Source organism: Engystomops pustulosus, chromosome 7 (assembly GCF_040894005.1).
Source record: "Engystomops pustulosus chromosome 7, aEngPut4.maternal, whole genome shotgun sequence".
In the NCBI taxonomy this organism is placed as follows: domain Eukaryota; kingdom Metazoa; phylum Chordata; class Amphibia; order Anura; family Leptodactylidae; genus Engystomops; species Engystomops pustulosus.
The window spans coordinates 76,053,097-76,197,275 of record NC_092417.1 but is presented as its reverse complement, the minus strand read 5'-3'; the positions used below and the strand labels follow the sequence as shown (position 1 = coordinate 76,197,275).

General features: G+C 43.5%; 5 protein-coding genes and 1 long non-coding RNA gene across 12 annotated transcripts; 4 read left to right on the top strand and 2 right to left on the bottom strand.

The window, feature by feature from the left end:
- The first annotated feature begins 13,773 nt into the window (after positions 1 to 13,773).
- BATF (basic leucine zipper ATF-like transcription factor) lies at positions 13,774 to 17,434 on the top strand. Its single transcript, XM_072114227.1, has 4 exons — positions 13,774 to 13,950; positions 14,226 to 14,411; positions 14,503 to 14,607; positions 15,076 to 17,434. The coding sequence occupies exons 1-4, from the start codon at positions 13,939 to 13,941 to the stop codon at positions 15,253 to 15,255; spliced, it is 483 nt and encodes a 160-aa protein (XP_071970328.1). The 5' UTR covers positions 13,774 to 13,938; the 3' UTR covers positions 15,256 to 17,434.
- Positions 17,435 to 41,278: 23,844 nt separating this feature from the next.
- FLVCR2 (FLVCR choline and putative heme transporter 2) lies at positions 41,279 to 52,654 on the top strand. Of its 3 annotated transcripts, XM_072116818.1 has the most exons (12): positions 41,279 to 41,659; positions 41,714 to 42,558; positions 43,127 to 43,268; positions 45,595 to 45,729; positions 45,829 to 45,896; positions 45,964 to 46,067; positions 46,317 to 46,427; positions 46,553 to 46,658; positions 49,926 to 50,037; positions 51,712 to 51,767; positions 52,151 to 52,210; positions 52,475 to 52,654. In XM_072116818.1, the coding sequence occupies exons 2-11, from the start codon at positions 41,986 to 41,988 to the stop codon at positions 52,208 to 52,210; spliced, it is 1,467 nt and encodes a 488-aa protein (XP_071972919.1). In that variant the 5' UTR covers positions 41,279 to 41,659; positions 41,714 to 41,985; the 3' UTR covers positions 52,475 to 52,654. The 3 variants fall into 3 exon arrangements, with proteins under 3 accessions (XP_071972919.1, XP_071972918.1, XP_071972921.1); XM_072116817.1 differs by having other exon boundaries at positions 41,279 to 42,558; XM_072116820.1 differs by lacking the exon at positions 52,151 to 52,210 and having other exon boundaries at positions 41,279 to 42,558.
- On the bottom strand, positions 52,605 to 69,756 carry ERG28 (ergosterol biosynthesis 28 homolog). 3 transcript variants are annotated; one of them, XM_072116825.1, is made up of 5 exons: positions 69,610 to 69,756; positions 67,512 to 67,691; positions 66,284 to 66,374; positions 66,090 to 66,208; positions 52,605 to 52,860 (listed from the first exon to the last, which is right to left on the bottom strand). In XM_072116825.1, the coding sequence occupies exons 2-5, from the start codon at positions 67,642 to 67,644 to the stop codon at positions 52,772 to 52,774; spliced, it is 432 nt and encodes a 143-aa protein (XP_071972926.1). In that variant the 5' UTR covers positions 67,645 to 67,691; positions 69,610 to 69,756; the 3' UTR covers positions 52,605 to 52,771. The 3 variants fall into 3 exon arrangements, with proteins under 3 accessions (XP_071972926.1, XP_071972925.1, XP_071972924.1); XM_072116824.1 differs by having other exon boundaries at positions 69,552 to 69,752; XM_072116823.1 differs by having other exon boundaries at positions 69,532 to 69,621.
- On the top strand, positions 69,657 to 101,828 carry TTLL5 (tubulin tyrosine ligase like 5). 2 transcript variants are annotated; one of them, XM_072116815.1, is made up of 30 exons: positions 69,658 to 69,910; positions 77,492 to 77,598; positions 77,690 to 77,772; positions 77,849 to 77,955; positions 78,201 to 78,331; positions 78,481 to 78,563; positions 78,647 to 78,716; positions 78,832 to 78,916; positions 79,063 to 79,164; positions 79,242 to 79,333; positions 80,248 to 80,355; positions 80,434 to 80,515; positions 80,597 to 80,658; positions 80,732 to 80,793; positions 80,881 to 80,976; positions 81,264 to 81,355; positions 81,434 to 81,496; positions 81,568 to 81,677; positions 85,008 to 85,185; positions 85,266 to 85,374; positions 94,788 to 94,934; positions 97,865 to 97,938; positions 98,031 to 98,137; positions 98,275 to 98,322; positions 98,405 to 98,674; positions 98,761 to 98,927; positions 100,731 to 100,816; positions 101,189 to 101,264; positions 101,357 to 101,451; positions 101,523 to 101,828. In XM_072116815.1, exons 1-30 carry the CDS (start codon positions 69,840 to 69,842, stop codon positions 101,737 to 101,739), a joined length of 3,180 nt encoding a protein of 1,059 aa, XP_071972916.1. In that variant the 5' UTR covers positions 69,658 to 69,839; the 3' UTR covers positions 101,740 to 101,828. The 2 variants fall into 2 exon arrangements, with proteins under 2 accessions (XP_071972917.1, XP_071972916.1); XM_072116816.1 differs by lacking the exons at positions 98,275 to 98,322; positions 98,405 to 98,674 and having other exon boundaries at positions 69,657 to 69,910.
- Positions 97,854 to 111,220, bottom strand: LOC140070373 (uncharacterized). The gene is made up of 2 exons (XR_011848915.1): positions 110,545 to 111,220; positions 97,854 to 98,933 (listed from the first exon to the last, which is right to left on the bottom strand). It is a non-coding gene; the product is annotated as an uncharacterized lncRNA (long non-coding RNA).
- Positions 111,189 to 116,933, top strand: IFT43 (intraflagellar transport 43). 2 transcript variants are annotated; one of them, XM_072116822.1, is made up of 9 exons: positions 111,189 to 111,346; positions 111,642 to 111,728; positions 113,980 to 114,038; positions 114,153 to 114,185; positions 114,321 to 114,364; positions 114,545 to 114,617; positions 114,696 to 114,771; positions 115,000 to 115,062; positions 116,064 to 116,933. In XM_072116822.1, the coding sequence occupies exons 1-9, from the start codon at positions 111,305 to 111,307 to the stop codon at positions 116,169 to 116,171; spliced, it is 585 nt and encodes a 194-aa protein (XP_071972923.1). In that variant the 5' UTR covers positions 111,189 to 111,304; the 3' UTR covers positions 116,172 to 116,933. The 2 variants fall into 2 exon arrangements, with proteins under 2 accessions (XP_071972923.1, XP_071972922.1); XM_072116821.1 differs by having other exon boundaries at positions 114,318 to 114,364.
- Positions 116,934 to 144,179: the final 27,246 nt, after the last annotated feature.

The following is a 144,179-nucleotide window of genomic DNA, read 5'->3' as shown; positions in this document are numbered from 1 at the left end:
CATTTGGGCGCCATTTGCCATTCCGGAGGTCACCGCCGTCAATAACCGTTTTTATATTTTGATAGATCGGGCATTTTGGGACGCGGCGATACCTAATGTGTCTGTGATTTTTACTATTTATTATATTTTATATCAGTTCTAGGGAAAGGGGGGTGATTTGAACTTTTAATATTTTATTTTTTTTACATTTTTTGAAAAAATTTTTTTCTTTTTTTCCCCACTATTTCTTAGACCCTCTAGGGTACATTAACCCTAGATGGTCTGATCGCTCCTACCATATACTGCAATACTACTGTATCGCAGTATATGGCATTTCTGCTCACTATACATTACAATGAGCCACAGGCTCATTGTAATGCATGTGCAGAAGCCATGTATCCTCGGGTCAAACGAAGACCCGAGGCTACCATGGCAACCGATCGCCGCCTCCCGATGACGTTCAGGGGAGTGGCGATCGGATTTAAAGTGCCGCCGGCGACTTTGCCGGCGGCAAAGAAAAGGTTAACACCCGCGATCGGTGCAAGCACCGACCGCGGGTGATAGCGATGGGTCTTTGCTGCGATATGCAGCAAAGCCCATTTCTGTATGAAGAAGGCTCAGCCCGTGAGCCTTCTTCATACAACCTTCACAGCTCCATGGCGGATATATCCGTCACGGAGCGTGAAGGGGTTAAAGCGTTCTAAAGTTATAACCAATTATTGTGACATTGAAAAAATTCAAGTCTAGTCATTAAGCTGAAAACAAGTGTCGGTGATAAGTGGTTAAAAGCGCATGCGTTTTTAAATGTTTCCCATGCATTTGGCTGCTTTGAATCTGTTTATCTTCATTTCTAGAATTGAAAGCAGCTGTGAAACAGATTAACCCTTTCACGACCTAAGACGAAAATGCATGTCATGGGTCGGGTGCATGGAGAGGGCTCACAGGCTGAGCAGCCACACAGCTCTGTACGTGTAAAAATAAAAATGTTATAGATATTTGATTGTGGGGAGTGAAAAATGGAAATGAAAAAACCAAGGGCCAGGCCCTTAACCCCTTAAGGACGCAGGGTTTTTTTGCTAATTTCTCGCTCTCCACCTTCAAAAATCCATAACTTTTTCATTTTTACGTGTACAGACCTGTGTGAGGGCTTATTTTGTGCGTAACAAGTTTTACTTTCCCGTAATGTTATTTATTTCAACATGCCGTGTACTGCGAAGCTGAAAAAAAATTCCAAATGTGGAAAAATTTAAAAAAACGTGCGTCACGTTCTTGTGCGCTCAGTTTTTACGACTTTCACTCTTCGCTCCAAATAACACGCCTACTTTATTCTTTGGTTCGGTGCGATCGCGTTGATACCAAATTTGTATAGGTTTTAATACATTTTACATTTTTTTGCCATTTTCTGAAGCTAATTAATTTTTCATACTTTGGCGCACAGAGCTGTGTGAGGTGTCATTTTTTGCGAAATGAGCCGACGTTTGCATTGCTACCATTTTGAGGTCTGTGCGACATTTTGATAATTTTTTTTATTCCATTTTTTATGTGATGTAAAAAGGTGTAAGTGTCGCATTTCGGACATTTGGGCGCCATTTCCCGTCTCGGAGGTAACCGCCGGCCATAACCATTTTTATATTTTGATAGATCGGGCATTTTGGGACGCGGCGATACCTAATGTGTTTGTGATTTTTACTGTTTATTATGTTTTATATCAGTTCTAGGGAAAGGGGGGTGATTTGAATTTTTTTATATTTTATTCATTTTTTTACTTTTTTTTTCACTAATTCTTAGACCATCTAGGGTACATTAACCCTAGATCGTCAGATCGTTCCTATCATATACTGCAATACTTCTGTATTGCAATATATGGCATTTTTGCAGCTTATTCATTACAATGAGCCACTGGCTCATTGTAACGAATCTGCAGAAGCCATTAAGCCTCAGGTCAAATGAAGACCCGAGGCTACCATGGGAACCGATCGCCGCCCCCCCCCCTCCCCCGATGTCGTTCGGGGGCACGGCGATCGTAATAAAGATGGCGGCCCCCGCACCGACCGCGATTATTAGCGGTGGGGGTTTGCTGCAATATGCAACAACCCCCACCTCTGTATGAGCCAGTGAGCCCTCTTCATACATTCCCTGTACCTCTGCGCTGTAGAGCTACGGCGCAGAGCGTTAAGGGGTTAAAGGATTAAAACCAGCCAAACCCATGGTAAAAATTCAAAAATATTGCTTTAAAGTATGGGTATTGTAAATGCAATGTTGACTACAATGTAATTGGGCTAATGTCCTCTTCAGCTGTTTGAAAATGCATGTGTTAAACGGGTGCGGTCACACGTTGCAGTTAAAACTGCACCGCAATTAGTTTTGGGTTGGTTTTAGGTGGTATTATGTATTTTAACAAGTGAAATTGGCTGAAACAGCTTTCTCCTTCAAAATCAAAATTAACCCATTCAGTTCATTCAGTCTTTCATCTGTGAAATTGACAAAACTGCACCTAAAACTAACTCAAAACTAATTGCTATGCAGTTTTAACTGCAATGTGTGACTGCACCCTCAGCCCTTTCCATCTTCAAAATGTCAGGATGTGACCCAATTACAGTTAGGTGCAGAGGATTTAATTAGTGATTGGTTTGTTCGCGAACAAGCCAACACAAAGAGCCGGCTCATTCGTGTGAACTGTGTGAGCTAATGGCTCACTAAACCACTCCCCTAAAAAGCTCACCATGCCACTCCCCTAAAAAGCTCACCATGTCGCCTTTAACCCGATAAAATCAGCTTAAGGGTGAAGACACACATGGCGTTTTTGGGCCGTTTTTAGTTTTCAGATCGTTAAAAACGCATGCGTTAAAAAAAGCATGCGTTTTTGACAGGTTTGAGCAATTATCTTAATTCAAACTGGTCAAAAACGCATGCGTTTTTTAACGATCTGAAAACGCACTAACTAAAAACAGCCCAAAAACGCCATGAATGTCTTCACCCTAAGGGTGCAGTCACACGTCGCGTTTAACAACGTATTGGAATAGCTGAAGAGTGATTTGCCTAATTAAACACCTCTTAACACTTGTGTTTACAAAACGCATGCGTTAACCGCGATGTTAACGCGTGCGTTAACAATGCGTTAACGGTTGCGGTTTGTAAACACAGGTGTTAGCAGCTGTTTAATTAGGCAAATCACTCTCCAGCTATTGCAATGCGTTTTTAAACGCGACGTGTGACCGCACCCTAAAAGTGGAGTGGTGTCCGGTGACTGACTGGCCTCGGACTCCTAATATATATATATATATATATATATACACACACACACACACTCACTCACCGGCCACTTTATTAGGTACACCTGTCCAACTGCTCGTTGACACCATTTCTAATCAGCCAATCACATGGCGGCAACTCAGTGCATTTAGGCATGTAGACATGGTCAAGACAATCTCCTGCAGTTCAAACCGAGCATCAGTATGGGGAAGAAAGGTGATTTGAGTGCCTTTGAACGTGGCATGGTTGTTGGTGCCAGAAGGGCTGGTCTGAGTATTTCAGAAACTGCTGATCTACTGGGATTTTCATGCACAACCATCTCTAGGGTTTACAGAGAATGGTCAGAAAAAGAAAATACATCCAGTGAGCGGAAGTTCTGTGGGCGGAAATGCCTTGTTGATGCCAGAGGTCAGAGGAGAATGGGCAGACTGGTTCGAGCTGATAGAAAGGCAACAGTGACTCAAATCACCACCCGTTACAACCAAGGTAGGCAGAAGAGCATCTCTGAACGCACAGTACGTCCAACTTTGAGGCAGATGGGCTACAGCAGCAGAAGACCACACCGGGTGCCACTCCTTTCAGCTAAGAACAGGAAACTGAGGCTACAATTTGCACAAGCTCATCGAAATTGGACAGTAGAAGATTGGAAAAACGTTGCCTGGTCTGATGAGTCTCTATTTCTGCTGCGACATTCAGATGGTAGGGTCAGAATTTGGCGTCAACTACATGAAAGCATTGATCCATCCTGCCTTGGTTCAGGCTGGTGGTGGTGGTGTCATGGTGTGGGGAATATTTTCTTGGCACTCTTTGGGCCCCTTGGTACCAATTGAGCAACGCCACAGCCTACCTGAGTATTGTTGCTGACCATGTCCATCCCTTTATGACCACAATGTACCCAACATCTGATGGCTACTTTCAGCAGGATAATGCGCCATGTCATAAAGCTGGAATCATCTCAGACTGGTTTCTTGAACATGACAATGAGTTCACTGTACTCAAATGGCCTCCACAGTCACCAGATCTCAATCCAATAGAGCATCTTTGGGATTTGGTGGAACGGGAGATTCGCATCATGGATGTGCAGCCGACAAATCTGCGGCAACTGTGTGATGCCATCATGTCAATATGGACCAAAATCTCTGAGGAATGCTTCCAGCACCTTGTGGAATCTATGCCACGAAGAATTGAGGCAGTTCTGAAGGCAAAAGGGGGTCCAACCCGTTACTAGCATGGTGTACCTAATAAAGTGGCCGGTGAGTGTATATTAATAGGGATCCGTTCAGGGGACAGGTCTTCTTAGTGAGCGGAGCCATAATTCTCATCCTTTAACTTTTATCTAAAATGTCCCCCAATGTGTGACAGATGGCATACCTTATAGTAGTAAAGTATGCAACTTTAGTTCATTTTACCCCTCCCATCTACAGATGCAGAAAGTGGCAGACACTGGATGTGGAAAGGAACAATTTGAAGGACATAACACTTTAATGGTGGCACCTAGAGACAGGAGAATCTTGCAATGTGTTTCTATGTGGCACAAAACAACAACAGAACTGTCCAAAAAAACAAATGTAAAAAAAAGTTTATTCTTAGCTGTGCACCTCCATAATGAAAAATAGCAGCCAAATATCCGAAATTCCACACAAAACATTAGGTCATATAGTCCCCAAAACGCTACCAATAAAAACGTCAGCTTGTACTGTAAAAAATGTAATGACTACGTATGAAAAAGTTATTGGCATCCCGAGGTCACTGTAATACCTGTATATGTGTCATAAACAATTTTCCTCCCATAAAAATTCTGCACAGGACTTTTCTCACCCTAAGGGTCGTTAGCTGCAGCCAAGAACAAACTGCTCACGGCCCTCAGGGTGAGAAAAGTCCTGTGCGGAATTTTTGTCCTGTATCCGTAGTAGTGTTCCAGTCACATGACCTTAACCAGCGCCTGGGAGGATCCCTTCCTGACCCCATGACACTGTGCACTATGGCTTCTTCACATTATAAGTGGAAGTTTTTGGACAATGTTGAATTCTTATGACAAATGTTTTATGTACAGAACCTGTATGGACCCAGATTCTGAAGCAAAATAGACACCGTAAATGGACAAGATACACTTCATTGGGTATTAAATGGCCGAATCCTTATGGGTATTAAAGGAAACCTACCATTTCAAATGGTAGGGGTAAGCTGTAAATACCGAGCACCAGCTCAGGGTGAGCTGGTGCCGGTGCTTAGTTCCGTTAGTGTTATTAACCGCTGTATCGCGGTTTTAACACTTTTTAAAGTTTATAGCCGAAGCTGCTTCGGCGCTGCGTGCGCACGATCGTGCACACGCCTACATAGGAAATCCCGGTACGGTCCCGCGCAGTGCCGAAGCAGCTTCAGCTATAAACTTTAAAAAGTGTTAAAACTGCGATACAGCGGTTAATAACACTAACAAAAGTAAGCACCGGCACCAGCTCACCCTGAGCTGGTGCTCGGTATTTACAGCTTACCCCTACCATTTGAAATAGTAGGTTTCCTTTAAATCCAAATCTCATAGCAAACCCCTGACTCGGGAAGAGTCACCCTTTAGCAGTAAGGAGGGGAAAACCTCCATGAAAACTGAAGGCTGAAGGATTGCCTTTCCTCTGGATTTTGTGGGTCAATGACAATAAATATCTGTCACCCAATTTATGGTAGAATAATTTGTATGATCTGATTGGTGAATGTCCCTTTTCTCCCTCCAAGCTCCAGTTCAGAGGCAGACAACCCCTTGAAGATAATGTCTGTACATGTCATCCATTATGAAGGCACCAAAAGGACTTGGAAAGATGAACCCTTTAATAGCTGGTAATATGTCTAATGCAAAGGAATGAAAGTGTCCTTGGTAGTGAATTTACTACACACACACACCCTCCCCGTCCCCCAATTTAAAAAAAAAAAAGCCACGTTAATTTGTACTGTTGCTCAGTCATTTTCTTCAAAAACCACTTCCAAAAACACACATTATGCTAAATTAACTAGAGCCTGCACCAGATACTGGTCAAAGCTATAGTTGAAATTTGCGCTAGATTTAGTCTTGAGCATGCAAGGCTGGAACCTTATAGTATTTTTGGGTTTTGTGCGCCAGTCAGAAGACAAATAATATTTGGATGGATATAACATTTACAAATTTCTATCTAGGCAATTTGTATCTAAATTTCTAGGTAGATTACAAATATTTTCCCTCCTGTCCAACACCTTCATATTGTCAGCACCATTTAGTTCTAGAAAGAAGAGGCATCACTGTGTGATGCTGCCACCTACTGGACACAGTAACCATCTCTCCTTCAAAAAAAGAATTCCAAATGTGCTGAAATAGGCAAAAAAAACACACATTTGCATCACTTTCTTGTGGCCTCAGTTTTTGCGACTTTCACAGCGCGCTCAAAATGATACATCTACTTTATGCTTTTGTTTAGTATGAGCAGGGGGTTACCAAATTTTATGTGTACGAAACATAAAATTAGTTTTGCTATATTCCGATGCTAATAACTTTTTCATACTTTGGTGTACGGAGCTGCGTGAATTGTAATTTTTTTGCAAAATGAGCTGACGTTTTCATTGCTCTCAATTTGAGCACTGTGTGACCTTTTGATCACTTTGTATTACATTTTTTAAGTGATGTAAAAGGAGCGTTTCGGACATTTGGACGCCATTTTCCGTTACGGGGTTCACTGTCGGGAATAACCGTTTTTATATTTTGATAGACTGGGCATTTTGAGAGATGGCGATACCTAACATGTTTTTCTAACTTTTAGTGTTTTTTATTTTTTCAACTTTTTTTTTTACTTTCTGGCCTGATTGTTCCTACCATATACTGCAATGCTACTGTACTGCAGTATATGGCATTTTTACACAGTATTCATTACAATGAGCCACCGGATTATTGTAACGAAACTGCAAATGCCATTCAGCCCGGGTCTGACAAAGAGGTGATGTCCTAGGGAGCGTCAATCGACCGTGAGCCCTCTTCATACAGCCTCAGCACCACACGGCGCAGAGCGTGTAAAGGTTAAAGGACATTTACCACCAAATTGCTGATGGTCCTCTTATGCATGCTCGTTACCTCTAAGGCAGTGATGGTGAACCTTTTAGAGACCAAGTGCCCAAACTTCAACCAAAACCTACTTGTTTACCATCAAGCGCCAACTTAACAATTTAAACAGCTCTCTTTTGTTCCACAGCATTCAATCGTATCAGCCCCCCGAGGACACCAATACAGTTGAAAGCAGGAAGGCAAATTCAGACATCATTGTAGCTTCTCTCCAGGGACTCTCTTTACAGGAAGAATCGTGGGGCCAGTAGTAGGACCTCCAAAAATATTCTGGGCCTGTTCATACTTTCTTACTCCTCTTGCAGTTCCAATCAGTCAAAGATACGTCACCTTAAAAGAGTGCCGAGAGCTGCTTTACAATTGTCTAGGTCTGCAGGAAGATTTAAGTTCTGTCTGGTGAACTTTGTCTTGGATGGACAGCCTGGGTGCCCATAGAAAGGTCCCTGAGTGCCACCTCTGGCACCCGTGCCATAGGTTCGCCATCACTGCTCTACTCCCAGTGATGATCCAATGTCATGCTCTGTTAATGATATAACTGCCATCAGTGCACATTGCTCCACTGAGATGGCATCTTATCACAACACTGGCCATACTGCAACCAACCGACTACAGCCAAACATAGCGATGATCACATGATGGTGGACTTGTGATATTCTGTCCCATGTCTCCTTCAAAGGGACAATATCAACGGACTGATTAAAGGGCCTGTAGCATTTTTATTCTTCATTCATGTTTGTCCACAACATTTTTCTGCTAAGGGGAGCAAAATTTTAAATAACAACTAATTACAAATATATTTTATATATTTTAATGACCAATTTGAATATGATTTCTGCTTATTCCTGGAATACCCCTTTAAGGGCTAGGCAGTCCCCCAGGTTACAAAGTTTCTATAGGTTTGTTCTTAAAGGGAACCTGTTATCAGGAATGCCATTTTTACCTGAAGATAAAGGTATTTTTGAAAAGAACATTCAATAGACTTTCGAAACCTGTCCAGGTTAAAATTACCTCCTTGGTGACAGGTTCTCTTTAAGTTCAATTTGTATGCAATTTGGAACAGGTATGTTTTGTAATTGTATATCCAGATCAAATTTTTGAATTGTGACAATTGGATTTTTTAAATTTTGGGATGTCATTGCACTATGGTGCTAAAGTCCAGTAATTTACCAGCATCCAGAAAACGTCGATAGAGGTCATAGTGGGCAGTGATGTCCGTCTGTAACTAGGGGTCGTCGGTACATGCCTGCACATGAAAAGGATCCTTACCTTTTTTTCACTTGCTATGTTCCATGTTTTTGTGGATTTGTAGGTGCTGAAGATCATCTTTGTTTTTATGTGTTGTACCTCACTATTGGATCAGTGCTCTCTTCTGGCAATAGGATCACATTGTGATCGAGGACTTGGTGAGCTGTGGTCAGTTTTCTTTTACTTCTAAACGCTGAAAATAAATCTGTCCAACTGTTCTGTGGAAGCAATTGCCCTTTTGCACTGTAGTTATGGTATTAATGTCTGTAGACCTCTCTGTGTTTTATATCTCAGGACATATCTGTAGAACCTGTGTATTTGGTACAGGTCTTATTCTTTATGTTTCTGTTATTGGGCCCTTCTTTTTCGTCCGTTCGGCAGCACACATATGGGATTTATCCCCTAGGTACAACTCAGAAGAGAACAGGTTAACAAGCAGTAGTAGACAATTAAACAATAAGTGTCTTGGCTGACTCCCCCTATATAAGGCCGAAGCACACACACAACCCTTGTATTTCTTTTTCTCTTAGGTATTAGAGAAGAGTTCAGGTCCTGTGTGTCTACACAGAAAGAAAAAAAAACCCAACTATCTAGATAATAAGTTTTCTAGGTCCTCTGTGTCTTTACACAGAACACTTGGATGGACCGGCCCGGGCTGTATACGCTTGCATGCGGTCCCTCGTCCCGGAGGAGCCTGTACAGCTATCCTGTCTTTACAGGGGCAATAGCTGAGGCTGTGGTGTGTATCTAAAACCATGTATCGGGCACATGAGATCGCTCCTGCATCTCCCACCTGCTGGGCCTTGTGGTTCATCACCCTGCGTGCCTCACCAGCAGACGCCTGGATTCCCTCCTGCATAGGCCGCAGCTCAGGCTGTATACCATACCACTGCTGGTCTCTGGCCTGGAGGAGCCTGTACAGCTATCCTGTCCTTACAGGGGTAATAGCTGAGGCTATGGTGTACTTCGGCCAGCATGTACCCGGCACATGAGATCGCTCCTGCATCTCCTACCTGCTGGGCCTTGTGGTTCATCACCCTGCGTGCCTCACCAGCAGATACCTGGATCACCTCCTGCATAGGCCGCAGCCCAGGCTGTATACCATACCACTGCTGGTCTCTGGCCTGGAGGAGCCTGCACAGCTATCCTGTCCTTACAGGGGTAATAGCTGAGTGGTGTACATCGGCCACCATGTACCCGGCACATGAGATTGCTCCTGCATCTCCCACCTGCTGGGCCTTGTGGTTCATCACCCTGCGTGCCTCACCATCAGACGCCTGGATGGCCTTCTGCATAGGCCGCAGCCCAGGTAAGAGCCTGTACAGCTATCCTGCCCTTACAGGGTAATAATACAGACTGTGTTGAGTATCTACCACACATCACTGACACATGAGATCACTGCTAGTATCTCCTACCTGCTGGGCCTTGTGGTTCATTAACCCTGCGTGCCTCACCATCGGACGCTTAGGTCGCCTCCTGCATAGGCCGCAGCCCAGCGCTGCTCCTGGTATTAACCATTTGTTTATCTGGATGGAGGCAGCACATTGTATCAGTGAGTATATCCAGGCTGTATACCGGCCGCTGGTCTCTCATCCTCCTGTGTTATATGTTATACGGTTTTTTAACCTGTTTTCTCCTGCTGGAGATCTCGGCATGTTGTACAGTATTTACACGGTTACCACATGTTGTACAGAGCTTTCTGCATGTCCTGCTATCACTTGCAGTACAGGGAGCATTACATGTCAGCTCCTGGGATATAGATTGTGAGCTCCTGGTTGGCCTGCGTCCTGTCCTGGACATTCTGGTGTTTCTTGTGCAAGTATGTCAGCCATTGCTATGTATTGGTGCATTTTCAATTTGCATTCACCTGTTGCAGTCATATCATGCAACCTCACAGCAGGTCTCAGCTGCCAGATAACCTCTGCAAGACCAGGTAAGAGGAATGCTAAATGCATTGGTATAATGTCTACCTGCTGAATTCTCAGGTCTCCTATGTATCACTGCTAAATGCATTGGCATAATATCTACCTGCTCAATGCTCAGGTCTAATGTCTCCTATGCTACCTTGCTAAATGCATAGAACTTTATTGCATTTTTAGTCACTCCTGCGCCCTGACTCCAGGGTTTATATGCAGAGTCTGTGAGCTCTGCTTGACTTAGAATTATCCTACCGGTATTTCATGTGTATAATCTGTGATCTTTACACTGGATTTACTAACCATTTTCTTTGGACTAGACCTCCGGTATGTAATGAGCATGCACTCGGCCTCCGGTAAGTAATGAGCATGGCTGTGTGTTATACACTGTACCCACATCCTCTGTCTGGTGAGATGTGCAGGTATCTATGATCTGTATACATAGTGACATACAGTAATAATGATACAGAGCAGACTGATACCAGAATCTCTAAGTTCTGCTTCTATGTATGTTCTCCATAGTCTGCTCTACATGAATGGCATTGGAGAGTGATCCTCTCATATCCAGGCTCCAGGACTCCTCATACAGTGATGTTGGCTGCATATGGCTTGTCTGTACACATCTTTACCTCATACTAAAGTGTCCTTTGTGTTTTCACTAGACGTCCTCTCCTGAGTGGCTGTCACAGACCCTTATGAGAGGTGGAAAGAGGAGGAAAACTAGGCAGAGGTTATGCCCTCACCCATTGCCTATTGAGAATGAGTCTTGTATCTATTCTCCTGTGTTACCCCAGGATACAGATCCAGAGATCCACACAGATCCCAGGCCCAAGCCTTCTTATCATGGATCATCTCCTTTTCTTCTAGATCTCCAGACATCATTCTCTATTGCAGATTCTTGTTTATAGGAATATTAAATCTCAGAGATTAAATCTGATGCCCCAGACCAGATCTTCCTTCTGAGGAAGGAGAATGTAACCACCAGTGGAATCCACTAAAGATCCTGAAGGGAAACAACAGGGAAAGGATGATTCTACTTTCCAGTCACTGATGATGACGTCTTCCCTACACACCCAGTCCTGTCTATATATTTTCAGTGTGTATGGACCACACCTGATAACGGCATTAGAGGTCCAGTGACCAAGGGATGAAATCCTACTCTGTGCCACCTCTGGCCATGTGACCTGTCACAATAGCTATCTGATGCTTCTATTACCAGCATTAAGGATTCCTCTGAAGTCCTGGTTGCTTTGGTCGTGGCAAGAAGAGCTGTATGGACAAAGCTCTGGAATAAGGACGCTCCACCAAAAGGATTATTTGAATTTTCAAGATCTGAAGACTCAAAAATCCAGGAAGAGCAGGAAGAGTTTGTCGTTCCATCACATCGACTTGGTACACAGGGTCGGTTCAGACACCGGCAACACCTTCCATGAGTAGGTAAAAAGCCACTTAACTCAAAACCGTGGGAGTTAGTGCATCTGGCCTGGTGGAATATCAACAATAAGAAGGAGGTCCTCCTCTTCAGATTGGCCAAAATCTTTATCAGACGCCTGGTGTCCTATACAATACATCAAGTATAGACTCTGTAACCTTCCCACCTGACAGATCCTGACCAGTTGTTCTGCTAGTTGTATATCTCTGCCTCAGAGGTATCACTGCGCGGCTCAACTGTCCTATCAGATCTTCATATTCCCCTCCTGCCTCCACATCGGGAGAACATCGGGATAGCGCTTCAGACTCCTGCCCACTGCATTGCCAGTCATGTCCTTAAAGGTTCCATACCTGTAGGACTGGTTATTTCCATGGAACTTCTGAATCTTCAACTTCACATTTGAAGAAGAGTAATGAAAGTCTAGAAATGTATTTTTGCAAATATTTCCCCTGACTTCAGCTGACAAAAGTTAGTGAGGGACAAGAGCACTGGCCAAATGACTGGCACCATAGATGTAGTGCAATTAGCAAAGCCCATATCTGAAGTGAAGGAACCAGTCGCAATAATTTATGGCAAGAAAATGCCGGATTCTTCATCCTCGCACATTAGCCAGAGGGATACGTCTTTCTGAGGCTGGGGTTCCATGTAGGAGATGATGAGGATCATAAGTCATGGAACACTCAAGAGAAGATATTGTCCTCTATTCATCGGGAGCTGTGAGCCAATCAGACCAGCGTTACAATACTTCTATGTTATTATTCTAACACGTCTATCACAATGTACTGCTGCCTACATAAGTCATTTACTGTCAAGAGGTTCCTGAAGTCTCCAACTTGTATGCAAAACCCTGCCCTAAGCAGAGGCAAATCTTCAGTTGTTGACACTTGATATCCTTAGTCATATTTCTGATATCCAGAATACTCGCTATCAGTGGCGTTACTATCGCTGTACCAACCGTAGCAGTGATGCTAATGGCCAGCCCAGGACCCACGACCGAATCATAAATTATGCACGTCGTGTACCTAGGCGGGCCTGGCCCTATTGACCATAGCTGCTGCAGCCGCAATGCTCAGAGGGCTGCCCGTCCCTAAGCTTGCCGCACCTGGCTCCACCTGTGTGTCCAGGCAGCGGCCGTCCTATCTTCTTCCTGCATGAAGACATGTGACGTCTCATGACACATCCTGGCCGGCGCTGAGTGGAGGTCCAGGGCGCCTACTCACAAAGGATGTATCTTCTGGCTGCACTAAAAGCCTAAAGCCAGGAGAATCCTCAAAAGCAGCCGATCATGTTCATGTTTGATGGCCCACGACATCGTCCAGGAGGACCGCAGAGCTCCAAGCAATGTCCTTCAAGGATTCCTACCTTAACATTCTGCCAAAAAGCATCATGTTACTTTCCTGCTCAGCCTTCATCCAACCATTTCTACAGTCTTCAGAACAATTCTTTTAAACAATACATTTTCAAATAATTTTTATAAGGGGGCAAATAGTCCACATGGATCATTGACTCCATGAGATGCTGTTGAGTCTCTTTGGTCATGAAGCTCCAGACCAGCTGAGAGCCGACTCTACATCAGCTTCTTTAGCTGAGCTCTTTCACGTCTATCAGTTATACAGAGCAGCCACGTGGTCCTCTCCATCCTCATCTATAAATCTCTGCAGGATGGACTTCTCTGCCTTCTAAGGTTTCAGCCTTACACAAGGCGGTGCTTCAGCAGGCGACTAAGATCCCTCCCCATAAGTACTGCTTGCTACATCCCATATGTGTGCTGCCGAACGGACGAAAAAGGAGGAAATTTGCTTACTGAAATTTCCATTTCTTTTAGTCCGTGAGGCAGCACAACTTTCCCGCCCTTAAATGATGAAACGTTATTGCTATATACTATACAAGGGTTGTGTGTGTGCTCCGGCCTTATATAGGGGGGAGTCAGCCAAGACACTAATTGTTTAATTGTCTACTACTGCTTGTTAACCTGTTCTCTTCTGAGTTGTACCTAGGGGATAAATCCCATATGTGTGCTGCCTCACGGACTAAAAGAAATGGAAATTTCGGTAAGCAAATTTCCTCCATTTTATATTTCCCATGTCTCTTTACATATTGCACTTTGAATTACCCATATGTTTCTGGCTGTGGATGGAAAGTGCTGTTTTTGGCAGGGTGGAAGTCATGCTGCTTCATCTCACTTCCTGCCCTGGGTCTCACATCTCCTCCCCTCCACCTTGCTAGGGCTCTGGGGTTTTCCTGGGTGATTTTTGCTGTCGTCCATCGGTGTATTTTTTTCATTTGACCTTTTAGAAATGTTTCCTATATGTAATTTACTGTTCAGGTCTTCAGATACCAAAACCACACGAGGAATGTGACAGTGGTAGGGAGGAGACTAACATGTGAAAAATACAAAAAAAAAAAGAATATTTGCAACAGAAGAGACAGGTGGCCAGTGCAGCAGGACATGCAACCAGACTCTGACAGCAATGAGGCCGGATACATCAGCTCCCCCTCCAGCAGTAAACAGGTACAGACCTGACAGTCTATCATGTCACACAGCATCCTTTGTATGAAGTTAGCACTCTCATGTCACAGGATGTCACATTTTGTTTTTGCAGGATTCCTCTGATGATATGAAGAAAGTTCAGAGAAGGGAAAAGAATCGAATTGCAGCACAAAAAAGTCGCCAGCGGCAAACACAAAAGGCAGACACTTTACATGTGGTAAGTGCACAATGTAATATCACTCAGCTGCATATAGTCAGGGCACAGGTGCAAAAGTAGCATAAGGGCTGAGGGTGAGGTCACACATCCCGCTTTTGGACCGTTTTAAAGCATGTGTTTTCAGTCCGTTGCAAAACGCATGTGTTTTTGACATTTTACCATGTGTTTGGCTGCTCTGAGCCTGTTTATCTTAACAGATAAACAAGTTCAAAGAAGCCAAAGGCATGGTAAACAGTAAAAAAACGGATGCATTTTAAAAACACATGCGTTTTTAAACGGACTGAAAACGCATGCTTTAAAACGGTCCTAAAACAGAACTTGTGGCATCACCCTTAGTGACGGTCAATATATGTGGAGTAAAAAGACTGATGAAGGCGAAGCATGGTGGCTGTTATTAAATGAATGCAGACTACAGTCCTCTGTAGTATTAAATCCTTTGGCTTAGAGCATGATCTTTTCACATTCCAGGAAAGTGAAAACCTGGAGCGTCTGAACTCAGCACTTCGAAGGGAAATACGCTGCCTGCGTGAAGAGCTTAAGATTCTGACAAACCTCCTGAGCAGTCACCAGTCTGTGTGTCAACTGGGGCCACAGAAACTTACACCATTCCCAGCGCTTGTCACTGCCAACCCCCGCTACCAGCACTGACTACAGGTGATCAGCACATGAAGTGGGAAATAAAGAACTTGTTCTGCACATTTGTCCCCAGTTTCTACACCATCTGCACATAGAAAGTATGAGTCTGTCTAGCAAGCATACAGGGACACAACTACAGCGGTAACAGACATAGCAGTTTCTATGGGACCTGAAATGTCAGGGGACCCCGGCATCCAATCGGACACACTGAAGAATGGAGTATGTGCACCATTATTTGCATATTATACTGCACATTGTACAGCATAATATGTATATAACAGTGCACATCTTCCACAGTCGGCAGCTCAGATAAGAAATGTTGGGGGAGGCAGCAGAACAACAGGACTGGAATCTGTCATCTCTTCTTCCTGCCATCTACTACCCCCATGTGGTCAGAAGCTTTTGGGACAGATCTGTGGCCTCTTACATGCCCCTGGTATAAAAAAAGACTGGTTGATACTGTATAGATATTTGTGTAAGTGTATAAATGTATGTGCATATGCTCTGTAAGTGTGCATATATATGTGATATGTATATGTTTCATGTGTCTATGGTGTGTATATATATGCGGTATTTATGTATACGGGATGTGTATAACCACATATACACATACATATGGGGCAATGTTTATTTGTGTGTATCTATGATGTCTATATGCTGTACGTGTATAAGGCGAATGGGGTGTATATACTGTATTTGTGTGTATACATGCTGTATGTCTTTATGTGATACTATACATTTGATGTGTATATGCTCTATATGTTTGTGTATATGTGGCGCATATACTGTTTGTGTGTGTTCTTGCTGTATGTCTGTATAAGGCATTGTATGTATGTGTGTATATGTTATTTTTATATACTGTATGTGCATATTAGATGTGTGTATATAACGATGTGTGTCTACTGCATGTACAAGTAATACATCTGTGCATAAATGTGTACGCATGAGTCTATAAATGTTTTTATGTGTAAAATTGTGTAAATGTCTGAGAGAAGAACTGTATGTATATGTATGCAAGCATAGAAATGTGTGAGTATATATGGGTGTGATTACCGTATATATATTTTAAGGGGAAAGGAAGCACCATTCAGAAGGCTGCTATGGGGCCCTGTCTCTCCTAGTTATGCCCCTGCGAACATATACTATTTTGACATTATTTGGACTCCTATGGTTTATACAAGCAACTTCATTTTTTATTGGATTTACTCTGATGGAACAGATTTCTTTACAGCATCAACTCTCATCTGATTTCAAAGCCAAAAACAAGAAGGGTGCTATATGCTGAATTTTAATTTTACTGAAAACATAAATAGGAGAATATTTGGGATGCATGTTGGTGTCAGATGTTTTTTTTCACTAAACAAAAACCATATCGTGAAATATCACTTTTTTGTAACCAGTTATTATTTTCTGATAGCATAATTTTTTTTTCTATTTTCAATGAGATTTCTTGGCATACTAAGTGGAGGCATAAATAATATTTTCTATTTTCATTAATGGATGTAATGACAGTATTTCCTATAGAGATGCTATCTTCTACTGCAACACTTTCCATCTTGCCTGTAAAACCCCTACAGAATAAGGAAATTATCAGAAGTTTAGTGGCTACAATAAAAATGCAGGATTGTATTACTTTTTTTTAAATTATAGATGACACAGAAAAATAAAATCATCAACATTCCTAAAAATGTTTGTTTTGTCAACCAGAGATGTAAACACCTGTGACTGAAATATAATGTTAGTCTTTCTAACACAGCAGTCACCTGTAACATTGTACCGCCCCCTGCTGGCTGTATTTTGTACTGTACTGAGATGTGTCAATCAAATGTTAGTTTCCTTGTACCAACAATTCAGCTATTAGCATGGCAGACTGCGTAGAGAAATTATGGAGGTACTTAAACGTGTGTAATCTTTATTTCTACAGTGCCATTATATTCCTTAGTGTTTATGGGGGATACATAGATAAAAAAAAAAGTAAGACATTACAGAGTAAAAACAGTCATATGAAACAATAGGAGTGACAGCCCTTTTCACAAGGATGAAAGGGAGACACAAGGGTATATGAGCTTGTATAATGGTCCAGCCATTCTTTATAAGGGAACAGAATGAAAATCATTTAATAAATAAAAATGCTGCTGCTTGAAACAGTCATCAGCTGTCAATCGTCATATACGGAGTCCAAGGTCAGTGGGACTGCTGAGAAGCCGGTAGCTTGGTATCTGGTGTTTTTCTGTATAACAGACAGGAGGAGGACACAGGATGGATTAGTAAAAATAGTTGAAGTTTCATACATATAGGGAAAGTAATAGGCTTTGTAAACAGATGCGTTTTTAAGAGCATGTTTGGATGTTGGGCTTTAGGCTACATACACACAAACAAACTCTTACGCCTTATGGCGGCGCAATGGATAGGAGGAGTTGTGAGAGCTGCTCAACTTTCCCCTATCCATAGGAACAACGGCACACGGGCGTACACATGCGGTAAGATAGAGCCCGCCGCCGGGTCGCCATAGCCATCTATGGGGGCGTATATCCGACCACATGATGGTCATATCGATGAGGTCTTAGTCTGATAGTCCGGGGAAGGGCATTCAAGAGAATTCATACAGGTCGGGAAAAGTCTCAGAGACGTGAGTGGAAGGTTCAAATTAAAAAGCACGGGTTGGGTGATAGACTGAAATAAGAGAGGAGAGGTATGGAGGTGAAGCACTGTGAGCATGGCCAAATCTGTCATGAGACAAAGTGAAAATATTGGGACACATTTACTAAGAATATAGGAAACTGCTCCAAAAGTGCTCTGCCTGTGTATAATGTTCTATACAACAAATTCATTAAGATCGTGTGCCAGAAATCATCAATCTGTCATTTTCCTGCACTGGCCCGACAGAGTTCACCAATTTTTTTGTGGCGCACCTTTAACATTGGGGGCGTGCAAAAGACTTTGCTTGTTAAAAGTGAATGCCCCGTAATTTGTGATACATGGTGGCTAGTGCAGTTGCACCACAAAAGGGTTGTATATAGTTGCCTGGACAATTCCTGTGCAAGCCATTTTCACCTAAAGGAACCTGCAAAGTCCGTCAAAAAACTGGCGCAAAGCCCTTAGTAAATGTGCCCCAACGCCTCAAGCAGCAAACGCTAGTGCTCGGGGGGGGGGGGATGTTGCAGAACAACTGTTTATAAAATGGGTAATTCAAGCCTGCATCCCAGCACAAAGCTGCAGCCACTGACTGACAGAAGAGCCTGGGGGAGAAGAAGAGCCACAGAGTTGTGGAAGCACAGCAAGGTGATTATCTGTTTTATTATTTTTGAAATAGATTTTTGAATCCAACACAATGAGCAGCACTTTGAACACATATTATAAGTGTTAATAAACTTGTAAACAACTTAATAAATAATAAAGTTACGTTAAAACCAAGCACACCATTGTTGTTCTTTAATTTTTTTTAAATATATGATAACATTTTAAAACATGCCGTGTACTGCAAAGCTGAAAAAAATTCCAAATGTGGAAAAATTTAAAAAAAAAAAAGTCACGTTCTTGTGGGCTCAGTTTTTACGACTTTCACTCTTCGCTCCAAATAACACGCCTACTTTATTCTTTGGTTTGGTGCGATCGCGGTGATACCAAATTTATATAGGTTTTATTGTGCTTTAATACATTTTCAAAATTTTTTTGCCATGTTCTGAAGCTAATAACTTTTTCATACTTTGGCGCACAGAGCTGTATGAGGTGTCATTTTTTGCGACATGAGCCGACGTTTGCATTGCTACCATTCTGAGGTCTGTGCGACATTTTTTATTCCATTTTTTATGTGATGTAAAAAGGTGTAAAAGTCGCATTTCGCACATTTGGGCGCCATTTCCCGTCTTGGAGGTCACCGCCAGGCCGTAACCGTATTTATATTTTGATAGATCGGGCATTTTGGGACGTGGCGATGCCTAATGTGTCTGTGATTTTTACTGTTTATTATGTTTTAGATCAGTTCTAGCGAAAGGGGGGTGATTTGAATTTTTTATAGTTTAAAAAATAAAAAAAAAATTGATAAACTTTTTTTTTTTTTTTTTCACTAATTCTTAGACCATCTAGGGTACATTAACCCTAGATGGTCAGATCGTTCCTACCATATACTGCAATACTTCTGTATTGCAATATGTGGCATTTTTGCAGCTCATTCATTACAATGAGCCACTGGCTCATTGTAACGAATCTGCAGAAGCCATTAAGCCTCAGGTCAAATGAAGACCCGAGGCTACCATGGCAACCGATCCACGCCCCCCGATGACGTTCGGGGGCACGGCGATCGTAATAAAGATGGCGGCCCCCGCACCGACCGCGGTTATTAGCGGTGGGGGTTTGCTGCAATATGCAACAACCCCCACCTGTGTATGAAGAGGACTCAGCCCGTGAGCCCTCTTCATACATTCCCTGTACCTCTGTGCTGTAGAGCTACGGTGCAGAGCGTTAAGGGGTTAAAGGATTAAAACCAGCCAAACCCATGGTAAACATTCAAAAACATTGCTTTCTAATGAAATTCTCAATAAGTTTGATGTGTTACATTACCCTCTTCCCAAAATGGCCGCCATGGTCAACACCCATCTTGAAATGTTTCCCTCCTCCCATATACTAATTTTCCACAAACAGGAAGTTGATATCACCAACCATTCCCATTTTATTTAGGTGTAATATAGACCCCCACACCAGTTTATATTTATACAGCCCCCATAAAGCCATCTACATGTGGGCGACGGATATTAACCCATTCAGGATGTAGGCAGTTTATAGCTTAATGCTCAGCCCTATTTTCTTATTCTGACATGCGTCGCTTTATATGGTTTTGAACACTATTACTAATCAAAGCGATTATCAGACTGTTTATTTGGTCACACGTTGTACTTCATTTTAGTGGTAAATTTAAGCTGAAAAGTTTTTTGCCTTTATTTTAATTTTTTTTTTTTATATTTGCCATTTTCAAATTTCAAAATCATTTAGTTTTCAGGCAGATAGATTTACCACCTAAATTAGTTGCTGAATAACATTTTCCATATGTCTACTTTACATTTATTTATGAATTTATGAAATTCCGTATTGGAAAACATCGGTTTTGAAGAAGATTTCATAATTGACTTTTTTGGGGATAATTACTATTTTTATTGAAACATTAAATACATAACATTAGAAACCTGCAAATCTGCACCAAATCTCAAACTATCAGAAACAGCTTTTAGGAAGATTGTTAACCCCTTGAGATCTTCATAGTAATTACATAAAAATGGAGATGAAATTTAGAATGGTCCGATTTTGTCGCTAATACGAAAAAGTTTACGCATTTCCAAAAGGTAAAAAGAGAAAACCCAAGTTAAAATTTGTTATGCAACTGCTCTCGATACAGACACCCCCCCACATGTGACCGTTACTTTTTTAATGGGTGCACAGCGAGGCAGAGAAGGGAAGGAGGGCCCTGCAGCTGCCGGTATTTTATGTAGATATGTTTTTTTTCATCACTTATTATTGCATTTTTGTGGGATTAAATAGATAAAAATCATAACTTTTGTTGTTTTTTTTATGGTGTTCATCGAGCAGCTTCAATAATGATCTTTTTTAATTCTATGTGTCGTTACGGATGTGATGATGATATATGCAAAGTTTGTGTTATGATTTTTTAAAGAGACATAAACATGTCTCTATATTTTTATAGGGCTTATGGGCATTTTTATTAATGTATTTTGATTTAAAAACTTTTTTTTAAAACTTTTTTATTAGCTCCACCATGGGACATGAACAAGCAATCATCTGATTGCTTGTTCATGATAATATCCTGCAATACTAATGTAAATGCATAGGCTGACACTGAGACGTCACAGGTGAGATCTTAAAGGCACTGCCTGTGGACAGCCCTGGTGTGCTGTTCAGACCTCAGGGCTGCCACTACAGCTATTGGATTCCCCCCCCCCCCCCAAGATGGTACTCAGGGAAGGGGGGGCATTGTGGGGGAGAGAACCTCCACTTGGCAGTTTAAGCTCCCTCCTACCACTGCTGTTACACTGGGGTGTGAGCTGTTAGTTACAGCTGACACCCTAAGACTTATTTACGAGGGGTCAGCAGATTGCATTTCCAGACTTCCTGACGTTTTCGAGATTTCGGCTTTCATGCGACATAAATCAGTGGGTGGGCGTTGGATGATCCGACTGATTTGGACTGAGTGCGGGATTTAACATTCAATTTGTGTCGCAAGACAATACACTTACATACACCAGGAAGAAGAAGGTGAACTCTGGCAAACCTGAGCGGGGAAGCAACAAATGCAAGATATTGGGCGAATAATCTTCTTGAATCGCGGCAGATGTGCATTCTGGTCAAACAATGCACTTTCGGGGATCACCCAGGATGGGTAAGTAAATGTGCCCCCCGTGTATATTGATGCCGTCCCAGCTCTGATCTCGAGATGAGCCAGCATCAGCTCTAGATCGGACACAGACAGTGGTTAATTCATCTGGGTGGGATGTAGAATTGGCCATGTGGATGAGAGTGATTAATTTGAACTGTATTTGGAAGGTGACAGGCAACCAGTGCAGTGACTGGAGACATCTGTGTAGTGTTCCACTGAAAGACAAGTCTGCTGCATTAAGGCCCCTTCCACACTAGCGTTGCGTTTCACGTCAGGGTGCAATGCGTGAAAAACTGACGTTTTTGGCTGCGTTTTTGTTCCATTTTTCCTTGGAGTAATTAGCGTTTTTGCGTTTTTCACGCGCGTGTTGTTAGCGTTTTTTTGCGTTTTCGGCGCGTTTTTCACGCGCGAGTCAATGGGAGACTCGAGCATTTTTCAAAGGGACCATGGTTTGGGATTAAAATGTGTTATTTAATTGAAAAAGAATGTCTTCTGATAAGTTGCAAACATCTGCGATCTATTCTGCACTGTTCCCCGTGTATATTATCTCCCGACAAGTTAGCAGATGTGAAGAACAGTGAAGAATAGAATAAAAACATTGAACACAGTGACCACAGGATCATTTAAGAGAAAAACACAGTGCAGAACACAGTGCTGAATAGATTACAGATGTTCGGCACATCTGCTTACTTGTCGGGAGATGCGCACGGAACGGTGCGCCCAAAATAGCATGTGAAGAACAATATATATGTGTGTGAAGAACACATTGCAGATGTTTAAATACATCTGCAATGTGTTCTTCACACATATATATTGTTCTTCACATGCTATTTTGGGCGCATCGTTCCGTGCGCATCTCCCGACAAGTAAGCAGATGTGCCGAACATCTGTAATCTATTCTGCACTGTGTTCTGCACTGTGTTTTTCTCTTAAATGATCCTGTGGTCACTGTGTTCAATGTTTTTATTCTATTCTTCACTGTTCTTCATTGTGTTTTTTTAATTAAATGCTCGATCGCGAGCAGGGGAAATACTGTTATTCTGGTCACCTAGCAACCCTTACGTTTAAAACGCATTGCACTCGCATTGCACTTGCAATGTTTGCGAGTGCAATGCGTTCTTGATGCATCTCCATAGACTTGAATGGGGCGGGAAAAACGCGCGTGACACGCAAAAGTAGAGCATGCTGCGATTTTGACACGCGTGAAAACGAACGCAAGCACGCGCGTGAAAACCAACGCTAATGAAGAAAGACCCATTGAATACAATGGGACAGAGTGCAATGCAAGTTCTGCGCGTCAAATGCACGTGCAGAACTCGCGCGTGAAAAACGCCAGTGTGGAAGGGGCCTAAGAGTAGATTGTAGAGGAGATAATTTTCATTGCTAGTGTTAGTAGTACTAGACAACATTTTGTGTTTGCTTTCTTTTGTTTTCATTTACAATAGATGTTCAGGATCACAAAGCAGGATTCAGAATCTAAAACAAAAATGATCTTATCATCAGCTTTTATACCACTAAACTTGAAGCCCTCACATAGGGTATGAAATGTCCTTTCTAGAATGAACTCTTTTATGTTAAATCTTGTCAGGCACCTCCATAATCATATGCAAATAAGCTAAATTACTTTTTGATTGAGAATCACTGTTAGAAGCTGAAGAGGAAGTCACTGTCACTTTAGACACCCCTATCAGTGGCACTATAATACCAAGAATCATGGTTCTTGTAACACAATAAAGATTAGAAATTTATTTCAAATCACATCAGGATTGCGGTTCTATGTTCCTCAAATCGAGATTGTTAATATTTTCCTATATTTTACTCCTATATATACTTCTTTGTAATGTAATAGTTTAACAATTATAATTGTGTGCTTTACTCAGACATTGCTTTAGTCACATAAATAAATACTTGCTCATTAATGCCAGTTAACTGCATATGTAGAGTTTCCACTTAGAGGAGCTAGAAATATTCTCTGCAGATGGGGAAAACTGTCCAAGGCCATATGGAGTGCTACTTCTTATCAGTAAGGAATGTTGTATGAAATGAATAAATATTTTTGTGAATGACAGTTTTTTAGCTCTCAAAGTTATGCAGCTGGAAGCGATACACAGTTTTGTAAGTTAATGTTATCTGAGTTGTAAAGAAAACTTTCGAAGTATATAAACTGAGCTGTTGTTCTCATAGGTCAGACGACCCTGACTGTGGCTTATCTCCTCACATGGGGATTAATGAGGATTAACTATTACTTTGGAACTTTCAGAGCGTATCAGAATTTCTTTTAGGGTGCGTTCAACTTTTCAGTTTTTCAGATGAAGTTTTTGAAGCCATTGGCCGGTGTGGATCATAATGGGTGAGAACCTATCAATGAGGCCGCGGTCACACATTGCCTTTTCGTTGCTTTATTACATTACTAAGCACAGTGTTAATGTGATGTAAACACAAATGTTAACAGTAATGTAATTAGTGTAAATGTGACCTGAAAACCCACCTGTTCAGGTTCGCCTATAATGCACAATAAATGCACTGCTCCACCCCCTCCCCAATATAGATTGTGAGCCCTCAAAGGCAGAGTCCTTCTCCTACTTGTCTCCTGATCACTGTAGTTTGGTATTTTGTACTTGCACCTGTTTTTGTCTTAATGTAATGTATGTGAATCCCTTACTGATTCTACAACACCATGGAATTAATGGAGCTCTATAAATAAATAATAATTAGGCAGATCACCTCTCCTCATCTGTTGTAATGCGTTTGAAAACGCAACCAAAATGCAACTTGTGACCATGCCCTGAGGGCGCGTCCACACGTTCCACTAGCATTGCATTCATAACGCGATGCTAGCGCACAGGGCTTGGGCTTTCCCGGGAAACTCATATGCGATAGGCCTGAGCCCCACCCTCTGTGTGCTAGCGACATGTTATGAACGTGACGCTAGCGGAACATGTGAACACGCCCTCAGGCCGGTGGCACATGTGGCGTTTTTAAGCAGTCCGTTAAAAAACGCATATGTTTTTGAAAACACATCGTTTGTTTTTGTTTTTTTTAAATGCATCAATTTTTTTTGTTTTTGTCCTGTTCCCCCCAATTATAATTTAAACAGATGCGTTTAAAAAAAAAAAAAAAAAGGATGCGTTTTCAAAAACGCACACGGTTTTTAACAGACTGCTTAAAACGGCCCGAAAACGTTAGCGTTTTGATACTGTTTTGTTAGGGAATCAAAGCGCACTGGGGCGGCCCACAGCAGATCGCATATGCATTTTTATACAAACACATGCGATCAGCAATCACCCACCGGTGTCTCGCATTTACACAATACGAGGAACCATGCACTGATTGCCGATTGGGTGCGTTTGCATACAAACGCATATGGTATCATCTGCAGGCCACACCAGTGCGTTTTAATTCAAAATACTAATGTGGGGCAGCACCCTTAGATGCAGGCAGTTAAACACACAGGCCCAAATTTACTGTAAATGCGCCAGTTTTCTGTTGGACTTTGCACATTCTTTGAAAAACGCATGCGTTTTTGACAGGTTCTACCAATTATCTTAATTAAAAATGGTCAAAAACCCATGCGCTTTTCGATGCGTGCGTTTTTGGATGGACTGCTTAAAAACGGACCACAAAAGAATTCAAAACGCCATGTGTGGCATCACCATAAGAAAAGGAGATTTGCCTAATAAGATTGCTGTCAACATTGCGTTTACATAAAATGCATGTGTTAACACAACATAAACACACATCTTTTAACATCCCTTATGCGTTAACGGGATGTTGCAATGAATAACACTGCGTTAACGCCTGCATTTTATAAATGCAATGTGGACAAGAATGTAATTAGGCAACAGAGTTGCCTCAGTTACCCGATTCTGATTTTATTTAATGTGACCGAGCCAGCATCAATTGATATCTTGATAGAAATATTTTATTGTAACAACAAAGCAATGAAAATTTTGCACATATTGTTATATTTTTCATTATATTGTAATTAGAATGCACATGATGCCACAAGACGTACGGCTTGCCTATTGGTCAAACCAGGGGCGGCACCAGCACTGGGCATACCTGGGCAAGGGCTGGGAGCTGTTGGGGGGGGCCCACATAAGGAATCTACCGGGGTGAGGGGGCTGTATCTAATGAATCCATAAGGGGCTTTATTTACAATCACAAGGTAGTGAAAATGAAGCAAAAAGTTTGCGGCACTCACCAAAGAAATCTTCTTTATTAAATTTCAGCCATAGGACAGTGAGATAAAAAAGTAACAGTGACGGACTGTTTCAACACTCCAGCGCTTCGTCAAGCCGCACATAAGACGCCACAGGAACAGGTAAGTTATATACCGATCCACCTGTGTACGTAATTAGTGTGTATCATGTGACTGGGGACGTGTGAGATCACATCATTCAGTCAGCTGAGAGAGAATATAACTCATATCCCGGAGGCCGGACCAGGTAACTCACTACCTTATACCTAGTAAGATAAAAAACAATACATCACACATAAAACCAATGCAACCATAGAAACCATGACACATATCTTTCTTCTTAGTATTGTTAATGAGCAGCGTTATGGAATATGCATATCATCTTGGAAAGGAATTAACCTAAACAATTAACCCCTTACCGACATGTGACGTATTTGTATTTGCTAGCATATTGCAGCAAAGGCTTACAGGTGTTTTCCTGCGGGGAGCGGCGATCCGTCGCCGTGGTAGCGTCGGCTCTCATGAAGACCCGAAGCTACTTCGGCTTAACCCATGCATTACAATGTGCTATAAATCCCCATATACAGCCATACTGTAGCATGGCAGTATATGATAGGATCGTACAGACACCCTAGGGTTAAAGTACCCTAGGGAGTCTGAAAAATAGTAAAAATAAAAATAAAAAAAAGTAAAAAATAAAAATTATAATAAAAAAACCTAAAAATTCAAATCACCCCCCTTTTCCTAGAACTGATATTAATATAAATAAACAGTAAAAATTATAAACACATTATGTATCGCCGCGTCCGAAAATGACCGATCTATCAAAATATGATAACGGTTTTTCACTGCGTTTAACCCCGTAACGGAAAATCGCGCCCAAATTCGAAAATGCCACTTTTTTACCATTTAAAAAAAAAAAATTCTATAAAAAGTGATCAAAAGGTCGTACAGTCCGAAAAATTATAACATTGTAAACGTCATCAAAATCTACAAAAAATGACACCACCTACAGCTCCGTACACCAAAGTATGAAAAAGTTATGAGCCCCAGAAGATGGCAAAATCCCCCCAAAACTTTTTGTACAGGAGGTTTGAATTTTTTTAAATGTATGAAAACATTATAAAACCTATATAGATTTGTGTAATCCGTAAAATCCAAGCCCACAAGAATACGGCACAAATGCGTTTTTTTACCAATTTCACTGCATTTGGATTTTTTTTCCCGCTTCCCAGTACACGGCATGGAATATTAAATATTAGCATTTTGAAGTGTAATTTGTTACGCAGAAAATAAGCCGTCACACAGCTCTGTACATGGAAAAATAAAAAAAATACAGATTTTTGAATGTGGGGAGTGAAAAATGAAAACGCAAAAACGAAAAAGGGCTGCGGCGGGAAGGGGTTCAAGAAATATGTCTAGAGACTATCCAGTGATATTTATAAAAACACTGCCATATCATTCTTATCATTAAGTCCCAATGGTCCTTCTGCTTCTGTCCTTAACCCCTTACCAACATGTGACATACTTTTACGTCACATGCTGGCTGTGGGTGTATGGAAAGGGCTCATGGGCTGAGCCCACTCCAAACAATGTGAGCGTTTGCTGCATATTGCAGCAAACACCCACCAGTAACACCCACAGTCGGTGCGCGGGTGTTAATCCTGTAAACTCCTCCGGCAAAGCTGACAGAGGCATTTAAATCCTGCCGGCGCATGGGCACCACCATCTTGGATTCTATCGCCACCCACTGTGAGGTCATTGGGGGGCGGCGATCGGTTGCCATGGCAGCCTGGAGTTTTCTGAAGACTTGGGACTATCTGGTTTTAACCTACAAGGTGCAATTGTCACTTTGTAATGAATGATGTGGTATGGCAGTAAATGGTAGGATCAATCAGACAACCTTGGGTTAAGGTTGAAATATAGTAAAAATAAAAAAAAAGTTAAAAAAAAAATGGTATTAAAATATCCAAAAAATTCTAATCAACCCCTTTCCCTAGAACTCATATAAGTCATTAGCATATTCAAGCTGTCCAGCTTATTCATGAGTGGGAGGTACAGCCACACCCCCAGTGCTTGACTGACAGCCTGTATAATGGTGTAATAACTCCTCCATGTGCTTCCTGGTTTGGATCCTGGCGGCCATGCCCCCTGCAGCCTGTGTGTGCGCATGTGTATGTATTTGTGAATGATATAGCAGAACATGTCAGGTACTTGTGTAGCTCATGTCTGTGTCTCTGTGTATTAGGAGGATGCAGCATGTCAGCAGATGCAGCACACACACTAGTAATGCTTTATTATACATTACACACAGACATGAGGGGAGAGAAGGGGTAAAATCACTGCCTCTGACCATGTGACCAGCCTCATTTACATAATAGAGAATAGATGATTTTATAATGATTAATGTATGAAATAACTAGATAAAGGCTGGGATGGGATCCTTATGAGCTGCTCCAACAGCTAGTGGTAACAGGACTAGTGGCAGAAACCTGATGACAGGTGTCCTTTAAATCAAAGGGGCTACAGTAAGGGGAGCATTATAAGCATAAGAGGGAACCTTTCAATGGTCCCTGGTGGAAAAAAAAGTTAGTGACTACTGTACAAAAGTATAATATAGTTCCATAGTTCCATTTGCCTTGGTAAGTACTGTAGCAGAAACAAGATGCATATAAGTTCATTGTTGTCACTGATACCCACCCTCTTAATGCTGAGGAGAGGTTATAATAGAGCTGGGGGAGCGGGTATAAGCCACAACACTTAACTTATATGCGGTTTGTTTCTGCCACATGGGTCTACAGGAACAATCAATGCAACTAGTATCTGTGGTGAAGAAATGTTGTGGGTCCCAGACACAACTACAGTATGTAAGAATGTAATGCATGTACAGAGTGAGGTTGCGGTCACACGTCGCGTTTACCGCATGCGTTTAAAAGCACACTGCAACAGCTGTTTACAAAACGCAAATGTTAATGCTTGTGTGAACGCATACATAACATTGTGTTAAAAAACACATGCATTAACCGCGGCGTTAACACATGTGTTAACAATGCGTTTACGGTAGCATTTTGTAAACACACATGTTAACTGCTGTATAATTAGGCAAACCACTCTTCAACTATCTTCAGCTAGCGACGTGTGACCGAATCCTAAGGACAGAGAACCGAGATCTAGTGAGGTCAGGTGAGGGCTATAATTGGTGCGCTGGTATATTTTCAGACTCAGCTTTTGTCCTATTTTATTATTTTTCTACAGTCCTTCCTTCAACATATTACAGCTGTTCCTCCATGCTCAAATAGATAAGGAAAAGCTGATTAAGGTTTAACCCTTTCCTGCCATGGACATATCTCAAACAGGGTGGCACCTCAATAGCCAAGGATCTATGAGATCTTGGAGCCATAATTTTGAATCCCTGGCACCAAGAATCTCACTTTTCATTTGAATCTAGGATTGTGTTTTTAGGTGCCAGGGATCCAGAGATATTTAAGTTTAAAGTGTCAAATTGTGGGTGCGATTATCGTTTCAAATGCACATTAACGTTAATATCTCTGGTTCCCTAACACCTAGAAACACAAACAAACTGCTTCAGGGAAAAACTGAGATTCTAAGTGCCAGGGATCCAAACTTATAGCCTTCTAAGACTGCGGTCACACATACCTCTAGGCGTCCGTTCATAACACGACGCTAGCGCACAGGGGGAGGTCCTCGGCCCGAACGCACATGCTTTCCAGCGAAACGCATGCGATCGGCTTATCAATCACATTCGTTTCCCTGGAAATGCATGTGTGTTCAGGCCAAGGACCGCCTTCTGTGCGCTAGTGTCGCGTTATGAACGGACGCACAGCGGTATGTGTGACTGCGGCCTAAAGTATGCCCTCCCTCCAGCTTTTTAGCTGAGAGAAGCTTGGAGTAGACAAATGCACAGTGAAGCTTCTCATAGATAAAGTAAATATTGACAATATCTGTAGCAAAATGTAATGTCCGGCGGTGCCGGAGGAGGTAAGTACATGTTTATTATGTTTAACTAGCCCTCCCCAGCCCGGCCATAAGAAATTTTTTAAACCCGGATAACCCCTTTAATTTTCTAGCACCATTTGATTACTATAAATTACTATAAATCTTTATAAGTGTTTTTTCTGGTTGTTTAGGTCTCTTGTACCCCTGATGAGCCTGTAATAATATACCCCTGAAGTTAAACCTACTACAGGTGGTCCCCTACTTAAAGGGAACCTGTCTCCAGGAGACCCATTTTTAGCTCTCCCCCAGTCCCCACAGCAGGGCCGGCGCTATGGGTAGGCAAAGGTGGCAATTGCCCAGGGCCCCCTGAAAGAGGAGAATCTCTTCTTTCAAATGAATCTTGAATTTTGTTTCTAGGTGCTATGGATCCAGAGATATTCAGGTTTAAAGTGAGAATATCAGGTGCCGTGTTTATATATAAAAATCACTCCCAACGGTAGTTTAACAGTTAATAGCTCCATTTTCCTAAAACTTAGAAACACAAATTTATATTCAAATAAAAGAGGAGACTCTCTTCTTTCATAGGAAAAAAGAAGTAAGGTTCTATGTGTCACAGAGCCAGAGATACAGCCCCCCCGTCTCATCCAGATTCTTAGCCATCAGGCTGCAGGGAGCATTTGCTGCACACAGGAGCTGCTGCACCTCACAGGTAATGGAAATATTCACTTTATATGTTACTACATTTTGAGAATGGATAATATCAACTAATATTCATGTTTTTAACCCTTCTCTATGCAGAACTATCTAAGAACACACTTTGGGTCACATGTATCAATCGTTTTTTTCTGTTGTTTTTGGGCCTTTTCATTCAGGCACACCGTATTTGCGCCATTTTTGCGACTAAATGCCAAACTAGCTGCGCAGCAAAAATAACCAGCTTTCCCTCATTTATCCTAGCAATCCAGATGTTTTGCTGCGCCTTATGATATTCATCACTTGCGACTTTTCATTTAGGCGCAAAAACGGGCGCAAAAACACTCCAGCCCGAAGGTGGCGTAAACTGAGTAGAAAGCACTGAGCCCCTTTGCAGAAGAGCTCATTTCTAGCAGCAGAGCTCAGCCAGACACTGGAACATATAATACAGACATGAGATACTCTGCAGACAGGAGCTGCAGACTCTATTTACAGTTCATCACCTTCTATTTACAAAACATTCTGCAGAATCCTGAGCTCACAGCAAGAGAGCTGAGAACATTGCAGAATGTTGCAGATACTACAGACAAGTGTCCCCCATGTAATTCTGCACAGTATCACCAGTGTGTCTGAGGGGGATACTGTGCAGAATTACAGGGGTGCAGCAGGAGATCAGCACTGGGGGATCCCCTCCAGGAGAAGCCCCTGCTGAGGAGGTCACTGGGTGCAGGGCAGGGCCGGATTAAGGTTGGTGGGGGCCCCTGGGCGCAAAATCTGGTGGAGGCCCCCACTAAGTGTAGCGTACACACACGTCCTCCTGCTTCCTTTCCACTATCCCAGCAGTAACACAGCTACATACAGCCGCCTCACCCCAGTAACACAGCTACATACAGCCGCCTCACCCCAGTAACACTGCTACATACAGCCGCCTCGTGCCCAGTAACACCGCTACATACAGCCGTCTCACCACCAGTAACACCGCTACATACAGCCGCCTCATCCCCAGTAACACAGCTACATACAGCCGCTTCGCCCCCAGTAACACAGCTACATACAGCCGCCAACCCTCCAGTAACACAGCTACATACAGCCGCCTCGCCCCCAGTAACACAGCTACATACAGCTGCCTCATCCCCAGTAACACAGCTACATACAGCCGCTTCGCCCCCAGTAACACAGCTACATACAGCCGCCAACCCTCCAGTAACACAGCTACATACAGCCGCCTCGTCCCCAGTAACACAGCTACATACAGCCGCCTCACCCCCCAGTAACACAGCTACATACAGCCGCCAACCCTCCAGTAACATAGCTACATACAGCCGCTTCGCCCCCAGTAACACAGCTACATACAGCCGCCAACCCTCCAGTAACACAGCTACATACAGCCGCCTCGTCCCCAGTAACACAGCTACATACAGCCGCCTCACCCCCCAGTAACACAGCTACATACAGCCGCCTCGCCCCCCAGTAACACAGCTACATACACATGCCTCTCCAGTAACACAGCTACATACAGCCGCCTCATCCCCCAGTAACACAGCTACATACAGCCGCCTCATCCCCAGTAACACAGCTACATACAGCTGCCTCATCCCCAGTAACACAGCTACATACAGCCGCCTGGCCCCCAGTAACACAGCTACATACAGCCCCCCCCCCCATTAACACAGCTACATACAGCTGCCTCTCCAGTAACACAGCTACATACAGCCGCCTCATCCCCCAGTAACACAGCTACATACACATGCCTCATCCCCAGTAACACAGCTACATACAGCTGCCTCATCCCCAGTAACACAGCTACATACAGCCGCCTGGCCCCCAGTAACACAGCTACATACAGCCCCCCCCCCCCCATTAACACAGCTACATACAGCTGCCTCTCCAGTAACACAGCTACATACAGCCGCCTCATCCCCCAGTAACACAGCTACATACACATGCCTCATCCCCAGTAACACAGCTACATACAGCCGCCTCACCCCAGTAACACTGCTACATACAGCCGCCTCGTGCCCAGTAACACCGCTACATACAGCCGTCTCACCACCAGTAACACCGCTACATACAGCCGCCTCATCCCCAGTAACACAGCTACATACAGCCGCTTCGCCCCCAGTAACACAGCTACATACAGCCGCCAACCCTCCAGTAACACAGCTACATACAGCCGCCTCGCCCCCAGTAACACAGCTACATACAGCTGCCTCATCCCCAGTAACACAGCTACATACAGCCGCTTCGCCCCCAGTAACACAGCTACATACAGCCGCCAACCCTCCAGTAACACAGCTACATACAGCCGCCTCGTCCCCAGTAACACAGCTACATACAGCCGCCTCACCCCCCAGTAACACAGCTACATACAGCCGCCTCGCCCCCCAGTAACACAGCTACATACACATGCCTCTCCAGTAACACAGCTACATACAGCCGCCTCATCCCCCAGTAACACAGCTACATACAGCCGCCTCATCCCCAGTAACACAGCTACATACAGCTGCCTCATCCCCAGTAACACAGCTACATACAGCCGCCTCACCCCCCAGTAACACAGCTACATACAGCCGCCTCGCCCCCCAGTAACACAGCTACATACACATGCCTCTCCAGTAACACAGCTACATACAGCCGCCTCATCCCCCAGTAACACAGCTACATACACATGCCTCGCCCCCAGTAACACAGCTACATACACATGCCTCTCCAGTAACACAGCTACATACAGCCGCCTCATCCCCCAGTAGCACAGCTACATACAGCCGCCTCACCCCCCAGTAACACAGCTACATACACATGCCTCGCCCCCAGTAACACAGCTACATACAGCCGTCTCATCCCCAGTAACACAGCTACATACAGCCGTCTCATCCCCAGTAACACAGCTACATACAGCCGTCTCATCCCCAGTAACACAGCTACATACAGCTGCCTCACCCCCAGTAACACTGCTACATACAGCCGCCTCGTGCCCAGTAACACAGCTACATACAGCCGTCTCATCCCCAGTAACACAGCTACATACAGCCGTCTCATCCCCAGTAACACAGCTACATACAGCCGCCTCACCCCAGTAACACAGCTACATACAGCCGCCTCACCCCCAGTAACACAGCTACATACAGCCGCCTCACCCCCAGTAACACAGCTACATACAGCCGCCTCACCCCCAGTAACACAGCTACATACACATGCCTCTCCAGTAACACAGCTACATACATCCGCCTCACCACCAGTAACACAGCTACATACAGCCGTCTCATCCCCAGTAACACAGCGACATACAGCCGCCTCACCCCCAGTAACACAGCTACATACAGCAACCTCACCCCCAGTAACACAGCTACATACAGCAACCTCACCCCCAGTAACATAGCTACATACAGCTGCCTCACCCCCATTAACACAGCTACATACATCCGTCTCATCCCCAGTAACGCAGCTACATACAGCCGCTTCACCCCCAGTAACACAGCTACATACAGCCGCCAACCCTCCAGTAACACAGCTACATACAGCCACCTCAGCCCTAGTAACACAGCTACATACAGCCGCCTCATCCCCAGTAACACAGCTACATACAGCCGCCTCACCCCCAGTAACACAGCTACATACAGCCGCCTCGCCCCAGTAACATAGCTACATACAGCAACCTCACCCCCAGTAACACAGCTACATACAGCCGCCTCATCCCCAGTAATACAGCTACATACAGCCGCCTCGCCCCCAGTAACACAGCTACATACAGCCGCCTCGCCCCCAGTAACACAGCTACATACAGCCGCCTCGTCCCCAGTAACACAGCTACATACAGCCCCCTCACCCCAGTAACACAGCTACATACAGCCGCTTCACCCCCAGTAACACAGCTACATACAGCCGCCTCATCCCCAGTAACACAGCTACATACAGCCACCTCAGCCCTAGTAACACAGCTACATACAGCCGCCTCATCCCCAGTAACACAGCTACATACAGCCGCCTCACCCCCAGTAACACAGCTACATACAGCCGCCTCGCCCCAGTAACATAGCTACATACAGCAACCTCACCCCCAGTAACACAGCTACATACAGCTGCCTCACCCCCAGTAACACAGCTACATACATCCGTCTCATCCCCAGTAACACAGCTACATACAGCCGCCTCACCCCCAGTAACACAGCTACATACAGCCGCCTCACCCCCAGTAACACAGCTACATACAGCCGCCTCATCCCCAGTAACACAGCTACATACAGCTGCCTCATCCCCTGTAACACAGCTACATACAGCCGCCTCATCCCCAGTAATACAGCTACATACAGCCGCCTCACCCCCAGTAACACAGCTACATACAGCCGCCTCATCCCCAGTAACACAGCTACATACAGCCACCTCATCCCCAGTAACACCGCTACATACAGCTGCCTCATCCCCAGTAACACAGCTACATACAGCCGCCTCACCCCAGTAACACAGCTACATACAGCCGCCTCATCCCCAGTAACACAGCTACATACAGCCGTCTCATCCCCAGTAACACAGCTACACACAGCCGCCTCGCCCCCAGTAGCACAGCTACATACAGCCGCCTCGCCCCCAGTAACACAGCTACATACAGCCGCCTCACCCCCCAGTAACACAGCTACATACAGTCGCCTCATCCCCAGTAACACAGCTACATACAGCCGCCTCGCCTCCAGTAACACAGCTACATACATTCGCCTCCCCCAGTAACACAGCTACATACATTCGCCTCACCCCAGTAACACAGCTACATACATTCGCCTCACCCCAGTAGCACAGCTACATACAGCCGCCTCATCCCCAGTAACACAGCTACATACAGCCGCCTCATCCCCAGTAACACAGCTACATACAGCTGCCTCGCCCCCAGTAACACAGCTACATACAGCCGCCTCATCCCCAGTAACACAGCTACATACAGCCGCCTCTCCCCCAGTAACACAGCTACATACAGCCACCTCATCCCCAGTAACACAGCTATATACAGCCGCCTCGCCCCCAGTAACACAGCTACATACAGCCGCCTCATCCCCAGTAACACCGCTACATACAGCCGCCTCATCCCGAGTAACACAGCTACATACATTCGCCTCCCCCAGTAACACAGCTACATACATTCGCCTCACCCCAGTAACACAGCTACATACAGCCGCCTCACCCCAGTAACACAGCTACATACATTCGCCTCACCCCAGTAGCACAGCTACATACAGCTGCCTCATCCCCAGTAACACCGCTACATACAGCGGCCACAGCACGAAACAGTGAGTACTCGTGGTGCTCACAGTACCGAGCCTAGGCGCTATGGACGCCTTTGAGGGAAGTATATCCGGTAGCAAATTTGTGGCCAGATATACGTCCCCATACGTTCTTGTGAATGTACCCTTATACAGACATGTTTTTACAATTACCCACATTTATATACATATACACACACACATAAAGTTCTACACTCGTATACTTGCACCCATATATACACACAAGTATACACTTATACACACACATTTATGCACTCATATACATTTATAAACTAATACCCAGAGTATATACACATATAGAAAATACACACACATTCAGTATGTACAGCAATTACACACACATATGGGAAATACACACACACATTCAGTATATAGAGCATATACATACATTCCATATACACGGTATATACAAAAACCACATCATTCACATATATATAAATGTACACACATATATGCGTGTATAAACACAGTAGATGCATATATGCACAGTATATACATATATACAGTAGATGCATAAATATACAGTATATACATATATACACGGTAGATGCATATATACACAGTATATACACATATACACAGTAGATACATATATGCACAGCATATACATATATACACATATACACAGTAGATGAATGTATATACACATATACACTGTATATACACTGTATATACACATATACACTGTATATACACAGTATATACACTGTATATACACTGTATATACACTGTATATACACATATACACTGTATATACACGTATACACTGTATATACACTGTATATACACATATACACTGTATATACACATATACACTGTATATACACGTATATACACATATACACTGTATATACACTTATACACTGTATATACACTGTATATACACATATAAACACAGAAAATATATATAAAGTATATACTTACCTGTTAGGATGACCGGGTGCCTGTTCGGGCGGGTGGGGGGTCTTGCCGCTCCTTGTTCGCCGGTGGGGGGGGAGTCGGTCGGTTGCTTATTCGGCCAGGAAGGAGGGGGGTCGGCGGTTGCATGTTCGTCCGGGGGGGGGGGGCGTTGTGTGAGCGGGGAGCGAGCGGAGCGGGGGGCGGGGGAGCCGGAGGCGGTGTTGAGCGGGGAGCGAGCGGAGCGGGGGGCGGGGGAGGCGCTGTTGAGCGGGGAGCGAGCGGAGCGGGGGGCGGGGGAGCCGGAGGCGGTGTTGAGCGGGGAGCGAGCGGAGCGGGGGGCGGGGGAGGCGCTGTTGAGCGGGGAGCGAGCGGAGCGGGGGGCGGGGAGGCGGTGTTAAGCTGGGAGTGAACGGAGGCTTGTGAGCGGAGCGAGGAGCCACTGAGCGGAGCGGGGAGCCATTAAGCGGAGCGGGAAACAGTGTTGAGCCGGGAGTGAGGGGGCGGGGCCGGGGGGGTGTTGCTTGTTTAGGTGGGCCTGGAAGCGGTCACCTGTGCCGAAGGGGGGGCGGAGTGGCGGCGGGCGGCTCTCCATGCAGCAGGATGAGTGGGCGGGCAGTTTATGCAGGGGCTGGATCGCCGGGGAGGTGCTCGCCTATGCCCGGAGGCGGCGGGCGGCGTTCGGCTCATGAGGGGGGGCACGGGAAGTGCGATCTGGTGGGGGCCCCTAGGGGGGGCAAGATGGTGGGGGCCCCGGGGCTCGAGCCCCGGGAGCCCCGCCTATAATCCGGCCCTGGTGCAGGGTGTCACACACCTGGGTGCTGCTGTGAGTGTTATCTTCATTCTGGGCTGTGGGAGAAGCAGAGAGGAGCTTGTAGCAGCATCACATGTAAGTGCCCGAATCTAACATTACGCCTAAACTGTGTTAAAGTAAAGTGATTAATAAGAGGCAGGAAATTACCTTATCACAGATGGTTGTAGCTTGTGATAATTCTGGAAAACAGTGCGCCAGAATTTAGGCGCAACTACTACACTTAGGCGCACAAAAGTGATAAATGTGGCCCTTTCTCTCTTATTCTCTTTTATTTTGTGATAGTTTTTTTTTGTTGGGAAAATTGACTGATACGATGAACATTCGATCCTCTTCGCCTAATGTGACTACACCGCGACCAGAACATGTCCATAAAGTTATATGTAACACCAAAAACACACACATGTTCTGGAGTAAAGTTTTTATTTCACACCATCCTCCATTATTTACGGAGGGTTCTGTTATTGTGCGGATAATACATCACGCACATCTAAAAGTGACTTTTATTATCTCAGAGAGGTTTATGGATATATAGTTATTTATTTGGCTTACCATTGTGTAAGGAACAGACAATGATAGATCTGTGTGAATTTTCTGCAGTTCCCTTTGCTGCATATTTTGGTGAATATATTGGTGTGGGGTATGTATACTCTCCTCACATCTTACTGTTTTAGGAAAGTATATTTTCTTTATATAAGTATTCTGGATTTGTACATATTTTACAGGAAATTTTGAATGTTAATTGCCAAATGCATCGTCTGGTTGTCTGATTTCAAAATTCTATAGGTTTTATGGCGCCTTTAACTTTTTTTCAGTTTTATTTATATATTTTGCAGGTTGTGACTGTCTAAAAATTTGTAGCTGAAAAACAGATATCTAGTTATTATTTATTTGAACATATCAATAGGGCACATTTGTGAACTCTACAAATGTCCATGTATTACATTTAGGAGATGTGAAGGTAAACATTTTCTGTTTGGATCAAATTTTTTGCCATCAAAGTCAAATTTTAAGTATTTTTTTATAAAATGTTTCAATTTGAATCAAAATTGCATGAAGGCACCATTTCAATAAACTCTTTGATGCAATTTTGAAAATGGGGCAAGTGTCTGCTTTCAGAAAATATCGGTCCCTCTCCCCAATGGGCCTCACAGTCTAATCAACCTACCAGTAATTTTTTGGAGTGTGGGAGGAAACCGGAGGACCCAGAGGAAACCCACGCAGACACAGAGAGAACATACAAAATCTTTGCAGATGTTGACCAGCGCTGCAAGGCTGTAGTGCTAATCACGGAGCCACCATGCTGCCCATAAATCTCCCTATCATCTATCTATCTATCTCCTATAAAATTCTCCCATATTACAGTTTGTTTTACCATTTTAAAGGGAGCCTCTTGCTGACTGTGACTGGTCATAAAATAGTTTTATTTTGGGGCCCCACTTTTAGTCTTGCCCAGGGCCCCACTTTGTCTAGAACCGGCCCTGCCCCACAGAGCATAGTACATACACTGCCAAAGTGTTTTTGTATAAAAAATTGGTTTTACAGAAAAAAAGATATGTTATATTGTACCTTTCATTAGCTTCTGATGTGTGACTAGGCAGTTGCCAAAAGGGAGGGTCTGGAAAGGAGCAGTCCCCCCCCCCCACCCTTGGGAAACATGTGACCTTTTCAAATATATGAATAACTCCCCACACTCGGGATTGGCTGTAGAGGAGCAGGGGGCGTCGCTAAGCCCAGTGATGGGTGTTTTCATATATTTGAAAAGGTCACATGGAGAAGAGTATAGGACCCTCCTATACTCACCTATGAGAGTGGTTCCCGCGTTGCCTTTCTTCTGGCTGCTGCCGGACAAGAAGGGGTGTGCGGCCACGTGATGACATAATCACGTGGCCGCGCATCCAGGTTCACGGAGCACTGGGGTTGTCTTCCGGCCACATCGCTCCACCTTCAGTAATAGTGCTCAAGCGGCTGTTTCTGGCTGCATTGAGCACTATACAGTGACAGGCAGGAGCTGAGTGGATTGAAGCAACAGCGTGGAAATTACAATCCAGCTGAGTAGACTAGGAAGATACTCACATGCGCATGTAAAAAAGTAAAACGCCGAACCTGTGCCTTCATACCACACAATCGCGGCACTTACAAGAAGAAAGTGGTCGACAAAACGTGAGTCCCCATATTTAGTAGGAGGAAACAGCTCACAATATATTTGTTGTTTATTATCACCATATAGAAGTGACATTTCCACCACAGCCACTATTTCTCCTATATGAATGGTCACCATCCATGTATCTGGGCCTCACGTGAGCTCTGAGCACATTATCTGAGCTGCCAAAAGAACACACAACTAATGTTGCAACAAGCACCCAGTATCGAGTTGAGAACGCAACATTTATATCCTGAATGGCCAGATTCTGATTTACAGTCCTAAGCTCAATATTACAACATTTTTTTATGTTTTTATTTTTGTTTACAAGAAGCATATGAAGTACAAAGAATTCGCTCACTGGACTTTCTCACGAACATATATGATTTTACAATCCATAATTTATGATCTATACTATTTTTTATATTTTTTTTATCATTTTCAATCAGTTTCACACTTTTTGTAGAGGTGGGTACTTGGGCCCTTCAGTGCCACCTTACTCCTCGCCCAGCCTGTGATCTTAAACGCATTTAATGAGATGTTTACTTAGTATACATCATAGAATTTAAGTAAAGATTTAGGTATATATTTATTTTTTATGTTGTAGGTCCAATATGTTCTCACATTTTGAACATAGAATTGTATAATACACATATGTTCCAGTTTTAAATCCAATAACATTTTTTTGTATATCTGGTGTACAGTGTGAGTTGGTGCTAGGTGTTTTCATTTCAATCCCTTTTTGTATATTGGTACAGGTTAGGCACCTGTATATTACCTCTTAGCACCTCCACTGTCCCAATATTACTTAGAGTCTGCGGGGGCAAGGAGAAAACTGTATTTATAAGTATATAGACAACCTCAATGTAGCATAGGGCCAGCTCCCCCATGTAGCATATAGCCTATACCCCCAGTAGTATATAGGCAACCTCAATGTAGTATATAGCCAGTCCCCCTGTATTATATAGGCAGCCTGCCCCCCCTGTAGTATGTAGCCAGCCAGCCCTCCCCTGTAGTATATAGGCAACCTCAATGTAGTATATAGCCAGCCCCCCTGTAGAGTATATAGCCAGCATGCCCCCCATGTAGTATATAGCCATGAAAAAAAAAATACATAAAATAATGCTTACCAGCTGCTCCACTGGGTCATATAGGGCACCAGCTGCATCCAGCAACCAGCGATATGTGTATCTCAAAGATATACATATTGCTGATCACTACAGGCGGCAGGGGCGGCGCCGGAAGGTGATGGTAGTGCCCTAAACCTGCCCCCGATCACCTAAACTTACCCCCGCCCTGCTGACAACTGTTTATATGGTATTTATGCTGACAGGTCACAAAGTGGATGCATCCTGAAGGGGTTAATTGGTGGTTAGTTCTTGTTTATCTAAGAGGGGACAACGCTATATGTTTGCAGCATGGCTGATCTGCCTTCATACACACCACTGTATGTATCTGCAATGACTGTGGTGTTGGCTGGCAGCTCCTATACTGCAGATGTTTGCCCTGGATACAACCTGTCGTTAGGTGAAGCCGGAGACTAGCTACACTCCGAGGAGCCGTCGCGGGTTGTGGTCACGTGGTCATCAGACGTCTAATAGCTACAATGCTCGGGGCTTGGCCATGACCGTCCACGTGTTACATGGGGGTAGATTTAAACTCTCCAGAATAGTTTGGCCAATCAGAGCCAGAGGTGGGGCGAGGGAATGCCGGGAGCTAAAAACTTTTAGTTGCAAGGGGATAATCGAGGGAAGATGTCGGAGAGACCAAGCAGACGACCGGACAGACCGGGCTACAACTAGAGAGACCGGCTGAGCAGGGGGACGGAGCGGGAGAAGGCGCGGCCACCTCATCTGCTGACTTACATACTACACCAAGGAGGAACTTCAACATGTGACCGACCCAAACCACAGGAAAGAAAGAGACCGTCACCAGAAAGACACAGGCTGTCACGTAGAGCAGGGGGAGAAAGGAAATCAAGTTCAGGTTGGAAGAGAGACTGTCACATAGAGGAGGAGAGACTGTTACATAGGCAGGAGAGACAAATATTGTTACATAGGCAGGAGAGACAAATATTGTTACATAGGCAGGAGAGACAAATATTGTTACATAGGCAGGAGAGACAAAGATTGTTACATAGAGACAAAGTGTCACCTAGAGGAGGAGGAGAGACAGACTCATAAAGGAGGAGACAAGTGGCTGTCACATACAGGAGGAGGTGAAAGGGAGAGAGACTGTCGCAGGGCAGGAAAGAGAGTAGCTCTAGAGATTGTGTGAGTTGGCAGAGGGTGGGGGAGACTTGTTTTGGTCATAGTGAGGGTCATCAGCTTCAGCTTACTGGATGGGCAGCTCATGAGTCCAGTGATCAGGTGATGGACTGAAGCCATGAGTGGGGTAACAGTTAAAGAGGGGTTCTCTGGGCAAGATCTACTGAACACCGCCAATGATACCTCAGAAAAGAGCTCTGCTGGTGAGTGGGTCACTAATGGAGATCCTGTGCAGCCAGTGCAGGGACATGTGACCCGACTGTACAGGCGCCGCTGGTTTATGGTGCTGCTTTTCAGCTCCTACTCCCTGTGTAATGCCTTCCAGTGGCTGCAGTATGGGATTATCAGCAACATCTTTATTAAGTACTATGGTGTCAGCAGCCTCGCAATTGACTGGCTTTCCATGTCCTACATGCTGATATACATCCCACTTATTTTTCCTGTGGCCTGGCTGCTGGACTCCCGTGGGCTGCGAATCATTTCGCTTATTGGCTCAGGACTCAACTGTCTGGGTGCCTGGATCAAGACTGGCAGCGCGCGGCCGGATCTGTTTGGTGTAACGCTGTTTGGACAGTTGGTATGTGCAACGGGACAAGTCTTCATCCTGGGAATGCCATCACACATTGCATCCGTGTGGTTTAGCTCCACTGAAGTCTCCACTGCCTGCTCTATAGGAGTCTTTGGCAGTCAGGTAGGTCTCTTGGTGAAGTTTTAATATCACATCTTATGAGAATAAAACCTTGTGTAAGTAGTTTCTGTTGATCCAGGAAGTTTTTCTGACTGCAATATTAAGGTTCTGGAAGGAATTTCTCTTCTTTGGGCCAATTGACCTCGGCCTTGCAAGGTTTTTGCCTTCTGTTGGATCAACCCAGTGAAATTGAATAGGTTGTTTTTGTTTTTTTTTCAAATCTTTTTTTCTATGATACTGAGGCTGCCTATGTTGGTACCTGATGCCTTGTAGCCATACTGTTTATGGCTGCCCTCTCCTTTCCAGTCCTCTCCCTCAGTATGGTCTTTGTGGGCTCCTCTGCTTGGTCCATGAGGGTGCAGTTTGGGGCTCCTACTGCATCTGTTGAGGGAACTACTAGCCCTTATTATTGTTTGTTCTTTGGGCTACATTTGAACCCCCCCCCCGCCCCCCACATCCCGGGGCATCCTAAACACCACAGCCAAAATCTCTGAGCTTGGGTAACGGCTGGCAGATAACGTGTTCCTGTCTATGCTTCTCAGTGATGTCTGTGCTCTTGTCTGTTTTTCAGCTTGGGGTGGCGGTGGGTTTCCTTTTACCTCCTGTTTTGGTTCCAAACATAGAAGATATGGACCAGCTCTCCCATCACATCAGTATTATGTTCTACGGGACTGCGGCTGTTGCAAGTCTTCTCTTCGTCCTGGTAATTTTTGGTGCGCATCATTTTAAGTTTTAAGTAAAGATGCAGGAGAACACAGACTTGCATATACTTGTATATATGAGGACTGAATAATGGTGTAATCTCTTTTCTTCCTTGTGTCTAGTGGGGCTGTAGAGTTTTACATCCCAGTGATAACCTTCTAATGGTAAAGAAGCCTCATCTTCTCTTTATGTCCAAAAAGTTGAAAGGGTTGGTTACAAAAAACAAAGTTAACCAGATTAAGTACAATTCCATAATATATGATGACCCTTACTGTACTGACTTTGGCCTCATGTCTCTACAAGCTTCGGGTTCATGTGACCTGCCAGAAATCACTTTCAGGACATCCAGTGAAGTACCATGTCCTGGGGCACTTTTGAAGGGTCAGGGGGCCAAGCACTATGCTCCCTATTCATAACTGTGTTCATGCCTCCTCCCTGAACATCACTCCCTTGACACTGGTTTGGAGGAGTGTATGTGCCCTAAAGCTTATCGAAAGTTCCCAAAGTTTCTAACTTTGGTTTATGTGACCAACCCCTTCATCTCAAAGTTCCCAAGACAATACATTGATATTGTCAGTAATTTATAATGAAAGTTAAGAGTACATATGCAAACAATAAACTTTATAATAGTCTTATGAAAGTACCTCTTTCCATTGTGGTGTATTTGTACCTTCCTGTAGGTGAAGCCGCACCAATGATTTGCACACTGGAGAGCTAAAAGACTAGGTCCAAATGTTGTGTGCAGGGCATGTCTGTGCTTAGTACAGGAATGGTGACTATGGTGTTTTGGCATTGATTGTACAGTCATGGCCATAAGTTTTGAGAATGACACAAATATTATATTTTCAAATGATCTGTTGCGGTCTGGTTTTTATGGGTGTTGATTTTATCACATACAGAAATACAAGTGCAATCATATTATGAGTAATAAAAGGTTTTGACAGAATGAGTTAATGCAGCAAGTCAATATTTGCAGTGTTGACCCTTCTTCAGGACTTCTGCAATTCTCCCTGGCTGCTCTCAATCAACTTCTGGACCAAATCCTGACTGATAGCCGTTCATTATCGCACAATCAATGCTTGTATTTTGTCATAATTTGTTGGTTTTTGTTTGTCCACCCGTCTCTTGATGATTGACCACAAGTTCTCAATGGGATTAACATCAGGGGAGTTTCCAGGCCATGGACCAAAAATCTCTGTTTTGTTCCCTGAGCCATTTAGTTATCACCTTTGCTTTATGGCAAGGTGCTCCATCATGCTGGAAAAGGCATTGTTGATCACCAAACTGCTCTTGGACGGTTAGGAGAAGTTGCCCTTGGAGGACATCCTGGTAGCATTCTTTATTCATGGATGTGTTTTTAGGCAAGACTGTGAGAGAGCCGATTCCCTTGGCTGAGAAGCAACTCCACACATGAATGGTTGCAGGATGCTTTACAGTTGGCATGAGACAAGACTGGTGGTATCACTCATCTTGTCTTCTCCGAACAAGCTGTTTTCTATATGTTCCAAACAATCAGAAAGGGGATTCATCAGAGAAAATGACATTACCCCAGTCCTCAGCAGTCCACTCCCTGTACCTTTTGCAGAATATCAGTCTGTCCCTTTTTTTTCTGGAGAGAAGTGACTTCTTTGCTGCTTTCCTTGACACCCGGCCTTGCTCAAAGAGTCTCCGCCTCACAGTGCGTCCAGATGTACTCACACCTGCCTGCTGCCATTCCTGAGCAAGTTCTGCACAGCTGGTAGCCCGATTCCAAAGCTGAAACACTTTTAAGACACGGCCCTGGCGCTTGCTGGTCCTTCTTGGGTGCCCTGGAGCCTTTTTGGCAACAATGGAACCTCTCTCCTTGAATTCCTTGATGATGCGATAGATTGTTGACTGAGGTGCACTCTTTCTGGCTGCAATACTCTTCCGTGTTAGGCCAGTTTTGTGCAGTGCAACGATGAGTGCACAGTGTTTCTTTAGAGATAACCATGGTTAACAGAAGAGAAACAATGATGCCAAGCACCAGCCTCCTTTTAAAGTGTCCAGTGGTGTGATTCTTACTTAATCATGACAGATATATTTCCAGCCCTGTCCTCATCAACACCAACACCTGTGTTAATGGAGCAATCACTGAAACAATGTTCATTTCTAGGCAAATATTGACTTTGCAATTAATTGCTGTTAAGCTGATCACTCTTTATAACATTCTGGAGTATATGCAAATTGTCATTATAAAACCTGATGCAGTAGACTTCGTAAAAATGAACATTTGTATCATTCTCAAAACTTTTGGCCATGACTGTAGTACTTGTACTAGTACTTGAACTTTCCGTTCAGTATGTATGTTGTGTTCAGTATTTCAGGACGGCCCTCCACTACCCCCTACTTTGGCTCAGGCCAAGCATCTTTCTAATACTGATTATTCATACAAGCTCTCCATACTGCGTCTCCTGAAGAACCAAAACTTCATCCTACTGGTTGTGTCATATGGTAAGTCCTTGGGCATGTACCCAGAAGAATGGAGTTATTGGTGGATGGAGTCTCACCAAGCCTCATAACTTCTCTGAATGGAATACTGTATGATTTCAGGATTGAACACTGGTGCCTACTACTCTCTCTCTACCCTACTGAACCGTATGGTGACTCACCACTTCCCGGTGAGTAGCTGTTCACTCTGTGTGCTCTTAGGTTTATCCACTGCTCACAAACCATTCTTCTACTCAGGGAGAAGAGGTGAATGCTGGACGCATTGGTCTAACAATAACTGTGGCTGGAATGTGTGGAGCATTGATCACTGGCTTTTGGTTGGACAGAACAAAGACCTACAAGTGAGTGTGACAAGAGTGGAGGCAAAAGTTAAGGGTATCTGAGTATCAGGCATGCTTTTTATTATGACAATTGCAGAAGATTGAAGATGTAGGGGGCATTATAAGCAGGACAAGGAGGCTGAGAACAATTAAGAGGGTAGAGTACTTGAGAACAGCCAGGGGAAGGGGTGTGAAAAGATTGGTGAGGGGGTCTACGATGGGGCTAGTAAGCTTTTTTTGCAGCTCATTCTCTTGTGGTCTTTACTTCAGACAGACCACCCTTGGTGTATACATATTCTCACTGGTGGGAATGGTGGTGTTTACCTTTACCTTGGATCTGGGATACCTGTGGCTTGTCTTCATTACAGCAGGATGTCTGGGGTGAGTATCAGTCATTCGTACATGGCTGCACATGTTGTGACTGTGCCCAATATGTTCCACAGGTAGTGTGCACGGCTACCTGGATGTCATGGAATGTAAAAATGACTGTGTTCTCCTCCCTACAGGTTCTTTATGACAGGTTATCTTCCTCTAGGCTTTGAGTTTGCTGCAGAACTAACCCATCCAGAATCAGAGGGAACATCATCTGGACTCTTGAATGTATCCGCTCAGGTATATGACATAGCCACAATTATATCGTAGCTGTGTATTGTGGGTAGGGAGGTGATAATGTTTATATATTTTATAGTACGGGTTGTACAACCTATTGATTTAGGTGTATGACCAAAGTATTCATGACCCTGTGATCATGCCTGGGGCAAGCTCATACATAGAACCATACATGGTATGGGTAATTATCATGTTTTTTTTTGCCATACATTTTAAGGACACATTGGGGGGGGTGGGGGTATTCCGACGTGTCCTTACAACATATACCACAGCCGTACCCCACTGTATGCTTGTAAAGTGGGATCCCGAGTGCACACCAGCATCGGGTGGAGATTGGATGCTGCCAATGGACTGGGTGTTTTCCCAGTGATGTCACTGTCAGCTCAGCAGCTGGAACTCCGGGCTTGCAATACGCTGCATCCGCTCCCCAGAGGCTACAATTGCCTCCTCTGAGCATATACATCACTCAGCAGGAAGGAGCTGGGTGGAAAGATGTAGCTTGCTTCCTCTTTCAATCCCGCCATTTTCAGTGAATGTGATGTATACTGGTAAACGGAGGCAATATATATGGCTCCGTCTGCCAGTACATGTCAATGTGTATGCACAGCTTGTACGTTGGAAGCTTTCCCAATGGACACAAAAAACAAGATGTGAACCCAGTTTTAGTCATGCGGTCTGTCGATCAAGGTGTGGGTTATACATGTGGCATGTTGATGCTGCCTTTGTTGCACACTAAATATGCTTCAACTGTTAAATTAGGAAAGTGCTACAAAAACCACTTCGACTGAATTAAGTTCATTTAAAGAGAACCTGTCAGGCAAATTAACCCCTGAAACTAAAGCTATTTTCATAAACTGCCGTTAGAAAGCATTGTTTCTATATGGTCATTGTCCCTCTACATGCTTGTAAACGTATGCAATCAGGTCCTAAAGCTGTATGCAAATGACCTGAGAGATGTCCAATGAGTCATTATCATATTCAGCTGTCCAGCTTATTCAGCCACACCCCCCAGTGCTTGACTGGCAGCCTGTATAATAGTGTAATGACTTCTCCATGTGCTTCCTGGTGCTGGCGGCCACGCCCCCTGCAGCCTGTGTGTGTTTAGGAGAGATACAACAGTTCCAGGCAGCCATGTTATAGCAGGACATGTCAGATTCTTGTATAGCTGATGTCTGTGTCTCACACGTGTATGTGAGGAGAGAGAGCATGTCGGCAAATAAAGCACAGACCCTAGCAATGCTTTACTATACATTACACACAGACATGAGCAGGGGGAGGAAAGGGGTGGGGAGGGAAAACAGGGGTGACATCGCTTTCTCTCTCCATGTGCCCAGCCCTCATTTACATAATAAAGAAAATATGATTTTATAATGATTATTGTATGAATTGACTAGATAAAGGCTGTCATGGATTCTTGTGAGCTGCTCCAACAGGTAGTGGTGACAGGACTAGTGACAGAGACCTGATGACAGGTGTCCTTTAAAGGCAGAGTAACATCCCTTAATTCTGCATCGGTTATTGTGAGCCAGATTCAGAAATGGTCAAAAACGTAACCAGTGCAAATCTTTTTGCATTCCCCTTAGTCTTTAAATCTGCTTTTTCCCATAATAATCTTTATTTATATAGCACCATCATATTCTGCATTAATGCAGGGCATATACAAATTGCAGAAAAATCTAGTCATATATAACAATAGGACTGCGAGCCCTGCTCGCAAGAGCTTATGGTATATGACAGTGGTGGCGAACCTCGGGCACGGGTGCCAGAGGTGGCACTTGGAGCCCTCTCTGTGGGCACCCAGGTCATCACCCCAGAATGAAGTTTGTCCGAGAGGACTCAAAATCTTCCTGCAGAATCTTCCTACAATGATAGACGAGAAATAAATTACAGCTTAAATTGCTGTGTTGGCACTTTGCAAAAAATAAGTGGCCATTGGTTGAAGTTTGGGCACTCTCGTTCTAAAAAGTAAGCCATCACTGGTATATGAGGATGAAAGGGTGACACAGGAGGTATAAGGGTGTGTGTATTGGTCCAAGCATTCTTTATAGGGGAACAGAATAAAAATAATTTACACAAGTTTGCAGCTGATGACAGGTTGAAGCAGTCCAAGGTGAATGGGACTGCAGAGAAGCTTGTAGCTTGGGATTTGGCGTTTACAGATGGGAGGAGTGCACAGGATGGGTTAGTAAAGAGTTGAAATTTCATGCTGTTAGAGAATGTGATGGGCTTGCCTAAAAAAAAAATTAGCCCTGTGTATGAGCCAACTGCCGGAGCCGCAAAATCTGCACCTATCCTATTCCTGTCTGTGTTTGCAGCTTGCACATTCTGTTTCTCTTGATATTGTTTTTTGAGATGACCACAAATAATTGTTTGCAACCCCTGATATACGCACATCTTAATTTGGGTTCATTAGGTTGTGTTGGGCTGAGAGATACAGACCACTTGAGATACATATTTTTGGTTTAAAGTGCTAAGAGTCCCTCCCTCTCCTTGAGGCTAATATCTGCTACTGTCATATTTTAATACATGATGTAGCAATGTGTTCAGGATTTACAGCTGCCACAGTATAATTTTACCAGTCAAGGTCAAACCTTTTGAAAGCGGCCTTTAAGAGTCTACATTTTTGGGAGGTCAGTAATTTTGATGTCTTGTCATTTTATAATAATGATGCATCAGAACTGGTGGAAATACAAAAGGTAAAGACTGTTGATTTGTAATTGTGGTGGGAGGAGAGTTAAAGATTAGACATATCTGACATTCCCGAGAGACCAGCCAACAATGAGGCTCTGTGAACTTTATACAGTGCAGAGTGCAATAATCTGGGCTACAGAACCATGCTTCACCCTGCAAATCTTCATAAGGGGAGCTTTAGAGAGCTACCATGCCTGATAATCTGCAGAATATTTGTCAGGAGGTAGAGGGGACTGAGCAATGTCCTATAGCGCACAGTAAAATAATTTTCTACAAAGCTCTATGAAGGTAATTATAATTTTGATGTCCTTAATGTGCAAAAGAGCGCTTTGTTTTGTCCTCAAATATGATGATATTGCAAATGCAGTGAAGGGGCTTTGTCTCTCCCTTCAGGGATCAGGAATCTTTGCAGTACATGAAAACTTGTACTGTCCACGTGTCCCTTGTAATGATTACAGGTAATTGCTGTGAGCAGTGACCCGTCCTTGTGTGACATGATATGGACTGTGTGATGTAAATGCGGTATCTCTGATCTGTAACACTTTGTGTTAAGCACTTGTGATGTATCTGTTTCCTTAGGTGTTTGGACTCATCTTTACCACTGCTCAAGGCCTGATCTTGGAGAAATTTGGGGTGCAGTCTGGTAACATTTTCTTGTGCTGCTTTTTGCTGGCTGGCGCCATTATCACTGGTACGCACTTGTATAGAGTGACAACCGGGATTGTCACTCTAATTCATTAATTTTCCAGGCATTTGCCTAGGTATATCTGAGGCAGATGCCTAATATTTATCATTTATGTCATAAATATATATAAGGTACAGTTTTTAGAGGCAAGACCTGCACTTTTCTTGAGAATTGGGGGGGGGGTGTTTTCTGCTAACCACCTCACTGCAGCTTAGGCTAATAGGAGTTCACCACGCATATGTGGCTTCGGTCCATTTGGGTCGTTAGGAACGGCAAAGTTACCTGAGGCTCTACACTAAGCTATTTTTGGTGCTCACATTGATTGTAATGGAGACTGCAAACTTTACAATTGGCCAATGTGCAGGAATAAGGTCAGTGGCAGGTGCAGTTTCCAGAGGTGGGAACCACACTTAAAGAACATCTACCACCAGGATGAAGGAATGTAAACCAAGCAGACTTACATGCTGCTGTGTGCCACCTCTGGCAGGATCTGCTCTTCTTTTAGTTTTTTTGTGCCCTGGTTTTTACATAAAACTCTTACTCATTTGCATAATTTTGAGGTGCTCTGGCCTCTATAGGTGTTAATGGAGCCTGGAGCCCCTCAGGCTCATTTACATACTTTTTTAAAACCTTCTTTTTCATAAAAATAAGGGCATTAGAAACTTAATGAAGAGTGGATCCTGCCACCAGTATGTCGGTGTGCCTGGTTTATAATCCTTGATCCTGGTGGTAGATCCTTTTAAGGCAGTGGTCCTCAACCTTTTTGTATTCAGGGACCAGTTGCACCCAAATTTTTTTTTAAGGACCGAAACCATGGTCCCTGGGGAAAAAAAGTGTGCCCCTTCTTATCTAATCCCAACCCATATAATCGGTAATCTCCAGCAGCCCCAATATAAAATGCCCCCTTTTCTGAAGTCCGCCTTTATAGTGCTCTTTTATATAACCCCTCCTAATAGTGCTCCTTTTCCTGTAGCCCCCTTTTTATACCACTGTCAACTTGAGTATATGCTGAAGCACCTATTTTACCACAAATAACTGGGAAACTTATTGACATGAGTATAAGCCTAGTGTAGGAAATGCAGCCACTACGCATTAATACAATGTCCAAAGCAGAGCCCCCTCAAAAAAGCTATGCCCCCTTAAAAAAAAAACCTCTATACTCTCCTCTGACGCTCCTCTTCTTAACATGGCTTCAGGTTCTTCCTCCCCCGCGGCTTCCCGGGAGATGGCAAGTGCCTCTTGCCATCTGCCGGGAAGGCGCAGGGGAAGAAGAACCTGGAGCCGTGGCAGAAAAGGAGCACCGGAGGTAAGTGTAGAGTTTTCTATTTTAAGGTCTTTGTCCGCGCCAAGATCGGGAGTTCCACAGCCCAGTCTTGGACTGAGGGTGGAGGACCGTTGCTTGAGGGATTGCTATAAATCAGCAGTCTATACACTCGACTATTTGCCATGCTTCTGTAGACCTGGGTACTTAATAAGAAAAATCTTAGGATTGTGAGTTAGGCTGCCCCAGCAACATTGACACAAGATTTTAAGGGTTACTCCAGGCTTTAGGTGACTTGGAAAAGAGAGAACATAAATGTTTTGTGTCAGAGACCAATCCATTATTGATATTTTCTTTCAAACTTGGTCCATAAATTGGTGGTATAGAATGTCCTTTTAACTTCACTTTTACTTATGCAGCCTTCATTAAATCAGACCTACGCCGGCAGAGGGCAAATCAGGAGGCAGAAAACACTGTAAGTACATTATATTTCGACTAAGACTACTACACCAGCCAAATATTCGCCCGGTGTACCAGAGGCACATGTGTGGTTTATTAGGCATGGAGTTTGTTGTGCAATTCCTTGCTGATGGGGTAATTACTTGTCACCAGAATACCTGACTAGGGGTGGGGAAAAATGCTGGAGAGATAAGATAATAAGGTCCAATGTACATGAAAACTACCTATGCAGGTAACGAACGCGGCACTTGTCAATGGTCATTAAGGCAGACAGTAATTCCCATTAACCACAATTCTGCAGTTTGCCATTTTTTAGCCATATGTTACTAATCTGAATTTTGTATGAAGCTGCTTTGGGGGTGGGGTAGAGAACCCTGGTGACAGCCAATGTTGTTACAGCTGCTGGTGTCCTGCCATTATGTGGATATTCAGTATGGTTCTGTGACCCAGCACCCATAGGTAAGTGCTTCACTTTATGATCGGTGCATCACCTGAATGCTTGGGTCTGTGTTGACATCTGCTATGGCACTTCTAGCTGCTTCTAATCATTTTCTACAAAACTGACCAGACTGATCACAGCTGGGTGGGGGCAACTGCAGCTATCTTAACTAAGCACACTGCTGCCGGAGGAAAGTACAGCTTATGGTGTGGGAAGATTGGTCCTAGCCAGTGCAAACCTTCATAATGGCTGCATGCAAATTTTTTTTTTTTTTTTTTGCACAGGGTCCCACAGACTTGCATGATGATCCACCTCCTCTCCTGTCCAAGGATGCCTGAGGCTTAGAGAAGATTCACCTTTGATAAGATTTATCTCTGCACCAAAGAGCAGCCATCTGGACAATCATTGAAAACCTTCAGGCTATGGTTCACTTTTATTTAAAATAAAAAATGCTATGGAAAATATTTACTGCTGGAATGTTTTTTTTTTTTTTCTTTTCTTGCAGGAGCCTGCATTCTTCTTACGGCACCAAAGGTAAAAGGTCACAGCTTTGTGGGTGGGGGTGTTTAATTTAAGTTCCATCAGTTTAGCTTCTTGGCACTGGACAATGGAGGCTCAGGCTGAGCGTCCAGATACTGGAAGCCAATGATCATGCCTAGAATGGAGAAGCCTGTATGGGAAGGAAAGAGAGAAGCCACCATGAGAAATGTATTGTACAGTCAGAGCTCTACAGTTACCTAAAAAAGTGAACTTTCTTTTTTTTTGTTTTCTGTATCCAGGAATAGTAAAAGACCTGGTTCTGATTAGGTAAATACCACATTCCTAGGAATTGAGGGATAGGTAGCAGCTAGGCACGTGCATAACAATCTCCTGTTGTTACTGTAATTGGGCTTACACACTGACCGGTGCCACCTCAATCAACAGAACGAGCATGTTCGTCCTCGGGTAACAATTCACCGCTAATAAGGACGAGCATACTCGTCCTATGTTGTCAACCAGTTTTAAAGGAACTTTATTGTGTGTGTGTGTGTGTGTGTAATTGTGAGGGGCAGGTAATTTACCAATATAAATCTATCAAATGTTCTGCACTGCTTTCTTGAGATAGATATATGTGAAACCTTCTGTCTTTTACTGAATCAGCCAGACATTCCTGTCCATAAAATGGCTTCAGATAGAAGGTCATGTGATCCCTATCTGTCCATGAATAATCTACTTTCCATGACCGTTTTATCATATGACCCTACATCAGGAATGTCTGGCTGATGATGTAAAGGACAAATGAAGAAAGCAGAGCAGAACTTTTATCACTTTTAAGTCAGCGAGCAGCATTGTCTACAAGTGAAGATAAATGCATTTTTTTTTTGGTTTCTCTTCCATATTATATCAGGTTTTTACTTATTTATTTGTTTTTACTGTCTCCTATATTCTACTTTTCCTAGTTAGAAAAACTAAAATAAAAAATTATATAATTGGTCACACGGTTTTACTCCACAAAACCAACAGCCCATGATAAACCATTTTTTCCAAATTGGTTTATTCCCCCCCCCCCCCCCTATTTTTATTTTTTAAATTGGGTGGGAAAGATTTTAGAGCCTGGAAGGGGAAAGGGTATTTCTAACCACACTTGGGGATACAGGTAGTTGCAGCCATAATGCACTGAAAGTGGCTTACATAATTACTTACTATTAGGGTAGACTCACATCAGTGATTTTTCACTGAACCCAGTTTGGCCTATGGACACAGCTTAGTTTTTGCTTCATTGAATTGTCACTGATGCCTTACTAACCATTCTTTTCAATGGGCTTTTTTAGAAATGGTCTTATACTTTATAGCATTGTTTTAGTGGAACTAGAGTTGTCAGAGTTTGGAAACAACCCTAGCCTAGAAGTGATTTCACAAAATCTTTGACAACGCTACGATTTCAACCAGGAGAAGAAGAAATAAAAAAACCATGGCTTCAAAAGAGGTCCCTTTAGAGTGATCGAGCTACTGGAACAGAGTTCATATTCCTGGCTGGAAGTCAAAGGAAAACATATAAATAACAGAAATTCAAATGGACAACTTTATAAAATAGCCATAAAAGGCCCATGAAGCATCTTGGAAATACAAATTAAGCTCCTCAGTAGGCTCCCATGAAGTGTCTATATGGTGAAGTTGTCCATAGCCTTCAGAAGTTCTGATTTATGAAGAGTCTCCTCCACAATTGTGCATGCACAGTAATCAAGATGTGGGTCTAGGCTACAAAAGGATTCTCTGTGGAAGGCTTGTTTACCACTTACTGACATGTGATGTACTATTATGTCACATGCTGGCTGTGAGGACCGGGTTCAAGGGTTGAGCCCTCTCCATACAAGAGGTTGCTGTGGGCGCTCCCTGTGGTTATTGGGGAGCGATGATCAGTTGCCATGACACCCTCGGGTCTTATGAAGTTTAAACTCATTCATTACAATGTGCGAAAATCCCCATATGCTACCAAAAATAACTAACCATGCAAGTAATTGGTTTTTCATATCCTTTAGTGAAAAATATCATAATACAAAAATTCCATTACTTTTTCATAACAATCCACAGTCCATTCTGAATCATACACTATAGGAAACACATTACATTGCGTTTTGTCAGTGTTCCCCGAAATGTCACAGGACACAGCTCACGCTATAAACCTCTTGTCTAGATTCCTAGCAGCTGGAATGTTGGATTTTGTTTCTTTTCCTTGTTATTTTCTTGCATTTCAGAATATGTATATCCATTTATACCATATTGATGATATAATATGTGATAAATATGTATTTAAAACCAAATAAAATGTGTTACAAAAAAAAAAAAAAAAAAAAAAAACCTTGTCTCCTCTAGTGTAGTGTAATGCCAGTTATCCACCGAGTTCGATATACTTTACTATTAGAAGACTGTGATATTCTCTCAAAGAAAATGGATTAAGAAGGTAGTTCCCTTCTTACTACTAAATGCAGTATAATGTGTTTCCCATAGTGTATGACTCAGAATGGACTGTGGATTGCTATGAAAAATTTAAAAACTGAAAGAAGTAAAGGATTTTTTGTATTCTATGATATCTTTCACTAACGGATATGAAAAGACAATTATTTGCATGGTGATTTGTTTTTGATTGTTTACTATATCAAAAGTGGGGAACTCTGAATCCATGCAATTCCTATGCAATTACACTTGAGACAACCAAGGGTAAAAGTACCCTAGGGGGGTGGGGTCTCAAAAATGGTAAAAAAATAAATAAAAAAAATCGGACGATACCTATCAAAATATAATAATGCCTATTCACAGCATTTAACCCTGTAACGGAAAATAGTGACCAAAGTCAAATACCACTTTTTTTTTGCCATTTGAAAAATATTAAAAAAGTGATCAAAAGGCCGTACAGATTTGTAGCATTGAAGACGTCATCAAAGGTCACAAAAAATTACATCACCCACAGCTTCGTACACCGAAGTATGAAATTATAAAACTATATAAACTATAAAACCTATACAAATTTTGTATCTCCGTGATCGCACCGAACCAAAGAATGAAGTAGTCATTGAAAGCCGTAAAACCCAAGCCCACAAAAATACGGCACTTTTTCACCATTTTTACCTACATTTGAATTTTTTTTTTCCTGCTTCCCTGTACATGGCATGGAATATTAAATAGTGTTACTATGAAGTATAATTTTTGTTACGCAGAAAACAAGTCCTCACACAGCTCTTTACATGGAAAAATAAAAAAGTTTAGATTTTAGAAGGTGGGGAATAAAAAAATGGAAATGCAAAAATGAAAACGGCCCTCAGCAGGAAGGGATTAAAGTCTCCACTTTCTGCAAATAATTATTGTTTATATTGCAAAGTTAAGCATTTATACAGAAAGTATATGGGAAGATTGTCTCACTGTTTTCTAGAGACGTTTTCTGTAATTCAGCAGGAAGCTTCAAACCAGGTCCATAGTCATGTGATGTCACACAGGTGCACGGCTTGTTATAATGCACAGCGATGATTACTCTTATATATAACAAGCTGTGCATCTGTATGACAGCACATGACCAAAGATTGTGCTTTATCCACAGGAAGTAAACAATGAGGCTTCCTGTTGAATTACAGCAAGCGGAGATCTAGAAAACCACAAGGCCTGGACACAGAAAATATATTGGAAAATTGTATAATTGTATCGTTTCATTGTGCAAACATTATCAATTATTTGCCGAAAGTGGACAACCCCTTTAATGTGAACACTTTTACATACCTCCCAACTTTTGGGCAAGAGAAAGGAGGACAAAAGCCCCTCTCCCTTTTTCTAATTCACGCCCATTGCCCCACCCACAAGCAAATTGTAATATCGACCTTAATGGCCCCACAAAGGACATGGCAGAACTGGAACGGGTGCAGAGGAGAGCAACCAGAATTATTAGGGGAATTGGGGGTGGGGGAGGGGGGGGGGGTTAGAATACAATGACAGATTAATCAACTTGACTTTTCAGCTTAGAAAAAAAGACGACTGAGGGGAGACCTCATTACAATGTATAAATACCTGAACGGACAGTACAAGGATCTCTCCAAAGATCTTTTTATACCTAGGCCTGTGACTAGGACAAGGGGGCATCCTCTACGCCTAGAGGAGAGGCGATTTTACCATCCACATAGACAAAGGTTCTTTACTGTACGAGCAGTGAGACTATGGAACTCTCTGCCGCAGGAGGTTGTTATGGCGGACTCTATGTACATGTTCAAGAGAGGCCGGGATGACTTTTTGGAGAACAAAACCTTTGCAACCTTATTTATTAGGAAACAAAAAAAAAATAAAAATTCAGCATCTTCGGTTTAAGTTCCTCACTTTGGTTATTTCTACTGCCCCATAGTTTTGGATCTCAGGATTCAGGGCATCTACCCTGTTCATTACATTGATGAATGGTTTCTCAAAGCTGAACTTGTCCCTGATCGGCTGTCAACACCAACAAAAAACCCCCATCTTTTTCTGACTTTGTGGTTACGATATCTGGGCTTCATTCTACACACAACAGTCTTTCTTTCTACAGAAAGGGAGATGGTAGACATCCCATCAGCCTGAAAAAAGAAGTCAGATTAGCCCTTCAGCACCATTAGCCTTTTTGTGATGTATAGCATTCCCTATTCAGTCAGACATTAGTATTGCAACTGAAAACTAAAAAGGTGAATCCAAAAGCTTTTTCTACTAAGGTGTGTTTAATCGGAGGAAAAGGGGGGGGGGTCTATAAATGTCTTGGCTTCCAAAATTAACAAAGACCTTTCTTAGAATTTCATTATTCTCACTCTCTCATTAGACCTTGAGAACAGCCATCTCCCCATCCGGGGGGAGAGGAGAGTGTGTGTGGGGCATTTAATAACAGTCTTTATATAGCGCCATCATATTCCATTGTGCTTTACGCATAATTTGACACTCACTGTCAAGTGAGAGTGTTGGCGTCCTATTTCAGTACTATCTAGATATTTGTATCAACAAATTATAGCATTCATCCATCCTAGACATGTAGACGCTATAGCTTGGAACAACATAAAAGGTTGTATTTGTACCCAGTAGCTGATTAGAAGGATATTGACCCAGAAGCGAACGCATCTGCCTGCAAAAGGCCTTGAACTCAGACTTTTCAGAATATACAACCAAGAATATTTCCCAACAGAAACAAAGTACAACCATATCACTGCATAGCTGTGTTGATTGCTTTACAGAGTAACAGAGGAAGCTCCAATTTCATTGTTTAACCCCTTAACGACCCGGCCCTTTTTATTTTTTTTTTCACTTCTATTTTTCACTCACCACCTTCAAAAATCTATAACTTTTTTATTTTTCCACATAAAGAGCTGTGTTATGGCTTATTTTTTGCGTAACAAATTGCACTTCATAGTGATGGTACTTAATACTCCATGCCGTGTACTGGGAAGCGGGAAAAACATTCAAAATGTTGTGAAAATGGTGAAAAAACACATTTGTGCCGTTTTCTTGTGGGCTTGGATTGTACAGGTTTCACTTTGTGCCACAAATGACAGGTCTACTTTATTCTTTGGGTCGGTGCAATCATGTGTATACCAAATTTGTATAGGTTTTATAATGTTTTCATACATTTACAAAAAATTAAAACCTCCTGTGCAAAAGTTTGTACTTTTTTTTTTTTTTTTTTTTTAAATTTTGCCATCTTCAGCCGCCAATAACTTTTTCATACTTTGGTCTACGGAGCTGTGGGTGGTGTCATTCTTTGCGACTTTTGATGGTGTTTTCATTACTATAGTTTTTTAGGACTGTACGACCTTTTGATCACTTTTTATTGATTTTTTTTTTTTTTAAATATATATTTTTCAAAATGACAAAAAAGTGCGATTTTCGACTTTGGGCGCTATTTTCCCTTACAGGGTAATACCTAATGTTTTTATGATTTTTACTGCTAATTAATATTTATATCCGTTCTAGGGAAAGGGGGGGTGATTTGATTTTTAGTTTTACTATTTTTCAGACTCCCTAGGGTACTTTAACCCTAGGTTGTCTGATCAATCCTATTATATACTGCCATACTACAGTATATTTTTTATATACAGGATTTTCCTCCTCATTCATTCTTCGGAAGACCCGAGGCTCCATGCAACGGGACCCGGCTTGCGCCGTAGTAGTACGGCGCAAGTCGGGAAGGTGTTAAAGGGGTTTTCCCACGAATCAAAGTTAGGCCCTGTCCAGGGGTTATTAAAGGGCCTTGGTCTGATATGGTAATAATGCAGTTCATACTGTTCACATGCAGTGTTTGAGTAGCATTTACATCGTGTTTACATCACATGTGAAGACAATGGGACAGATTTATCAAGTGTCTGAAAGTCAGAATATTTCCAGTTGCCCATGGCAACCAATCACTGCTCAGCTTTCATTTTACCAGTGCTCATTAATATTTTAAAGGGGGCTATGATTGGTTGCCATGGGCAACTGGAAATATTCTGACTTTCAGACACTTAATAAATCTGCCCCAATGTTACCACATTGTAAGTGCAGTTTAATTGCATTTACAAACACTGCATGTAATTTGAATGAGCACTCCGCTCACATTCCAGCCAACAATAAATACAGGTCTGCAAGTATATGGAGTGTACAGAGAGGTCAAAATTTTTACCACATACCTGACTGAATAGTCAAGGCAAACAAAGTGCCTAAACATCTAGCTTGAGGCTGTGTTCACAAATGGCATTTACATTGCGTTATGAAATGCAGCACAAGGGATTAGGAGGGGAAACTCAACTAAGTACGTTGATGTTAACATTTGCATTAACAAAACACTAGTGTGATGTTAACACATGTTAACATTTAGTTTTGAAAACGCCAATGTAAACAGCAATGTAATTGGGGATATCTCCTCTCCTCATCTGTTGTGCCGCATTTCAAAATGCAATGTGAACACCACATGTGAACACAGCCTGCATTTACACTACCGCAAAGGGGATATATATACGGCCGATATACGTCCCCCATAGACGGCAATGGGCGCTGAGCGCCATATATCCCTATGGAGAGCAGCGCTCTCCCCCTCCTCCTCTCCCCGCACGCTGCCGTGTGCCCGCCGTGCTACGGCACGGCGGGCACCGGTCGTGTGAATCCAGCCTTATAGGTCATAATTGTACATGATCAGCTACCCAAGGGCATTTAATTTGTAGCAAGCGCCTACTATTTACCTTCTTAGCCCTCATGCACACAAATGTATTTTCAGGTCTTGTTTTTTTGCGGCTAGCTCACATCCTCATGTATGAGCCTAGTGTCGAAATTATGGACAATAGAGCTATAGAGCCATAGGCCAGAGTGTAGGTAGCATTAAAAAAAGATCTGTCATCAGAATTTTACCACGCTGACTAAGAATGCCTGCTGATAAAGGGTTAAAAGTCCCCCCCCCATATCACCTTAAATTAGCTGCCAGTGAGGCACTGTACCTTAATTACAGCCATTTTCTGATATGCAAATTAGCTTTCCTGACTCATGTCTCCTGGTTCTGACTTTTGCTCTCAGAACGGTTAGTCAAAATAATGGGACGTGGTTCACTGCCAGCCTGTCTCTCTTCAAATCACTGCTCTGCCTCCTTGTACTTTGGGACTGTCAGCTAATATTCAACAGATATACACTCACCGGCCACTTTATTAGGTACACCTGTCCAACTGCTCGTTAACACTTAATTTCTAATCAGCCAATCACATGGCGGCAACTCAGTGCATTTAGGCATGTAGACATGGTCAAGACAATCTCCTGCAGTTCAAACCGAGCATCAGTATGGGGAAGAAAGGTGATTTGAGTGCCTTTTGAACGTGGCATGGTTGTTGGTGCCAGAAGGGCTGGTCTGAGTATTTCAGAAACTGCTGATCTACTGGGATTTTCACACACAACCATCTCTAGGGTTTACAGAGAATGGTCCGAAAAAGAAAAAACATCCAGTGAGCGGCAGTTCTGTGGGCGGAAATGCCTTGTTGATGCCAGAGGTCAGAGGAGAATGGGCAGACTGGTTCGAGCTGATAGAAAGGCAACAGTGACTCAAATCGCCACTCGTTACAACCAAGGTAGGCAGAAGAGCATCTCTGAACGCACAGTACGTCGAACTGTGAGGCAGATGGGCTACAGCAGCAGAAGACCACACCGGGTGCCACTCCTTTCAGCTAAGAACAGGAAACTGAGGCTACAATTTGCACAAGCTCATCGAAAATGGACAGTAGAAGATTGGAAAAACGTTGCCTGGTCTGATGAGTCTCGAATTCTACTGCGACATTCGGATGGTAGGGTCAGAATTTGGCGTCAACAACATGAAAGCATGGATCCATCCTGCCTTGTATCAACGGTTCAGGCTGGTGGTGGTGGTGTCATGGTGTGGGGAATATTTTCTTGGCACTCTTTGGGCCCCTTGGTACCAATTGAGCATCGTTGCAAAGCCACAGCCTACCTGAGTATTGTTGCTGACCATGTCCAGCCCTTTATGACCACAATGTACCCAACATCTGATGGCTACTTTCAGCAGGATAATGTGCCATGTCATAAAGCTGGAATCATCTCAGACTGGTTTCTTGAACATGACAATGAGGTCACTGTACTCAAATGGCCTCCACAGTCACCAGATCTCAATCCAATAGAGCATCTTTGAGATGTGGTGGAACGGGAGATTCGCATCATGGATGTGCAGCCGACAAATCTGCGGCAACTGTGTGATGCCATCATGTCAATATGGACCAAAATCTCTGAGGAATGCTTCCAGCACCTTGTTGAATCTATGCCACGAAGAATTGAGGCAGTTCTGAAGGCAAAAGGGGGTCCAACCCGTTACTAGCATGGTGTACCTAATAAAGTGGCCGGTGAGTGTATAAAGATATATAAATATAAACATACATCTAAAGCTCTATTTAGTTAAAGGAAATATTGGGGGTCATTTACTAAGGGCCCGATTCGCGTTTTCCCGACGTGTTACCCGAATATTTCCGATTTGCGCCGATTGTACCTGAATTGCCCCGGGTTTTTGGCACACGCGATCGGAATTTGGCGCATCGGCGCCGGCATGCGCGCGACGGAAATGGGGGGGGCGTGGCCGAACGAAAACCCGACGTATTCGGAAAAACCGCCGCATTTAAAAAAAAAATTGTGTCGCGAAAATTTCACTCACCTTCATCCTGGGTAGGCCGGTGTATTTCGAGGCATTCCAGCGGACTTCAGCGCAGCCGCGCCACCTGGTGGACGTCGGAGGAACTGCATTGATGAATCCCGGCCGGACCCGAATCCACCGCAGAGAACGCGCCGCTGGATCGCGAACGGACCGGGTAAGTGAATGTGCCCCATTGTGTCCATTTTTTTATATGGTGCCTTGTGTTACATTAATGTCTTGTGACCAGAGTGACATCATTGCAGGTCCTTTAGCCTTTTAACAATAGAAAACTGCACACCATGTATGTGATCACATGAACTCACAGCAGTCTGCATGGAGTATGCACAGGAGTTGTAGTCCATGGAGGCTGCTGTGACTTCATGTGGTAGATACATACATGGGATACTGTTTGCTATTTTTAAGAGGCAAAGGAATTGCGATTAGGTCATCCTGGTCACATGACCTGAATTGCTAAATAGTAAGGTGGCATAAAGCAGTGGTGGCAAACCAAAGTCCATGTAATCATCGCAAAATGCCAACACGACTATTTAGCCTAAATTCACAGACAATGATGACCGTTACCAGTACAACAAGATAAATACCACCATACTGATAATAAACAGGCCACTAAAGAAAGTCCAACATCACCAATTATATCACAAAGCAGGAGCACTCCCTCCCGCCACACAGTGAGGGACACTGCCGCCATACAGAGGCAATATGAAGGATTGTTGAATACAATTCGGCAGGGGGTATGTAGGCCAAAGTCTGTGTTGTGGGGTGGAGGATGGCACAGTGACAAAAGATCCAGGCCAAGGGAAGTATATATGAGGCAATTGATAGCTGTCATACAGGGCAATTTGGGACATTAAACAATAAGGACCTATAGTTGTTCAGTGTCCCAAAGCCACCTGACTGCTGCTTGTGAAATACACATACAGCAGCTCCTCCCGCCTGCTGTACTAGGCGCTGATGCTGTATGATCCTGCAGTTCTGGGGCTGCAGCGGGAGGGAGTGGAGGTTGCTGGCACTGACCTGCTGCGGTGTCTCTAAAGCAGCACTAGTGAGCGAAGGTTCGATGCAGCCCACAGTGAGAGGGATCACTAGAGCATTTCCTGCTCCAATGATTTATATAGAGACGGCAGTGGAGATGGTGCGTGTGTCCTCTATGGCACGCATGCCATTGGTTCGCCACCACTAGCATAAGGGATGAGGAGTAGATGGGAGGGACCAGCTGAGCAATGATTTATGTGGATGCAAGTGAAACAATCTTTAGCTAAAAGATGGGTGGCAGTGAGTTAATAGAGCTCTATGGGAACCTGTCACTGGCTGTATATGTGAATGTGGTGACAGGTTCCCTTTAAGGAGATCCTTTCACCATCTTTTTGCAACCTATAATAGATGCCTCTATATTTGTTATAGGCACCACTGTTCCTGAGCAATCAAAGTCATTATTTTTGAATATTTACTGTGAGAGAGGCAGGGCCAGGCTGCTCCAGCACAGGGCCGCCATTCTGACAGCAAAATGACAAATTAGCATATTTGGTACTAAAACTATGACCTAATGGTGAAACTAATTACCTGGGAATAATGGGGGCTAGATAAAGAATACCAACTCCACCAGAATATGTAGAACAAACCACATTAAAGGATGCAGAGAGTTTGATTTGGTTGCAAAAGGTTCTCTTTAAAGAGCACTTTATTTTTGTCATGATTTTAGGAGTCTTCAAACTTTTTATTTTAAACTATTGTATCGGAATTATATCTATGCAGAAGCTTGTTTAGGCAGGAGTTTCCTTTGCAACACATTTGTTGCATACTACCTGTATACAACAGAAACAATTCCAGTTCCCTGGCAGTAGACCAAAAAACTATAATGGGGATTTTCTCTAAAAAGAGACAAGTGGTCTAAAGCCAGTTCCTTATTGGTACCATATCTTCTATGGATTGTGATATATACAGATAAAAAATTCGGAGTTCGCGGCATCAATGTATGGTTTTCCAGGCCTAAGAAAGGCTTTGTGTGGTCGATACAATTGTCACTTACATGGTTTGCACTTTTTAACCCGATGTTACAATAAAAGAGAAGATTTATTCCTACACTGAAGGCTTGGACTACAAAAAATTTCTGCTTGTGCACGGCCATTCCAAAGAGCACAGTGGTACAAGTAAGGTGCTGGAGAGTACATCAAAAAATATAGACACAGTCAGAACTTCTAGCCGCACACAGAATATAGAGGTCATGACCACCACCTCCCTGTGTTATACCAGCCAGCCAATGTTAATACAGTGCAAACAAGGTGCATGTCCTCAACCCTGCAAGTCCTATATCCTGGTTCCCCTAGGCCAGTGGTGGTTAAACTATGGCACAGTTGCCAGAGTTGGCACTCAGAGCAATCTCTGTTGGCGCCCAGTCTGTCACCCCAGCACAGAGTTTACCAGACAAGTTTAGCGACTGATCGGCTCCTTCTGCAGCCCTGGGTAACCCACGATGTATTGCGTTCAGTGCTGTTTTAGCACAACACTTCCTGGTACCGAAGGAGGAGCATGGAGGATTGGACGGGAATGGATTAACATTTGAGCTCCCATCCTGTGATTTCTCCTAGAGACCCTGGAACGAATCTACAATTATAATCCAAATATCCCCTCCTCCTTTCAACAAGCGACTGGAAGCTGTGCCAAAGCAGGGAGCAATACGTTGCTGATGAGAAATAAGAGGATCTGACATTTCTGGGTGCACTTATCTCCATCAGCAACGTATAATTTATTGCCCCCCCTGGCCCTGGCTAATTGCTAAGGGTGTCAGTTTGCCAGATTGCCTATTCGGCAGCCAATCTGCTAGTACGTCCGGGTCACTCGGCCCGAACACAAATTGCTGATTAAATTGCCATGTCGGCACTTTGTGGTAAATAAGTGGGTTTTTGGCTGTAGTTTCCGGCATCTAAAGGTTCACCAGCACTGTCCTAGGCAATGTTCTCCAATATAACAAGAATACATTTTGTCCCACCACCCTGGATTTGAAGGAGCACAGCCAGAGTTTGTGAGTGAGAAAATCCTGCTCATATTACATTAGGGCTTCTATAGGGGGTATTGAAAAAAAGATGCCACAGATGGAGACAGATTACCCCTTTTCCCTTTGTAGGGACAAGCAGATGACTATTCCCTCCAGGTAGACAAGCAGATGTCCCCCATCAGAGGTAGAAATAAGCAGATGACCAGATCTCTTTCACATACAAAGACATTCTCCTAAATACCTCAGATGAGAGAATTATAAGCAGCTGAACAGCTTATGCCATGCCGAGAACAGAAATGGATGACAGAAAAGTGTCACTTAGTGCAATTTTCATAGTCATAGAGAAACATATCTTATTTATTGCCATGAACTTTGTGGCTTAGCACCCTCCCTTGCTAGACTGCTGTGCTGCTAACCTATGTAAAACCTATACAGAATGCTGTACTTTAAAAGAATAAAGTTATACTATGCACTATACATGTGTTACAGATAGCTTCATCTCTCTAGGGTTACGTGGCAGAGTGAGCTGCTCTGCTGCAGGCACGACAGGCTGTGACTGCAGGAGACCCATTGATCTCTGACCCGGTGTCATTCTGTACCAGCAGCAGAAACTCTCCATGTCCAAAAATAAGCAACCCCCTAAATCAAAATAATAGGGAATGGAGCGGCAGGTTGAACATGCACCCTGGCAGTCCATTTTACACTAAAAGTTCAACTTGCTGGTTCATGCTTTAGGGTGAAAAAGACCCCCACCCTCTGGAGGAATAGCATTAAAAGCTGGAGAAACCCTTTTAGAGGGGTTTGCCTATGAAAGAAAGTTCTCACATTTTATTCACCTAGTGATGTTTACATAATAAAGAGCATTTATAACCCCTTTCTTTACAATTTACTCAGTTTTATTGCTGCTTTAGCTCATATCACTCAGTGGCCAGTGTATATATATTCCAGAGTGTGGACAGGGACTCTCTAAGCAGACACTTCATGATCCCTCTGTGCTATGAGATGATATGCACTGACAATGTGCTTCGTGCAAAGAGGAGAAGAATCTGCCCTGCCTGACAATAATCAGAAGATTTATGGTCGGATCCCGAGGCAACTAAAATTGTGTACACCAGGACTGATAGAGACATGTTGGGATTATATCTGTGAAATGCTGTATTTTTGTTAATAACATTGAATTAGAGAATGTGTTATTTTGTTATCCTGAGTAAATTTAAAATCTTGTATTTGTGGGAATATGATCAAATAGCAATTTATTACTCACTTGCAACCATCAATGGCGCCATGACTCCAATCGTTATTTGTGCAGTGTGATAAACCCAGACTTCAGACACAAAGTGCGCCAGAGCCATGATGAACGTCCACAGGGTGATGTGATAAAGCCTAGAGGCAAAACCATGACAATTACTAAAATAGCGGTGGATGGAATCAGCTGAATAAGTACAGATAAAAACTTACGTTTTATTTCGGATGTCTATGGCACAGGTGCAGCGGATCACAGAGGACAGCAATGTCCAGATTCCAAAGGTCCGAGCCTGCAGACCATTAACTGGAAAAACAGATCAAAGGGGTTTTCCCACAGACAAAAGATAGGCCCTAACACAGAATAGGGTCTAACTTGCTGATCAGTGGGGATCTCCGTGATGGGGTCCCACGTACCTCAGTCGGACCCCTCGTCGCTGTCAGTCTAATGGAGAAGACTGCCGTGCATGACCGTTCTGCTCCATTAATCTCTATGGAGCTGACGGAGATCGGTGAGCGTGGCACTCAGCAATTTCAGTCGGCTCCATAGAGATATGTAAGCAGATTTGGGATCTGAACACAATAATAGAACCCTGTCAAGGGCTACACACATGCAAAAACAAACTGTACAAAAACAGAAAAGCATGTGTCAAGTAGCAAAAAGACTAAATTTATTTTGTTAACAGAATAGACATATAACAAACATCAATAGGGCAAGGGTTAAAAACATTTAAAAGGATGCAAGGCAATGCACCCATGGATGAAAAGCCAACTAGAGCCTGACACCTGATACTGTCAGGTCATCCAGACCTGAGCCACCTACAGACCAATCACACAACACTGACTCCAAAGTGCAAGTATATGACGGCTGGGTGCGTGTATGTGAGCTGAAGTGGTATATCCACAATCAGCAAGCTTGGCATAAGGAGATGCAAAGATCTGTGCACAACTTGTGCAAAATATCCTTCTATGCCAAAAATGATAATAATTCCCTTATAGCATAAACTACTCACACGGACCCATGCCTATGAATTTACCAGAGAGATGTGGGATGGGGATGAGGGCTCAGGAGAGGTCGCCCCACACGTTCCGCCGCCAACCGCAGCTTCCTCAGGGGTCTGGGTCATTACTCTGATGGAGCGACGAGGGGTCTGTCGTTTTTGTGATCTGTGGGGGTCCCATCACTAAGACCCCCACTGATCAGCAAGTTAATCCCTATCCCGTGGATAGGACCTGACTTTTGTTTGTGGGAAAACCCCCTTTTTTTTTTAAGGGGTTACACTATGCAAGCCAGGGAACATGACACACTTATGTTTTTTTCTGCTGTGGGTCTCATTTCCACCATCAGTTATGAGGAGCCTCTGCCTTTCATGCCAGTGACAAAGCAACCCTTATTCACCATCACCCAGGAACCTTGTATTGGAGGAAGTGGCCAAATACCTACCTTGTCCAGGCTTTCCTGTATACAGCTTGTCACTGAGGAAACTGTGATCTCTGAAGCTCTGCAGTGTGTTCCCAGCTGCAATAATAGCCACCATCATCAGCCAACTGCGCAACACGGCAAGAAAGCGGCTCATCCTGAACGCAACAATGTGGCGCACCAGGGAAAGGAGGAGAAAGAATCCTGAAGAAATAAAGTGATGAAGCAATGAAGGGCATTGTCACTGACCCAAAAGCTCAGAGACACATGACCCTTCCTCTATGTATGTGTATGTAAATGTACACCCCTCCCTTATATATACATGCACCTTAGTGGTCTTCACAATAATAATGGCAAAAATGCCTCCCTAATTGCAGACATGATTGAGTTTTGTTTAGACATAAAGAACATTAGTTATTTTTTTACAACAAAATATATCTGAGAATGAACAGAGGTAATAGTGAAAAGAGCCCCTCTTTACAGAAGCAGATTATAATATGGGCGGTTTAGGATGAAGCTCGGGGGCCCAAAGGTTCTAGGAGGCCCAATTGTAACCTAAATCACCTCCAGTCATGAAACCCTCATTCTTTTGTTCCTGCTCTGAACTCACATGTATACAAGAGCATTTTCAGGACCTTTGAAGGTTCTCCAAAGGTCCTCCAACTGCTTCCCAAGTAACTTGAATCTAGTACCAAATGCAGGAAATAAGTTTAAAAATTTAAATGTATAAATTTGACTTGTGAGGGCCCACAAATTTCATGGCCATCTTAAAGAAAATTTACCATCACAGTCCATCATGATAAACTAGGGGCATTTACTTATAGATCCAGGCCCCGTGACTGTGGTAATCTTCTTATATTGGTATCCATGCCCTTTTAAAATCAACTTTTAAAACTATGCTAATGGTCGCTACCCTAGCCCCTCTGTTATCTGGCTTTACAGACTGTTATACTGTCTAACCCAGCTGCCTCAGCAGTGAGAATACAGCAGGAAATGCTCACTGGAGAGACAGCAGGGGGTGGGAGTGTAAGACAGTGTAACTGTCTGTAAACCCAGATCATAGGGTAGTCCCTCAGACTCATTAGCATGATTTTATAAGTTAGATTTTAGAAGAAAGGAGGCCATGGACCATTGATAACAAATATAAAAGGATTACTACAGTCACTGTGCCTGGATCTATGAGCAAGTGTCCCTGGTTTAACATGATGCATTCTGATGTAAGATTTCCTTTAATCCGACATTCCCTCTCTGATATTATTATAAGAAATCAGCTAATAATGGACTCACAAACCCACAATTTATTATGCACCTCCTACTTCATATAAATAACCCCCATTTATCATTATAGAATGCGCCCCGACCCCCATATATAATTATAGAATGAGCACCCCCCATATAACAGTATAGAATGAGCACCCCCTCCCATATATCAGTATAGAATGCGCATCCCCCCATATATCATTATAGAATGAGCACCCCCCTCCCATATATCAGTATAGAATGAGCACCCCCCTCCCATATATCAGTATAGAATGAGCACCCCCCCATATATCATTATAGAATGAGCACCCCCCCATATATCATTATAGAATGAGCACCCCCCCCATATATCATTATAAAATGAGCACCCCCCCCCATATAACATTATAGAATGAGCACCCCCCCATATAACATTATAGAATGAGCACCCCCCCATATAACATTATAGAATGAGCACCCCCCCCATATAACATTATAGAATGAGCACCCCCCATATAACATTATAGAATGCACATCCCCCCATATATCATTATAGAATGAGCACCCCCCATATAACAGTATAGAATGCGCACCCCCCCATATATCAGTATAGAATGCGCACCCCCCCATATATCAGTATAGAATGAGCACCCCCATATATCATTATAGAATGAGCAACCCCCCCATATATCAGTATAGATTGAGCACCCCGCAAATATCAGTATACAATGCGCACCCGCCCCCCATATTTCAGTATGGAATCCGCACCCACGCGCCCATGTAGTTGTATAAAATGCGCACCCACCCGCCTGGTAGATGAAGCACCTTAAATTTCTGCCAGCTCTCCGCTACCTACAATTGAATACAAATCATTGACTCTCACCTGACAGCTCTGGCCCGTCCTTCTCACATCACATGGTACTGCTTCATCCACTCATAAGTCCGGGCGAAGAAGTAACCCCGCCCAGCAATAGTAGTTCATAGAAAGTGCTCCGCCCACCTCCAAGTACGCCACGTTGCAGGAGGCAAGCGGATGTTTTAGGTCTATCGAGACGGAGGTGACGTGTTGGTTGTTGTGGTAACGAGAGAAGCGAAGAAATCCGCCGGGCAGCGATGCCCGTCTGTGTAATCCAAGCGGCCGGCGACACTTTGTGCACTGATGAGGAGGAATATGGTGACTGTGGGTGAGTGTCATAGTGTGTCCGGTAATACCGTGCCGTGTAGATTACTGACCCCGGGCAGTAATCCGAGTGTAATGCGATTATTACATCCATCAGTACTGTTATCTAACGAGAAGCCTTGATGCTTGTGTGAACTGAGTCTTAGAGCCAAAAGATAAGTTTATCTAGGACAATCTTTAGTCTGGAAACAATATGCAGAGGCTGCTGAAGTTAGGGCTCATTCACATGGCTGTACTGGGGGCCGTATTGCAAATATAGCACTTGTCTGTCTATGGATCTGGGCCAGACGAGTACAGGGCCATGGGGATGAAGCATTAGGCTGGGTACACAGCTTTTCCTCACAACATATGGCACAGACTTATCTCACTGTATGTTTATACGGTGGGATATGTCGCCCGGTGACTCCCCCTGTATTTTCATCCTGTCTCAACCACCGGGCCGCGGCCAAATGTGTACATGTGGTATCAAAAGAGGGCTACAGGAAAAGGAGCACTATCATGAGGGGGCTACAGGAAAAGGAGCACTATCGTGAGGGGGCTACAGGAAAAGGAGCACTATCATGAGGGGGCTACAGGAAAAGGAGCACTATCATGAGGGGGCTACAGGAAAAGGAGCACTATCATGAGGGGGCTACAGGAAAAGGAGCACTATCAGGAGAGGGCTACAGTAACCGGAGGGGGTTATATAAAAGCACTATAAAGGCAGGCTACAGGGCATTTTAGATTGGGGCTGCAGGAAATTACAGATTATATGGGTTTGGGGTTAGATATGGGATGGAAGCAATTTTTTTTTCCCTGGACCCAAAAATAAAATTTTGGGTGCAACCGGTCCTCAAATACAAAAAGGTTGGGGACCACTGGTATACATCGTATACTGGTCATGATGGAAGCAAGAACTATGCTTTCACCAGCCAGTGTATGTCAATGGGTACACATAGTGTATACATCAGGACCTTTTCCAAATCTATACCCAAAACGAGATGTAATCCCAGCCACTGTGTCTTGTTCTGCACGTGAGCAGACCAAGAAAGCAATCTGTGAGTTCTATTCCTGGGAAACCTTTGTTGTGTATGAATGAGCAATATTCTGCTGAAAATTTCCAGCTGGTAATAGATGTCCTGCACATATTGCTAATCCCAGATTAGACAGACATTGTGGTGCAATGGCCCCTCAGATGATCACATCAGCAGTCGGTGCAGTATGTTGTTCTACAGCAATGAGAGGATTGCAGCACGTACCAGGAGGCCACCCTACTCAACACATTAGTCCTCATGCACAAGACCATGGGGCACATTTACTAAGGGCTTTGCACCGCTTTGCGACGCACTTTAGTCGGACTGTTCACGTTCTTCATGGCTAAAACGGCTTGAGCAGGTATTTAAGAAGTGTGTGTTCATGCGAATAGGCTGTAAATGCAGCTTGTTTATCTCCCGTATGAGGCCGCATTCACACCACTGTTGTGAGGGCTTATGTCTATACACCCTCATAGTTGCCAATGACTCGCTGTAGAGCAGACTATTTTCGGCCATAAGAATAGCTGTGCGGCCCTTTTTCATGTGTAGAGGGGTAAGGAGCGCTAATCCCTCCTCCTCTCCGGCGCGATTGCCATGTGAATCCACCCTGAGTATGGACCTGTATCCGAACTGTATCCACGTAAAATCCAGTGTGCTGGCAAATGCTGGATGGTTGACTATTGGCTGGCTGACAGAATGCACCTCCCACTGGTTGTGGTCTCCCTGGATTTTGCACGTATATACACTCACCGGCCACTTTATTAGGTACACCTGTCCAACTGCTCGTTAACACTTAATTTCTAATCAGCCAATCACATGGCGGCAACTACATGCATTTAGGCATGTAGACATGGTCAAGACAATCTCCTGCATTTCAAACCGAGCATCAGTATGGGGAAGAAAGGTGATTTGATGCCTTTGAACGTGGCATGGTTGTTGGTGCCAGAAGGGCTGGTCTGAGTATTTCAGAAACTGCTGATTTTCACGCACAACCATCTCTAGGGTTTACAGAGAATGGTCCGAAAAAGAAAAAACATCCAGTGAGTGGCAGTTCTGTGGGCGGAAATGCCTTGTTGATGCCAGAGGTCAGAGGAGAATGGGCAGACTGGTTCGAGCTGATAGAAAGACAACAGTGACTCAAATCGCCACCCGTTACAACCAAGGTAGGCAGAAGAGCATCTCTGAACGCACAGTTCATCGAACTTTGAGGCAGATGGGCTACAGCAGCAGAAGACCACACCGGGTGCCACTCCTTTCAGCTAAGAACAGGAAACTGAGGCTACAATTTGCACAAGCTCATCGAAATTGGACAGTAAAAGATTGGAAAAACATTGCCTGGTCTGATGAGTCTCGATTTCTGCTGCGACATTCAGATGGTAGGGTCAGAATTTGGCGTCAACAACATGAAAGCATGGATCCATCCTGCCTTGTATCAACGGTTCAGGCTGGTGGTGGTGGTGTCATGGTGTGGGGAATATTTTCTTGGCACTCTTTGGGCCCCTTGGTACCAATTGAGCATCGTTGCAACGCCACAGCCTACCTGAGTATTGTTGCTGACCATGTCCATCCCTTTATGACCACAATGTACCCAACATCTGATGGCTACTTTCAGCAGGATAATGCGCCATGTCATAAAGCTCGAATCATCTCAGACTGGTTTCTTGAACATGACAATGAGGTCACTGTACTCAAATGGCCTCCACAGTCACCAGATCTCAATCCAATAGAGCATCTTTGGGATGTGGTGGAACGGGAGATTCGCATCATGGATGTGCAGCCGACAAATCTGCGGCAACTGTGTGATGCCATCATGTCAATATGGACCAAAATCTCTGAGGAATGCTTCCAGCACCTTGTTGAATCTATGCCACGAAGAATTGAGGCAGTTCTGAAGGCAAAAGGGGGTCCAAGCCGTTACTAGCATGGTGTACCTAATAAAGTGGCCAGTGAATGTATATCAGTATACAATGCACAGCCATATACAACCCATATTTTATACGTTCCCATAGACTTCTGTGGGGCATACATAATAGAAAAAAAAATGCTCTATATTTTGTACGTCTCAAAAACGGTACGGTGCACAATACGGCCATTGAAATGAATGGGCCGTATGCTACACATATATACAGCCGTTTTCATAGGTTTGTGTGCATGAGGCATAAACTCATTGTGGACCACCCACTGTAGGTTTACAGCGATCTGTCCAGCTCCCTAAAGTATGTTTACGGCATAGCATATTTATACATAAGTTTGAGGAGGCTGCGTGAGCGATCAGGCCGCTGCAGGGGAACCCGTGTACTAGACAGAAAGGCTGTTATGAGGCTGCTGCTAGGTCTGTCTAGACACACCACAGGACAGATAGTGATTAATGTTACTGGTACTGTGAGCCTTTTGACCTGTAATTGGGCTGCTATTCTAAGAATAGATTGGAGAGGAGATAGTAAGTGGCTGGAGTGGCATGCAGCAGGAGCGTGCAAGTGAAAATGAGAGGTCAGAGCCCAGTATAATCCCAAGACAACCGGTCCACTGCCTTGGGGTTATGGTGATACCTACCTTCGGACGGTTAATAAACACCGAAAAGACACAAAGTTCGATTTTTGATCTATCAAGTTTTAGGCTACATTCACACTACAGTATGGGGGACGTATATACGGCCGACGTATATGCGGCCGATATACGTCCCCCATACACTTCTATGGGCTCACAGCGCCCTACGGGAGCGGTACGGTGCAGCACACGTGCGGACATGTCCTATCTTTTCCCGTATTACGGCGGCGCGGCCATATATCGCTATGGAGAGGGGCGGGGGTGAGCTGCGATCACCTCCTCCTCTCCCCGCGCTGCCGTGTGCCCGCCGTGCTACGGTGGGGCGAACTCACGGCAGTGTGAATGTAGCCTTAGGAAGAGAAAGGGCAAGATGTTATGTGGAAATCATCACATAAAGATGATACTGAAAACCAGAAGAGGTTACACGAAAATGCTTCCCTTATTCAATTGGAAAACTGGAGGGGAACAGCAGCGCTTTATTTGATCATTGTATCTGGTAATAAGATATTAGCAGAAGATCCTGTAAGTCCTATGATGTTTGTTTGTGTAGTAGGAAAGTCAGACTATTTTTTTCCAGCACATCCAAGATACTTATTTAGAACATGCCTTAAAGCAGGAACCTGTCAGCAGGAATGAGGAAATTTTTAGCTGGTGACAGGTTCCAATAGCCTGTGCTATGCTAATTTAAAAATGCCTTTGTCACCTTTCTAAATCATTTCACTAATTTATATAAGTTTAATTTGCATTACCTGGCTCCCTGCCAGCAGTGTGGGACATGCAAATCTATAAAAATCAGTAAAATACAATAATAAGGATATAAATTATACATACACAGACTGATATAATTGTGTTTCCCATTTTAATGGTTTAATGGAGATCGCTACTCCTGTCCACGATACGCAGACTACGGTGCGCATCCAGGGGCATGTTGCGCTTCAAAGCTAATATTCAGGTTGTTTCCATTCAGTTTAGAAACAACCATCACAAGTGGGAAACACTATTATATCAGTCTGTGTATGTATTATTTATATCATTATTATTATATTTTATAGATTTCGCCTAGAATTCAATTGAAGTATGTTGTTATCCGAAGAGTATTTATTTATTTTCTATGTCTTTTTATTGTATATGTATATATTTTGTAGCTATGACTTTGTTTGAAGAACCCTCTGTTACTAATGCACTGATTTTGATACGCTAAGTCAGGGAATCCATTGCACGAATGGAAACCCTATGAACCCTGATCCCCGGTAACTCCTTTCTCCAGGGAGCATCTCCAACGCTGATCAGAGACAGATGGGAAAAGGGCATAGAGCTTGGCCGGAAATCTGTACCATAGGAATAGGACCTTATAATTGGTTTCCTGAGCCCTACAAGACATACAGAACCAGTGACATAGGTCAAAGGCTCGTAGCCAGTTCGCTTTGGCATATGGATTACCATGCTCACGTTCCCAACTCTGAATGAACGGTGGGAGAGGTAGCACGCTTGGATTTATGAGGATGACATGTACAAAGGATTGTACCCTTGGCAGATGGAGGATCAACACAAAGCTTCTCAAAATCAGTGAGTTCTCTGTGCAGTTTCAGGGGTACTGTAGATACTCTGTAGAAATTAGCAAATTGGCGGTATTCCCATTCAGTCTTAAAAGAGCTAGGGTGGTTGGCCAAAAGAGACTCCAAAGGCTTAAGGTCTGAGGAAGTAGTTACAGAATGAAAAGTTACTGGTGGCTCGGGAAGATAGAAGAATTATGGTTGGATCCCGGGCAACCAAAATTGTATACACCAGGACTGATAGAGACAGGTTGGAATAATATCTGTTAAATGCTGTATTTTTGTTAATAACAGTGAATTATAGAATGTGTTATTTTGTTATCCTGAGTATCTTGTCTTCGTGGGAATACCCCTTGAAGTTCAGAGCAAGTATATTTTATCATTGTTACTTCAGGCAAAATGTTGTCCTTGATTTTGAGAATTTGATTTTGAAAATTTTGTGCTGTCATGGAGACAGCTGGTAATGTCAACGTATGTCTCTGGATCAGTGAGTGGGACCAGGCTAAAATTAAGAGAGTGGGGCGTGCATATTTAATTAGATGGCAAAGCCATGAGGTGTTCCAGTGACATGAGCCAGAGCACCTCTGTCTCATTAGCATATTTTAAGTTTATATATAAAGTTTCAGATGGATGCTGCTGTTCAAGAAAGAAAGAAAAAAAGTTCCAGCAACTGGGAAATGGGATAACCGAGTAAGTATTTGAAGAGACAGAGAATGACGTAGTCTGCATGTAGGGCTAGTCTTAGTTATGTATCCTCCACCTTGATGCTGCTGAAAAGCGCTGAGTCTTCTCATGATCTAGCTAGTTGTTCTAGGGCCAAGAACCAACCAGCTGCTCTCTTCATCTTCAGTTACGATAGGGGTACATCGGATCAATGTTGTCGTGATCTGTGTGGGTTCCATCACTGAGACCCCCACTGATCAGCAAATTATCCCCTATCCGTGCCCATATACCTTTTTTTATCATATTCTGTGTATTCTAAGTACTTTCTTAGTGAAATTCTTATGGAGCAAAATTAGTACTCCCACTTTCCCGTTTTGTGCATCTCCTGTCCCACCCAGAATCTTTTGAGACTAAAAATATCCTCTAGGTCATGTCAGCATGAGCCCATCTCAAGATTTTTTACGTTTTTGTGAAAGCGTAAGCCCTCTGTGACGAGTTACAAAGTTCCCTTCCGGAGCACTATACGGCTAGTATACATGCAGGTATGTAATGCTTATATCAAAGAATGGCAATAAACTGTGCATATAACAAAAAGGGCACATCATGTCTGTACCTGACAATGGTCGATAGACCCGTTTGGTGCTGGTCTTCAACTGGGCTGTAAGACTTCATATGTATGCTATAGATCCTAAGCATGGGGTAGTTGCCCGTCTGCAAGTGCCCTGAGATACTTTGTCATGAGCCCTGCAGTTTGTATGAGTGATAAACCCCAGACTGGAAATTGGCCATACAAGCATAAGTTTTCAAGAAAAAGCATTAATGCATGTTTTACACTAAGTTCAGAACTTGTGGTCGAGCAGGTTTAGATATGAAAAGTGTGGTGAGGCCTAAACTTCCTTGCCCATGCTGAAACCTGGAATTTTTTGCCTTACCCCACATAATGGTATCACGGTTTAGTCCCTTCAGAGTGACCTTGGGATACTTGGGCCTGAACCCGAGGGGAAGGCTGTGGATACGGCATCTGAGTGTCCTACAAGGTTGTGGCGAGACCATCCTTAGTATGCCATCTCTGTGGAGCTGAGTTGGATAGAGTACTCAGTGTTTTGTTAAGGCTTCCGCCTCTTCCCTCGGAGACATGTATGCTCCCATGGATCCATCTTCATAGAATACCCTCAGGGTCGCTGGGAAGGCCAACTGGAATCTAACTATCCTTTCCACCAGCAAATTGAGCTGAATGCTCTCCTCTTCTATGTGACCTCACTTGAGTAGTCTGACGAGAGATGCTTATAGTATCTGAGCATTAGGGGGTGGGTGCACTGGTGAAAAGCTCTCATTATATACGTTCTATCATTAGAGTCCAGATAGCGCATGATAAGTTGGTTGCACTGAGAGCTGATGGTTTGTAAGTTTTGGGTCTGGGCCCAAGTGGCGAGTCCTTTTCACCCTTCATCTGCCCTTGATGCCCATTGCCTTTGGTAACTCCAATTCACAGAAAGCTCGGATAAATGGATTCAGGGAGGACAACCAGATGCAGCTTGCTCCTTCTGGAAGAGTTCTTGATATCATTAAGCTCTTCAGTCAGCCACTTTGCTTCTAGAGTGACCATATATAGATGCAAAGCGATTATACTGTAGTTAGTGAAGTCTTTAACAAATGTAAGGGGATGTATATGGGGTGGGATATATTGGGCCTCTTCCCGATGTATATGGTCTGTGTTAGATGTAAGGGAATAGACTTAGGTGTTTATAGTGTGGTCGGATATGGACTATCGCTCAATCATGGTAACACTTTTTTTTTGTTCATCTACAGGGAATATACATGTGTCACTTGGACTGGGGGTCCGCGCAGAGTCCCCGTATTGGTGTTTCATCCGGAAGCTGTTTTGTCAAAGGAGCCTTCATTGTGTGCAGTGGGTGGTGAGTAATAAGGCAGGCTCAATGAATATATCTCACCGCTCAGCAGCCTGGCAGGAGTGGATTTGTCATGTTCTTACTTCTGTCCCCGCAGAGCGTTACCACCTGGCTTACAAGATGGTGCGCACAGACAGCCGCCTGGTTCGCAGCATTCTCTCTGCGCATGGCTTTCAGGAGGTGAGCAGCAGCACCACTTTGACTACAGTATTTGAAGCCAATGTATCTTGTTACCATTTTATTTTGCTCTTATAAGGTCAACGCTAACAGCAATGATTTCAACCTGATGTGGACAGGATCTCACATAAAGCCTCATTTGATGCGGAGCCTAGCCAACTTTCAGAAAGTCAACCATTTTCCAAGGTATGAAGAGTGGACAGAGTGTAATACAGAACATCCTCATACCTACTTAGAAGTCAATCGGCCTGGGGTGAAGGGTGATTGTAATTGATTCCCTGACTTATCAAATTTTGTGTTTTACACAGTCCTCAGTGGGAAAGTCTTCCTTTGAGGTGCAACTGCCAGGACATTGATGAAAATTGGTTACTGGTCTGGTAACCTCGCAAGTGCTGACTAGACCCTTCAAGAATTTTGTTTTTCTACTACAGGTCCTATGAGCTAACCCGCAAGGATAGACTCTACAAGAATGTGCAGCGCATGCAGCAAACACATGGAATGCGCAACTTCAACCTCCTGCCACATACCTACCTGATGCCAGGAGAATATGAGGAATTCTGCAGTAAGTGACCTGTTTATATCTGAAGAGGAGTGACCTGTTATTATTATTATTACCATTTCACCGTTTTTCCACTTCTACCATGTCATCTGCTCCAAAGCTTCATACTGTCCAGAGTAACATGGCTGATCAATCAGTATGTCCTTCCACAGATGCCTTTTCAAAGGATCGTGGTCCCTGGATTGTGAAGCCGGTGGCGTCATCACGTGGACGTGGTGTTTATTTAGTTAACTCTGTAAGTACCGACAGACTCCGGCCTTTACGTAGATCTCTTTTGGCCCAGTTTCCTTTGTAAGCAGTCTCTTCTATGTGTTGCAGCCATCTCAAATCAGTCTGGAGGAGAATCTTTTGGTGTCTCGGTACATCAGTAATCCTCTCCTGATAGATGGTTAGTGTCTGTTTTTGGCTTTTGTGAATGGATCTGTACTTTTTGATGCGTAAAAGAATAAGGTAAATAAAGCTTTATCATAATGTTCATCTTCTGTAACATGGTTTACTTTTAGGGTTCAAGTTTGATGTCCGACTCTATGTGCTGATCACTTCCTATGATCCTCTGGTTGTGTATCTGTATGAGGAAGGACTTACTAGGTAAGTCACTGCTTGTAGGTTTTACCCGTCATGTTGTTCCAGCCTATGCTTTGCCTCTGTACCATAACCTCAATGCTGCGGCAACCTCTGGTCATCATCTTGTGTTCTGATTCTCACACTGGTTATCCTTCTTTCTGTGGTGTCAGATTTGCCACGGTGCGATATGATCGGTCCACCAAGAATATAAAGAACCAGTTCATGCATTTAACAAACTACAGTGTGAATAAGAGGAGCTCCGACTATGTGAGGTATGAAGAATTGGGTGCATGTGGTTGTTCAGTGTAGCCCACAAAGATGTCAAATTAATTCAACTGTCTCCTCTTAGCTGTGATGACCCTGAAGTGGAGGATTATGGGAATAAATGGAGTATGAGTGCCATGCTGCGATACTTGAAGCAAGAAGGAAAGGACACGGCTGGTAAGAAAGAAAGGAGTTACCCAACTAAATAAGGGCAGAATCTGGTGTAAATTCAGATGTGTCCTATAGCAGCACTGGAACCCTGGCCAACACCATATCTTTGCTGGACCGGAAGTGACATTTCATTTTTATTTTAGTAATTGCAGTGATCTTTACACGATTAGTGCAATATACGGAGTCTTACACAAGGTTAAAGGAAACCTACCACCACGTATCTACCTATTAAGGTAGATCTGGTGGCAGGTTCCTCCAATGTTGAGTAGTATAGCCCTTTTAAGGGCTAATTCTTTTGTGACCCATAACTTTCATAAATTTTATTTCCCCCAATATTCAAATTTCCTAAAGAGGCTACTGGGGAGTGGAGTAGTCATAGCTGAGGCTACACGGAGCAGCTACTCCACACCCCAGGGCCCGAATTGTGTTTTTCCGTCGGATTACCCGAATATTACCGATTTGCGCTGATTTTTATTTTTTTTTTTCCTGAATTGCCCCGGGTTTTTGGCGCACGCGATCGGATTGTGGCGCATTGGCGCCGGCATGCACACGACGGAAATCAGGGGGCGTGGCCGTCAGAAAACCCGACGGAATTGGAAAAACCACCATATTTAAAAAAAAAAAAAAAAAAAAAAGTGTTGCTTGACACGCTCTTACCTGCACCCAGCAATGGATCGTGAACTCCAGTGAACTCCGACGGACTTCAGCGCAGCAGCGACACCTGGTGGACATTGGTTGCACTACCTTAGTGAATCGCCGGAAGACCCGAATCCTCCACATAGAACGCGCCGCTGGATCGTGTCAGGACCGGGTAAGTAAATCTGCCCCACTATCTCCCCGCAATCTCTGTGACTCCCTGAACCTATAAGTAATACTCATTCCCCTCTGTGACGTGACAGTAATGTCCATGCACTCTGTAGCTCTTATGTCTCAGGTTGAGGATCTTATTGTTAAGACCGTCATCTCGGGGGAACTTCCAATAGCTACAGCCTGCAAGGCTTTCCAGGTCCACAGAGGAAACTGCTTTGGTGAGTTCTAGCAGTAATACATGAGAACAGTGGCCAATGTGGAATCCTGATGCAATAACCATTTTCCTGTGTCTGCAGAGCTTTATGGATTTGACGTGCTCATTGATGGGAATCTCAGACCGTGGCTCCTTGAAGTAAATTTGTCTCCATCTTTGGCCTGGTAGGTAATGTTGCATAAGAAGAGTGTGGGAATTTTTCCTGTTTGTAATTTTATCATAAATGTTTTTTATTCTGCCAACAGTGATGCCCCCCTGGATATGAAGGTGAAGGCTAGTATGATCTCGGACATGCTGACCCTGATTGGTGAGTATGGGTGTTGCACTGCAAGTGTCAGCTGCAGACTATGCTGTAACTGACGGAACACCTCTATCTGTAGGTATGGAGTGTCAAGATCCTCGTCAAAAGCCAGGACGTGAGAAGCGAGTTTCTAGGCCGCAGGTCAGCTCATATTACACCCACCATTAAAAGATTCCTTTTTTTCAAACAGTGCACATAAGTGATCACTACTTTTTGTCACCTAAGCAGCGCCCTTTGTCTGCGAGTGATATTGATGCCCGGCTACAACTTGGAAGCAAAGACAAGAATGGAAGAACCTCTGTCCTGGGTCTTTCTGCAGAAGAGGTAAGAGGTCCGTGATCACAATCAAATTCCTTTTCCCTTGGTGCTACAAGGGTATTATTTGAAACCCATTGGCTGTCATTTTAGTAAATGTCACATCCACAGAGCTGTCATCATATATAGTAGAGTGCAAGCTCTCCTTTATTGTGCTGTCTTTTATTATTGATTTATAATACTATTATTGTGCAATATCAGCTCTAACAAACATCCCAAGTGTTCATGCACAGAATGCCGTGTCCTCTTCCATGTGCCTGTTTTGACTCTTCTGGTTATTCCTGATAACATTCAAGGTAAAGATGTTGCGTAAAGTTCAGGATGAGGAAACAAGACGTGGAGGCTTTGTTCGCATTTTCCCCAGACATGATACGTGGACATTGTATGGGTAAGTCTTCTGTACATTTGAGCAGATATTTTACTCACTTGTCTCCTGATCTGCTGATCATTGTAATATTTTTTTCAGCTCCTTCCTGGAACACAAGACTTCTCTAAATTACATGCTAGCAATGCAACTCTTTCCAAAAAGGTAGGTATGAGCACTCAACTCATTCTCTGTGCTGGTGCCTATGGTGTTGTCATACCCCTCATCTTTCCCAGATCAGTAATACGTGATCCTCGTCCAACGCTACATGCAGCTTTGTATGAACGGAAGTTGGTATCACTACAGAGCCGCAAAGCCAGGAGGCATGGGCGGCCACATAGAACCGGTAAGACGTTTGCTTTAGAGTGAAATGAGTGAGTACTGTTGAGACCCGTGTGGAGCTGTGGTATTGGAGGAATCTGTTTAGCAGCACATCCTCCTCTCATGCCCCTGTGACTAGCAGCACATCCTCCTCTCATGCCCCTGTGACTAGCAGCACATCCTCCTCTCATGCCCCTGTGACTAGCAGCACATCCTCCTCTCATGCCCCTGTGACTAGCAGCACATCCTCCTCTCATGCCCCTGTGACTAGCAGCACATCCTCCTCTCATGCCCCTGTGACTAGCAGCACATCCTCCTCTCATGCCCCTGTGACTAGCAGCACATCCTCCTCTCATGCCCCTGTGACTAGCAGCACATCCTCCTCTCATGCCCCTGTGACTAGCAGCACATCCTCCTCTCATACTCATTCTACAACATTCGGCAGGTTATGGGTTTTGTTTAACTTTAACCCCATAGCGCAATAAGACGTACCTGTACGTTTTATTGCGCATGGGGTAGTATGAAGAGGGTTCACGGTCTGAGCCCTCTTCATACACGCCGAGTGCTTGCTTCACAATGAAGCAAGCACCCGTCGCTAACACCCGCGATCGGTGCTTGTACCGATCGCGGGTGTTAACCCCTTCATCGCCGCCATCTTGGCTCCGATCGCCGCTCCCCGTGACATCATTGGGGAGCGGCGATCCGTTGCCATGACAGCCTCGGATCACATAATGATCCGAGGCTATCATGTTTTAGGCCATCTATTACAATGTGCGATCTGCACATTGAAATAGATGGTGTGCAAAATCCCCATATACTGCCATACTGTAGTATGGCAGTATATGGTAGGATCAATCAGACAACCTAGGGTTAAAGTACCCTAGGGAGTCTGAAAAATAGTAAAAAATTTTAATAAAAAAAAAAAAATTATATTAAAAAAAACCTAAAAATTCAAATCACCCCCCTTTCCCTAGAACTGCTATAAATATAAATAAACAGTAAAAATCATAAACACATTAGGTATCGCCGCGTCCGAAAATGCCCGATCAAAATATAAGAATGTTTTTTTACTGCCTTTAACCCCGTAACGTACAATAGTGCTCAAAGTCGCAAATGGCATTTTTTTGCCATTTTGAAAAATATAAACAATTCAATAAAAAGTGATCAAAAGGTCGTACAATTCTAAAAATAAAAGCATTGAAAACGTCATCAAAAGTCGCAAAAAATGACACCACCCACAGCTCCATACACCAAAGTATGAAAAAGTTATTAGCGCAAGAAGACGGCAAAAATGAAGAATTTTTTTTTTTGTACAGGTGGTTTTAATTTTTGTAAATGTATGAAAACATTATAAAACCTATACAAATTTGGTATCCATGTGATCGTATTGACCCAATGAATAAATTAGACATGTCATTTGGAGCGCACAGTGAAAGACGTAAAATCCACGCCCACAAGAAAACGGCGCGTTTTTTCACCATTTTCACTGCATTCAGAATTTTTTTCCCGCTTCCCAGTATATGGCATAGACAATTAAATGCCATCACTATGAAGTGCAATTTGTTACGCAGAAAACGAGCCTTCACACAGCTCTCTACATGGAAAAATAAAAAAGTTATAGATTTTTGAAGGTGGGGTGTGAAAAATAAAGATGCAAAAACGAAAAAGGGCCTGGTCCTTAAGGGGTTAATAATGCTAAAGAAACAAAATCTGTAGTTCTTATCAGTGTACTGATTCTCAAGGTATCATTTGTTGTGGGACCAGCTGATGTTTCACTAATACCAGTCTGGGACTGTACAACCTTTTGCTAACTTTTAATTCGGACACTTGAGGTTTCCGCTTGTGAACCCTCTTAATGCACCCTAGGTGCAGTCACACGTCTAACGGATGCGTTTTGCGCTTTGTACCAGCTAGAGGGAGATTTGCCAAATGAAACAGCTGAAAACACTTGCATTTACAAACCACAAATGTAAATGTTTGCACCAACGCATGTGTTAACAAAGTGCTAATGAACAATTGTTAACAAGATGTTAACATAAATCTCAAACTTTTTTTTTTACATTTGGCATACGTTCTCATAGTTGTGAATGAACTCGTGCCCACTGTGTTTTTCCTACTCCCTGTTTCTTTTGCATTAGGACGCAAAGTCAGATATTAGAGTTACTGTTCTATTCCTGGACGTGTTCTTGTGTGGGTGCAGTTACAAGTTGCAGTTACAACTGCATTGCAATCAGCTTTGAGGTGGTTTTAGGTGCAGTTTTGTTAATTTAACAGGTGAAAGATATAAACTGAATGTATGAATTTGATTTTGAAGGGGAAACCTGTTCCACAAATGTCATTCACCTGTTAAATTAACAAAACTGTACCTAAAACCACCCCAACGCTGATTGTGATGCAGTTTTAACTGCAACGTGTGACTGCATCTTCAGGTCTCGTCCTATTGAAATTAATTGAAATCCATAGAAAAAGGAAGTGTGTATAATCCGCAATGAAAATGCAACCAAAATGCACCTTGTGAAAGCGCCCTTGGGGTGTTTTCCAGATTTTATTCAGGGCCCCAACAACCTTCTCGATTTGTAAAGTGATCTCCAAATAAATCATTACAGGGGAGAATAAGATAGCTGCCGGCAGCAGGATGGCGGAGTATAACAGAAAGAAACAGTCAGGTCATTAGCTGCTACTCAATCACACTTTACTCCAAGCGTGCAGTCATGTCTATAGAAAATGCTTTGCAGAGGGTGTGGAAAGGTGATAAAATACTTAAATACTATAGGTTAGCTTGAATATACCAGAACCTCCCAGAAACGCCATGTATCGTTTCTTCTCTACTCATCAGAACAGAATAACAGGAGTCAAGGGTAAGCAGGCAGATTACACAAAATGGTGCCTGAATCATGAGATGGCTGACAGTGAACAAGATGGCGTCTGGAGAGAAATATGATATCCATCACAGGTTCCTTCACACGTTAAGCTTTTCAGATTAAGTTTTTGATGTCCAAACCAGGAGTGGAGCAGCTTCTCTCAATGACAAGTCCTCGCCCATTATAAATCCACACCTGCTTTTGGCTTCAAAAACTGCATCTGAAAAATTGTATGTGTGAACCCAACCTCATGCTACGTTCATAGCCTGTCAAAATAACATACTACACATTTGTGTGAATATAGCCTTTATAATGCCTGTTTTTCCTATTTCACCTGGGGTAAAAATTGCTGCCCCTCCCTCTTCAACTCCTGTGATTACAATCCCACACTCCTCCCACTTGACCACTGATTACATCCCATGCTCCTACTGCACATGTGAATAGCTGGAAATGTTAACATTCTTTAGTGAAATCTTGTGTTGTGTCTTATGTAGCTCAGCCCCGCTCTGCTCACAGTTGTGAACAGGAGGAAGAAGGGGAAGACTCCATTGAAGAAGAGGAACAAGAGGAGGTTCATGAGCAAAATGCCCCACAGTTAAATTCCCAGACCCCTCCTGAATCACCTCCTCGGGTCTGCATCATGAAGCTCTTACAAGACGGAGCAAACCTAAGGTACGTGGCGACAGTGTGTGTGCACGAGTAAGTCCATGAAGTGCCGGTATTTGTCTATATGCTTGTTTTTGTGTCTGTAGCAAGGTCCAAGCTCGTTTGGCTTTCTCTGGCTATTTGCAACGGGTGAAAAGTCGTCTACATAGTGAGAGAGATACAGAGAGAATATCGCCAAAAGATGAAGAGCAAATGGTGAGGCAAAAAAAAAAAAAAATATCACTACTTACCCTAAAATCACTACCACAACCTAAAGCTATGTTATAACATTACAAATTACAGGCAGTTCTATCTCTCCATTAAAGGGGTTGTGTCACCATTGCACATTGCTGTAATTGGGTCCAATGCATTGTTAAAAGTACTTTCACCATTTACACTTATTACAAAATCTGCAGGCTTACTGAGATAACTCCTTTTGTTCTGGTTGCTGGCGCCCCCCCGGTGGTAGCTGTGTCCCGTCCTGAGCAACAGCTGATCTGGCCGAGTCTGCACACAGGGAGTCAGTCAGCTGTTCTCCACTACAGATCACTCCATGGCTCACAGCTCCTCTGCACACTGAGAGATCACCTGACACACTGCAGCCAATAGGAGGTGAGAGAGGAGGAGGGGCAGAGATTGTGCTGTGATGGCCACTGCTCACCAGCTACACAGGAGCCTACAGCAGCAGATACAAGGTAACTGCAGCCAGACATGTCTGCTCAGAGGAGTCCTCTCCCAACATGGATCATAGCAATGTATCAGCCCTTTCCTCCCTCCACCATTAGTCAGGTCACACAGGAGACTGCAGAGATCACACAAGTAACAGGCTGAGCTCTGATCTCTCCTGATGCAGTCCTCCTCCTGTACTCTCCACCATTCACTGTCCCTCCATGCTACCCTGCAGTCCTCCTCCTGTACTCTCCTCCATGTTACACTGCTGTCCTGCAAAGGGGCCCCTGTGCCAGACTAGCAGGGAAGTCGCTAAACACCAGCAACATGTGAGAAGCTGTCATCTATCTATCACATATCCATCTATCTATCTATCACATATCCATCTATCTATCTATCACATATCTAACTATCTATCTATCACATATCTAACTATCTATCACATATCGATCACATATCCATCTATCTATCTCTATCTCTATCTCCTATCTATCACATATCCATCTATCTATCTATCACATATCCATCTATCTATCTATCACATATCCATCTATCTATCTATCACATATCCATCTATCTATCTATCACATATCCATCTATCTATCTATCACATATCCATCTATCTATCTATCACATATCCATCTATCTATCACATATCCATCTATCTATCTATCACATATCCATCTATCTATCTATCTATCACATATCCATCTATCTATCTATCTATCTATCACATATCCATCTATCTATCTATCTATCACATATCCATCTATCTATCTATCTATCACATATCCATCTATCTATCTATCTATCACATATCCATCTATCTATCTATCTATCACATATCCATCTATCTATCTATCTATCACATATCCATCTATCTATCTATCTATCACATATCCATCTATCTATCTATCACATATCCATCTATCTATCTATCACATATCCATCTATCTATCTATCACATATCCATCTATCTATCTATCACATATCCATCTATCTATCTATCACATATCTATCACATATCCATCTATCACATATCTATCACATATCCATCTATCTATCACATATCCATCTATCTATCTATCACATATCTATCACATATCCATCTATCACATATCTATCACATATCCATCTATCACATATCTATCACATATCCATCTATCACATATCTATCACATATCCATCTATCACATATCTATCACATATCCATCTATCACATATCTATCACATATCCATCTATCACATATCTATCACATATCCATCTATCACATATCTATCACATATCCATCTATCACATATCTATCACATATCCATCTATCACATATCTATCACATATCCATCTATCACATATCTATCACATATCCATCTATCACATATCTATCACATATCCATCTATCACATATCTATCACATATCCATCTATCACATATCTATCACATATCCATCTATCACATATCTATCACATATCCATCTATCACATATCTATCACATATCCATCTATCACATATCTATCACATATCCATCTATCACATATCTATCACATATCCATCTATCTATCTATCACATATCCATCTATCTATCTATCACATATCCATCTATCTATCTATCACATATCCATCTATCTATCTATCACATATCCATCTATCTATCTATCTATCACATATCCATCTATCTATCACATATCCATCTATCTATCTATCACATATCTATCACATATCCATCTATCTATCTATCTATCACATATCTATCACATATCCATCTATCTATCTATCACATATCCATCTATCTATCACATATCCATCTATCTATCTATCACATATCTATCACATATCCATCTATCTATCTATCACATATCTATCACATATCCATCTATCTATCTATCTATCACATATCTATCACATATCCATCTATCTATCTATCTATCACATATCTATCACATATCCATCTATCTATCTATCTATCACATATCTATCACATATCCATCTATCACATATCTATCACATATCCATCTATCACATATCTATCACATATCCATCTATCACATATCTATCACATATCCATCTATCTATCTATCTATCACATATCCATCTATCTATCTATCTATCACATATCCATCTATCTATCTATCTATCACATATCCATCTATCTATCTATCTATCACATATCCATCTATCTATCTATCTATCACATATCCATCTATCTATCTATCTATCACATATCCATCTATCTATCTATCTATCACATATCCATCTATCTATCTATCTATCACATATCCATCTATCTATCTATCTATCACATATCTATCACATATCCATCTATCACATATCTATCACATATCCATCTATCTATCTATCACATATCCATCTATCTATCTATCACATATCCATCTATCTATCTATCACATATCCATCTATCTATCTATCACATATCCATCTATCTATCTATCACATATCCATCTATCTATCTATCACATATCCATCTATCTATCTATCACATATCCATCTATCTATCTATCACATATCCATCTATCTATCTATCACATATCCATCTATCTATCTATCACATATCCATCTATCTATCTATCACATATCCATCTATCTATCTATCACATATCCATCTATCTATCTATCACATATCCATCTATCTATCTATCACATATCCATCTATCTATCTATCACATATCCATCTATCTATCTATCTATCACATATCTATCACATATCCATCTATCTATCTATCTATCACATATCTATCACATATCCATCTATCTATCTATCTATCACATATCTATCACATATCCATCTATCTATCTATCTATCACATATCTATCACATATCCATCTATCTATCTATCTATCACATATCTATCACATATCCATCTATCTATCTATCACATATCCATCTATCTATCTATCACATATCCATCTATCTATCTATCTATCACATATCTATCACATATCCATCTATCTATCTATCTATCACATATCTATCACATATCCATCTATCTATCTATCTATCACATATCTATCACATATCCATCTATCTATCTATCTATCACATATCTATCACATATCCATCTATCTATCTATCACATATCTATCACATATCCATCTATCTATCTATCTATCACATATCTATCACATATCCATCTATCTATCTATCTATCTATCACATATCTATCACATATCCATCTATCTATCTATCTATCACATATCTATCACATATCCATCTATCTATCTATCACATATCCATCTATCTATCTATCACATATCCATCTATCTATCTATCTATCACATATCTATCACATATCCATCTATCTATCTATCTATCACATATCTATCACATATCCATCTATCTATCTATCTATCACATATCTATCACATATCCATCTATCTATCTATCTATCACATATCTATCACATATCCATCTATCTATCTATCACATATCTATCACATATCCATCTATCTATCTATCACATATCTATCACATATCCATCTATCTATCTATCTATCACATATCTATCACATATCCATCTATCTATCTATCACATATCCATCTATCTATCTATCTATCACATATCTATCACATATCCATCTATCTATCTATCACATATCTATCACATATCCATCTATCTATCTATCACATATCCATCTATCACATATCCATCTATCTATCTATCACATATCTATCTATCACATATCGATCACATATCCATCTATCTATCTATCTATCACATATCTATCACATATCCATCTATCTATCTATCACATATCTATCACATATCCATCTATCTATCTATCACATATCTATCACATATCCATCTATCTATCTATCACATATCTATCACATATCCATCTATCTATCTATCTATCACATATCTATCACATATCCATCTATCTATCTATCACATATCTATCACATATCCATCTATCTATCTATCACATATCCATCTATCTATCTATCACATATCTATCTATCACATATCGATCACATATCCATCTATCTATCTCCTATCTATCCATCTATCTATCTATCACATATCTATCTATCACATATCTATCACATATCCATCTATCTATCTATCACATATCTATCACATATCCATCTATCTATCTATCACATATCCATCTATCACATATCCATCTATCTATCTATCACATATCCATCTATCTATCTATCTATCACATATCCATCTATCTATCTATCTATCACATATCTATCACATATCCATCTATCTATCTATCTATCACATATCTATCACATATCCATCTATCTATCTATCTATCACATATCTATCACATATCCATCTATCTATCTATCTATCACATATCTATCACATATCCATCTATCTATCTATCTATCACATATCTATCACATATCCATCTATCTATCTATCTATCACATATCTATCACATATCCATCTATCTATCTATCTATCACATATCTATCACATATCCATCTATCTATCTATCTATCACATATCTATCACATATCCATCTATCTATCTATCTATCACATATCTATCACATATCCATCTATCTATCTATCACATATCTATCACATATCCATCTATCTATCTATCACATATCCATCTATCACATATCCATCTATCTATCTATCACATATCCATCTATCTATCTATCTATCACATATCCATCTATCTATCTATCACATATCTATCACATATCCATCTATCTATCTATCTATCACATATCTATCACATATCCATCTATCTATCTATCTATCACATATCTATCACATATCCATCTATCTATCTATCTATCACATATCTATCACATATCCATCTATCTATCTATCTATCACATATCTATCACATATCCATCTATCTATCTATCTATCACATATCTATCACATATCCATCTATCTATCTATCACATATCTATCACATATCCATCTATCTATCTATCACATATCTATCTCATATCTATCTATCTCCTATCTATCCATCTATCTATCACATATCCATCTATCTATCTATCACATATCCATCTATCTATCTATCACATATCCATCTATCTATCACATATCCATCTATCTATCTATCACATATCTATCACATATCCATCTATCTATCTCCTATCTATCTATCACATATCCATCTATCTATCTCCTATCTATCTATCACATATCGATCACATATCCATCTATCTATCACATATCCATCTATCTATCTATCACATATCTATCTATCACATATCGATCACATATCCATCTATCTATCTCCTATCTATCCATCTATCTATCTATCACATATCTATCTATCACATATCTAACTATCTATCTATCACATATCGATCACATATCCATCTATCTATGTATCTATCACATATCTATCTCATATCTATCTATCTCCTATCTATCCATCTATCTATCACATATCCATCTATCTCTAATCTATCTATCACATATCGATCACATATCCATCTATCTATCACATATCCATCTATCTCCTATCTATCCATCTATCTATCTATCACATATCCATCTATCTCTATCTCTATCTCCTATCTATCTATCACATATCGATCACATATCCATCTATCTATCACATATCCATCTATCTATCTCCTATCTATCCATCTATCTATCACATATCCATCTATCTATCACATATCCATCTATCTATCACATATCCATCTATCTATCACATATCCATCTATCTATCACATATCCATCTATCTCTATCTCCTATCTATCTATCACATATCGATCACATATCCATCTATCTATCACATATCCATCTATCTATCTCCTATCTATCCATCTATCTATCTATCACATATCTATCTATCACATATCTAACTATCTATCTATCACATATCGATCACATATCCATCTATATGTATCTATCACATATCTATCTCATATCTATCTATCACATATTCATCTATCACATATCTATCTCCTATCTATCTATATCTATCTCCTATCTATATCTATCTCCTATCTATCTCTATCTCCTATCTATCTATCTATCTATCTATCACATATCTATCTATCTCCTATCTATCAATCACATATCCATCTATCTATGTATCTATCACATATCTATCTCCTATCTATCTATCTATCTATCTATCACATATCTATCTATCTATCTCCTATCTATCTATCTATCTATATCTATCTCCTATCTATATCTATCTCCTATCTATCTCTATCTCCTATCTATCTCTATCTCCTATCTATCTCTATCTCCTATCTATCTCTATCTCCTATCTATCTCTATCTCCTATCTATCTATCTATCTATCACATATCTATCTATCTCCTATCTATCAACCACATATCCATCTATCTATGTATCTATCACATATCTATCACATATCTATCTCCTATCTATCTATCTATCTATCACATATCTATCTATCACATATCTATCTATCTATCTATCACATATCTATCTATCTAGTGATTTGGTTGCAATTCCTTACAAAATACACAGAAAGAGATTCAATCAACATGCAAAAATACAAAAGTTTATTAGTAAAAGTCATAAAAACAACTATTGCACCTAATTTTGTACAATCAATGCATACAAGAAGAGCAAAACAATGTATTCTCACAGCATCATGGTCGGTCAGGCGGACAGTAAAGTGTAAATATGTCGGAGGTCTAGAAAAATGCAGGGACAGCAAACTCCATGCGTATCCTCACTTCAAAGTGACTTCCTCAGGGGTAAGTGTCACTTTGGAGTGACGATACACGTGGGGTTTGCCTCCCCTGCAACCACCTAGACTTCCGCCATGCATGTCAACCTGACCGACCATGATGCTGTGAGAATACATAGTACATGTGTACTATGTGCAGTGTCCTGTGTAGTGTGCAGGGGGCGCCAGATTCAGGATTTCTGGCGCACGTTCTTCATGAATCTGGTGCCCCCTGCACTGCTTTGTCAGACTGCAACAACTTTTTTTGGTGCACTTTTAACATGGGGCGTATGACACATTTCTATTGGACTTCTATTGGATCAGTAAATGCAGGGACTATTTGAGCACAGCAGGTGGAAGGAGACTCTGAAGGCTGAGCGCTCTGTAGCACTGAGTTGTGCAATAACTGCAGCTGTCAGTGCTGTGCATGTGCCTGGCCCCTCCCACATCTGCTTCTGTGTGGAGCAGAATAGAGGCTGAACAAGCATCATAATAACAAATAGAAAGGTATTTTTACTTCCAGGTAACCATTACAAATAGATTTTTGAAATATTTTAACCTCTTTGACAGCTTTTTGTAGTCAATTGTTTCGGGCATAACCCCTTTAAGGGTGGTAATACAACAACATGATGACGAAGATCAGCCACCACCATAAGTCACTGGCGGGTATTTATCAAGACCAGCGGTTTTTACTCTGGCCTTGATGTCACCATACTCCTGTGCAGCGTACACCTAATATGCTAGAACTGACTCTAGTAGGGGACTTTACCCTAAAAATTAACCATTAAAACATTATTTGTATGACTCCACCTTTTCCTGGCCTCACTACTCCCCCTTTTTGGGAGGATAGGCTAAACTGCTAAAATGGACTTCAATTTATTCATTATATCAACATTCTTATACATATATGATATAGCTCAATGTTTGGAATAACCCTTAACAAGTCTATATAATAAAGAAACCACATCTAAAACGGAAGTAAAACCATAGGTGTGAATTGTATCTAATATAGCATTATCACGATTAAGTATTCCACAAATCTGCAACGGATATTTTCCACATATGTTCGGCAGTAAAATATGTTGGATAAGAAAAATTAGTGAGGTGTACCCAAGCTCAACCTTTTTCTACTCCACAAAGGTGATCACATACTGGCACTAGTATGTGTATTCTTAAAGGACACCTGTCCTCAGGTCTCTGTAACTATTTCTGTCACCACTGCCGGTTGGAGCAGCTCATTAGGATCCCATCCCAGCCTTTATCTAGTTAAGTCATAAATTATTCATTGTAAATCATATTTTCTTTATTATGTAAATGAGGCTAGGCACATGGAGAGAGAAAGTGATGTCACTGCTGTTACCCCTCCCCTCCTCCTGCTCATGTCTGTGTTTAATGTATAGTAAAGCATTGATAGGGCTTGGGCTTTATCTGCTGACATGCGGTGTTCTGCTATCAGCTACACAAGTGCCTGACATGTTCTGCTATAACATGGCTGCATCCTGGAGCAGTTGAGTACACACAGAGGACCAGGAATTATAGGGAGGAGTACCAGGAGTGTCACATAATCATACAGGCTGTCAGTCATGTGTATAGAAGTATCTCATGCACACACAGTCTGCAGGGGGCGCAAGCACCAGGAAGCACATAGAGGAGCCAGCACCAGAAGTGTCGCATTATTATACAGGCTGGCGGTCATATGTATAGGAGTATCTCTTACACACACAGGCTGCAGGGGACGCTAGCACCAGGAGTGTCACATTAGTATGCAGGCTGTCAGTCATGTGTATAGGAGTATCTCATACACACACACACACACACACACTGCAGGGGGCACCAGCAAGCACATAGAGGAGCCAGCACCAGGAGTGTCCCATCATTATACAGGCTGTCAGTCAAGCACGGGGGGTGTGGCTGTGCCTCCCACTCATGAATAGAGTGGACAGCTGAATATGCTAATGCTTCATTGGACATCTCTCAGGTCATTTGCATACAGCTTTAGGACCTCATTGCTTACAATTACAGGCATGTAGAGGGACAATGTAGAGATCGGGGCCATGCTTTCTAATGGCGGTTTTTGAAAATATATTTAGTTTCGGGGGTCAATTTGCCTGACAGGTTCTCTTTAAGCTCACTGCATTGCCTATATTTTAATATAACAGGGGCAGTTATATTACAGTATTGCTTGTATTATATAATTGTATAGTATTATATAACAAGGAATGTATCATTATACAATGGGAATGGCTATAGCATATCGTATCAACGATCATGTAATATTTTGTGCCTTTCAGGAGTTGGTGATAAGATTTCTACAAAAAGCTGCTGCTAATTTACAAAATTCAGTGAGTTTGGACCTTCCAGGCCGATGGGTTCCCTTCCTAGAGAAACGCCGCCTGCTCGCCAAACAACTAGAAAACTTTATCTTTTTGTATGAGCAGGTGAGTGATGTGTCTGTCTATCCACCATCATTCCTTACAGGGGTTGGCCACTTTACCTCATGTTTTTTGTATGAGTGTGTAAGTGTAGGGGGACAGGATATTGGGCAATCTACATACACAATATACATCTATTACAATATACATCTAATAATATTTCTCCTGTCTTTTACCTCATCAACCAGACATTCCTGTCTGCAAATGGAGGGTCATGTGATCTCTAACTGTCCAACTGTTACAATAAGCAGAGCAGCCCCCCCCCCCCTGTATTTCCCGCTGCTGCTAGATTACACAGGCAGAGGACGGAGGGAGAGAGCAGGGGGAGGGTGAGACCTGTTCTGCACATACTAACATGACCTAGTGAGAAGACATAACTTAGGGGCTCTGGAAACACCCCTCCAGAGCCACTCAGGCTCATTAGCATAATGTTAAACGTTTTTAAAAGCCATGGATAACAAAGAAGATTAGTCTGGGTCTATGAGTAAGTGCCCTGGTTTATCATGGATGATTTTAATGTTAGATTTTCTTTAATGCTAAATTCAGTTAGGTGCTTGTCTGAAACTGAGAAAAAAGTCCATCCAAAATAGTTAAATCTATTTTGGAGTGCTGCCATTTTCCTTTTAAAGTACTTTATTTACCATATAGACACATGGTAAACAAAGTACCTTAAATATTTTTCACTTTAGTTGTAGTGTTGCCATTTTCCTTTTCACTATATATACACATTCTGTGACTTTACTTATCTGATCTGCCGACTCAGATGCATACTGTGCACAGCATAATAAGGCACATTTACTAAGGGTCCGCGGACCGCATTTTCGTCGACTTTTCCCGCTTTGCGTCGCACGCGATTGGATTTTGCCGCAATCGGGCCGACTTTCATGCAACACAAATTGGGGGCATGGCCGTCGAACAACCCGACTGATTCGGACTTAGCGCAGAATTTAACATTCAAAATTGTGTCGCAAGCAATGCACTTACATGCATCGGGAAGAAGGTGAACTCCGGCGGACCGAAGCGGGGAAGCAAAATATGCAGGAAATTGGACGCACGATCTTAGTGAATCGCAGCAGACCTGAATCCTCGTCGGACAACACACCTCGGGGATCGCGACGGGACGGGTAAGTAAATGTACCCCAATATGTATATATGGGTGCATATCTCCTCCATTCTTCAGTGGTCAGGTGGCATTCCGGGCTGCAGATTAGCTTTCATGGCTGCAACCCCTGTAGTTACCCCCCTGCCTCCATCTGTCTACAGTTTATGGTCAGGAATGTCTGGCTGATGACGTAAAAGGCTTCACTTTAATTCTCAAGAAAAAGGTGTAGAACTTTTCAAAAAGAGTTATACAAGCATTCCACGGATTACATGCAAGATAGGTTCTTGAGGTTTTCACTTAAGTTGAATTTGTATGAAATTTTATAATGGCAACTCAAGAGAGAATATTTTTTTTGTCCCTGTGACAATTACATTTTCAAATTGTTGTGGTGTAATGGGAACAAAGATTATCAATAAAGGTTAATTGTAGACACTTTTATACAAAATAGTCAGCTCACCTGGACCCTTGTGGACTGTGATTCAGGACGTGGAAATCGGAGGCACGGATGATCCTCGGCTTAGAGCACAATAGCATACACAACAAAATTCAATCCAGCTTCTAATAAGATGCCACGTGAGATAAAATAAAAAAAAAAAAAGATGAAATAGATAGGGATAAAAGCTGATTGTAATCAGTGTGGTGGTAGCCATGAATAAGGAAAGCTATTTCCGAAACGCGTAGGCAAGAAGTGGTCTCCCCGCTACCCTGTGTAATGTATTAACGTGTATTTCCCATTGCTATACGAGCTGTTTTTAGCCGTGATCATTAAAGAATTGGATTTTATCTCACGTAGCATCTTATTGGAAGCTGGATTTAATTGTAGACACCATACAGCTGATCATTGCAGTCTGGGAATGTAGTAATATCCAGAGAGCTTCACCAGAGGTCACAGTGGGCAGAGAGGTCTGATTGTAACCTGGGGTCATCTGTAGGGACTTTGGGAATTCGGGCACAATCATGCTGGGCTTCATGTTGCCTTTCCCCAACTGCTCCCACAAAGTTGGAAGCAAACAATTGTCCAAAATGTGAAAACGTGACAAAGCTTCTGTGGATCCAAAGAGCTTGGGCCAACCTCTTAAAAGCAGCCTCATTGTATTATTCCTTCTGCACTAAACTTTATAAGCCTAATAATTGACCAACACATGATTTCAGTATATACTTGAGTATAAGCCGAGTTTTTCAGCACAAAACAAAGTTAAAACTCACCTTTCCGGCGCCCCATGCAGATCTTCTATTCAAACCGACCAGCAGCGGGGGCAGGTCCGTGCGATGTCACAGGCTCTGAGGTCAGCTGCAATAGTATTGTGTGGGCCGGCTAACACTCCGATGTCAGTGGAGGCTGACATCACAACATAAGACCTGCGGGGGGCACCGGGAAGGTAAGTTTTAACTTTTAGCAGGGGCTGCTGGCTGCTATATAAGGGGGTGGGGAGGCGCTGGCTGCTATATACTGTGGGGGCTGCTATATACTGTGGGGTCTGCTGCCTGCTATATACTGGGGAGGCTGTGACAAATGCATTTTCCACCCACGGCTTATACTCAAGTCAATAGGTTTTTCCAGTTTTTGGTGGTAACATTAGGGGCCTCGGCTTATATTCGGGTCAGTCTATACTCGAGTATATATGGTATATCAGAGAATGACGAGTGCATGTATATCATGTCATTCACATTCTGTCTAATGTATAGATGTTCCCCTATTTTGTATCACAAAGATCTTTTTCTATTTCTGTATATTTACCTCCATCATTTGTATTACATGTCTATGGAAACATTTGATGCTATGGAAACTTTTTTTTTTTTGCGCTGCTGAGATGTCCACATAATGTTTCACCAGGAGACACGGCAGCTGAACGATCAGGAGTTAGGGGTGAATCCACAGAGTTTTCAGAAGTTTCTAGCAGAGGCCAGGTAAGAAGAGACGTCCGCTTCCAAATTACAATCTCTGCTCACATTACCCTCTGATCAGCAGAGCTGTAGACCCCAATATGTCTGTGTTGTAGTGAGCGGGAGCTAGAGGACGTCCTGACCTTTTACACCCACAAGAATAAATCTGCCAGCATTTTTTTGGGCCGTTCACGCAGTGCTGACACTGGAGGTAGACATGCAGGTAAGTGACTTGCATTAAGCTGACATTGGAGATGGACAGCGAAGTTGATATTTGTATACTGGTTGGGAATGTTAGGCATGAAGTTGATATTTCTGCTTTTGTTCCTCTGGTGACATCAGATTTTATGTCCTTTCCAGATGAGCCCATTGTCCCTCAGATCCCAGAATCCTGCTATAAGCAGGAAGGTCAGTGGTTTTAGGACATTTCCTCTCTCTGAAGGTCCTTCAGCTTCCTCTACTTTTTCTGATTGTTGTTTCCTACTTATAGACTTGCAGCCATCTTCAGTCTCCTCAGACTCTCATCCTTCCATTATATGTGCTTCATCAGAAGCCAGTTCAACACCTGGTGTCATGTTATCCAGTCCCACTTCACGTCCTCTGTCAGCGGTCAGCTACCTGCACCTTCCTTCTACATTGTCACAGTCCTCCTCTTGTGGGCTGCGCTCTCAGTCCTGCACCTTGGGATCATTTTCCTCCTTCCAAAGTGCTGCTCAGATCTACAGTCAGAGGCTGAGCCGTGCAGGCTCCACGCGGCCAGGTACTCCCTTCTCAGCCATACACATTACATGTCTGCACTTTACAGTCTTCCTGCTCATATCTGCCATTTTGTATCCTTGGATTTAGCTAGTGCTCAGCCTCATGTCCTGAGGACACGATGTCGGTCTGCAGAGGGAGTGAAAGAGCTGGAAGACCCTTATCACATCGGAGCAGTCACATCCTCACTGCAACGGCTGGCGGAGAGACAAGCGAGTCGCCACAGCTCTGGTCACCTCAGACAGCTGACACAGCAGGTGTGCCTTTGGAGAGGAGAAAAAACCCAAAATTTGAGAGAGTACTGATGGCCACAGTGTATAGAGAGACAACCCTCATAGTCACTTAAGCAGGAAACTATCAGTGAAAAAAAACTATATCACTGGTAAACCCCTGAAAGTAGCTGATAACAAACATTAATACAATACTCCTTTCATCCCCCCCCCCCTTCATTATATTAGTATTACCTTAATTAACGATTGCTTCCTATCAGAAAATTCCGTGTCACTTAGGTCATGAGATCTTTTTGAGACCTGGTAAAATTATATGGATTTGTGTACTTGACCAGAAGGCTTCTCACTCTGTTTCTTGTGGACTTTACCACACAGAGGGAAACATATCATAGCAAGAGATTGATGAGTAATAATGATGGAGAATATAGTGAGAAGGGTTACTACACTGTTCCCCAGCACACAAAAGTGGTACAGCCTCTATTTTCCAATGTGATGCTCTTCTAATGAATCATTGGTAATATAAGAGATAGCTAAGAGGTATAGAACATAGAACAGTTATGTAAGAGCAGACAAGATGCTGCTCTGCAGGGAAGTAATTATCTCTCACACTATTCAGGAGATTTATCATAAGGCAGGATTTTGCGCAGATGTCTATGTGTTAGACTGGCAGGTTTCCAACTGTTGGATTTATAGTGCGGTGTATGTGCAGTGTTACATGCCTTCTGATGTGAGCTGTGTGGGAATAGACTGCACCAGTTGCATGTATGTTTAACATCTGCTCAATTTCTGCCTGTTTGCGATGTTTTTGGACAGGAAATTTTCAGATACCTCAAACATAAAATTGAGCAAAAACTTTAAAATTGAGCAAAAACCTGTAGTAGCAATGGACCCACATACACCACCTCCTATGTGGTGTAGTTTTGCGATTAAATTTGCGTTCTCTTGAAAATTCTCAGTTGATAAATATGGTGTTACACACTCCCCACAGAGTACCTCTTAGTTGTCTTTATACAGGTTTCACTGATGGCTTTATCCGTAGAATTACAGCCACCATTCTTCTAAAAAAAAGACTTTAGTAATGGTGGGCAGTGGAGCAGTAAAAGATACAGTTATGAAGGCTGCGGAACAGTCAGGTTACCCCACACCCCCCAACCAACGCTAACACTGCTAACCATGCCCCTCTCTAGAATGAGTTGAGAGAGGCGTTGGGTGTGTGAAATCTCTGAAGAGAATTCGTGAGGGAGAATGAAGCTGTTGGGGTTGAGAGAGACCCTGGCTGTGTTGTGTGTGATATTCTGAGGAAAATTCCCAAGGAAGGGGTGAATGAGGTGGTTGAGAGAGCCGCTGGCTGTGTTGTGTGTGTGACATTGGACAGAAGTGCATTTATGGCATCTTCTGGGCATTTAGACTCTTATATTAAAGCCCAGACACAGATCTTGCTGCGCTGGTGCTAAAACTAAAATGTGTTGTGCATACACCTGGCTTGTCCAGTCATCACAACTTATTCCCTATCCACAGGACACCCATAAATCACAAGAATTTGGTACCCCCAAATGAACTGAGCAGCTGTTGTTGTTCATGCTACTTTGGCTACTTCTGCAGCGCCCATTTCTAACCTGCAACACTATTTCTGACCCTCGTGATTTGTGGGGGTCCTACCCATCACCAAGTTATCACCTATCCTGTGGACAGGCTCTTTAATCTGCTTTCATTTAAGCAAGAGGACACTTTACATCTCAGTGTGTTTTTTTTTTTTTTTTTGGAGGTATATGCATTTGATTGTTTTCTGCAGTTTGTACAGACATTATATGACCAGCCCTCTCTTCTCAGCTGTCACGCATGAACATTGGCAGCATTGCTCTCTCCAGAGTGGGACTTCGCCTGACAAGAGCCATTCACACCGAGGATAAACAAAGGTCAGTAACAGTCAACTCAACATATATATTGGTGACATAATGGTCACATAGTTAAGTTAACCCTTAAACACAGCAAGACCAAGCGCTATCCTGGAAACCAAGAGGGAAACTAGTTAATAGTGTATATAGTGCTATAGTGTATAGTCATGTACTGTGTGCATAGCAAGAAATGCCATATACCTTTAAGGATACATTAACATATATCATTATTCTTATCCATAACTCAGCACTACTAATGATTAAACTGATGCAAAGACTTGAGGATAAAAACTGAAGGAAAGTGATGTATATATGAAACTATGCAAACACCATGTACTGCTCTTTTTTTGGATGGCGGAGCTTGCTTCTCATTCTCTCCTTTGCTTTATTCAGTGACAGCGCAGCACCCCTTTCCAACAGCAACGTTGCTTCTCCAAATTCATTAGAGTGGAGCCACAATCCAGATAAGGTAAGTTCATCCTCTTTGGCTTGTGTATTCTTGAGACAAGTCCACAGATTATTTGCCACTCAGTTCAGTCCCCTTGTCTGGAATCTTCTCAGTTTGCTGACATCAAGCATGGTATGCTTCAGCCAGCTCCTCCCCCAACTAACCAGCCGTGTGTAACCAGGAAGCTGTCCGTATCACGCTCAGTCCGGTACGTATGGCACATGGGTATGAGGGGAGAAATGAAGACATTCTTATAATAAGTCACTGATTTTTCTGTAGAGTACTGACATCAGATGGACAGAAAACCCCCAACAATCTTCTCAGCAAGGAGCCAGACGCGTCTTCTCTTCATAGTGGTCAAACATCAGTCACAAGTATTGTGCCTACAAGCCTTCCTGATGGAACTCAGATTGTATTTGCAAGGTCCAGACCACCAGTCCCTCCTCCCAGGGTGACAAGCAAAGTGCAGAAGAGAAGGGTGGTCTGTCCAACATGACATCCACCACCTAGAGATCACTCCCATCCCTATGAACATAGTTTTATTTTTTTATACTCTGTTTTTACTAAAGACCAAAATGAACATAAGCTCATGTGTTGTCGTTTCTGCACTGTATGGGATGATCTACACCAGGGGTTCTCAACCTGTGGGTCGCGACCCCGGCAGGGGTCGAACGACCAAAACACAGGGGTCACCTAAAGCCATCGGAGGCTCGATTTTATCACGTTTTGGGTGCAAATACAACATTCTTGTACATGGTTTGGGGTCACCGCAACATGGGGTACTGTATTGCGGGGTCACAGCATTAGAAAGGTTGAGAACCACTGATCTACACCAACCCACCCACCACAGTAGAATACAGCAGCAGGTAACCCAGGTACAGCAATAAGTAAGGAACATACATTGGAGATCAAACATTAGAGAACAATGTATGAACTCTATTGACCAACATTTGATGGATTTATTTATTTTTTTTTTTAAATCAGGTAATTTTTATTAACCACCAACTTCACTTTCCATTTTCATAACAGAAAATTACAAACATAACGTGAACATTGCAAAGCGCAATTTTACATACAATACAGACAACAATAACCCCCCCCCCCCTCTGCCTCCCTTCCCTCCCAGGCAAGAGAAGCAGTGCAGCGGCGTATATTTTATCAGGATTCCTATACCAGGGATTTTATTCATTCCCAATACCAACTTGTGGGGCTCATAACGATCTGTCCTGCAGATCGACATGTTCCAAGAAGGGCATCGGGAGTGTTAATAGGATCCTAGTGTATAAGACTTGTTTTTTCCAGAGTTCTAGATGCTGATCTTGGCATCTCTAAGCAGAGCTCCAGATGGTAAACCTGGAGTAGAGATCCAACTACCCCAAACAGCATCGAACTTCTTAAGTACCCCTCTTTTTTATAGACCGCTCTTTCCAGTCTAATATAGTTATTTACTCTTGTACAAAATTCTGTAGATGTATTTTTTTTAAGGGGTACAACATAGTGCTAGGACAGGGTTTTGCAAAAAACAAGATGATCATAAATAGAGAACAGTAATGAATGTAGATCAACTAAATTTTCTGAAGGTTACAACAGTCACCATACAGTAGGAATTGTACAGACCTTTGTATTTCAGCACATCTGCAGCCACAGGACTTCACTAGCCTCTCACACTGCTATGGTGGGATTTTTGGTCTTCTTTCAGTCTCTTCTACAGTTCTGTGTTGGTTGTGGGTTTGTGGCCATAACTCTATCACCAAAGATTTTCCAGAGGTTTTCTATTGGGTTTAGATCAGATCTCTGGACTGGTCATTTCATTGTTTCAAGGAACTGCTTTAACTGTTTTGTTGTGTTACTGGGGGCATTGACCTGTATGAAAATTTCTGGCTGATTAGAGAGACTAGAGAGCAATTCCAGCTGCAGTGTTGAAACAATTAGCCATGGCGATTCTTCGCATTATCCTGTCCTCTCTTCCATTTGTCGTTCGAGGTTGACCAGCCTTCTTGTGAGACTTGAATGAGTTAGTGATGCAAAGAGGCAATATTCTAGAAATTACTGACTTTGATGGCCAACTTCTCTTGCTATGGCTGATAGGGTCACCCTTTGGTCTTCACCTGGACAACCTGCTAACAGGAGTTTTTCATTCACTTTGGAACAGCACATCATTTTTGCAAATTCAGTGAAAACTGGAAAGTTAGGCTGCAAGTTAAATAGGGGTTGTCAGATAATTAAGAAAATTAGCACCAGATTAACACAAATACCTTGCAGGTTTCTGAAAGTGTTCTCTAATTTTGCTCTCCAGTGTGTTCATTCATTATTCATGTGTTGAATCAATTGATTCACTGACTTGGCCTCCTGATGTATCTGGCAGCTGGGCTCCGCAGAGCCTGGTGTATATTTTAGCTGTGAACAAGTTCTGATAAATTTCCTCCATGTAGTTTTAGGGTAGACTTGTTTTGGTTAAAGAAAAAAAAAATTCACCTTTATTCTTTTTGATCCTGTGAATGTGAGATTTAAAAATATTCACATGACAAAATCCTGAGAAAATATTCTCAGCATGTGGATTTAGAGAAAGAAATGTTAATCTTGGTGAACTTATGTCACCCTTATTGTTCCTTAACCCTTTGGTTGTCTGGGGCTACAAGCAGGGCCGTACTTATGGCAATGTGCCTAGGGCAGTGGTGGCGAACCTATGGCACTGGTGCCAGAGGTGGCACTCAGAGCCCTTTCTGTGGGCACCCTGGCCATCACCAGAGAGGACTCCAGGTATCTTCCTGCAGTCCCAGAGAGCCCAGGACTTGCTGTGCACAGAGCTATTTTAAGGTAACAGTGCTACCTGGGACTACTGGAAGAGTGGGAAAGTGTTGACAGATCTCGATTATCATTGTAGCTCCTGCTGCAGCCCTGACAATTCTTCCTGTTTATGGGACCCTGGAGCAAAGCTACAATGATCATCCAAATTTCTTATATTTTCTGCTTTATTGGTGTTCTCAGATGCTGTTATGAATGAAAGATGTGACAGAGAAGCGAGTATAAATCACAAATTAAATTTCTGTGTTGGCACTTTGCGATAAATAATTGGGTCTTGGTTGTAGTTTGGGCACTCGGTCACTAAAAGGTTCGCCATCACTGGCCTAGGGGGACCAGACGAAGCGCGGGGGGGGGGGGGGGGATGTCTTTAAAAAGAAAAACCCGCCCAGAAGCCAACCCCTCAGACTGATCTGGTCTGCTCAGCGCTCCGCTGCTCGCTATCAATTGTAGTTGCGGCACAGGCATCGTGTGATGAAGTCAGCCTGCAACGGGTCTAAGGCCTATGGCCAGAACTGACCTAACACAGGCTGACATTATACGTTGCCTGCGCTGAAGCTATTGACATGGGGGCATCACTGTGATTACTTGGGCCTGTCTAAAGCACAGTGACTACTTGGGGCAGCGCTCGCACTACCAAGGGCAGCAGTGTGACTATGACGATTGGCTACTGGTGCAGGCACATTGACTATTGCAACTGTAGCGGCATAACTCTAATCTGTAGGCAAACAACAGAACACTATTAGAATTGTCATGAGAAGGTGGAGTAGATTATGATAAAATGAGGAACCTAACTTTTTATGTGTCGCTACATCTTCAGAGCTGGTTTCTGGCTGGTAGAAGCTCCCATATCCTCCAGAAAGAAGAAGCTGAAAGAGAATTCCTCCAACCAAAGACGTCATGTGTGAGTTGCTGGATTTACTGGAGGTTCTGGTACTAACCATTAGCTCACAATTCTGCACTCAATATACAACAATGAGCTTGGTTTTATTGTTTTCCCCCTCTCACCACGACAGTACCCAACCAGAAAGAGGGGTCCGTCCACAGGGATAGGAAACCCAGAGCTTTAAAGGAGCAGCCCCAACTTCAACCTTAAGTGGTTTCCACAGTGCGGTTCCATGCAGATACCGGAAGTGGGGAGCTATATGGCGTCAACGAAAGTGCTGCAGACACTTAGTAAATAAGCCCCATAGTATGAATTCTACTGCTAAGACTCAAAATTATGAATGTAGAATTTGCGGTGATGGTCTTCCTAGCTCATAGCCGACTTGTGATGCATGCATTCATTGTATGATGGCCCAGGATCAGTCTGCTCTGTTTGAATAGATGCAATCCTTCATCCAATAATAAGTGCGTAATTCAGTTCAGGGGGCAAAGAGATCTTTCAGATCTCATAATTCTCTGGGTACTTCAAGTGCGTCAGACTACTCTAACTCAGAGTTAGGGGAGCTATCGTAGGGCTCAGTGTAGGAGGATAAGTCAGACAGGCCCGGTTTCCAGTTGAGAATACAGACCATTTAATAAAACTGGTTAGAGCAAAAATCGAGTTTGAAGATGAGAAAGAAGAGCACTCAGTGACAGATGTCATGTTTCAGAGGCTTGGGGAACAGAAAAATAGTGTTTTTCCCACCAATGAAATTATCTCCTCTTTAATTAATGCAGGATGCGGAAAGCCAGAGAAAAAGATCTTTATCCTCAGAGCCATGAAGAGGAAGTACCCTTTTGCGGAAAAGGAAATAGAGTCTTGGGATAAGGCGCCTATGGTTGACATGGCCATCTCAAAAGTTTCCAAGATGGTAGCTCTTCCGGTGGAGGATACTGAACAAGAAAGCAGATTTTATTATTATTATTAAGCAGATAGCTTTTTACGTTGTTCCTGGGAGGTGTCAGCAGGAATGTTTAAACCAAATAATGCTGCTACCTGCATGTCTAGGTCGCTCCTTATTTGGCTCTCACAATTAGAGGAAAGTATTATAAGGGGCACTCCAAGATCCCAGTTAATTGCGGATGTTACCATGGCACAGAAGGCTTCAGCCTTTTTGGCAGACGCATCAGTAGATGCGCTTAGGTTAGCAGCCAGATAGTCTGCTTTATCCAATTCAGTCCGGAGGGCATTATGGCTGAATAACTGGCCAGGGGCCTTCACTTCTAAGAGTCACCTATTCAATATCCCCCGTGAAGGAGAATTTCTTTTTGCGTCCTCACTAGATAAAATCTAGTTGCCTTTTGTATCTCTTCCGCACGGCACTTCAGGATTACATTGGTGTCAGGCTCAGCAGGCCCTGGAAACAGAGGTAAATTCTCTTCTAGAGAATATATTCAGAATGGTTCTTCTACAGGAACAAGGCACGGGGTTCTACTCAACCCTTTTTTTCCATAAAGAAGTCGGCTGGGTCTCTACGGACTATCATAAACCTAAAGCTGACGATACCCAAGAATAGACAAATTCTTAAAGATGGAATCTATAAAATAAACAGTCTACCTCCTATAACTGGACTTTTACATGGCAGCTATAGCTCTGGCAGATGCCTATTACCATGTTCCTATAAATCCTGCCTTTCAGAAGTTCTTGAGGGTGGAAGTAATGCATCTTCAGCTCAGAGCCCTACCCTTTGGGGTGGCAATAGCCCCAAGGGTGTTTATGAAGTTGATATCAGAGGTAGCTGCCTATGTAATAAGGCATCATGGAATCTTTGTGCCATACCTGACGAATTTCTATTGGTAGGGAAGTCAGCGGAGTAACTAGGCCTCTAGACTGAGGAATCCTACTTCCTCAAGACTCCGTGGGGTGGTGGTTAGAAGAGGAGAACCTTCAGAAGTCCTCCTCTAACGGACGCAGGTGCCCTGGGATGGGGAGCTCAGGTACTTTAGCATCTGTACCAGAGCCATGGAACAAGGAAACTCACGAAAGAGGCCTCTGATGGGCCTGGCATATCACGTATTCCAGCTGGCAGAGAACAACTTGACTTTGCTCTAGGCAGTTCACATAAGAGGAAGAGAAAAACTGAGGGCAAACTTCCTAAGTTGTCACCCCCTGCGTCAGGGAGAATGGTGCCTTCACAAGGAAGTATTTCGAAAGATAACAGGACTATGGGGGAGACCAGTAGTAGACCTATTTGCCACCAGGAAGAACATGCAGGTCAGGGATTTCTGCACTCTGGACCCGAGGGACCAGGATACATTCTCGATAGAGTGGAATTTTGATCGCTCCCATGCTTTCCCTGCTCTGTTTAAACAGCCAAGAGTCCTGAGGAAGATAAGACAGGATCAAGCCAGAGTCATACTGAAAGCCCCCTTTTGGCCCTGGAGGGCTTGGCTCTCGATACTCGGAGAACAGATGCTCAGATCCTCCCATAGATGCCCGACCTTCTGTCTCAAGGTCCAGTATTCCATCCGCAGATAAAGAGTCTCCATCGGACGGCTTAGAATTTAAAAGGTGGATCCTGATTGAAAAAGGTAATTACAACTTTGCAGGAAGGCAGTTACCTCTAAAATTTATTTTCGAATCTGGAAGGTATTCTTTAGCTTCTGTAATCCAGATCAGGTAGATCTGGATTCTTACAGACAGGGCTAGATAAAGGTCTAAAGCCAGCCACCCTAAAAGTCCAGGTCTCAGCCCTTAGTCTTTGCTTTAGTCTCCTTTAGCTTCCCATCTCAATTCATTAAAGCAGCCTCATGAATTTCTCCCTTTTAAGGTCCTCAGTACCTCCTTGAGACCTCACATTAGTCCTAAATTATCTCATCAAGGAGCCCTTTGAGCCTTTGGAATCCTGTCCCTTAAAATGGTTAAAGGTGAAGGTAGTTTTCTTAGTGGCAATCACCTCAGTCCGTAGGGTGGGGGAGATTTCTGCCCTATCCTATAGGGCACCCTTTACAAAGATTCTAGAGGATAGACTTGTCCTTACAACAGATCCAGCCTTTCTCCCTAAAATAGCTCCTAAGTTCCATCGCCCACAGGAGATCAGGTTCCCTTCTTTCTGTAATAATCAGTCTACAGACAGGGAAAGAGAATATAGGAAACTGGACATAAGAGGGCCATAAAGGTCTATTTAGCCAGATCTGAAGAATGGAGAAATTGAGACAGTTTATCTTATTTGGAGGAAGAAATAAGGGCAAGAAAGCTTCAGCTAGAGCTTTCTCCAGATAGATCAAGTTGGCCATCAGTTGTAGCGTATGTAGCTGTTAATCTGACAGTACTAGAAGGGCTTAGAGCACATTGAACTATGGCAGTCTCATCCTCCCGGGCAGAGTTTAGAGAGGTGTCAGTAAACCAAATCTGTCAAGCTGCCACCTGGTCTTCTCCACACACCTTCTATGAACCCTATAGGTTGGATGTGGCGGGTGCACATGAATTAACCTTTGGGAGAAGAGTATTATCTTCAGTGATCCCTCCATGACTTCTATGCTATTCCCCCCGTTTGGGTGTTGTGGTGAGAGGTGGAAATCGGTGTTTCTTTAGAGATAACCATGGTTAACAGAAGAGAAACAATGATACTGCTCCTTTTAAGGCAGGCCTGCAATGAAGTTGAAATATGTTTTGGCGGAAATTTAAATTTTTTAGGCAAATATTGACTTTGCAATTAATTACTGTTAAGCTGATCACTGACGCCAACCCTCCAACGTATATATAGCCAGCAGCCCCCTAATCTATAGCTTGTGACGGCACCCCTCCCACGTATATACCCTGCAGCCCCCTAATATATAGCCAGTGCCGCCCAGGGCCTGTTCTAGACATAGTGGGGCCCTGGGCAACACTAAAAGTGGGGCCCCAAGATAAAACTATTTTATGTCCAGTTACAGTCAGCAAGAGGCTCCCTTTAGTATAAAACAAACTGTAATATGAGAGAATTTTATAGGAGATAGATAATAGGGAGATTGATGGGTAGCACAGTGGTTAGCACTACAGCCTTGCAGCGCTCATCAACATCTGCAAAGAGTTTGTATGTTCTCTCTGTGTTTGTGTGGGGGTTTCCTCCGGGTCCTCCAATTTCCTACCACACTCCAAAAAATTACTGGTAGGTTGAATAGATTGTGATAGAGAAAAAGTAAGATATATAAATGGTCAGATTATAGGAGATACATAACTAGACAGATAGAAGATAGAAATATAGACAGCAGATAGATAAGCATGTTCACGCGGGAATTCAACCAAAAATGTGCTCCAAACAGAAAATATTTCCCTTCACATCTCCTAAATTTAATAGATGGACATGTGTAGAGTTCACAATTGCCCCATATTGATATGTTCACATGAATAAATCATCATAATATCACTAAAACTGAAATAACTAAATATCTGCTTTTCAGCTAGAAATTTTAAGACAGTCCCAACCTGAAAAATATATCAATAAAACAGATTAAAAAGTAAAGGCACCCGTAAAACCTATGTAATTTTCAAAACAGACAACCAGGTGATGCATTTGGCAATTAACAATCAAAATTTCCTCCAAAATATGTACAAATCCAGAATACCTATATGAAGAAAATATACTTTCCTAAAACAGTAAGATGTGAAGAGATCATACATACACCACACCAATATATTAAATCCACAGGGGACACCAAACTATTTGCAGAAAATTGCACTTGGCATCACACAGATCTATGTGTGATCTATGTTCACTTACACAATGGTAATCCAAATAATAACTATATATCCATAGACCAAGCTAATGAGATAATAAAAGTCACTTCTTTTTTAGATGCTATTGTATTAGCCGCACAATAAAAGAACTCTACGCACTTCATAAGAATATGAGTGAGAACGTCATAGCATAGGTGCAAATGGAGGATGGTGTGAAATAAAAACATATAAAGTGAATATTACCATTATCTGTGAGGTGCAGCAGCTCCTGTGTGCAGCAAATTCTCCCTGTAGCTTGAGGGCCGAGAATCTGGAGGGGGGGCTACATTTTAGGGCGCTGTATCTTTGCCTCTGTGACACATAGAACCTCACTTCTTTTTTTCATATGAAAGAAGAGAGAGTCTCCTCTGTTATACGAATCCAAATTTATGTTTCTAAGTTTCAGGAAAACGGAGATATTAACTGTTAAACTGCCGTTTGGAGTGATTTATATATATAAAAATCGCACCTGATATTCTCACTTTAAAGGGAACCTGTCATCAGGGACCTCACCTGCTCCTTCTCAGAGGTTACAGCCTGGTCAACCTGAAATCAGTGGGGGAGGGACAAGCTGTACAGGAGCACAAACGTGCAGCTCAAACAGGTCACATGTTTTTTTAAAATGCATGCAAACCAAAGCCCAGCCCCTGTGACTACCCCAGGATTTTGTCAGCATGCAAGAGTAAGTTATAACACACAATTATACTGTAATACAAATGCTTAGAAAAGTCAGAGGGGCAGTTTTGCACACTGGTGCCAAGTACATAGCCAGCAGCCCCCTAATATATAGCTAGTGCCGCCACCCCTCCCACGTATATAGCGAGCAGCCCCCTACTCAGCCTAAAAATGGAAAAAAAAAAAACCCTCTGTTATTACCTTTTCGACAGCCCGCCATGGGTCCGCTTCAGTTCCGTCACATACACCATGAGGTCAGCCGCTTGCTGACTTAGTGCGTGCAGGGGGGCGTCGGAAAGATGAACATTGACTTGAGTATAAGCCGAGTTAGGGTTTTTCAGCACATTTTTTTTAAACAGACTAAAAACGCATGGTTTAAACGGACCAAAAATAACACATGTGGCGCTTCGGTTGCATGCATTTTCAAATGTTACTGTGCATTTGGCAGCTTTGGAAACGGTTTTCTTCATTGCTGCAAGTGTAAGAAGGTGTGAAAATGTTTACAGAGCTGCTTATATTTCCAGCAATGAAGAAAACTCTTTCAAAGCTGCAAAACGCATGGTAACATTTGAAAACGCATGTGTCCTGACCCAGCCAAAACGTCACATGTGAATGCACCCCCATTGAGATGTACGTAATAGGGCTTATCCACTGATGTGCGCACTGCAAGTCCACAGGGCAGTTGTGGAGCCTATACCTTCCCCGGCCACCAGAATGGAAGGTTCCCTGGTCGCTGTTGCTCTTTATATTTTAGGTCGAGGGAGCCAAAAGAAATCTAGACAAACGGGACACGCACTTATAATGGCAGCAGCAGCCGGGTAACGCACTAGAGGGCGCTCCTGCCCCACCGACTCCAGGAGACACCGGAAGTGGGCGTGTCGTTTTCTACGTGCGCTTGGTTATTTCCGTCTTGAGCTCCGGTTGTTATGGTTACCGACAAGCTTGAATTACCGGAGAGAGGATGGACGATGTGCTGGATCTGGGCGATACACGAAGATCCACGGTAACACACGGACATCTCCCCGACTGCCTCCCGTCACACCCCATAACACCACTTACTTCTTACTAACTTCAGCCTCTCCATCACACCCCACCCCCTCAGTGGTCCCTGCAATCTTCTCTCCCACATCACACCCCACCATTCACTGCCCCAACCCCATCACTCTATGCCCCTGTCTTACTGCTATCACCTCAGGGGCCCTTCACTTCTCCCATGCATTGCTGTAACATCACACCTCAATGGTGCCCACCTTATCATGCACTGCCCCTGATAACTGCTGATGTGTCACCCTCTTCAGGGAATAAAGATGGGGCGTCGTGCCCGAGCATCTCAGGACATCCAGCAGGAAGAAAGTGACACTCCACGGGGCACATCATCCAGAGAGGTGAGCACGGGAAGCAGCACCAGAGGGTAGTGGCGTAACTAGGAGAGGCAGGGCCCCATAGCAAATTTCTTCATGGGGCCCCCCTTCCCCTTAAAAATCTATTCATATATACATACACACACACGTTTATACAAACACACATTTATACACTTAAATAAAGACATATAACATTCTACACTCACTTTTATATACTCGTACACACATACATATGTATACACCTATATGCACATATTTATGTACTCATATATACATTTATACACTAATACATACAGTATATACAAACTCATACTGTATATACATACAGTATATGTGCATCAAAGTTGCATACATACGCCCAATGTGTATACACATACATGTGATATAAAAACGCTGTATGCACACATACTGAATCTATATACAAATACATACAATATATATATATATAATGCATATACATACAGCAAACACATGCATACAGTATATACACACAAACATACAGTATATACAGCAGATACACATGTACACCATATACATGTAAATATATATTTATATGCATGTGTCTACATACAGCATATAACCACACATGGGCAAGGATTGGCGTCCTCGTGGAGTCATTTGTGATATGCGCATTTTTATCTACATATTGAGTGGAGGAGACTAGGACAGGAGTGAAAATATTGACGGTTTCTGGTCTGAATGGTGACTTATCCCTGAAAGTGATCCCTTGTGTTTGGTGCACAAATAAGGAGGAAACCTGCATGGACCGTCTTTTTCGTTTTTGAGCTCTGGTCACAAAAGAGTTTCTTCTACTGGATTATAACCACACATACAGCATATAGACACACCTACTGCATATACATACAGCATATAGACACACATACTGCATATACATACAGCATATAGACACACATACTGCATATACATACAGCATATAGACACACATACTGCATATACGCACAGCGCACGCAGCACACGCACGCAGCACACGCACGCAGCACACGCACGCAGCACACACACAAACAGCAAAAACACACATACATACAGCACATACACACATCATACACTGTACAGCACATACACACATAACTATACATACATATATAGGGACTTACATGTCTAGCAGACTGGCTTCTGTGCATTGGGGTGGGTCAGTTAGGAGACTGGTTGTGAAATCATGACAGCGGGTGGCTGTTTCTACGGGCTGGTAGGTGGCAGTCGCATCATGCTGGCGTATGCCCACAGAAGCAGTGTGCCGGCTGGCCGTGGATTGAGTGTGCCTGGCGGGCGACCGCAGAAGCAGTGCGCCGAAGGAGTGTGCTGGCTGGGAGGCCGCCGTCTGACTGTGCTGGATGGGCGTCCGCAGAAGCAGTGCACTGAAGGTGTGTGCCGGCCGGGAGGCCTCTGAATGACTGTGCCGGCTGGGCGCTGGCAGAAGCAGTGTGCCAACGGAGTGTGCTGGCTGGGAGGCCTCTGACTGACTGTGCCGGCCAGGCGCTCGTGGAAGCAGTGTGCCGGCCAGCCAGCCAAGCACACTGCTGAAGGAGTTTGCTGACTGACTGACTGGCTGACCAGAAGGACGCCGACGCAATGTGAGCGCCCGCGGAAGTAGTTTGCCCACACAGTGTGCGGACAGAGGGTGCCAGCAGTGTTGCGCCCGGCAGACGGGACAGAGAGTGCTGGCAACGCGTCCGCAGAAGGAGTGTGCCGACGGAGTGTGTCGGCCGGGGGCCGCAGACAGAGTGTGGTGAACGGATAAAAAGAGTAGGGCTGGCCACAGATGAAATGGACAGGTCATGCAGCCGCTGTTGGAGCCGTCTGGGACGTGGGTGCCAAATGAAATTGCGCAGGCTAAGTGCCCGCAAATGAAGAGGCCGAGTCTGGCGCCTGAGATGAGGTTATACATTTTGCCTCAGCTGTTCATCCCGGGCCCCTGTGGCGCCCGGGCCCCGTAGCAACTTCTACGGCTGCTACGGCTGTTGTTACGCTACTGCCAGAGGGGTAACTGACAGCAATTGGATGTCCCGGGTTACTGAGCCGTCACATGACCCTGATGCTGTCAGAGAAGAGGGGAAGGGGCATAATGGTATCATCCATTACTGATGACATCTTCCCACCCCTTACCATTCAGGGTAAGGGGGGATTAGAGAATTAATGCTTTCAATGCACTCTTATCCAGAGTAATCTATTGGTAATTGGGGGAGTTTAGCGATAGCATTATTATCACCTGATCAATTATTCTCGTCCTATTTCTGCTTTTTATTTTCATTTACAGGGTCCCCCAAAGCCTTTACGACAGGGTGGATGGGCTGATGAGTCGTCTGGGACATCAAAGTGAGTGACAGCCCATGGGCTTCTCAGACGTTTATGTACTACACCTGCTCCCAGATATGCGGCATTAGATTTAATTAGGAGTTTGATTATCACGTTTGTCTTTCCCTTCTGCAGATCAGGAAAGCGTGGCACTGAAGATGTGGAAGAGTGAGTGTACATCATATGCCCTTACATTATACATAGAGTGATGGATATGCTCCCTATGAAATGTGTGTTATGTACAGGATACATGTTGAAAATATCTTAGAGTGTGATTATATATTTTCTCTGTGTCAACAGCAGTCGCCTTAGACAGAGGAGTCTAGATGATTCTGATGAAGGTGGAGGTGAGTGGATGCAGGAATAGGATGGTGGGTACCAGAGGGGAATGATGCTTTCAGGTATAGTGATAAGGGCATGTTATAAGAATAGGAGCTGATGTGAGCTCCTTAACATTCTACTGTGGTTGAAGGTGACTTAAAGTTGGTCAGGAAGTTCCCTTCTTATGTGTTATACCTTCCTCCCAGATATACCTGTTATCCCAGATCTGGAAGATGTTCAGGAAGAGGATTTGGCTCTTCAGGTGGCATCACCCCCCAGGTAAATAGCTGGGTTTTCCCCCCTAACCCTTTTGCATACAACAACTGTGGAATCTCATGTGTCCATTTTGTTTTGCAGTGTTCAGGTGAACCGAGTAATGACTTACAGAGATCTGGATAATGACCTAATGAGACATGCAGCCTTCCAGACCCTGGTGAGACCTGTGTGCTATATTCCTGGCGGCATTTTTATAATGTCCTTTGCTCCCTCCTGGCATTGCTGAAGGACTGAGAAGGTAGCAGTCTATGTGCCCTGTTCATGTGCACAAAAAGGGATGATGGAGCTGGTGAAACCTCTGTGCTCTTCCCATGCCGGTTTTCTATTATGGTGTAGGATATCCTCCTGCCCCCCTTGAAAATAGCTCTGCTTTGCTTCTTTTTAGGATGGAGACATCGACTTAAAGCTTCTGACGAAAGTCTTGTCTCCAGAGGTGGATGTGCGAGAGGTGAGTGTCCAGGAATTGTAAAGCCTCATGCACACAATTGGATGCTAACCTCAGCTTCGGGCTACAGTTGGGTGCAGGAGAGAAGAGGGGTGAGTGCTCCTCACCTCTCCCCACTCCATAAAAAGCGGGTGCAGTAATACGGCAAAATATAGGACATGTCCTATATTTTGCCGTGCTTGGTCACGGTGCGTTGAGACAATGGGGTCATTTACTAAGTTCCTGATTCACGTTTTCCTGACGTGTTACCCGAATATTTCCGATTTGCTCCGATTTTCCATGAATTGCCCCGGGATTTTGGCGCACGCGATCGGATTGTGGCACATCGCCGGCATGCACGCAATGGAAATCGGGGGGCGTGGCCAAACGAAAACCCGATGGATTCTAAAAAAAACGCCGCATTTAAAAAAAAGTGTCGCGGGACTCGGTCTTACCTTCACTTGGTCCGGCTTGGTGAAGATCAGTGCATTCCGGGGAACTTCAGCGCAGCAGCGCCACCTGGTGGACGTCGGAGGAACTACCTTAGTGAATCCTGGCCGGACCCAAATCCACCACAGAGAACGCGCCGCTGGATTGCGAATGGACCGGGTAAGTAAATCTGCCCCACTGTATGCTCATTGCACCATGACCAAGTTCTATAGATGTCTATGGAGCACATGATCTAACCACAAATTATGCCGGATCACAGTCCCCCTTACGTTTGTGTGCATGAGGCCTAAGGCAGCATTCATAAGACTGTAGCCTGGGCAAGCACACATGAGCGTGCTGCAGAGGAAGAGGGGTGACCACTCCCCTCTCCATAGGAGATAGTCACTGCACTGCCATACAGACCGAAAAAGATAGAACATGGTCTTTTTTTTGTGTATGGTGTGCGTGTGGCACCGTACCGTTGCCGTGTGCCAAGCTTGCAACCATATATGTGTCCCACGACAGTTGTTTGAAAATAGCCTATGGGTGATTTGGTGGGTGATGACCACATTGGGTAACCTTGTTCTCCTCTGCAGGATGATGTGCAATGGGATTGGGACTTGTTATATACTGAGGTCTCGTCAGAGCTGCTCACAGAATGGGACTTGGGGAAAGCTGAAAGGGATGATGGCCCGCTCATCTGAGGACACTCTGCATACATCTGATAAACAATTTACCTCAGACTTGCCTCATTTTCTGTAGAAGATGGAGCCACAAAGGAGTGCCAAGAAGCCAGCAGACACCGGACCCAATTTGTTTAATGTGTCTAATAAATTGTATAGAGGATTCTGCCTGGGGGTCATCTGCTGGATACATCTGTTATGAGAAGTGCACCAGGTATCTCAACCTGAATTCTATGAAACGTTCTACCAAGACCCCAAAGGGCAGTCCGCTGCATCCATGCATTATCCTCCTTTAGGACAGTTACTGTCAGCACTGCTGAGATTGCACAACAGCTCCAGGCATATGTTGTCTGATTACTGTAATATTTGTGAAAATAAGTTATGCAAATAGGGACTGTGGTTGCTCACTAGGGGGAGCTTCATTAAAAACGTGTCTGAGAGCAAAACTGTTCTAGTTGCTCAGGGAATTAATGACAGCTCAGTTTTCATTTTCCCATAGCAGTTTATAAAATAAAAGCTGGGTTCTGATTGGCTGCCTTCAGCAACTAGAACAGTTTTGCTCTCAAACAGTTCTGATAAATGAAACCCTAGGTTCTGGACAGTCAGAATGTACAGCTTGTTCTGAATATGGCATATAAGCCCTCGGCTGCTGATTTGGTTGATACTAGTCACAGCACCAGGAGGTGTAGCGCTTCATGTCTGGGGGGAAATTTTACATGTCCAGTTTAATATGTTCTTTGCCTGCATATAAAGGGAAATAAATAAATCAGACACAAGCTTTAAGACCAGTCTTCATGTTACAAGTTATTTGGTATTTCAAATAAAAATTACAAATTAACATTGACATTGTGCATCGGACTTCAGGAGATCTGGTTAGTGATGTTTCTGGATGCAGGACCATCAATTACAGTGAAGGGGGCCTTCTGAGGAAAAGACAGAGTTGACTTCAGTGTTAAAATCTCCGCCTCCATGACTTTATATAACTAATATACATCTCACTTCAAAGTTGATTTTCTGGATGAGACCCCCACACTGGGTCATGATAAAAATACAATCTGGAAGGTGGTCCGTTGCTTGACAACATACTAGTAGTCGTTTATTAATGTTTAATCCAAGTTTATTGAAGGAATTAAAGAATCCAACATACAAACACAGAATTCTTAAATGTGAGTGGTGGGTGCACAGGACTCCGGCATTATGCAAAAGATGAACATAAGTGCAACATGTTGATATTTGCTCAAAGCGTACTCCGTAGAACATGGCCTTGGTGAGACTGCTGCGGGGCCTGGCATTCAAACTAATGGTCAAGGAACTAACAAACCATAGTCAGACAAAAGGTACAGACGAGAGTGGCGTGTATGCGATTAGGAAAGGTGGGAAAGGGTATCCTCCCATATCTTCCTTCCACATAGACTGTCTATTTCGGCAGGACTCTGCTCACAGAAGAAGAGATCCTGAAAGCAGGGGTCAATTGGTATACCTCCCAAGGAACCTAAGCTCGGTTTGTTTTGCTTGGGTCTGGGGAATTGTATGTTACCAGTTCCTCCATTCTTCGTATAAGGCCGAGCTCTTGTGTCTGCTACACAGTAGTGGGTAGGTGGGGGCTCATCCAGTGTTGTAGAATCATGTTCGTGCTGGCGCAAAAAAAAGTGATGAAAGAGGCCCTTTTTAATAAAAAAGATGGAGCCTGGCAACAAAGAGAGCAGCACCACTTGGTGGCATGCCTGTATGGTCTTACCAATAACCTGGTTATAGGTATCAAACACCCTCTTGCAGACAGGTTGGATCCCTGGCAGCTGTATCAAATGTACAACATGGGTCCCACCTTCGCATTACACCTCCAACAGATTTCCGACACCTCTGGATAAATTTTGTGACACGTGAGAGAGCACCTGAATAGTATTTTAGAATTATTTTCCTGAGCACTACAGGGCAGGGGCATTCTGTGGCAGAACAAAAAGGCTTTATTTAAGGAAAGAAAATCTGCCGCTGGACACAGGAAGTCGGTAAAAAATCCAAAATGTATTTAATCAATTTAAAAAGTAGCTTTGAGCACAGCATAATGGAAATAATTAAAATAGTCTTGGAGGCAAACAAGCCGCATATTAAACGTTATTCATGGCTTCTGCGTTACATCCCGCAAATTTACCTTTTAAGTCTGCCTACTGGATCACATGATCACTGAGACTAAATTAACTCTTTAGTTACTAAAAACATCCTTTCCTATTTTTATTCTTTCCATTATGCTGAGCTCAAAGTTACTTTTTAAATGGATTAAACAAAGTTTGGATTTTTTACCGATCTACCGACTTCCTGAAGATTTTCTTTCCTTGAATTTTGCCTTGCTTGCACCTGTGGCCGAGGTTGTACGTGCTGGAGCCTTTGGAGTTGGAGCATGTGGACTTTTTGACCAGGATGGTGAGCGGATCTTCCAAAATATTTTTTTTTAGTAAATCTTTAACAAAAAGGCTTTCTCCCATTCCGCATCATGCCCAACCTACATCTTTGTCTCCCAGTTAGATGTAAACCCTGGGTGCCCTTGAGAAGACTTGTCTAATAAAATGGCATTCAGTATGGATAACACATGTTCAGAAGGGGATGAGGACCGAAAAAAGGGCCTCTAGGGCAGTTGGGGATGATCCAAACTTAGAGCCCACAGCTAACATAGGAGGCTAACCAACCAAGATAATATTGTGTCAGGGTTGAGGGTATGCATTGACTCCCCGGATCTTCGTGCCTAGTGCCGTTAAAAAAAGCTTCCCTGATGACCTGCATTCTTAGTGTGATTTCCATTTCTGACCCCGGTTCCGTATTTGACTTTGATCCTGTTCCGCCTGTCCTGACCTGTTGTTACATCCCCGACTCTGATTCCATGCTGCCCCTCCTGCCTGTCCCCGACTACAATTCTAACTAACGTTTGTGTACCTCGCCTTGGCCTCCACCATGGACAAAGTCGCACCTGTGGAACGACCTGGTGGTACCACGCTGCAAAAAGTCCAACCTGCTTTGCGGCGGGCTCTGGTGAAAACTGGGTGCCACTTAGATTCGGGTCCCGGGTGTTGGCTTACATCATCGTCCACAGTGGTCCAGTGGGTCCACTACCCCTGAAGCCTGACAGTAAGGGCTGACCATGGATCCCAAGGTTCTACCTAAACTGGCTGGTCTTACCACCGTTGTGGTCCAGCAGTCCCAACAGATTGCCATGCAATGTGAACAGCTCGGACAACTCACCGCTATGGTCTTCCGTTGGTGACTATGCAGTTCAGTTCCGTACTTTGGCCTCTGAGCTAGCCTGGAATAAGCCTGCAGCCCTTATTGCGACCTGTAAAAAGGTACTTTCGGGAGAAGTTAAAGACGCACTGTCTGCACATGACCTGACGTCTACTCTGAGTGTTCTCATCTCTCTGCCCACTCGGATTGATATTCGGTTTATGGAATGCTCTTTATTGTGCCAGCCTGGATCACTTTCTTGGGACTTGTCCCGTCCGTCCTCAGCGCCCGGGAAACGCCCGCACCTAGGGTTCTTGGGAGAAGCGTCCCTAGGTGAGAGCAAAGCTTCTCAACGTTTGAACATTCCTGTTCTGCTCAGTTTTGGCACAGGTAGCCAGTTTCAGGTTTCTGCCTTCTTGGATTTCGGTTCTGCAGGAAACTACGTGGATGCTGCTCTAGTCTCCCAGGATCATTTCCCTGTGGTCCCCCTCCAGAAGCCCCTGGTCATCTCCTCTGTCAGTGGCCAAATCTTTCGTGGGTGTAGCTCCATGAGCCTGTGCTTAACTGGAAGAGGGGGGAGATTCTTTGTTGGGGATCTGATTGCCAGTCTTGATGTATGGTGGTTCCTCATCCAGTATCTGTCATTATCTCTTCTGTGGTCTCCAAGCCTCTGGAGGGTCCTATTCCTAAACATGAGTAAGACATATAAATTTCAAATCAAATTGAATTATAGGCTTCGGTACAAAGATATAACAATAGATCATAGGCATCGAAACAAGAACAGAACAATTGGTCAGAGTTACATAGGCAGCACCCTGTAACAAAAATAACAATTAGGAATGTATACATATGTACATTTGGGCCATGGTTGTGGGGGGGGGGGGGTAGACACTCAGGGTGGTGGCCACAGTTACAGCGTAACTTTTCAATCAGTCAGCCTCAAGCCATGGGGCCCACGTCGGGGGGGTGGCTCTTGCCAACGCAGCGTCCCCTATTCTTGCTCCTGTGGGGTCCCCTCTGTGGGTGTGGTGTGAGACCCCAACTTCTAACTTGTGGCAGTTTGGGAAGAGAAGGCCAGTCCTGTATTTCAAAAGGGGCTAACGCAAGGTCTCTGGTGAATAGTGGGATGTCATCCGGATGACGGAGAATATATGTCCTGCCAACCTGCCGGACCTGGAGGAGAAACGGGAAGCTCCATGAAAATTGCAATTGATGCTGTTGTAGAGCCGGCAGTAGGGGGCACAGTGCTCTGTGCTTTTGTAAAGTGAGGTGTGACAGATCAGGAAGGAGTTGAATAGAGTGTCCCTGTTATTCCGGTGCCCCCCCCCCCCCCTCCCTCACAGCCAGCATGATGTTATTCTTTAACTGGTACCTATGTACCCTGCAAATTACATCTCTAGGCCCCTCAGAGTCAGGTGACTTTGGGCCCAGGAACCTGTGTGCCCGGTCAAGCTTTAGAGGCGTGTCAAGTAGTACTCCCAGGGTCTCATTAATCTAGGCGATGGGGTTCCATGGATTCAGGGAGGCCTCCCACTCTTATGTTGTTTCTCTTGCCCCGATTCTCAGGGTTAGGTGTTGAAGTTGCATAGAGTGCGTAGCCAAGAGCACCTCATGGCGGTCGAGTCTTGAGGTTGCAGTTGTATCAGCATGCTTTGTTGCGGATACCCTCTCTTCGATATTCGGACATCAGAACTCAATATAGCTAGCTGCTCTATTAGACACTTCTAGCCTAGACACATAAGATTCCATATTGCTCCTGGTAGGGATAGCGGCGATGTGCGTTCGCAGGTCGCTGATGTCTGCCCTAGATCTACTACTATGCAGGCTATACTGTCACTAGGGGAGTGCTCCCTGGAGTGATGGAAGACATCTGGGTTAGAGGGTCTTGGAAGATCCTGCATAGGGGACCTAGGTGAAGCATGGGTGTTCAGCAGGCCTGGGTCTCAGATTCCATACCAGGCCCAAGCCTCTCTATGGGCTTCCAGCTCTGCAGTCTCAGGGGAGAGTGCTCATTTGGGGTCTCTGACAGGTGTGGGATGCACCCTGCTCCCCATAGCTCCAACCAGGGCCGGCACTATGGGTAGGCAAAGTGGGCAATTGCTCAGGGCCCCCTGAAAGGGGAGAACCTCTTCTTTCAAATGATTCTTGAATTTTGTTTCTAGGTGCCATGGAACCAGATATATTCAGGTTTAAAGTGAGAATATCAGGTGCCATTTTTATATATATAAATCACTCCCGATGGCAGTTTAACAGTTAATAGCTCTGTTTTCCTGATACTTAGAAACATAAATTTAGATTCATATGAAAGGAGAGATTCTCTTCTTTCATAGGAAGAAAGAAGTGAGGTTCTATGTGTCACAGAGCCAAAGATACAGCCCCCTGAAGTGTGTCCCCCCTCCAGATTCTTAGCCATCAGGCTACAGGGAGAATTTGCTGCACACAGGAGCTGCTGCACCTCACAGATAATGGAAATATTCACTTTATATGTTACTACATTCTTATAAGGAATAATAACAACTAATATTCATGTTTTTAACCCTTCTCTATGTAGAACTATCTAAGAGCACACATTCTCTCTTATTGCCTTTTATTTCATAAGAAGATATCTAGTTATTACAGTTTTAGTGATATTTTGTGGATTTATTTATGTGAACATATGAATATTGCACATTTGTGAACTCTACACATGTTCATTTATTACATTTAGGAGATGTGAAGGTAAATATTTTCTGTTTGGAGTAAATTTTTTGCCATCAAAGTAAAATTTTAAGGATTTTTATAAAAAGTCTTAGTTTGAATCAAAATTGCATGAATTTAGCTGTAATTTAGATTTTATTTTTAAACGTCAAAATTGTAAAAATTGCTCCGGCACTAACGCAACATCTCCTGTCTACATATCTATCTGTCTAGTTATCTATCTCCTATAATCTAACCATTTATAAATCTCACTTTTTCTCTATTTATCAATCTTCTATTTCTCTTCTACTGTATTTATCTCTCATATCATCTACTTTATATTCTGTATCTAGAAATCTCTATCATCTTTCATATTTATCTTCTATCATAATAATTATAATTAATAATTATTTATTTATATAGCACACACAGATTACGCATCGCTGCACAGAGCTTGTCACATCAGTCCCTGTCCCTAATGGGGCTTACAATCTATTCAACCTACCAGTCATTTTTTGAAGTGTGGGAGAAAACTGGAGGACCCGGAGGAAACCCACGCAAACACATACAAACTCTTTGCAGATGTTGACCAGCGCTGCAAGGCTGTAGTGCTAACCACTGAGCCAAGGTGCTGCCCATCAATCTCCAATCTATCTCCTATAAAATCCTCCCATATTACAGATTGTTTTACCATACTAAAGGGAGCCTCTTGCTGACTGTGATTGGTCATAAAATAGTTTTATTTTGGGGCCCCACTTTTAGTTTTGCCCAGGGCCCCACTTTGTCTAGAACCGGCCCTGGCTCCAACTGTAGGGTCGGGTGGCTGCCATCTTGGATTTCTGTGTGAGGCTGTGCTGCTGAGATTTCTGTCTGTTTCTGCACTGAGCCTGTAGCCCTGCCCCCTGCAGTACAGCACAGAGCTCACAAATGTAAAACGGTTGCATAAAGTCATGGAGATGGAGTGTTTAGTAATGAAGTCAAGATCTCTCCGTCTCTTAATGCCTCCTGAGCTTGATATCATGCAGTGGACTTCAGGAATGCTGGTTAGCGACATCTCTGGATGCAGGACCATCAATTACAACGAAGGGGGGGGGGGTTTGATGCAGGGAGCTTGACTTAAGTGCTGACTCTCCGCCTTGACTTTATTCAACAGTTTAAAATCTCCCTTTAAAGGACATTCCTGGTGGTAGAGTGTCCTAATTAGACTACTTGTTAAGTCTTGACAATGGTGGGACCATTTTTAACACATTTTCTTGCATCTTTATTAATGAAACAGCGGTTGAACTAGGAAAGAGTGCACGCTTCACACTCTCCACTCCCCAATCTGCCGTCACCGGGAATAGTAATTCTCGGGAGCAGGAGGAGGCTTGCAGCAGGGGCGTGCATAAAAAAAAAAAAAGCCAGGGAAGCTGAGAGACGCTCGGTCATCGTCAGCCTGAGCGTCTCCAGCTGTTATACAAAGTTATTACTTCATTAATAAAGATGATGGTTAGACTGAACAAGCCGTCTCATTAGGATACTCTACCACCAGTAACCTTTAAAGTTGATTTTCTGGATGATGCCACCATGCCAGGTCATGAAAAGAAAACATGTTCTGGGAGGTGTTCAACTGCTTGACAACAAATTGATGGTTTATTAGGTCACTTTTAGAGATGAGCGAGCACTAAAATGCTCGGGTACTCGTTATTCGAGACAAACTTTTCCCGATGCTCGAGTGCTCGTCTCGAATAACGAGCCCCATTGAAGTCAATGGGAGACTCGAGCATTTTTCAAGGGGACCAAGGGTCTGCACAGGGAAGCTTGGCCAAACACCTGGGAACCTCAGAAAAGGATGGAAACACCACGGAAATGGACAGGAAACAGCAGGGGCAGCATGCATGGATGCCTCTGAAGCTGCTTAATCGCACCATTATGCAAAAATTATGGGCAACAGCATGGCCATGACAGAGTGACCGAATGAGGCTAGATAGCATCTAAAACATGCAATAATTGACCCTGACACTATAGGGGACGGCATGCAGAGGCAGCGGCAGGCTAGAGAGTGTCATGGCGACATACCCTAAATGGACTCAGGCTTCAAACCAATGGGTGGCAGAGAGGAACCAAAGGAGGTGAGCAAGAAGCGCTGAAATGATTTCCTATGTGAACAAAAGGATGACGGTATATTTAGTCGATAACACAGCATGGTGGCGACATAGTGACCAAGTTCCATAATGTATCTGGTGAAACACCCGAAAAATGAGCCTGACACAGCTCTTTTGATAAGGGGACGACATGTGGAGGCAGCCATGGAGACGACTTCCATGATTAAGAGCGACAGTATGGGGCATTCATATTGCGCTGCTATGATTGCAACTTCAGGTCTCCAGCATGACGGCGACAGATGGGCCGAGTTCCACTATGTATCTGGTGAAACACCTGAAAATTCTGCCTGACACAGCTCGTTTGATAAGGGCATGATGTGCTGCATATCCTCTTGTGCTCCAGCGTCTGGGGTATAGAGAGTTGAAAGTTGCGCATGGAGACATTGGTGGACGCTGTGGAGGATCGTGGAGGCAAAATGGACAGGAAACAGCAGGGGCAGCATGCATGGATGCCTCTGAGGCTGCCTAATCTTGGGATGGAGCTGGCGGTCCACTGCCAGGCGAGCTTTCGCCTGTCCAAGCCCCTGTCTCTCGGCTCCTCCCCACCCAAAATGGGCCTGGGGGCCAGAAGCGTTTACTTTGAAAAAATTATAATTTTCAAAGCAGGGCGGGTCGTTTGAATATTTCACCTAGGAATAATGGAATAGCATAGTGGTTCTATTTTTAATTGTTTTTTCGGAAATGGTTCCATGATTAAGAGCAACAGTATGGGGCATCCATATTGCACTGCTATGATTGCAACTTCAGGTCTCCAGCATGACGGCGACAGATGGGCCGAGTTCCACTATGTATCTGGTGAAACACCTGAAAATTCTGCCTGACACAGCTCGTTTGATAAGGGGACAATGTATGGAGGCAGTGAACTAGTAGTAGATTAAAGGTGCTGCAGTTAAAACTATGTTAGTTGGATCTTGGGATGGAGCTGGCGCTCCGCTGCCAGGCAAGCTTTCGCCTATCCAAGCCCCTGTCTCTCGGCTACTCATCAATCAGCACTTCTAAGAACCTTTTGTATAAGATCAAGTGTAGTAGTGTTCTTATAAGTTTGGGTTATGGCGGGTGAGGGGAATGTAAACAGATGCGCAAGAAGCGCTGAAATAATATCGGTAAATGATAAAAGTTTGCCAGTATATTTTGTGGATTACACAGCAGGGTGGCGACAAAGTTAACAAGTTTGATGTGGAAGCCATGAAAACAACCCAAAATTCTGCCTGACACAGTTCGTTTGATATGGAGACCATGTATGGAGGCAGATATATGGACGACTTTTGGAGGCAGCTATGGCGATGACGTGTGGAGGTAGCAATGGAGACAACATGTGGAGGCAGCTAAAAAGACGACGTGTGGAGGCTGCTATGGAGACAATTTAATTTGGATAGTGCCTGTATGTGGCAGTCCAAAAAAGTTTTCAGTGCTGGACAAGCTGCCTGCTCGCCTACTCTCCCTCGCTACTTGTCCCGCAGAAATACGCCCTCTGCCGCTAGCGCTGTCAGAAGGGAAATACTGTTTCAGCTTGTGCACCAGGGCCTGCTGGTATTCATGCATTCTCACACTCCTTTCCTCTCCAGGGATGAGAGTGGAAAGATTTTGCTTGTACCATGGGTCCAGGAGAGTGAATACCCAGTAATCGGTGCTGGAATAAATTCTTTGAACGCAAGGGTCACGGGACAGGCAGCCTAGCATGAAATCTGCCATATGCGCCAGAGTCCCAACGTGCAAGAATTCACTCCCCTCACTGGCTGCCCATTTCCTCCTCCTCCAACTCCTCCAACTCCTCTTCTTCTGCCCATACACGCTGAACAGTGAAGGACTGAACAATGGTCCCCTGTTCTGTCTCGCCAACATTCTCCTCCTCATCCTCCTCCACCTCCTCCGATATGTGCTGAGAAACAGACCTAAGGGTGCTTTGGCTATCAACAAGGGAATCTTCTTCCCCCGTCTCTTGTGACGAGCGCAAAGCTTCCGACTTCATGCTGATCAGAGTTTTTCAACAGGCCAAGCAGCGGGATGGTGAGGCTGATGATGGCGGCATCGCCACTGACCATCTGTGTTGACTCCTCAAAGTTACTCAGCACCTGACAGATATCAGACATCCATGTCCACTCCTCATTGTAGACTTGAGGAAGCTGGCTGACCCGACTACCAGTTCTGGTGGAAGTTGACATCTGGCAGTCTACAATCACTCTGCGCTGCTGGTAAACTCTGGATAACATGGTTAATGTTGAATTCCACCTCGTGGGCACGTCGCACAACAGTCGGTGAGTGGGCAGTTGGAGGCGGCGCTGCGCTGCCCTGCCCTGAGAGTGGCAGCATCTGTGCTGGACTTCCTGAAATGCGCACAGATGCGGCGCACCTTCGTGAGCAAATCAGACAGATTGGGGTATGTCTTGAGGAAACGCTGAACTATGAGATTTAACACATGGGCCAGGCATGGCACATGTGTCAGTCTGCCGAGTTGCAGAGCCGCCACCAGGTTACGGCCGTTGTCACACACAACCATGCCTGGCTTCAGGTTCAGCGGTGCCAGCCACAGATCAGTCTGCGCCGTGATGCCCTGTAATAGCTCTTGGGTGGTGTGCCTTTTATCGCCTAGGCTCAGCAGTTTGAGCACCACCTGCTGTCGCTTAGCGATGGCACTGCTGATGTGCCTAGAGCTAGCGTCTGATGGCGCCATGCCCACGGATGGTAATTTGGAGGAGGAGGTGGAGGAGGGGTGGGAGGAGGAGGAGGCATAGTAGGCTTTTGAGACCTGGACCGAGGTAGGCCCCGCAATCCTCGGCGTCGGCAGTATATGACCAGCCCCAGGGTCAGACTCGGTCCCAGCCTCCACCAAGTTAACCCAATGTGCCATCAGCGATATATAGTGGCCCTGCCCGGTAGCACTCGTCCACGTGTCCGTGGTCAGGTGTACCTTGTCAGAAACGGCGTTGGTCAGGGCACGGATGATGTTCTCTGACACGTGCTTGTGCAGGGCTGGGACGGCACATCGGGAAAAGTAGTGGCGGCTGGGGACCGAATACCGAGGGGCGGCCGCCGCCATGAGGTTTCGAAAGGCCTCGGTCTCTACCAGCCTATAGGGCAGCATCTCCAGGCTAAGCAGTTTGGAGATGTGGACGTTGAGGGCTTGGGCGTGTGGTTGGGTTGCACTATACTTCCTTTGCGCTCCAGCGTCTGGGGTATGGAGAGCTGAACGCTGGTGGATGCTGTGGAGGATCGTGGAGGCGAAGATGGGGTTTCCGCACGGGAGGTGTTTGGGCCGGGGTCCTGGGCAGGGGGCTGACTAGCAGATGACACAGGGGAAGGAGCAGTGGTGTGCCCGGCCGGAGGTGAACGGGCTTGGTGCCATTGAGTGGGGTGTTTAGCATTCATATGCCTGCGCATACTGGTGGTAGTTAAGCTAGTAGTTGTGGAACCCCTGCTGATCCTGGTTTGGCACAGGTTGCACACCACAGTCCGTCGGTCATCCGGTGTTTCTTTAAAGAACCTCCAGACTTCTGAAAATCTTGCCCTCGCCACGGGAGCTTGACTACGGGAAACATTTGGCGCTGATGCACCAGCTCTGGCCCTGCCTCTCCGTCTGGCCCCACCACTGCCTCTTCCAACCTGTTCTGCTATAGGACTCGCCTCCGTCTCAGAAGCACTGTGTTCACCCGGCCTATCAACCCAGCTTGGGTCTGTCAGCTCATCATCCTCCGATCCCTCAGTCTGTTCCCCCCTCTGACTTCCTGCCCTGACAACAACTTCACCACTGTCTGACAACCGTGTCTCCTCATCGTCCGACACCTCTTTACACACTTCTTCCACTACGTCAATAATGTCATCATCACCCACAGACTGCGAGCGGTGGAAAACCTGGGCATCGGAAAATAGCTCAGTAGCAACCGGACAAGTGGTTTGTGACTGTGGGAAGGGTCCAGAAAACAGTTCCTCAGAGTATGCCGGTTCAAATGCCAAATTTTGCTGGGAGGGGGCAGACTGGGGGGAAGGAGGCTGAGGTGGAGGAGCTGGAGGAGTGCTGATTTCGGTGACATGGGTGGACTGCGTGAAAGACTGACTGGTGGACAAATGGCTAGAAGCATTGTCCGCAATCCAGGACATCACCTCTTCGCACTGTTCTGGCCTCAACAGTGGTCTACCACGAGTCCCAGTAACTTGAGACATGATGAACCTAGGGAGTGTAGCTCTGCGGGGTTCCCCTGCTCCTTCATCAGCAGGTGATGTCTCACCCCGCCCAGGACCACGGCCTCTGACCCCTGCAGTAGTTGTACGCCCACGTACACGCCCTCGTCCTCTACCCCTAGCCCTCGGGTTAAACATTTTCCAAATTAAAATGTAAACTTAAATTTTTTTTTTTTTTTTTTTTAAACAAAACGATGCTATCCTATTGCTATGGCTAGTTTCTAACCTACACTGACAGCACACAACTGGATTTTGTGCTGTGCCTGAAGACTTTGAGTTATAAAAAGAAATAAACATAAAAAAAAATAAATCAGCAGACTCTGCCTAATTCAAATCAAACCCCTAATAAATTGTCCCACTTCGGTGTTTGAGGTGGATATGTGTATCACTAAGAGCTAAACACAACGGTCGCAAGTCTCCCAGCAAATTCCTCACAATATGGTACTAGCTGCACTACTAGTGGCAGCAAGCCCAGCCACAAGCAAACAAAAAAAAGTAAGATAAAACGTTATTGTAGCCCTAAGAAGGGCTGTTGGGTTCTTGTAGAATCACTCATGCCTAACACTATTCTAATAGAACACCCTAATGCTTTCCCTGACCAGTAGCAGCTCTCTCCCTAGCGGCATCCAGACAGAGAATGATCCGAGCAGCGCGGGCAGGGGCTAGTCTATTCCAGGGTCACCTGATCAGGCCAGCCAGCCAACCACTGCTATCGACGTGTAAGGGTACCACGTCATGCTGGGTGGAGTGCAGAGTCTCCTGGCTTGTGATTGGCTCTGTTTCTGGCCGCCAAAAATCACAACAGCGGGAGATGCCATTTTCTCAAGCAGGCAAAGTATTCGTCCGAGCAACGAGCAGTTTCAAGTACGCTAATGCTCGAACGAGCATCAAGCTCGGACGAGTATGTTCGCTCATCTCTAGTCACTTTCTGTTGACAGGTTCCCTTAAGTTCAGAAAAATATGGTATACTGTATATCACAGATCTCAACCTCACTCCCTACATATTCTCCAATAGGGCAGCAGCAATCATCAGACAGGTTTGCTTTAAGGACTGGACTTGGTGGCTGCTTTTTGAGATTATATTCTGCATAATGCTACAGAGCGTCCCCCTGCCTGCAGTCAGCTGTCTCATTTGCAGAGAGAGATTTTCCGATGAGATTACATCCTGCGATCTTATCTGTGTAGTTTGGGCTCTTGAGTTGTTATTAGCAAATGATAATTAGTATGTGATGAAAACATTAAGTGCAGCTAATGATCCTGAGGAATGCAGCAAGGACCTGAAGAACTTTGCCGCTCCTCGTTGTACAAGGGGCATAGGGAAAGCATGTCTATGTGTAGACCATGTGCCCTTAGAAGAGTTGTCGCGCAACAGACTTGTCCTTTATCAGAATCATAGAGAACAAATGTTTGATCACAGGGGATACAAATGCAGAGACCTCTATTATTATTGAAACCTTGGATTTTACGTGCAGACTTAGGCCCTGTCTGCGCACAGCGTTTGTGCTGTTTTTAAATGCAACGCAAAGGCTGTGAAAGACAGGCTTGTCTGATCGCAGATGCGATATCAGAGGAAAATGAACATGGTCAGACACCTATTACTCTATGATACAAAACAACCTGTTTGTGTGTGTGAGTTTGTGTAAGCATTTTTAAATATGTTTGCAACTTTTTATATGCATATTAAACACTTAACGACGTGTGATGTATGGCTATACGTATATCACACGCCGGCTGCAGGTATTCGGAGAGGGCTTATGGGCTGAGCTCTCTCCTTACCCGGTGAGTGTTTACACACCCACTGGAAACATCCGTGATTGGTGCTTTGCTGGTGTCACATGCCATCTTGACGGTGATCGCCACTCCCTGATGATGTCACGGGGGGGCGACGATCTTTGTAAGGCCCGTGTCTGTATGGTTTCTGGACATTTGTTACAATGTGCCAGTGGCACATTATAATAAATGAGTAGTAAAATCCTAGAATCAATCAAACAACCTAGGATAAAAGTGGGGTCTGAAAAACTAATAAATAAAATAATTAAAAAGTAAAAAAATACTGTATATACTTCAGTATATACGTCTACTCGAGTATAAGCCGAGGTACCTAATTTTAACACAAAAAACGCCAAAAACCTATTGACTCGAGTATAAGCTGAGGGTGGGAAATGCATTGGTCAAAAGCCCCCCAGTATATAGCCTGCCAGCACCTGTAGTATATAGCCTGCCTGCCCCCCCCATTATATAGCCTGCCAGCCACTGTAGTATATAGCCTGCCAGCCCCTCTAATATATAGGCTGTCTGCCCCCTTAGTATATAGCCTGCCAGCCCCCTGTAGTATATAGCCTGCCAGCCCCCTGTAGTGTATAACCTGCCAGCCCCATAATATATAGCCTGCCAGCTACCTGTAGTATACAGCCTGCCTCCCTGTAGTAAAAGAAAATGTAACACTGTCCTCACCTTTTATGGCCGTTGGAAAGGTGAGTACTGTGTATTTTTTTTTTTTTATAGATTCGATTATAAGTCGAGTTAGGGTTTTTCAGCACAAATTTTGTGCTGAAAAACTCGGCCTATACTCAAGTATATAGGGTAATTAAGAAAAAGCTAAAAATTCTAATTATAAATATATATAAACAGTCAAAATCATAAATGTATTAGGCATCGCCACATCCCAAAAATGTTGCATGGATCAAAATATAATAACTATTATTCCCAGGATTTAACCCAGTAACTGAAACTAGCGGCCAAAGTAAAAAAAAACTCATTTGCACCATTTTCTTGTGGGCTTGGATTGTACAACTTTCTCTGTGCACACCAAATGTCATGTTTACTGTCAGGGTTCTGAGTCTGTGGACCCTCTGGACCACCACGGGAGATGGTACTAGCTGTCACCTGGAACCGGAGTCTAATTGGCACCTGGTCTACACTAGAGCCTGCCGCAAACCGGGATGGTTTTGCTGCGGCGGGGTGCCACCAGGCCACCAGGTCGTTCCACAGGTGCGACTAGCCCACAGTGGCAGCGAAGGTAGAATGCAAGACACAGTCCAAACCCAGGGATGGGATGACAGCAGGAAGGCAAACTGGAACTCACAGCAGGAACACAGGAGCAGGCACACGAAACAGGAATGCAGGAACAGACTGGAACATGGAACAGGAACACAGGAGCAAGATCACAGGAACACAGGAACAGGGTCAGGGGAACACAGGAGCGGGAACACAAGAGTAGGAACTGGAACGCAGGAACTCAGGAATGGAATGTGGGAACACTCAGGAGCACTGGGACACTGGAACGCAGGAGGGCTTTCACTTAACTGGGAATGGCTTGAAGATCCGGCGGGGAATGATGGGAGCTGCCGGATTATATAGCAGATCCGGAAGTGGCCAACGGCAATCACCTGTGCGCTGGCCCTTTAAATCTAGGGAGTGGGGGCGTGCGCGGGGCCTAGGCCGGACGGGAGCGGGAGCATGGAGAGGTAAGTCCGGAGTCCAGGCAGCGCCATGGAGAGGGGTACGAGTGTGCCCGCAATCCGTGACTTGGCTCGCTGGGGCACCCGTGACATTAACTTTATTCCTTGGATCGGTATGATCACAGGGATACCAAATTTATATAGGTTTTATAATGTTTTTATACATTTACAAAAATTAAATCCTCCAGTACAAAAAAAAAATTAATTTAGCCTTTTTCTGGCGCTAATAACTTTTTCATACTTCAGTGTACAGAGCTGTGTGTGGTGTCATTTTTTGCAACTTGAGACAATGTTTTTAATGCTACCATTTTGAGGACTGTATGGCCTTTTGATTACTTTTTATTAGATTTTGTATATGTTTCACAATGGTATTTATGCCAATTTCACTATATTTGGAAATTTTTCCCGCCTGGAATTAAATACTATCACTATACACTTACCGGCCACTTTATTAGGTACACCATGCTAGTAGCGGGTTGGACCCCCTTTTGCCTTCAGAACTGCCTCAATTCTTCGTGGCATAGATTCAACAAGGTGCTGGAAGCATTCCTCAGAGATTTTGGTCCATATTGACATGATGGCATCACACAGTTGCCGCAGATTTGTCGGCTGCACATCCATGATGCAAATCTCCCGTTCCACCACAACCCAAAGATGCTCTATTGGATTGAGATCTGGTGACTGTGGAGGCCATTTGAGTACAGTGACCTCATTGTCATGTTCAAGAAACCAGTCTGAGATGATTCCAGCTTTATGACATGGCGCATTATCCTGCTGAAAGTAGCCATCAGATGTTGGGTACATTGTGGTCATAAAGGGATGGACATGGTCAGCAACAATACTCAGGTAGGCTGTGGCGTTGCAACGATGCTCAATTGGTACCAAGGGGCCCAAAGAGTGCCAAGAAAATATTCCCCACACCCTGACACCAACACCACCAGCCTGAATCGTCGATACAAGGCAGGATGGATCCATGCTTTCATGTTGTTGACGCCAAATTCTGACCCTACCATCCGAATGTTGCAGCAGAAATCGAGACTCATCAGACCAGGCAACGTTTTTCCAATCTTCTACTGTCCAATTTCGATGAGCTTGTGCAAATTGTAGCCTCAGTTTCCTGTTCTTAGCTGAAAGGAGTGGCACCCGGTGTGGTCTTCTGCTGCTGTAGCCCATCTGCCTCAAAGTTCGATGTACTGTGCGTTCAGAGATGCTCTTCTGCCTACCTTGGTTGTAACGGGTGGCGATTTGAGTCACTGTTGCCTTTCTATCAGCTCGAACCAGTCTGCCCATTGTCCTCTGACCTTTGGCATCAACAAGGCATTTCCGCCCACAGAACTGCCGCTCACTGGATGTTTTTTCTTTTTCGGACCATTCTCTGTAAATCCTAGAGATGGTTGTGTGTGGAAATCCCAGTAGATCAGCAGTTTCTGAAATACTCAGACCAGCCCTTCTGGCACCAACAACCATGCCACATTCAAAGGCACTCAAATCACCTTTCTTCCCCATACTGATGCTCTGTTTGAACTGCAGGAGATTGTCTTGACCATGTCTACATGCCTAAATGCACTGAGTTGCCGCCATGTGATTGGCTGATTAGAAATTAAGTGTTAACGAGCAGTTGGACAGGTGTACCTAATAAAGTGGCCGGTGAGTGTAAAGGGCAATTACACAGAAGTTACACAGAAAAAAGCCCTCACACTACATTAGGTACACTGCAAAAGATACACACACGGACAAACAACTTCAGACCCTGCCATAGGCTCAAAAAAATGTGCCCAAAATGTTGCAAAAAAGAATAAAAATGCACAAAAAGAAAAAACAAAGTCAAAATAAAGATGCATGTCCCCCACTGTGTGCTACAATTTTGGTCTCCAAGCGACTACTCCAGGTCACTTAGATAAACTGCTTTACTCTGGTTATCAGGATGGACAATAGTGGACGGATACAGCAATAAAATAAAAAGGTGAATTCTCAGACATATTGACATAATGGTCAAAACTCATTATTTAGTGAGGAGGCACATGAAGAGTAGTTATCAAGGTTGAGGTATGAGGCTTCATCCTACTGAGCTTTGGATCTGTCAGTGGCTCCCCCCCAGGCGTGCTCAGTGCTGACAGGTAGTTGCTCTGTGCTCTGTGGCCGCAGGATGTGCTTCACTCTCCACCTGCAGGAACTGGAAGCTTCAGTTACTAGTTGTCAGTCTCACCTGTCTGCACCCCAGTCTGCAGGTGGGATGGGGGAGGGAAGACCGCAACATCGCTGCAGACCTACGCAAAGCATTACAGTCACCTCTGATTACTCTCCACAACATAACACAGTACAGTCTGGGCACACCCCTGTAAAGTTTTTATTTCACAGCTGCACAGTTGGTATCATCTCCATACACAGCTTGCAATAAAATACAGTAGGAGTTACCCCTATACATACTCAGCAGTAGAGTTCAGCCAGCAACATCCTCATTTCAAACCTACAGTAACATAGTGGCCCAGTCACCATTATCTACACACTGCAGTGGTAGGAGAACAATGCACAGAGCACCACCCTTGGAGTAAAATAAGTGTGTGGTACAATCAATACCAATGGATATATGTCTGCTCTGACATTCTGCAGAGTAGCACAGTGTCAAGAGTCTTGTCTCCCTTGCCACCTCTTTGATTGGTTGTGAAGGGGTGTGCAGCAGACACCTGCCCTGTATGGAGAGGGCTCAATCTGACACCTGCTGTTAACTGTCATGATCGTTGCCGGCACCAATTGCGGCATTAATATGTCAGGAGCTGCGTTCAATCCTGATCACACCACTTATACAACGCCGGCACACTCTTCTGGTCCGCAACTAGCAACAGGAAGTGTCCCCATCTTTGTGTAGCCCATGTGTCTCGTCGGAGGACAGAGTTCTGGAAGTGGGTCAGAATACAGTGGGTGGTGCTGCTTCCACAGCCTGGACCACGGTCTGGTGAGAGTATTTAAGAGGGTCTGTCATGTTATGCACTGAGGTCTCCTGTACACTTCTTAATCAATGTGATACACTGAACGACTCCATAATGGCTAAGGATTTCTTCTTTACCCCTCAGATCCTGGAGATTCGAGTGAGTACCCTGTTGGGGCTATGTGCCTTTCTCCTTTAGGAACCCCCGAAAGCTAAAGAAAAGGCGAAAAAGAGGCTATTTAAGGATAAAGATAAGCAAAAAGAAAAGTAAAAAAGAAGGATTCTCAAGTGACTGCTAAGAAAACATGTAGAAGGAAATGATGTATGTGTTTTGTTAGACTAAAAGAGGAGAAATATTCTGGTAGATGAGATACAATGAATTCCTGGCTAAAAGACCAAGACCCATGACTGAGGGTTTATCAGGCTCCAAACATATGTCAGATTCTGAGGACTAGGATGCACCTATGCTACTGGCGGAAAGACCCGCTTACAAATATTTACTTTCAGGAGAAGATTTAGACACCCTAATTAAGGCAGTTAGAGATACTCCAAATTTTGAAGACATAATAGAGCCATCATCCTTTCAGGATGAATTGTTTGAAGTTCTCATAGGAAACATGCGCTTTTTCTTTTCGTTAAATCAGACCCTGAAGGAGATGATCGAAGAAAAATTGAAGCGACAGATGTTCACTTATCCCTAAGAAATTCAGGAACCGATTAAAGTTTAACAAAAATGACACTAAGTTATGGGACACCCCTCCAAAAGTGGACGTTCAAAAGTGGTAAAGAAAAATGATTTACCGTTTGAGGACCTCTGGATAGAAAATCGGATAGTCTCCCGAAGAAATTATGGGAATCATCCAATCTGAATATAAATAAAAACGTCTTCAGCTACAGGGTTCCTGACAGACACATTGGGAGAAGGCATTAGATTTTCTGCTAAGGAAACTTTCTAGAAATCAGAGAAGAGGTCTTTTTCGTAACCCAAGGAAGCAGAGGAAAGGGTAATCAAATCTGTTTCCCACCTCCCCAGAACGACAAAATCTTGACCTATCACTCAAAAAGCCTAAATCTTCTTTTGTTGTCAAACCTCCTGGATTTACTGAAGTTGAATGTGATCATCCCAGTTCCTCCAGACAAGAGGGGCCAGGCCCTCCCCCTATTTTTGATAAGAAAACCCGATGGTTCTCATCGTCTCATAATAAATCTACGAGGACTAAACAGATGCATTCACTACAAAAAATTCAAGATGCAATCCATAAGGTTAACAACCCCTGTAATTCCCAGGGGAGCGTTCATGTTCACCATCGATTTACGTGACGCCTTATACCATATTCCAATCCACAGAGAAAGTCAGTAGGTTCAAAGGTGGCCAAGGGCCAATATCAATCCAGAAGTCTTCAGAGATGGGTGCTAAGGAAATGCTAAGGAAAAGCATTCCCTTAACTGTGAAAGCTTTGCTCTCTTGGTGGACTCACCAAGGAAATGTCCAGAAGGGAGTGAGGTAGAATCTTTGATTTTCTGCTTTATGAACCAAACATTCTTTGAGAATGATGTAGCTAAACTGATGCAGAACCATACCTTGCTTAATCCCTGACCTGAGTGGTTTTGATGAAAAAGTAATTATAACATTCAGGACCTTCAGAAAGCTGGATTGCTTCAACCGGCCCTTGATAAACACATCACACAGAGCTTTCTGAACTATCCAGACAGGAGGATCAACCTGAGCTGGATCACTCATACACAGCAGCTGGGAGCTGGTGCAGCGGTTGATTGCTTCTGCCTGTCAGGCACAACACAGTGGTTACTTCATTCTCTCGAGCAGTGCATACTTTATGTAAGATGAGAAGCACTGGAGCCAGGCACAGAAGCGACAGAGCTTCATTATCATAATTTTATAATAGTTTTTTCAGCAAAACCACTCAGCGCAGGGATTGAACAAGATATGCTTCAGTGTAGCTAAGGTGTGTACCTGTTGGTAAGTGCAAATTCACTATGTCTGGAATGTTCATATGTTCTTTTTGGTGAATTTCTCTGTGGGTAGCGCTGTTGGTTCGAAATTGGATCTTTTGTACAACGATATCCCATTTCCAATGTGTATCTTTTATTATATGTATGTTCTCTATACTGGGGAGTTTCCCGTGAATGTTCTCTCCTCCTGCGTTGATTGTAATTGGATTTATTGTAGTTACTTCTAGTACGGTCTCTCTGTGATTAATTGAATTATAATTGCGGTGCCAAGCACCATTATACCTGTCTTCATTTTGATGCAATGATACCTGTGTAGTATTATTGACCCTTGATCTATATACAGCTCTTCCTCTATTACCCTCATTTCCATATCTCTGATCATTAGGATTTTCCGGAGTTCTTCGTATAGCCTGTTCCTGGTTCTGCAGGTCTTGATTATCTTTATTCATTTTTTTCTGCCATCTGAACACTGTGTTGTTCTCAGAATCTCTCTTAACTTTGCTATATTTTTGTTGTTTTTTTCAGATGAACTTCATGTTCTATTTTTTCTCACTGCTTTTGACATTGATTAGATAATTCAGTATAATCATCAAAATTTTTACATGGTTCTAACTTGACCCGTAATTCCTCTATGGATTCATTTAATAGTTTTAGTTTTTTTCTCCGGTGTAGCTTCAATTCAAAATGAATTCCATTGCTTGAAAAGAACATTTGCTTAAAAGACTTTCCCATAGTTTTTGATCTTGCATGTTATTATCGCCATTAAGTGGTAAGTTCCACCTTAGACCTTCTGGAACCATTTTCTCCGAGAGGTACTTTTCCACATAAGGGTGATTTCTTTTGATAGTAAACCCTGTAATTGTCTGAATAATGTTTCCAAATCATCAGACTGTTGGATTCCTAGGGGTTCATCTAAATTATTAATTTCTTTCATTAATTCTTTCTTAGTAAAGTCTCTAAACGAGAAAATGTCCATCTTTATCTCCAATTATCAAGATTCTGCAAACAAGAGTGGAATGGACCTTAATAAGATAAAATTAAAAACACAAAATAATTCCCTATGCAAAGCAAATCTCACAAGAAGGCCGAACGGTGCAAAGAGGAATAAAATGGTCAAAGGTCCAAAAACCACCACGTTCAAAACAATATAAATACAGTTACTCCTCTGCCTCTACATTCTCCTATTCTGAATAATATTAACAGACATACATGTGGTGCCTTTTCGATATACAGTCTAGGTACTCACATATGTAAAGATTGTCTTTGTTTTCAACACAACGTCCTGTGCCTTCGGTATTCAAAACGCCATTATATCCTCTTACGGTATTCCTCTTACGGTGGCGTTTCTCTTTAGATCTCAGCGATAGTGGATAGTTTATGTGTTACTGCTAGTTCCTCCGACCGAGGAACTCAATCTCCTCCACAACAGTTCTGCTCTCCTTGTCTCCTCACCTATTTGTCGCTCGGAAATAGGAAGAAAAATACACAATGATGCAGTAGGTCTACAACTCTTTAAAATCTTCTTTATTAAGAATACTCACAAAGGTGAAAGTTTAAAAAGACCTTGTACATAAAAAAACGTGACCTATTTGCAGATACAATAATGAAGAACAAAGTCTAACGTATTGAAAGTCCCTTATACATTCGTGATTATGTCATACTACATATATTATAGACTGTAGAATGAAAAATAAAAGGACCTAGGGTCCTAAAAATTAACATGTCAAAGTAGAAACAGAACAAAACATATCCATGGATCTCTTTTCAAGAAGAAGTTAACATCAGAGGTTACAATCTGATAGTTAAGATGTAGGTAGGTTGTCTCCGTTGTGTCCCAAGGGGACCAAATTCTAAGGAACTGATCCGTTTTTTCATGTATCGACATTGTCATGTGTTCCAATGTGCGAATGTGCCTAATGGGGAAATAAAGATCTAACATGGAGGGTGGCGTACAGTGTCTCCAATTCAGGGAGATCCAGGTCTTAGCAGCACATAAAATATGAAGGAGCAATTTTGTTTGTTCTCACCCCCAGTACCTTTTCTATTACTTCTTGGAACTTCACCCAAGAAGGTTGTATAGCCGAGCACTCCCAGAAATATGGTACAAGGTGGCCACTGGGGGATCACATCTCCAGCAAACATCCGGGATATCTGGGTTCATTTTATGTAAAAGCGCGGGGGTATGGTACCAGTGCATTAAGATTTTGTACTAGTTGTACTTTATATATAGTAGACAGTGAACCTTTCGGAGCCTTATCCCATATTTTGTGAGTAGAAAGTATATTCTTTAGCCGTAGGGTTGTTTACTCGCCATAAATTATATAAAGAGTGTTTGCGAATTAATTGGCAAAAGCGTAGCGCAAGTGATTTCACCCCTTGTGGTGTTGGGCGTGCAGGGAGGGGTCAAGCGGTCTATATTATCTGAGAAAATAGTGTTGAAATCGCCCCCCACCAAGAGTACTTCATTACAGATCGATAGCAATTTAGAAAGGATTTTAGAAAGGAAGGTGATTTGGCAGTTGTTGGGCATATACATTACATAAAGTGACATAAAAACTGAAGATAGTTCCCCCAAAAATAATAAAATTACCCTGGGGGTTGATTACGCTCTCTGTTACTTGATAGAGACAGTGGCTAGATATTAATATAGCCACTCCAGCTTTCTTCTTCATAGGCACATGTGCCATATAGGTTGTCGGGAACCAATGCTTAGCAAATTGAAAGGACCCTGCGGCTGTAAAATGTGTCTCCTGAAGAAAGACTGTGGGGCACATTTACTAAGGGTCTGAACACCGCATTTTCGTCGTTTTGCCCTGAATTGCCCTGGTTTTTTGTAGCACGCGATCGGATTGTGGCGCATCGGCGCCGGCTTGCATGCGATACAAATCAGGGGGGGTGGACATTGGGCAACCCGAATGATTCGGGCAAACTGCAGAATTTAAAAACTAAATTGGGTCGCAAGATCAGCACTAACATACACCAGGAAGAAGGTGAACTCCGGCGGACCTCAGCAGGGAAAGCAAGAAAATTGGATGCACGATCTTAGTGAATCACGGCAGACCCAAATCCTTATCAGACAACGCACAGCGGGGATCGTGACGGGATGGGTAAGTAAATGTGCCCCTATGTCTAAGTTTAACCATTTTCTGTGTAATGAGGCCTGTGAGCTGTGTAAGTGAAATGTAGAGTAGACGGAAACTCGGCTTTAGGGTCTCCCGGGGAACCAAGCCAAACACTCCACACCTAATGGCGACCGAATTAACATAAAAAGAGATCCATGGAAATACCTAAAAACCAAGATACAACTTTTACAAAAAAAACATAGAATAACAAAAAGTGTATTACACTAGTAATACGTATTGCCTCGTCAGGGATCTGCGATTCTGGTCCGGAGCTCTCTGTCTCTTCTTAGGTGGGCAAGCAGGTTGCCAGGTTGGGGGCAGCGTTGTCATCCGTGGTTGCTGGGGCCAATCAGGTAAATCTGGAGGATCCAGCTGCAAAACTTCACAAAAGGCCTGAAGGTCTTCTGGGAAACGGAGAGTGGCTGAATAACCGTCTTACTTGGCTGTCAGGCTAAAGGGGAATCCCCAACGATAGGGTATCCCTTTCTCACGCAGCCCATCCAGAAGAGGTTTAATGGGTTGGCGTTGTTGAAGCGTAATCCATGAGAGATCCTGGTAAAGTTGAAGCCGAGAGCCAAGGAAAAAGACGGTTTTAAGTGATTGAGAACGTTTTATAATCTCCTCCTGAATTTCAAGGTCAGTAATATGACAGATAATGTCCCTAGGGGGACCCCTAGTTTTTTGCCCTATGAGCTCTGTCCATTTTTGTCCAAAGATCATGTTAAACAGTTGTTGTAGGTAGCCTTGTACGTCCCTGTTGTTCCGGAATGCCACGTACCCTTATATTGTGGCGACGGCCTCTGTTATCGATATCCTCTATATGGGTTTCAAATCTCTGATAGTCAAAGTTGGCTCTGTCACTTGGTCTTGTAGGGCTGAGACCAATGTGCAAGCTGCATTATGATCATCCTCTAACACATCCAGTCTCTGCGCCACTGTACATCTTTGCGCACTGCTGCAATTTCTTGCCTACACGTTTCTTTGACTTCATTGATCAGCTCTCTAAAGTCTTTTTTAGTAGGCATTTGCTGGATATAAAGCCAAACTGGGTCTTGGAGAGTGGGGGGGGGAGGGCACAGCTGAGATAGAGAGGCTAAGTGTTGGGGCGATAGGGCTTGAGGTGTGGATAAAGGACTGCAGCTTGTCACGGTTACAACCGCAATCCTTGGTACGGATTGCGGGTGCACCTGTGCCTGCTGCCACGGTCCCCGCTCCCCCTGCCCTCAGTTACCTCTCCTGGCTCCGGCCTGTACTCTAGCTCCCAGCATGTAGGCCGCATGCTTCTTCCCTGCAGTCGCGCGCTCCCGCCACTACGGGGGGCGCGCGTGGACTTCTCCCAGCCTTAAAGGGCCAGCATCCTCCTTATTGGCTCTGGCATTCCTCGGCTATATAGCCTGGCGACTCTCAGCATCCCCTGCCGGATCTTCATGTCCTGTTACTGAAGAGAAAGCCCTCTGTGTTCCTGAGCGTTTCCAGACACCTCCGTGTATTCTGTGATTCCCGTGTTCTTGTGTATTCTGTGATTCCCGTGTTCCTGTGGTGATTACCGTGTTCCCGTGTTCCTAAATCCTGTGGCGTTCCTGCAATCCTGTGGCGGTCCTGCAATCCCTTAAAGGCCTATGGAGAGTTTTGTAGACTTGCTCTGTAAAGATAGAAGGTGTAAATAAACTGTAATATCATCTTCTACTCTTGTAGTTCTATGGCTTGTGCATTGTCAGCTTTATGTTCTGATATTTTTCTTTTTTGTAGATTTCTTACCTTTCCAGAAGAATGACTAGGGTAGAAGCTGAAGTGCAATATGTACTACTGACTACTTCAAACAATTACCAAAAAAGAAAAGATAAAGTGAGCATACATTACTAAAAAATATATAAAGTTTATTAGTATGCACTAAAAATAGAACATCACATAAATCTGGGTAGTTGCATGGCAGAAGCCAACAAGGTGCTGGGCAGCAAACATTATACAATGGACATTAGGCATAGTATTACATAACATCATAAAGTGCACAGTGCAAGGCCCAAAATACAATCCATCCTGAATAAATAAGGGAAGATAGTTGCAGCGCTAAGAGACAAATCACAATATATACCTGAAAGTTAAAACGTAATAAGGCGCATAGAGGGAGAGCTGCCCAGCACCTCCCCGACACGTGTTTCGTCCACACAGGACAAAGTCAATCTACTACGTTACATGTAGAAATTGTAAAAGTATTACTTGGTATTTTGACAGTTTCACTCAGTTGCAATAAAATCGTACAAAGAACATTTGGCCGTATCAGATCTGTGTTTTAAAGTAAATTGCAACATGGGGGGATGTTGCAATTTACTTTAAAGTCACCCCAAAGTCAGCCCCCCATGGCATTCTATTCCAATTATCGTCTTAGGTGGCTAAAGACAGTTGGTTTTGCAGACTCGCTCTGAGTTGGAGCAGTTATCGTGATGGCAGTCCTGGTACATCCATCCACTTCCCCCATATTTTCTCAAATTTAGCAATGGAGTTTCTTTTCAAATATGTTCCATATTCAAGTCTAATAACGTTGTTAACCCTATCTTTATATTCCCTTATCGTAGGAGGCCTTGGCTTAATCAAATGGGCAGCAATTAGCTTTCTCACCTGATATAGAGACAGCTGGATACCAATAATGTTGGAGTACGAAACATTGTCCATATCAAGAATCTCTAACAAACAAGTGAGGGGTGTTGCTGGAATGACAACGGAATATATTCTACCCAAAAGTTCCAGCACCCCCTTCCAAAGTTCTTCTAGTTCCCCACACTCCCACATCATGTGCAGAATGCCTGCCTCTTCCATCCCACATCTGGGACAGGATGAGTCCCCACGGGCCCCTATTTTAAATAATAGTTGTGGCGACCTGTATGCTCTATGTAACATGAGGAGATGTGACATCCTGCAAGGCTCACTTGGAGAAAGAGATGGTACACCCTCCAGGCCAATGTTCATCTGAAATAGGTCCAATATCTCTTTCCCACTTAGCCCGACATTTCACGGGCACTTTTTTAACCACTTTGTTCAATAATACTGTGTTATAAAAGGACATTAACCCTTTAGTTGTAGTAGACAGCAAAGCCCTATTCAGAGTACCACAAGGACCTAACGTAATTGGGGTCAACCTATTCTGGGTGTAATATCCATGCCGCAGTTGTAAATATTGGAAAAACCAGGAGTGTGGAAGTTGATGAGCGGTGCTAAGCTCTTCAATATGTTTTACATACAGCATCAGTGCATAGGTCCTCTATGGTAAGGATCCCCTTTCCCTCCCAGGGCGAAAAGCCTTCCAAGCAAAAAATCTCCGGAAGTGCCGGGTTCCTCCATATAGGGCTATAAGGGGTAAATTTAGCTGTTCACAGAATTTCTTTCGCCTTGTACCATACCTTTCCCATAAGTATCAATGTAATACTAAGTAATCCTCCTCCAAACTCTGCTTCCAGAGCGTGTACAGGAGTAGGAACCCCCGTCCACTCTTTAATCAAACTGCCCGCCGCTTACCTTACCACATCCAGCAAAGTGCCGGAACTGGGAGGCTAGGAATTATAACCAGGGATTGGGAATTGCCAGGCCCCCCTCCGTTTTACTCTCTGAAGCGTATCCAGACTGATACGTGCCTGTTGGCCTTTCCAAATCAATCTACGGAACAACCCTTGTATTTTATGGAAATAGGACAGTGTTACCCATACTGGAGAGTTATGCAGGATATATAGAAACTGCGGCATCAAAACCATCTTAATCATGTTCCCTCTTCCTGCTGGGGACAGAGGGAGTTTGCACCATGTCTCAATAGGCAGCTGGTTTTTCAAAGTCATATCTTAGCACCTGAAGCACTGCCATTTCTGCCTGGACTGCTGCCCTCTCTGTCAGGTAAGCAGGAGCTTTATCTTGTGATTATGTATGGCGTGAGCACTCTGGGTGCTGAGGACATGATCTTGGTGCACCAACTACCTCATTGCCATACACATTAAATATCTAGGAAATGGCATTATGGACAGAAACAATAAAGGTATGTTGGAAACCACAGTGCATTTCTATACAACATACTGCCAGCAGATTATAATACTTGGTGGAAGTGGTGAGTTGGTGGTTGGGTCATGTGAGCTGGGTTAGATGCCCTTTTACTGCAAATTAAAATCAATTGTTAATGAATAGAGTTCTGTTTGTCCCACATCCCTTCTTCCCAGCTCTGTCTCTTGCCTTCCTTGGTTGAACTCGATGGGCTTGTCTTTTTTCAATTGTACTATGTAACTGCTTAACTACCAATGTTATTTGTGGTAGAAAAGAATCATTCACTATATAAAGTACCATAGTTTATGCCATCACTACCTCTT

What these genes read in the sequence shown, in the direction of transcription:
- BATF (XM_072114227.1), top strand. An exon ending in CCCCCTCCAGCAGTAAACAG is followed by an intron (nt 14,412 to 14,502) that starts GTACAGACCTGA and finishes TTGTTTTTGCAG; the next exon opens with GATTCCTCTGATGATATGAA. An exon ending in AGGCAGACACTTTACATGTG is followed by an intron (nt 14,608 to 15,075) that starts GTAAGTGCACAA and finishes TTCACATTCCAG; the next exon opens with GAAAGTGAAAACCTGGAGCG.
- FLVCR2 (XM_072116818.1), top strand. Translation starts at nt 41,986, where the DNA reads ATGAGTGGGGTAACAGTTAAAGAGGGGTTCTCTGGGCAAGATCTACTG. An exon ending in CTTCGTCCTGGTAATTTTTG is followed by an intron (nt 43,269 to 45,594) that starts GTGCGCATCATT and finishes TGTTGTGTTCAG; the next exon opens with TATTTCAGGACGGCCCTCCA. An exon ending in CCTACTGGTTGTGTCATATG is followed by an intron (nt 45,730 to 45,828) that starts GTAAGTCCTTGG and finishes GTATGATTTCAG; the next exon opens with GATTGAACACTGGTGCCTAC.
- ERG28 (XM_072116825.1), bottom strand. Translation starts at nt 67,644, where the DNA reads ATGAGCCGCTTTCTTGCCGTGTTGCGCAGTTGGCTGATGATGGTGGCT. An exon ending in TACAGGAAAGCCTGGACAAG is followed by an intron (nt 66,375 to 67,511) that starts GTAGGTATTTGG and finishes CTGTTTTTCCAG; the next exon opens with TTAATGGTCTGCAGGCTCGG. An exon ending in GGCGCCATTGATGGTTGCAA is followed by an intron (nt 52,861 to 66,089) that starts GTGAGTAATAAA and finishes CTTCCCATACAG; the next exon opens with GCTTCTCCATTCTAGGCATG.
- TTLL5 (XM_072116815.1), top strand. Translation starts at nt 69,840, where the DNA reads ATGCCCGTCTGTGTAATCCAAGCGGCCGGCGACACTTTGTGCACTGAT. An exon ending in ATCCTGCTATAAGCAGGAAG is followed by an intron (nt 98,323 to 98,404) that starts GTCAGTGGTTTT and finishes TCCTACTTATAG; the next exon opens with ACTTGCAGCCATCTTCAGTC. An exon ending in CACACCGAGGATAAACAAAG is followed by an intron (nt 100,817 to 101,188) that starts GTCAGTAACAGT and finishes TGCTTTATTCAG; the next exon opens with TGACAGCGCAGCACCCCTTT.
- IFT43 (XM_072116821.1), top strand. Translation starts at nt 111,305, where the DNA reads ATGGACGATGTGCTGGATCTGGGCGATACACGAAGATCCACG. An exon ending in GAGTCGTCTGGGACATCAAA is followed by an intron (nt 114,039 to 114,152) that starts GTGAGTGACAGC and finishes TCCCTTCTGCAG; the next exon opens with ATCAGGAAAGCGTGGCACTG. An exon ending in ATGCAGCCTTCCAGACCCTG is followed by an intron (nt 114,772 to 114,999) that starts GTGAGACCTGTG and finishes GCTTCTTTTTAG; the next exon opens with GATGGAGACATCGACTTAAA.